This window comes from Eucalyptus grandis, chromosome 3 (genome assembly GCF_016545825.1).
Source record: "Eucalyptus grandis isolate ANBG69807.140 chromosome 3, ASM1654582v1, whole genome shotgun sequence".
In the NCBI taxonomy this organism is placed as follows: domain Eukaryota; kingdom Viridiplantae; phylum Streptophyta; class Magnoliopsida; order Myrtales; family Myrtaceae; genus Eucalyptus; species Eucalyptus grandis.
This window is the reverse complement of record NC_052614.1, coordinates 71,468,946-71,599,867: the sequence shown is the minus strand read 5'-3', so window position 1 is coordinate 71,599,867 and position 130,922 is coordinate 71,468,946. Positions and strand designations below refer to the sequence as shown.

The window sequence follows — 130,922 nt, the reverse complement described above, 5'->3', positions numbered from 1 at the left end:
AGTGAGTCACGTAGACGAATTATATTATTAAAAAATTGTTATGTAGGGTTTCTAGCGAGAGTTGTTGGACTTGACACTTAGATGTCTCAATTTTTAAAAAAAAATGACATTTAAGTGTATCTTTCATAATTTTTACCACTTAAGTATGTTTATTGTCATGTCAGAAAACCTCGTTTTTCTTATAATTTTGTCAATTTTTTCCGTACGCACGTGAATCACGTTCTGCCCAACTGTTAGGCTGGACACGGCTTGTACTCAAATCCGTGTTTTTTTTCTTGATGCATGTGATTCCTATGTCTCCCTTCTTCTGACGAATTCAGAACCACAAGTTGTAAGGATGAAAGCCTTCACAATCAGCATCGTCTGTGCAGTTATATACGCTTGGGAGTCATATCAAGGAAGATTTGCAAAAGATTTACATTATGTTTTTTACTAAATTTAGTGTATCTCTTATTATATCTAATATATCAGTTATCGTGCCCACAATAAACACTCAATAGCCAAGTGCAGAGCATATAATTGCTAAAAGTATCCAATAGCAAGCCCGCCCCAAGATGAGTGCTCTCCTATCCTAACTTCCTTGGAGTCCTATAGCACAGCCGAGACAGCGACACATTTTCTACCCCCGCATGGATGGAGCAATGGAAGTTTTGTGAATTCAAGAGAAGGTCACAACAAGACGAACTATTTATCATTATCGTAATTGTCAAGTGGAAGTATAATGATAGATGAAGCTGAGGATGTACTTTTTGGTTTTTTAGTTAGCATAAGATTTAGTATATATCTTATAATTAACTAGAGATATTGGGTAGATCTTTTGTTTCTCTTTTTCTATTAAGTAATTTATTGTATAAATATTTGTACTGCACATTAAACAATACAAGCGAATTACAATTTATCTCATGATATCAAAGTAGAGAGCATAAACACGCTTGACAATTCAGTCCGCATCGTTTGCAATATGGCCACGGAAGCATTTGCATAGAAGGTGATCGACCATTCCTTACCATATTATCTCAACACCTCTGATAATCGTGGAAGCATACTCGTTTCATGAGGGCTAACCCAGGATAAGTATGCAACATGGTGGAAGGAAATGAGAGGTACATTGTGGAAGAAAATAAATTCAGGTTTATTGATGGATTGCTAGAGAAGTCCAATCCAACTACACTCGAATTTAATGCTTGCGACATTTATGATTCCATGATAATTTCATGGATCTTTAGTTCCCTTGACAAGAGTCTACAAGGAAGCGTGGCATATGCAAAAGAAGCAAAAGATGGTAACAGACCCTCGCATCTACAAGATCAAAACCGAGATCAGGCTCTTATAGCAATGAGGACTCTCGGTGGTGGTTTACTACACTAAATTGAAGATCTTATGGGATGAACTCGATGATTATGAAGACCTATGGGAATTGGGCATAATTGTAATAGCTTAAGGTAAATTTGTTAAAGGTATATCAGTTTGAGATTTTTGGTGGTAAAAAAAAATAGTTTGGGATAAATTTGTCACAAGTGTAGTAGTTTGGGATTCTTCAGAGTATTAACTCAAAAAATAAAATGGGGATTTATGACTAAATTGACATAATAATAACATTTAGAACTTTTTGGGCAATTCTCCCATGGAATTCTTTTCTACTCCCTTGTAGACGTAGGTCACACCAACCAAATCGAGCTACATAAATTTAGTGTCCCATTTTTTATTTTTTTACTATTTAATCACCTGCTACAATAGGCAAATATCATTTAGTATGCTTAGTTGATTTGTAGACTCGGTAAAATAATAATAATAATAATAATAACATTTATTCTAAAACACTAGCTCAATGGAAGACCACAAGAATTGAACAAGGATATGGGGCAAGGTCATCAGTCATTGGCGCCGGTCAAGACCTGTAGTGTTATGTAGCTTTGGGATAAGGTCTTCCGATTCTCTATCTATTATTTCTGTTATTCAAGAGTAGACAGGCAAGTAGCTAGTTACTAGTCATGTCATGAGATCACACATGATAAGATCAAAATGGGATGGTGCAACTACCGAGAGCAAAAGATGGACCTCCCTAACCACTGGCGAGGCGCCTCGCCTAGGGATAGCAAGGTCACACAAACAAAGAAAGAGAAGGTGGGGAAAAAAAGAATAAGAAATATTAAAAAATTACAACGTCAACGTCATTGGTCAATGCCCACGTCAACACTAGCTGGTCATACTTGGTCGGATGGGTTGAATTTACACAATTGCAAAAGATTTAAAACTAAATTCCAACAAAAAAAAAAGTTCATACCTTAAAAATCATAAACTGATACGCGTGTAACAAATTTACCAAAAACTATTTTTTTTTACCATGAAAAACCCCAAAGTGGTACACCTGTGACAAATTTACCCTAACTAACCATAAAAAAAAACCCTAAATTTGTACATTTATGACAAATTTACCACAAACTAATTTATTCAATCGTAAAAAACCCAAAACTGATAAATTTGCAATAAATTTACCCTCCGCTAAATTGGATTAATACCACAAAAATCACAAAATTTGTAAACTATGACAAACGGAACATAAAACCTCAAATTGGTATATTAGTCAACTGTCACGTGTCATTTAAATTAATAATTTAATAGTAAAATTTAACGAAAACTAACAAAAATAAATATATCATAAGTGTATCAATTTATGGTAAATTTGACAAAGGTATATCAATTTATGATTTTTGGTGGTAAAAAAATAGTTTTGGATAAATTTGTCATAAATGTACAAGTTTATGGTTTTCTTATGGTCAGTCGGGGTAAATTTGTCACAAGTGTACCACTTTAGGGGTTTTTCTTGGTGAAAAATAGTTCAAGGTAAATTTGTCATACGTATACAAATTTAGGATTTTTCAAAACAAACTAATTTATTCGAGCGCAAAAAACTCAAAACTGATAAATTTGCGACAAATATACCCTCCACTAAATTGGTTAATACCATAAAAAATTACAAAAATTGTAAACTTTGACAAATAGAGCCTAAAATCCCAAATTGGTATAATAGTCAACTGTCACATGTCATTTAACTTAATAATTTAACGATAAATTTAACGAAAACTAATAGATGATAAATTTGTCATAAGTGTATCGGTTTTGGGTAAATTTGTCAAAAGTATACTAGTTTATGGTTTTTTCTGATCAAAAAAATAGTTTTTGGTAAATTTGTCATAAATGTACAAGTTTAGGGTTTTTTTATGGTTAGTCGGGGTAAATTTATCACAAATATACCTACGGTGGCCTAGTTGGATAAGAGCTCCCATGACGTTTACCCAAGAATGAGGAGTTCGAATTCCACCAAACGCACTAGATCTTAAGCGCAACGTCGGAGTGGTGGGTCCTCCACTAGCGTCGCCCAGGGTTTACCCACCGGCTGCCGGCTGTACTGGGTTCCCTGGATATTTAAAAAAAAATAGTTTTGGGTAAATTTGTCACACTTATACAAGTTTAGGGTTTTTCAGGGTATGAACCTTTTTTCTTTTATTGCAACTTAATTCTAAACCTTTTACAATTGTGTAAATTCAGCCCATCCGACCAAATATGACCGGCTAGCGTTCGCATGGGCACCAACCAACGATGCTGACGTGGTAAATTTTTAATATTACTTATTCTTTTTTTCCCCACCTTCTCTTTCTTTGTCGGTGTGACCTCGCTATCTTAGGGCGAGGCGCCTCGCCAATGGCTAGGGAGGTCGACCCTCCCTATGGCTAGGCGAGACTGAACCTCATTAGATTTGGCAAGGCTAAGCCCAACCAAGACGAGGGTCAACCTCACCAGTGGCAAGCGACTCTTGACCTCGCCATGGTTAGGCAAGGTCAAGCCTCGTCATTTTTGTAAGTTTTTTTTTTTTTTTGCCTTTTTCTTTCTTTTCTTTTCTTTTCTTTTCTTTTTGTTTTTTCCTCTATTGGATTTGCAGCCAGTAGGGTCTCTGCAATGCTCTAGTTGGCTGTGGGCGAGAGCCTTTATGTCCTCTCTAGTCATCAACCACAGAAGAGGTTTTGTTTTCATGTGGATATTATTTAGGCAGTACAATAAATGGGCCCCAAATTGACTGCCCAATTCCAACTAAATATGGGGGTCCATCTTTTGCTCCCAAATCAGGACGATACAACTACTAGGAGCAAAAGATGGACTCCTAGATTTAGCTAGAATTGGGCAATCAAATTGGGGCCCATTTATTGCACTGCCTAAATAATATCCACATGAAAACAAAACCTCTTTTGTGGCCGATGATTGGAGAGGACACAGAGGCTCTCGCCCACAGTTGACTAGAGCATTGCAGAGACCCTACCAGCTGGAAATCCAACAAAGGAAAAACCAGAAAGAAAAGAAAAGAAGGAAAAAAAGGCAAAAAAAAAATTAGAAAGCTTACAAAAATAATAGCGAAAATAGCGAGGCTCGACCTCGCCCAACCATGGCGAGGTCGAGAGTCGCCTGCCATTAATGAGGTCAACCCTTGTCTTGGTTAGGCTCAGCCTTACCAAATCTAGTGAGGTTTGGTCTCGCCCGGCCGAGGGGAGGGTCGACCTCCCTAGCCATTCGTGAGGCGCCTCACCTAGGGATAGCGAAATCACACCGTCGAAGAAAGAGAATTTGAGGAAAAAAAAGAATAAGAAATATTAAGAAATTACCACGTCAGCGTCATTGGTCGGCGCCCACGCCAACTCTAGCCAGTCATATTTGATCGAATGAGCTGAAATTAAAAAATGCAAAAGGTTTGGAACATAATTGCAAAAAAAAAAAAAGTTCATATCCTAAAAACCCTAAACCGGTACATGTGTGACAAATTTACTTCAAACTGTTTTTTTATTTTTTACCAAGAAAAACCCCAAAGTGGTACACCTGTAACAAATTTACCTCGATTGACCATAAAAAAATCCTAAACTTATATATCTATGAAAAATTTACCACAACCTAATTTATTCGATCGCAAAAAACCCTAAACTGATAAATTTGCGACAAATATACTATCCGCTAAATTGGATTAATACCACAAAAATTAGAAAAATTGTAAACTAAGACAAATTGAGCGTAAAATCCAAAATTAGTATACTAGTCAACTATCACGTGTCATTTTACTTAATAATTTTATTTTAAAATTTAACAAAAACTAACAAAGGATAAATTTGTCATATGTGTACCGATTTTGAGTAAATTTGTCAAAAGTATACCGGTTTGAGATTTTTGGTAGTAAAAAAAGTTTGTGATAAATTTATTATAAATGTACAAGTTTAGAGTTTTTTATGGTCAATCGAGGTAAAACAATTACAGGTGTACCAATTTGGGGTTTTCCATACTAAAAAAAAAAAAAAAAAGGATAAATTTATCACAAGTGTACCAGGTTTAGGGTTTTTGAGGATATGAATCGTTTTTTTTTTTTTTTCCCACCTTCTCTTTCTTCGTCGGTGTGACCTCAGTATCCTAGGGCGAGGCACCTCGCCAGTGGCTACGGAGGTCGACCCTCCATTTGGACGGGCAAGACCGAAGCTCACTAGATTTGGCAAGGTTCAGCCCAACCAAGACAAGGATCGACCTCACCAGTGGTAGGCGACTCTCAACCTTGCCATGGTTGGGCGAGGTCGAGCCTCGCCATTTTTTCAATTCTTTTTGTAAGTTTTCTGAATTTATTTTTGCCTTTTTTTTTCCTTTTTTTTTCTTTTCTTTTCGTTTTTTTTTTCTTTATTGGATTTCCAGCCGGTAGGGTCTCTACAAAGCTCTAGTCGGCTGTGGGCAAGAGCCTTTGTGTCCTCTCCAGTCATTAGCCACGGAAGAGGTTTTGTTTCCATGTGGATATTATTTAATCAGTGCAATAAATAAGCTCCAAATTCAATGCCCAATTCCAACTAAATATGGGGTCCATCTTTTGCTCCCAAATATGGACGATGCAACTACCGGGAGCAAAAGATGGACCCCCAGATTTAGCTAGAATTGGGCAATCAATTTGGGGCCCATTTATTGCACTACTTAAATAATATCCACATGAAAACAAAACCTTTTCTGTGACCGATGATTGGAGAGGACACGGAGGCTCTCGCCCACAGTTGACTAGAGCATTGCAGAGACCCTACCGACTGGACTGGAAATCCAACAGAGGAAAAATTAGAAAGAAATGAAACGAAATGAAAAAAAAGGCAAAAAAAAAAAAATTTTTAAAACTTACAAAAATAATGGCGAAAATAGCGAGGCTCGACCTCGCCAACCATGGCAAGGTCAAGAGTCGCCTTCCATTGGTGAGGTCGACCCTCATCTTGGTTAGGCTCAACCTTGCCAAATCTAGTGAGATTCAGTCTCGCCCGACCGAGGGGAGGGTCGACCTCCTTAGCCACTCGTGAGGCGCCTCGACTAGAGATAGCGAGATCACATCGACGAAGAAAGAGAAGGTGAGGAAAAAAAAGAATAAGAAATATTAAAAAATTACCACGTCAGCGTCATTGGTTGGCGCCCACGCCAACGCTAACCAAATCATATTTGATCGAATGAGCTGAATTTACACAAATGCAAAAGGTTTAGAACTGAATTGCAAAAAAAAAAAAAAAAAAAAAAATTCATACCCTAAAAACCCTAAACTGGTACACTTGTAACAAATTTACTTCAAATTGTGTTTTTTTACCAAGAAAAACCCCAAAGTGGTACACATGTAACAATTTACCCCGATTGACCATAAAAAATCATAAACTTGTATATTTATGACAAATTAACCTCAACCTAATTTATTCAATCACAAAAAACTTTAAACTGATAAATTTGCAACAAATATACTACCCGCTGAATTGGATTAATACCACAAAAATCAGAAAAATTGTAAACTAAGAAAAATTGAGCGTAAAATCCTAAATTGGTATACTAATCAACTATCACGTGTCATTTAACTTAATAATTTGATGTTAAAATTTAATGAAAACTAATAGAGAATAAATTTGTCATAAATGTACCAATTTGGGGTAAATTTGTTAAAGGTATACCAGTTTGAGGTTTTTTATAGTAAAAAAAAATAGTTTGGGATATATTTGTTATAAATGTACAAGTTTAGAGTTTTTTTATAGTCAGACGAGGTAAATTTATCACAGGTGTACCGATTTGGGACTTTTCATAGTAAAAAAAATAGTATGGTAAATTTTTCACAAGTGTACCAGTTTAGAGTTTTTGAAAGTATGAACCATTTTTTTTTTTTTTTTTGCAATTCAGTTCTAAACATTTTGCAATTGTATAAATTAAGCCTATCAGACCAAATATGACTGGCTAGCATTCGCGTGGGCGTCAACCAATGACGCTAGCGTGGTAAATTTTTAATATTTCTTATTCTTTTTTTTCACCACCTTCTCTTTCTTCGTCGGTGTGACCTCGCTATCCCTGGGCAAGGCGCCTTGCCAGTGGCGAGGGAGGTCGACCCTCCCCTTGGCCGGGCGAGACCGAACCTCACTAAATTTAGCAAAGCTGAGCCCAACCAAGACAAGGGTCAACCTCACCTGTGGCAAGCAACTCTCAACCTTGCCATGGTTGGGCGAGGTCGAGCCTTGCCATTTTTGCAATTCTTTTCATAAGTTTTTTGAAATTTTTTTGCCTTTTTTCCCTTTCTTTTCTTTTCTTTTTGTTTTTTCCTCTGTTGGATTTCCAGTCAGTAGGGTCTCTGCAATGCTCTCGTCGACTGTCGGCAAGAGCCTTTATGTCCTCTTCAGTCATTGGCCACAGAAGAGGTTTTGTTTTCATAAGAATATTGTTTAGGTAATGCAATAAATGGGCCCCAAATTGACTATCCAATTCCAACTAAATATGGGGTCCATCTTTTGCTCCCAAATATGGACGATGCAACTACCGAGAGCAAAAGATGGACCCCCAGATTTAGCTAGAATTGGGCAATCAATTTGGGGCCCATTTATTGCACTACTAAAATAATATCTACATGAAAACAAAACATTTTCTGTGACTGATGATTGGAGAGGACACAGAGGCTCTCGCCCACAGTTGACTAGAGCATTATAGAGACCCTACCGATTGGAAATCCAACAGAGGAAAATTTAGAAAAGAAAAAAGAAAAGAAAGGAAAAAAATGCAAAAAAAAAACTTACAAAAAACTTACAAAAATAATGGCAAAAATAGCAAGGCTGGTGAGGTCGAGAGTCGCCTACCATTGGTGAGGTCGACCCTCGTCTTGATTAGACTTAGCCTTGCCAAATCTAGTGACATTCGGTCTCGCCCGGCTGAGGGGAGGGTCGACCTCCCTAGCCACTTGTGAGCCGCCTCGCCCAAGGATAGCGAGATCACACCTACGAAGTAAGAGAAGGTAAGGAAAAAAAAAGAATAAGAAATATTAAAAAAAATTACCACGTCAGCGTCATTGGTTGGCGCCCACGCCAACGCTAGCCGTCATATTTGATCGAATGAGCTGAATTTACACAAATGCAAAAGGTTTAGAACTGAATTGCAAAAAATAAAAAATAAAAAAGGGTTCATACCCTAAAAAATCCTAAACTGATACATGTGTGACAAATTTACTTCAAACTGTTTTTTTTATTTTTTACCAAGAAAAACCCCAAAGTGGTACACCCGTAACAATTTACCCCGATTGACCATTAAAAACCATAAACTTGTATATTTATGAAAAATTTACCACAACCTAATTTATTCAATCGCAAAAAACCCTAAACTGATAAATTTGCAATAAATATACGATCCGCTAAATTGGATTAATACCACAAAAATTAGAAAAATTGTAAACTAAGACAAACTAAGTGTAAAATCCTAAATTAATATACTAGTCAACTATCACGTGTCATTTAACTTAATAATTTGACGTTAAAATTTAACAAAAACTAACAGAGGATAAATCTATTATAAGTGTACTGTTTAGGATAAATTTGTCAAAAGTATACCAGTTTGAGGTTTTTGGTATTAAAAAAAATGGGATAGATTTGTTATAAATGTACAAGTTTAGAGTTTTTTATAGTCAATCGAGGTAAATTTATCACAGATGTACCAATTTGGGGCTTTTCATATTAAAAAAAGATAGTAGTGTTAATTTGTCACAAGTATACCAGTTTTGGGTTTTTGAGGGTATGAACCATTTTTCTTTTTTTTCTTTTTTTGCATTTCAGTTCTAAACCTTTTGAAATTGTGTAAATTAAGCCTATTTGACCAAATATGACTGGCTAGCATTCGCATGGGCATTGACCAATGACGCTGACGTGATAAATTTTTAATATTTCTTTTTTTTTCCCCACATTCTCTTTCTTCGTCGGTGTGACCTCACTATCCTAGGGTGAGGCACCTCGCTAGTGGCTAAAGAGGTCGACCCTCCCTTTAGCCAGGCAAGACCGAACCTCACTAAATTTGGCAAGGCTAAACCTAACCAAGACGAGGGTCGACCTCACCAGTGGCTAGGCGACTCTCAATCTCGCCATGGTTGGGCGAGGTCGAGCCTCCCCATTTTTGCAATTCTTTTTGTAAGTTTTATAAAAAAAAATTTGCCTTTTTTTTTTTTTTCCTTTCTTTTCTTTTCTTTTTGTTTTTTTTTTCTCTATTGGATTTACAGCCGGTAAGGTCTCTACAAAGCTCTAGTCGATTGTGGGCAAGAGCCTTTATGTCCTCTCTAGTCATCAGCCACGGAAGTAGTTTTGTTTTCATGTGGATATTATTTAGTCAGTGCAATAAATGAGCCCCAAATTCAATGCCCAATTCCAACTAAATATGGGGGTCCATCTTTCGCTCCCAAATATGGACGATGCAACTACCGAGAGCAAAAGATAGACCCCCAAATTTAGCTAGAATTGGGCAATCAATTTGGGGCTCATTTATTGCACTACTTAAATAATATCCACATGAAAACAAGGCTCGATCTCACCCAACCATGACGAAGTCATGAGTCACCTACCACTGGTGAGGTCGTCTTGGTTAGACTCAGCCTTGCCAAATCTAATGAGATTCGATCTAGCCTAGCCGAGGGGAGGGTCTACTTCCCTAGCCACTGGCGAGGCGCCTCGCCCAAGGATAGCGAGGTCACACAGATGAAGAAAAGGAAAGTGGGGAAAAAAATAAGAAACATTAAAAAATTACCACGCATCATTGGTCGACGCCCACGCTAATGCTAGCCGATCATATTTGGTCAGATGAGCTGAATTTACATAATTGCAAAAGGTTTAGAACTGAATTGGAATTAAAAAAAAAAAAGTTCATACCTTGAAAAACTCTAAACTAGTACACGTTTGACAAATTTACGCCAAACTATTTTTTTTTTACCAAGAAAAACCCCAAAGTGGTACACCTGTGACAAATTTACCCCAACTGACTATAAAAAAAACCCTAAACTTGTATATTTATGACAAATTTACCACAAACTAATTTATTCGACTGCAAAAAACCCCAAACTGATAAATTTACAACAAGTATCACTTTCGCTAAATTGGATTAATACCGCAAAAAATTACAAAAAATTTTAAACTATGACAAACGGAGCGTAAAATCCCAAATCGGTATACTAGTTAACTGTCATATATCATTTAACTTAATAATTTGACATTAAAATTAAGCAAAAACTAACAGGGGATAAATATGTCATAAATGTACCGGTTTGAGGTAAATTTGTCAAAGGTATACTACTTTGGGGTTTTTGGCGGTCAAAAAAAATAGTTTATGGGTAAATTTGTCATAAATGTACAAGTTTAGGGTTTTTTTATGACCAGTGAAGGTGAATTTATCACAAGTGTACCAATTTGGGGTTTTTCATAGTAAAAAAATAAATAGTTTTTGGTAAATTTGTCATACGTGTACCAGTTTAGGGTTTTTCAAGGTATGAACTATTTTTTTTTTTTTTTTGGCAATTCAATTCTAAAACTTGTATAGTTGTATAAATTCAGCCCATCCGACCAAATATGATCGGCTAGCATTAGCGTGGGCGCCGACCAATGACGCTGACGTGGTAAGTTTTTAATATTTCTTATTCTTGTTTTTTCCCACCTTCTCTTTCTTCGTCGGTGTGACCTCTCTATCCCTGGGTGAGGCGTCTCGCCAGTGGCTAGGGTGGTCGATCCTCCCCTTAGCCGAGCAAGACCGAACCTCACTAGATTTGGCAAGGCCGAGCCCAACTAAGACGAGGGTTGACCTCACCAGTGGCAAGCGACTCTCGACCTCACCATGGTTGGGCGAGGTCGAGCCTCACCATTTTTGCAATTCTTTTTGTAAGTTTTCTGAATTTTTTTTTTTTGCCTTGTTTTCCTTTCTTCTTCTTTTTTTCCTCTCTTGGATTTCCAGCCAGTAGGGTCTTTGCAATGCTCTAGTCAGTTGTGGGCGAAAACCTTTATGTCCTCTCCTGTCATCGGCCATAGAAGAGGTTTTGTTTTCACGTGGATGTTGTTTAGGCAATGCAATAAATGGGCCCCAAACTAATTGCCTTATTCCAGCTAAATACGGGGTCCATCTTTTGCTCTGAAATTTGGACAATGCAACTATTGGGAGCAAAAGATAGACCCCCAGATTTAGCTAGAATAGGGCAATCAATTTGGGGCTCATTTATTGCATTACCTAAACAATATCCACATGACTGGGAGCAAAAGATGAACCCCTAGATTTAGCTAGAATTGGGCAATCAATTTGAGGCCCATTTATTGCATTGCCTAAACAATATTCATATGAAAACAAAACCTCTTTTATTGGCCGATGACTGAAGGGGACACAGAGGCTCTCGCCCACAATCAACTAGAGCATTGCAGAGACCCTACCGGCTGGAAATCCAACTGAGGAAAAAACAAAAGGAAATTAAATGAAATGAGAAAAAGGCAAAAAAAAAATAGAAAACTTAAGGAAAATAATTGCAAAAATTGTGAGGTTTGACCTCACCCAACCATGGCGAGGTCGAGAGTTGCCTGCCACTAGTGATGTCGACCCTTGTCTTGGTTGGGCTCAACCTTGCCAAATCTAGTGAGGTTCGGTCTCGCCCGGCCAAGGGGAGGGTCAACCTCCCAGGGACAATGAGGTCACGCCGATGAAGAAAGAGGAGGTGGGGAAAAAAAATAAGAAATATTAAAAATTTACCAAGTCGGCATCATTGATCAACGCCTACGTCAATGATAGTCGGTTATATTTGGTCAAATAGACTAAATTTACACAATTGCAAAAAGTTTAGTACTGAATTGCAAAAAAAAAAAAAAAAAGGTTTGTCACAACCTCACTCCGGGTGCACCACCAAGGGTTTGGCTAATCTAAACTTAACCCGGGCTCTCCTAAACTTATACCAATTTGTGACTTAGGTTCAAGTTTTTAGCATGCAAAAGATTATTATTAGCTATGAGTCATCAATAATCAGTTTATGTAACACCTAAGTAAAATAATGGGAGAATTATTTTACTCCTATGAACTAGGGACTTTGGGTATGGGGACTTAGTTACGCAAGATTTCTCTAATACCCTTTCTATTCCATTCTTTTTATTTTCGAAAAAAAGTCTTTGCATACAGTTTTGATTGATTTTAATCTACTATCATGCAATAGGGTGATCACACGGATACTTATCCATTATTAAAGAATCAAATGACTTTCACCAAAAGAAATAAACACACAAAGCAAGTAATTCTTTTTCTTTTTTTTTTTGGATTTTCTTTTATTTCAAAATTAGAATTGCACTTTAACTAGATGATCTAACTCTATTAACAAGCAATTTCTAATCAAATGAACCTAGCATGCAAACTATTTGACATGCACCTAATTTTTTTATTAAAATTCGTAATAAAAAAAACCTAATTAAACTATCTAAGATGAATAATTTTCTCATCTATTTTAGGGATTAATTTGACTTAAACCCTATCCTATCTCAGAAAACCTTTTTTTTTAAACAAGATTTTTAAAAATATGCAAATGTTATATTGGACCCTATCTATGAAAGAAAATGTTACTTAGATCCTATTCTAATCTATTCTAAAATTATCTAAACATGCAATCATGTTCAAACTAGACGATGCTATTATGAAAATCCTATGTATATCCTAACGTGTAATCTAATAAAAAAAATCAATCATAATTTATGAAACCATCATATTCCGATGCAAGATTTGATTTTTTTAGTGTTTTCCAAAACGAGCAATTACCATATAGGCATTATATCCAAGCCACTCAAGATATTCATCAAATGAAGGATTACAATAATTGAAAAAATAATCTGTGTCTCACAAATTAAATTAACGATTATTTTAATCCTAAACATCACAACAATTAAGAAAAATCAAAATAATTAAAAAATTGATCTGAAGTCTCACGGATCAAATTAATAATTATAATGATTTCAAAACCAAAATATCATCAAAATTAACATAATTGAAAAAATGATATGAAGTCTTACGAATCAAATTAGTAATTATAGTGATTTTTACCAATAATATCCTATTAGGTAATGCCTAAAGCCTCGATGAAATCATTATTAACATCAAAGATTCCAATTTCTGCAATAATATCGAGAAGAAATTCGATTCAAGAAAATTACCTTATTTGGATCAGTGCCAAAGATTCGCGAGCAACGGTTCGCGTTGTGGTCCAGCTGTGGTGGTTGGACCAGCAGTAGGTCAGTGTCAGGTCAACGAGCTCAAGACGGTGGGGCTCGCAGCTGGGGGTGCTCGGCATGGCTCGTCGTTTGCCGGAAGGAGGGAAGCGGCGGCGATCAACGCGAGGCGGGGCGACGGGCAGCAGCGAGGAACAGAGACTCTCCGAAAAAGATGACCTTTCCTCTCTTCTTCTTCTTTTTTCTTTTCCTCTCACGTCCACTCTTTCCTCTCTCTGTACTTTGCTAACTTCTTCTTCTTTTCTCTGCACTTTGTGAGAAGAAGTGACCACCTTTCGGACGAGAGAGAGAGAGAGAGAGAGAGTTTCTTTTTCTTTTCTCTTTTTTTTCACGAATGGTGGCCCCTCACGCTTTCCTCTCTTTTTCACGAATTGTGGCCCTGTGTTTCTGTTACGTGGCTCCCCACCTTTAAATGTGTGCAGGACACCCCTTTTATATGTAAAGAAATAGAGTCCCTATATGGAAGAAGCAAAATTTCTCTCTTCTTTTCGATCGCATCTCACTCACACGACCAAGGCACAATCTTCTCGATTTTATTTTATTTTCTTTCCTTTGCTCATACCCATCGATGATGGAAAGAACCGGTGTTTCTTTCATTATGTCAAAATATATATATTGTCCGAAGATTAGCACCAAAAAGGAAGAAGAAAGAAAAATATATATTCCACATAGAATATTCCCTCAAAATCTTTCAATTTTCTGTGAAATATATCTTTCTGTGTGTATATCACATGAATATATGAAAGATTTACCAAATATATCAAATCGTTATTACTTATCAAAAAATAATGATACACTTAAAATTATATGCTATGCAATTTTTATTATTTATTTTTTGCTTAAAGATTAATCCCTAATTTTTCTATGTAATGAGTAAATGCTTAGATCGCCAAAATTTAGGTGTCAACAGAGTTTATGATTGAATTGGCATAATCACAATAGGTTTAGAACTTTTTTGGCAATTCTTCAATGGAATTTTTTTTCTACTCCCCTGTAGACGTAGGTCACACCAACCGAATCGAACTACATATATTTGGTGTCCGATTTATTTTTTTATTCTATTTATTTTACTATTTAATCACATGTTGCAATAGGCAAATATCATTTAGTATGCTTAGTTGATTTGTAGACTCGGTAAAAAAATAATAATAATAACATTTATTCTGAAACACTAGCTCAATGGAAGACCACAAGAATCGAACAAGGAAATGGGCTAAGGTCATCAGTCATTGGTGCCAATCAAGACCTATAGTATTATGTAGCTCTGGGATAAGGTCTTCTGATTCTCTTTCTATCATTCCGTGATTCAAGAGTGGATAGATAGGTAGCTAGTTACTAGTCATGTCATGAAATCACATGCAATAAGTTCAAGATAGGATGGTGTAACTACTGGGAGCAAAAGATGGACCCCCAAATTTAGCTGGAATTGAGTAGTCAATTTGGGGCCCATTTATTGCATTGCCTAAATAATATCCACGTGAAAACAAAACCTCTTCTGTAGCCGATGACTAGGGAGGACACAGAGGCTCTCGCCCACAGCTGACTAGATCATTGTAGAGACCTTACCGACTGGAAATCCAATAGAGAAAAAAACATAAAGAAAAGAAAAGAAAGGAAAAAAAAGAAAAAAAAATTCAGAAAACTTACAAAAAGAATTGCAAAAATTATCAATATTAGCATCGGCTATGCAACGTAGAGTGGCCAACATCCACGTCAGCAATTTTTACCAAAATTAGCCAAAATGACTTTATTAGCAAATCGTGAAAATTTTAATTGTTAAATTGTCTAAATTGAAAGGTTTTGGATTAAATTAGCTAGCCAATAGGTTTATGATTTAATTTTTTTTATACTTTCCCTATGTTTAAGTGTACTTCTGGGAGTTTTTAATATATTAGTACAATATTCTTTGTGAGCTCTTTAAACATTGTGAGAGATACACTAAGTCAACAATGGGTAGATGGGGATTGAACAGAACTTATAAATTCTAAGTTGATTTCGTTGGTCTTCATGGCCACCTCTTTCTGCGTGGACACAGGTCATACATCGTATAATCTCATGATATTCATTCCTCTTCGCTTGTTTTTCTTTTTTTTCCTATGGCAATATAATAACAAATTTATAAGGACTTGCACAATAACTTTTAAGATAGAAGATACAATGGAAAATGATTTTTTTCACCTTCAAGCCAGGCAAACATGTGGCAAACTGCTAAGTAGCTTCATTTTTCTGCTCTGCAAATTCTTGATCGAAGGCCTCTAATCTTTGGAATTGCAAGCTAGCCCCAACGATGATTAATTCAACAATGCACTTTAAAACACTTACAAATATAAGGATTCAAAGTCGAACAATATTTATTTAGTATCGGTCCTAAAAATGATGTCAGCAATATCTAACTCCCGAGCTTTGCTGATTGGTTAAGCTTTCATCCACACAACTTATGGTTCTAAATCCATCAAAAGAAGAGGATGGATACTCGTGCGTAGCGAAAAAAAGGACAAAATAATTAGAAAAATCAGGTTTTCATAACATGACGATTATCTATCGGAATGCTCTCTATAAGAAAGCTCCTGAGGAGCGAGTGATAGCTTCACAATAGGGACAAGGGATAAAGGGAAGAAAATCGAAATGAGTAAGAGTGAGCTGAGGGTCTTGTGGCAGTCTTGATTTGTTCATCCAAAAGAAAATTCTTGGGAGCAAGTGACCAAAGCCTCAATACCCACACACTTCTCAGAACGCAACAATTTAGTATCGGAGCAAACTATGGCAACAGGAGCACTTCTTTCCCGAGCTGCAAGAAGGTATCCACATTCTAGAACTCAATTGCTTTTCGTGTCAAAAGGTTCAAGCAAAGTATACAACTTTTCCGCCACGAACCCTCATGTGCGCTGTTCCTTAATAAGCATGATTCAATGTCATGGAAACTGAAAGACAGTAGTTTGATTTTGCTTGGGCAGCATCAGACGAAGGCTAGCTTGGCCCATTAAGCGAAACTTCTTATCTCAGTTTCTTTGTAATCATAACGTTGTTCTCGATCGATCTTCCCAAAGAAAAACGATATGGAGTTTTTCTTGCACAACTTAGACATTCACATATTGATATAGACACGTATAGATTAAGTTTGAGATGATTATTTTCCTTTTCAGACTAGAGGGAAAGGTGGCAATGATCACTGGTGGGGCGGGTGGCATAGGAGAATCTACCGCGAGGCTCTTCTCAAAGCATGGGGCTAGAGTCATTATAGCTGACATTCGCGACGACTTGGGCGAGTCGGTGTGCAAGGATCTAGGGCCAGAGACTGCATCCTTTGTACATTGTGATGTATCAAGCGAATCCGACGTTGAAAAAGCCATTAACACTGCCGTTGAGAAGCATGGAAAGCTGGACATAATGGTGAACAATGCTGCAACCGGGGAACCAGTCAAAGCCAACATATTGGACAACGACAAAGCCGACTTTGAGAGAGTGGTTAGCGTGAACCTGACGGGTGTTTTTTTAGGGACCAAGCATGCGGCTCGAGCCATGATCCTGTCACGAAGAGGAAGCATCATCAATGTCGGAAGCGTCAGCTCCAGTGTGGGTGGGGTAGCACCCCATGCATACACCAGCTCCAAGCACGGTGTCCTGGGGCTCACAAGGAACGTGGCCGCGGAGCTTGGGCGATACGGAATTCGCGTGAACTGTCTCTCACCTTATTTCATTCTATCACCATTGACAAGGGAGTTTTTCAACGTCGTCCGAAATGGAGGAGTCGGGGTGTATTCTAACTTGGATGGGGTGAGTCTTCAGAAAGAAGATGTAGCGGAGGCTGCCGTGTTTCTGGGGAGTGATGAATCCAAGTACATAAGCGGCCACAATCTGGCAGTGGATGGAGGCTTCACCACCATCAATCCCGCCTTCGGCTTGTTTGCTCGTGCTTAACGAATAACACCTCTTCATTGTTCCCTGCTTGCCTTTCCACTTTGTTCCTTGTGTCGAATAAAAAAAGTCTAGTGATTATCATAATTGTACCCTTCAGCGAGATTGCTTGCTGTGGTTGTCTTTATAATATGTCGTTGGATAGGACGACATCCCTGGAAGGTGGTTTTATTAGCTCCAGAAGTCTCCGTTAACGTCAATAGTGAGACCAATGTAACTGCCCTTCCTGACAAATGAATTTGTTCCCCGGATTCGAATATGATGTAAACACAGGCTTTTGGCCAATTCGAAATTACCAAAAAGGAATTCTAAACCCAATTCAAGCATAAATTTTTTAATTTGATCAATCTAATGTTAAACTTTTTTATGATTTGTCAATACAATCCTAAATCAATTTTGGCTGAAAATCACTAACATGGACACCGGCAGTGCCATGTAAGATGGCTGACACTGACGTGAACAATTTTGAAAAATATATACTTTTTTTTTTCTTTTTCTTTCTTTCTTTTTCCTTGCCAAGTCCAATAAGATTCATCATCCGACCTTGCCGACCACTAGACAAGGGCACCGAAGCCCTTGTCGGTCGCAACCCTTGCTAGGTCTAGGGAGGGCTTGCCCATGGTAGGTGAGGGTCGATTGGCAACCCTCACTAGGCTTAAAAATAAAAAATAAAAGAAAAAGAAATAAAAAATTTTAAAATTCAAAAAATTCTGAAATATTATAAAATTGTTCATGCATTCCATGTTAGACAGCCAATATCCACTTAATGATTTATCGACCAAACTTGGTTAGAAGGCCTACATTAACAAATCAATAAATTATGACTATATTAGTCAAATCGAAAAGTTTAAGACCGAATTAGTACAATTGCAATACGTTTGAGATTTTTTTGGTAATTTGACCTTTTTATAAAGGTGTTCTTTTTTCATTGACAGTTTCATGATAAAAGAAAATATTTTCCGAAAAAACATTTTCAAGGAAAACAATAAGTTATTATTTTTTTGGTGATTAAGGAAAGGTGATTTCCTTCTTGCTAGAGGAAAAGTTATTTTCCCCAATCTAAACTTGTTGTTTTTAGTCAATGAAAAAAATGTAATTGAATTAATTTTTCAGTAATTGAATTAATTTTTCATTATTCAACTACCGAAAAGTTGGGAAATAATTTCTCCAAAAAAGTTTTCCTTTAAACAATGGTTTACATTTGTCGCATCTCGACAAAGATACTTATTTACAATTTGGCTCTCATATTAGTAGCCTTAAATGAACAAGTGACGGTTTTGAAGCAAACCCAATTGCTTAAACTTTTGAATCGCTAACCACCTGGGATTCGCTCCAATGGCCACCCTTCTAACATGGAAGGGGGAGGTGAGGGTTCAAATCCCCACCTTCTCGGGGGATGGGGTGGGAACGCGTAAGTTTCTGGGTTTCGACTCCCACGCCCGAGACAAAAGTCCGAGAGTGAGTGTAGAGTAGGAATAGAGTAGGACCGACAAAAAAAAAAAAAGAACTTTTGAATCGCTCCTCGATAGTAACCTCCCATCTTTACCGAGACTTTACCAGCCTATAATTTCATCCGTAAAATCATAATTTTAAGAGTTGTAACGGCATCATTTTTTTATTTTTTTGGTCGGTAACGACATCATTTATTATATCTAATTGCCGATGCCAATGTGAGCATCCTATCAGCATATTCGTATAGAGATTAGGGAGCTTTAGCCTTTACCATAATATATAGTCTACTTATCAGTGGAAGAGATTTCTCTTGCAACTCATGGAACGAATGGCCACCTAGGGATTAAATCATTTATAATTTTTTTTTTGATAAAATGAAATGGTAATTTGAAAAAGATTAAAGAAAAGATCCAGGGTTGGAATTTTAAAAAAAAAAAATGGTTAAAATAGGTTCGAAAATGTGATGGGCTTGCCGTTGGCACACCAGCCTCATTGGCCGGGCCTGGCCTGGCACGAAAAGGCATCAGGCAAGCAAGCCTAAATTGGTCCATTAGTCAGACCCACTAAGTGTCAGACCGCTATTGACTGTGGAATATGATCAATTTATTTAAAAATTGACTTGCAGTCTGAAATGTCATTTAGTATGCGGATTTTATAAACCAGTCTCAATAAACTTAGCATTTTTCGTGCGTGGTTGCAATGTTGTTAGTGAGATACTGGTCATTATTCACACAGTTTCATCTTTTAAGTGGAGTTTTGGGACTTTTTAATGTATCGATATAGAACTTGGAAGTAATTGAGAGTGTTTTTATAATTATCTGTGAACTCTTTAAACATTGTAAGAGATATGATCAACTTCATTTTTCTGCTCTTGTCGCATATATACAAAGTCAGCTTTCAAATGGGGGTGATGCGACTTCAAATTCTCATGTAGTCGTCCTCATAAGCAGAGTGGATAAATAGCTGCCGACATGTCTTGTCTTGATCAAAAGGCGTCTAGTCTTGGAGTCGCAAGCTAGCTTCAACGATGATTAGTCAACGATGCACTTTAAAACACTTATATATAAGGATTAAAGCTTAAACAATGATTGTTAAGCGTCGGTCCTAAAAAATGATGCCGGCAATATCTTCCCGCGTGCATATAGTATGGAATGGACGTTGCCGATCGTGCAAGCTTTTATTTACACAGGCCTGTGGTTCTAAATGTATCAAAGAAGGGAGAAAGAGGAATTAGATGCATCGAGAAGAAAATGATGTATTTGAGTAAAGCCAAGTCCAACCAGAAAGTTGGGCAGAGCGTGATTCTTGCGCGCAGGGGAAAAAAGAGGACAAAACATTAAGGAAAACGACGTTTTCGTGCCGTGTGGGTTGTCTAGGACAATGCTCTCTTATACGAAAGCTCGTGATGACCGCCAGTGACAGCTTCACAAGGAAGACAGAGAAGAGAGGAGGGAATCGAAATGAGCAAGAGTGAGCTGGCAGTGGTCTTGCAGCTGTCTTGATTTGTTCATCATCCTAATCGGTTGCGAGCGAAGTGATCAAGAGCCACATACTCAGACCACCACAACTTTTTAAGGATATCCTCTTTCTCCCTGGCTGCCGCGTTGGCCTTTTCTTTTAACAATGACCGGTGAGGACATTTTAGGATTTGATTAGTTCTCCAAACGTGGGGCTAAAGTCCTTATAGCCGATACTCGTGAAAACTTAGGCAAGTCGGTGTACAAGGACCTAGGACCTAGGACCAGTGACCATGCTCTTTTCACAATGCGGATGTATCAAGCGAGTCCGACCTCAAAAATGCCATTAACGCTGAAGTTGATGAGCACGTAAAGTTTGATATAATGGTGAACAAGGCTGCGGTTGGTGATGAAGCCAAATCCAACATACTGTACAATGAGAGGGCCGACTTCGAGAGAGTGGTTAGTGTGAACCTGACGGATGTTTTCTTAAGGACCAAGCATTCAGCTCAGGCCCTTATCCCATCGCGAAGAGGAAGCATCATCAATGTAGGAAGTTTCAGCTCAGGCGTGGGCTGGGTTGCGTCCCTTGCGTACACCAGCTCCAAGTACGACATCATGGAGCTCAAAAGGAGTGTGGCCACCGAGCTCGGACACGGGGTTCGCGTGAACTGTCTGTCACTTTGTTTCATTTCAAAACTATTGTCAAGGCACTTCTCCAATAACTCATGGGAATGGAGGATTCCGAGTGTATTCAAACCTACAATGGGCAGCTCTTCAAAAAAGGCATTTAACCGAGGCTGCTTTGTTTTTGGGGAGCTACAAGTCCAAGTACATTAGTGGCCATAATTTAGCAGTGGATGGGGGCTTCACCACCATTAATACCACCTTTGGCTTATGCGCTCGTGCTTAAACTCGATATTACAATCACCGTTTCACTCCTTCGTATCTAAGTTAACAATAACTCTTCACTCAGTAGCTGCGGATCTCGATATCTCAGCAGGCAAATGATCTTCACAGTAAGTCATTTTCTGGCATGTCATCACCGCAAAGCTACACAAAACCTTGACTAACAAAGAGGAACAGGCACGATTGTGCACAGCATTTAAACATATATAATCTGTCATCTTAATGCTCCTGGTATCCAGACAATGATGGGTAGACATTTTCAACCACGCTATCAAATTACTCTCTTCAATTCATTGAAATTTCCGAGTTCAACAATAGTTAATCTGCTGTATTTAAAGTTAAGTCCAACATTGAAGAAGATAGATATTAAGAAGAAGACTCAAAAAACCAACACTTTTTCTACTATGAATAAGAATGAAACCTCATTGCAGAGAAGAGATCACGGCAGATTCAGCTGCCCCATTTTTGCAGTTCTTCAGGATGTCAATCAATTTGAGAAGACACTAATTCCCTGGTAGTTACTTTCTTCTTTTTGTCTTCAGTGTCCTTTCATCTATCTTCTAGACTTTCTCTGTCTGTCAGACAAAATGGTCTGAGTGCCATGTTGTCTAGGATTATTCCCAAACTTCAGGGGCACAATCTGCTGAATATATAATCTCCCAGGAAAGTGCCGTTTATCTTTCGGAAGCATTCGTAGCTGAGGCAACCAAAATGCTACATATTCTCCTTCGGGATCATATGTTTGTGCCTGAGTAATTTTTGAAGTTATACTGAGTCAGAGATTTAAAATACAACTTAAGGCGAAAAGAAAATGCATTTACTAATACAGAGCCCCAACAGTACAGGGGCTCTTACAAAGTAGCCACCATGCTGCCTGAAACACAATAAGCCTCCTCTTACAAGAAATAAATTAACCTCTCCAATCACCACATCCACTATTTAAGCCAAGCCTACAAGGTCAGTGTTTGATAGTTACAAAGGCTTACTAACTTGAAGACTATAAACCAACAAACTAACCATCTAGACTCTCTATAAGCACATTTGTCCCTTCATGTAAAGCAAACAGTTGAAAGAAAAGCATACGCACTTGTTTAGGGATGCTGAAATAACGATCCTCTCTAGGGTCATTCCCAACTCCTGTGCAGAAAGAAAACATACAATGTAATGTAACTATAAACCTAGATAGGTATTACGTCACCAGTAGGAGTTCCATGACTGTGCATCAGAAAGATAAAACTTTTCTTTGAATGAGAATGATAAAACAAGCTGACCATTGGCTAACTGGTCAGTAAAATTAATTATTATCAAGAGAAAGAAAATTCATTATCTATTTCAAATATAATTCATTTGCATTTTCAAAAAAAAAGATAAATTACCCTCCCTCGTGATGCACCAAAGTAACCTCTTTTTTCAGAAGGTGATTGTACATTAGTCTAGCTTATGAGAATTGTAAAATGCAGGAATTAGTCTCCCAACAATGGTTAGCTGGTTTACTTGTAAGTAACAATTTTAGGTCTCCTGGACATTCAAGGAAAACAACAATTTGAAGCACAAAGCATGATCACGAATAAGAACTAGATGCCGAAAAAGAAAGTGTGGAATATGAGCAGCTATATATTGTTAGTTTCAAATTTTAGTCTCCCTTACATACTTTGGTCATCTTTGGGATTTTCTCGATAAAGGTCCTATGAAATCTGCAATAATTCTGTCTGCTAGATCGGAGCTATAATTTATAATTCAAATCAAATTCCGAAATACCATGTCTTAATCCTATTTCTGTAAATATGAGGTCAATTATCCACTTGTCATGCAATATCCACCCAGGAGGTTTCCGTGCAGAGGACAAAAATGCAAGTGCGATAATGTGTCCTTTAGCTTCATAAGATGCTGTACAAGTCATATATCATCACCAAGTTATGGGGAATCAAAATCTTTTCCATTTCATTTCAACGTGTTATATGTGATGTAAGATAGAACTTTCAGAAGAAAAACCGATGAACATGCTAGTGTAATCCCATGATAGAGTTGGAAACCATGCAAAAAGCATACATGATGTTCTGAACTGGAAGCATGAAAATAAGTATCACCTGCACCATACGTCCAATTTCCATAGTTCGAGCAAGGATCATAATCAAGAAGACAGGTCTCAAACCATTCAGCTCCCATACGCCAGTCAAGACCCATGTCACGAACAAGAAATGAACATACAATCTGTTGAATAGACATCACATCCATGAGGTAAAAAACTAATTTTATTACAGACAGGATTTCGCATAGGAAGGGGAAAGAATTTCCATTCATTTTATATTCTGAAAGTTCTGTGTACACTAAATTTTAATGTAAACATGTAAGCAAATATGACTGAGGCTGACCTGTCTTCCTCTGTTCGACATAAATCCAGTGGTTGATAGTTCCTTCATATTTGCATCTATTAGAGGATACCTAAGGAGTTAACAAGCTACATAAGAATTGATACTGCTGAAGAGATTGGACAGAGAAATTAATAGAAGATTAAGCTACTTCAGCAAAACCAAAGTCTTTTGGAATCAAAATGAATTATGATCATTCATTTCCCAGTGCTTAACAGATGCCAATGCCACTTATAAAACCTGTCTCCAAGTGAGAATACATTGGACAAGCAGAATAACAGAAATATGCTATACCCTGTACAGCCATCTTTCCAGCAGTTGAACAGTTTCCCATCTTGGCTCCAGTTTCTCTTCACTTTCCTTGGACCACCTTTAAAGATCGAACTAGGTGATGGAAATGTCCAAAGGCATATAGAGAAACAGTAAACAAAACCGCATGATGTGCATCTACCGAAACAAAATATGTGCTGCTATACTACTAATACGAGGTAGTGAAGCAGTTCTTTCCAAAATGACACAATGTCGCTGTTTAAGGTATATTATGTTTGGAAAGAACCGCGTTTTGGTGGTTATATCACCATGGCACAACTTATTGCATCCTAATACCTAATTTGACTATGCTTTGTATGGTATTTCTATCAAAATCTTCTATTTCCTAAAGACTAAAGTATGATATCCATCTGATGGAATGTTCCGTTTTAATTGAAGAACTAGATCAAGTGTTAACTGCATTGAAGCCCTTACCCAGATGGAAAATGGAATTTCCATATTTGATTGAAAGAAACCTGAAGTAATCCCTCCAAATCAATTCAAACAAGACCCTGAAAGGATGGAAATGATTGGGTAAGCAAAGGAAGGTAAGATTATGCTTGAGAGTTGAATTTTGCTCTTCTCAGTGGAAAGCTTTTTGCCATTAGATAGAACTTCTGAGTGCCTAGCTAGACTTTCATGCTTAAGATTCGTAATTTGATCAACTGTGAAGCTAAAATGGTGACTTACCAGCCTAAGAGGGGAAAAAGTTGGATGTTTTTAACAGAAAAACATGAATCAAACAGAGACAGTTAATTACATAGTAAGTGTTATGTTTGCCAAAAACGAGAGTGAGCATACACATTGCATTTAAGCATCAGTATGCTCATCTGTATATGTGCCTGTGCAGCTTAAACAAAAGAGCAGACACATGCATGAGAGAGAGAGAGAGAGAGACCAATATGTTGAATCATTTGCCACCCTTTCCTTTTCATATCTTTTCACCTACATGTCCAAAAGATAAATAGCTCTCATCAGAATTATCCTTTAATATTACTATGCATACAATAGAGAAAAAAGTCACATTTCTAGCCACCTCTTCACATAAAAGACAGGGAGAAAGGCATCCTGTAGCAAGCCAGGGGGAAAGTTTAGTTGAGTAATCAGCCCCGACCATCCCATTCCTAGTCTTTTTGTAAGTACTTAATAAATCCTACGTGGGAAGCAAGAAGTAACATTTCAAAATATGGCAGCTACTTCAGTGATGACAAAAAACATTATGCTAGACAGATCTACTTAGAATCAAGAAAGGTAAGAGCAACAGAGTAATCTAAGTAATATCTTACCCTTTTCCAGAAGTATTCATGTACTCTGCTCAATGCTGCATTTTCACCCCCAGAAAACTTCATCCCTCTTTTGACCTGCATACAAAGGAAAAGTGGGTTAAGAATATCTGTGTTACTAGAGCTGCATTACTGAATTCAAACTTTGCACAGGTGCAATGAAAAATTTATATGCCAACAAAGTTCACGAAAGATTGAATCGATAACATGCCTGATCTAAGGAAAGCCCAAGCTGCCCAAGTGTAGGAATACAGCCCCAATCACTAGTGGAAGGTGCTGGCCCTAGATATTTCGGAACCTTTATGCAATCTCGGATCCTGCATTTAGATTCGACAGACTGCAATTATCGATTTCATTAGCGCACATGTTTCTTTACGTCTCCAGCACAGCAATTGAAGAGAGGATACATGCCTTGCGGAATTGAGTATACACATCAGGTATATGATCGATACCAAACGGAAGGTCATCAATGTGGTACATAGTACTACCCCACATAAGATGTAACTGTGGGTCCTCCTTGAAGCTGATGCCAGAGGCGTGCCGTGGCTTGGCATCAATCGAAGGATCCGTGCCACTGAGCTCGTTGGATGTAGCTTTGGAAGATAATGCTACTAGCTGCAGACCTTTGCAAACCCGTCTTTCAACATCCAGCTCTTCACTGCAAGTTTCTTTCTGGGCATAAACCTGGAAAGCACAACAAACATGATGTCATTCTCGTTTAGGTGGATCAGAACTTATCTGGGTAGCTGTATAATCGCGAAGGAGTGGGGGAAGGACTTCACCGCATGTGCTCCGAATGTTCTGGCAATGGATGGAAGAATCTCTTCAGGCTTCCCTTGGCGTATAAGCAAGTCAAGACCCCGCTTTACCAAATTCCGTTTCAGGTCCTCCAAACACTCAATTAGAAACTGTGCCCTCAAAGCTGCCAAAAATAGAAGTGACACAACTTCGATCTTTTACCAATCAGAATCACTTTGTAATCACTTAATGTTCCACAAACACAACAATAGCAAAAGGGTAAGCATGCATAGTCATATTGGTAGAAATGCCGAGAGTTATCAATGATAAAGTCAAAGAAGGGGTTTAGATTGGAGAATGGGAAGTGCATATGAACTCGGCTTTTGTTGGTGCAGGGAAAGAGAGAGGAGAGATAAAAGACGATGATATTTTACCGCCAGTCTTGGGGAAGCCAAAGTAATGGGTGGTGGCGAAGTGGCGGGGGTCAAGGCAATAAACGGGCAAGACGAGCTCAGAGGAACACCAGGCCTGGAACAAAACCTCGTTGTCCAACACCCTCAGATCGTTCCTGAACCACACGATCACCGTCCCTCGGCCCTTCCTCTTCGCGTCATTGTTACTGCGGGAGTATCTGTGCATGGTCTCGTCCGCAATTCGCTCCATTTCGAGGGCGTTCAGTGCAGGGACGTGGAAAAGTTTTGCCGATGCGGGCATGGGTTCGGTATGTTCAGAGGCAGAAGAAGAAGAAGAAGAAGCCATAGCCATTGCCGTTGGGGAACGAAGACAAAGCTTGGATCTTGATGCGTTGAGGAGGCGTCTCAGTCTGAGACTGGGACGGAGTGGTGAGGCTGGTGATCGAAACAGGGCCATGCCGTTTCCTCTTTCGTTCCACGTGCCCCAACTCCCCACCTATCAATGAGCTCAGAGAGAGAGAGAGAGAGAGAGAGAGAGAGATACGGACATTGACACGTAGGCACGCATCTTTGTCGTGACGTGGTCGTTTGTTATCCACTGACAATGTTAGCGGTTCGCCGCCGAGTGAGTGAAGGTCGCTACTCGTTGGGCGAAAAGAACCAACTGTTTTCCTAAGGTGAACCAGACACAAAATGCAGTAAAAACCCAAAAAATTGATTAACGTGCACTGTCCTTTTATTAAAGGAAGATGCTATATCTATATTTTAGATCGACTTATCAATACAAGGAATATGTTTATGCAAGGCCGCCCATTACACTCGGTGTGAATCCTAAACAATAAGGATTTGGGCTGCCTCTTGCACATGAAAAGGAACCATGTCAAACCATGTTGTCTGGCGCTTCATGCCTCACTATTTCCCGCTAACTGCCACGGAAACCTATTTCGAATTCAAACATAATCAAAAGATTTCTCCGTAGATCAACACATAACAAGCGATCCTGCGAAACGGAAACCAAGTGGATGCTTTGCAATAGAACAAAGCTGGTTGGTCCATTATATTTCACGACATATTATAAAAGTCGACTCAATTAGATTCCAACTACATTCTACATTCAGCTTTGTCAACCAGCGAGTCGCCCAACCAGTATGTCCTTAAAATTGGCTGCGAAAGGCGAACAAAACAAAGCATGGAAGGCAGTTCTACAGCTCCATGCACTCTGTCGAGCGTTTCTTTCTCTGTATGTACGTTCCTGCAGAAGATGAACCCTACACCCAAATTCGTGAGATTGCAGAGGTGCTGGTACGAAACTACAAGTTGTAGTAAACCACTGACAGGTCCAGCTTTGAGAATGGTGCACTACCTTAAGTCTATGAAATCGACATAGATGTGAGAAATTAAGAATGCATAGGATGTGCTGAACATAAAAAGTCCACTCCCCACATAAGTAACAACCTCAGATACGCAGGTGGAATGGCTAGTGATGATACTTTTGCCCCTTCAGGATTGTCCATGACCTGAAAATGCAAGAAGAAAGCATTAATTGTTTACCGTGAGCGACCAACATGGTCAGAGCATGATCAACATTCAGATGACGGCTTGCCTTTATGGTAACATTACGAGTGTGTAGATCGCAGGTGTCATTTTACCCAATAACCATGACTCCACCAACTGTTAGGGCCGTACTCTTGAACTATCCTACCATTGCTAAATTGAAAGAAACAAGAATTTCTGAATTCTTCTGACCCACGAGCAACAAGTGAAGGAACATGGTTGCTCCATATATAAAAAGTGAGTTAGAGCATGCACCCCTATGCAAAAAGAGACAGTAGATACACCTCAGCATGAATTTTATCATCCATCAGGTCAAATGGCAGGTTAATTCTTATCTGGGGATATTTGTGATGGAAGTTTCACCACTATCCATTATCAGAAGAGTAATTAAGTAATGTTCGGTAACCAAAAAGGTACGGTTGTCGAACATCGAACAACTCACTTTATGTTAATCTTTAAATACATATTGGTTTTGGTGCTCCAAGCTTGGTGAATATTCTTTTGTCAATGAAATTCAGCAAGGTACCCTATGACAGACATTAATTTGAAATTTAATAGAGAAGGTTAATCCTAAGGTCCAATAGCTTATGGAAACATGACTTTGCTCTGGTAGTTCTTGCAAATAACCTGTAGAGTTGTTCCATCAGCACAACAAGTGCAATTTGGTGATTCAAGACCAGGGAAGATAACTTGATTGATATGTTGGCACGTTCTCTCAATTTTGGTCCATGACCATAAGGTCCACCGATGCAAAATGATAGCTTTGAAGCTCCCTAAAATATCAAAAGGAGAGATGACTCCAAGTAAGTTTCATTCATGCCAGAATCAAACATACTAACATCTCTGTAATGATGATGATGATATAAAGCGAAAGAAAGAGCTTAGAAGAAAAATGCAACAGTCTTCCATGGGACTCTCTAATTCATAGCAATGCATGTCGTGTCATAGAGAACCTAAGGTATATAAGATACATACTACACATAGTAACGATCGATAGAATTTTCTACCATCTGTTCCAATTGGGACTGTATGATGATAGTAATATTGCTATAAAGAACTTGTGGATGTGAAGTGGAGCAGGAATTCATACCTTATCTGCAGCACCACCAATCAACTCAGCCATCTCCTCTGACTCAATGTCTATCCCCTGCTCATCCAACAGCACGACCTGAAAAAGAAAAAGAATCACATAAATTCTGCCTTCTGATTTTCATCATCAGTTGTATGCAGCCATAAGTAAGCTGAATGCAGACATTTCACTAAACGCATATCTTGCTGTTCTGACACCACAACCAGGCTGCACTCAAACACGCGTAGAGTGCGACAAAAAATCACATACAGAAAATGAGCAGCTGTTCCCTTATGGAAGGCAGGTTTTTTTCGGGGAATTCGGTCATTCCTGCTTTAACAGAATGATTAGGAACTGTGAATTGGCTCCGAGTCAAAACAAGAGTAATACCCAATCATCAGGTTTAATAAGATTCATGACTGCCACATCTTCATCGACAATTTGAGCCTGCTTCTCACTGCAAAAGGGCTAACTCTGTGATTGACCAGTGTGCACAGCACACTAATTCCAAAAGGAACTTCTTTTAGGAAAGATCTCGGGATTGCGAAACGTGGGGAAGTGGGAAAGAGGGTGGGGAGGGCGACCCACCGTGCATTTCTAGGGTTGGAGCGAACTTGGACATCCTCGACGGCGCAATAACGTCGGAGCTTGGAGGTGTACTCGTCCACTAGTAGCTGCACCGCAGGCGATCTCTTCTTGCCCACGGTGAATACTCGTATCGGAAGCGCTCTCTGTCCCACACCAATCGATTCAAACCACTCAGCAATCTCTTCAAGATGCGATTCGGTGGAACAAAAAGGTGAGATGAGAGTGAAAAATTCAGAATTTGGAGAGAGAGTGAGGGAAGACTACCACAGACTGACCAGTGTAGTTACATCTTCCAGTTCCACCTGAAAGCCAGACACAGTTTCAATCTCGTTTCCCACATGGGGGTCTCCTCAAAATGGTCGCTTTATGTTCCCAAACGACAGGAACTCAGAGAGACAGAGACAGAGACAGGAACCTGCGGAAGGAATGGAGTTCGTCGCGAAGAGACGGACGGAGAGCGAGACAGCCATTTCCATGTTCTAGGGTGAGAGACAGCGGGGCATCATTATCGTCGCGAAAGTACAGAAATGAGGTAACATAACATGTCCGTTAAAAAGGGGAAGACGACCCTTTCTCTCTTTCTTACATATCTCTCTAATAAAGGATAATGAACACCTAAATCCTTTAGTGTTAAAACTTGACATGCAGGATACTTAAACATCAAGAGTTAAAAGAAAAAGTAAACTTAAGTCTCAAAATGGATCAATTAATTGCTAATGACAAGAAAATCCAACCAAAATGTTGACGTTGTGTTTTCTCGCCGAGACAAGTGTACAACAATGTCATTTTACACGCTGATATGATTAGATAAACAAAAATAACGTCATTTTGCCTCAAATTCAAATTTTAATATAAATATTAATTAAATTAAATTTGAAACTAAAATGTTAAAAAAAAAATTGTAGAAGTTCAGTAAGAGCTAGCACAACTCTCGTCACTACCTCTCCACTGTTGCCAAGAAGGGCCAACAATGGTAAGGAGAGAGTTGGCTAGGGTTGTGAAGCCTTGGCCAAAGGTTGATGACCTTGGCCAATCGACAATGAGGGCATGCAAGCCCTTGCTCATGCTTAGGACAACTTTGACCCAACTAAGCAAGGGCCGGCAACCCTTGCCAGATTTGGGGGAGGTTGCAACCCTCACCCCATATTTGGGTGAGGGCTTGCAAGCCCTTGCCGTTAGTCGGCCAAGGTTGCTAGCTCCCTTGCCAAGGCTCAACGACCCTAGCCAACCCTTCCCCCATTGTCATTGGTCCTTCCAATCAATGGTGGGAAGGCAACGATGAGGGCTTGCACAACTTTGTTATAGAAGTTTTGCAATTTTTTTTTTTTAAGAATTTATTTTCAAATTTTAATTTAATTAATATTTATATTAAAATTTAAATTCAAAGTAAAAACGACATTATTTTGGTTCTTCTTTGCTAACTCAACTCTCTAGTGAACCATATAGACAAGTTATATTAATAAAAAATTGTCATGTATGATTTCCGGTTAGGATCGCTGGACTTGGCATTTAGGTATTCCAATTTTCAAAAAAGCAATACTTATGTATATCTTTTGTAAATTTTAGCACTTAGATTATACTTTTTACCAAAGAGAATGACACAAATGATCTTAAAATTTTAATTTATTTAATGCAATCCCTAAACTTTACCATAATGTTCGATATAGTCCATGAATTTTTTATTTGTTTAACATAAAATTTGGACTATTGGTACTTGCTTAATGTAGTACCTTAATTTCATGAAAATGTTCAATATAGTCCTTTAATTAATTCAATATCATGGACAACATTGAATATTTCATATGATGCGAGAATTAACTCGAATATATATAATAAAAAATTCATTGAACATTTAACAAATTAAAAGTTTATGGACTACATTACACATTAGGCTAAAATTTAGGGACTACATTGAACATATTAAAAATTCAAAAGCCACATTACATAATGAGCCACAGTTATGGATTATTTGTGTAATTTTCCCTTTAATAAATGCATTTACACTGGATATCGGTGCTTAGCCATGGTCATCGGCTGTGCATGGGCCCAGGCACGGGGCATGAAGGCCCGGGTGAGAAGTGGCCCTGCTAGGCATGGCCCCTTTCCCCAAATGGGCCTGGGCCCAAACGGGTCAGGGCACCGGCCAAGTGCCCAGCCCTGCTGGTGACACATCTAGCCCATGAGAGTTGGGTGGACGAAGATGTGATCCGTCATGCGAGGATGAGATGGCTTGGGCGCTGAACGTGAAGTCATGGGATTTCTCATTCCATGTCATTTTGGCAGTACTTTAATCTTGACGTCGCTGCTGGCTTTTCTGTTTTCACTTCTCTCTTGAATATATTTCATGCCAACTCAGGCAGTAGTATGTTCCCCTATTGCACGAAGATGCTCAAGGAACTTTGCATATTCCTGGCTTGCACTGCTTAAGTCGGCATGCGACCTAAGCGCATTGTACGTTGGTTTTCTCTAATTCCCCCTCCTCTGCAACTTGGCGCCGACATATTACTGCTTAGTACGTCATCTACATCGACTAACGTGCCACGGAAGATGTGTTCATTTAATGTAATCTAATTGAACGCTAGTTTATTTAAGAATTGAAACTTTTCACAATATGTTTCATGACCATTTCCAATTAGTGCGCTCCCACTCGGAATTGTTCAAATTTGTTAATAACCAATTTGTGCCTTTCCTCAGCATCATCTTTGATTTGCATTTTACCAAATCCATTTCCCCTTTGAATTCTCATTAGAGGTCATTGATACCGTTTTAAGGATAAATCAAAGAGTGGAATTGGTTTACTTACTAAATTATTAAACATAACAAGTACTGGAAACTGGTCTCTCAAAGAACCGCGTGCCATTGGTTAGTATTCTCAAATTGTTTATGCAACTCTGAAAGCTCCAATATCTTGACATTGAACATTTGGGAGATGATATCATGTTTTGATTTAGATATCATTTATTTCGCGATAAATGTGATATTTCTAGAAAATATTTTCTATAAAGTTATTTTTTAATAAAATGACAATTTTGTTTTTTTTTTATATTAGTGTTTTCTTCTATTTGATTTTTTTAAGCTATTGAATCAACGTAATCAACTATAGGTATAGTCCTTTATCAACATATGAATAGGATGAGGATGAGGCCCCTAGAAATGGGAAGACAATATTTTTATTGTTTGATAAGATGTGATTTTCCAAAATAAGCATACACTATTTGAACATGAGTGACTTGCACATAACAAGCCAAAGAATGGGACACAGGCACTAGATTCTCGGGCCTAGATCCCCAACTCCTGAGTACGAGTACGAGCACCAATCCTAGGTCAACAAAAACCAAGCCATAGAATCTTCGTGACCGGCTCATTGCCACCCCAACCTTAATCCATGAATGTTGGGCCTAGTACATTGCCTCTCAGGCTCGAGTCCATCAAGGTAGCCCCAAAACCTTGGTGCTTGGGCTTGAGTCCATTGAGACCTGCCCTCAAACCCCAACATGCACGCCCAAGCACCAAGGACCTAAGTCCAACCTCGATAAACCCATGCTTGACATTAATGACCCTAACACAAGCATTAGGACCCAGTTTTGGATGTTGGGGACTTAGGCCCAAGCTCAATGGACTCAAGCCCGAGCATCGAGACTCAAGCCTAGTACTAGGGATCTAGTTGTGCACTCTAGGTTCCCAAGCCTAGCCTTCGATGGACCTAAGTGCGAGCACCAAGGTCCTGACCCAAGCCTCGATGGACTTGGGCACAGGCACTCTTGTCTTGAGCCTAGAACTTGAACCCAACCTCAATGGACTGAGGCCCAAGCATCGAGGACCTAGACCAAAGCATCACAAACCCAAACCTAACCTCATTGAACTCAAGCTCAGGCATCAAGGTTCCGGTCTTAAGTGTCGAAGTCTCTAGCCCAACCTCTATGGATCCAAGCATAGGTGCATAGGAACTCGAGCTCGAGCCCTGACATCGAGGTCCAGGGCCGAGCCTTAATGGATTTGGGGGGTTGGGGTATCGAGCCCGGCCTTAATGGACCCGAGCCCAAGTGCTAGGGACCTAAGCATTGGGCACTGGGGTTTCTAGCCTTGCCTTGATGGACTTGGGCTTGCCCTCAATGGACCCCAATAGACTCAACCCCATTGCTAAGGGCTCGAAAGAAAGAGCATTAAGGAAATCATGATTTCTTATTATATTTTGGAAAATGATTTTCAATTTTTTTTTAAATGAAATTATTTTCCTAAATTTAAATATGGGTAGGAAAATCTTTTCTGTTGCATCGTTTTTTTTAAGAGATTCAAATGCAAAGAATAATGAGAAAAAAATATTTTTCTATCTCGTATGTAATTCCCCTAACAAGATAAGCCTCGGGGAGTTCGTTCAAGACCCAGTAAACACAAAATTCTCTCCACGGCGGCGGATAGAACCATGAAAAATGTTCTAAACCATTTGGCTGCTCGGATTTCTGTATAAAGAAAGATAGCGGCTTTCTTCAGCTGTACAGTGCACAGGGAGTTGGGTGGGTTAAACCCGTAAAAGAAAAATCCTGTGTGAATTTTGATTAAGGATATAATGCCGCACCTCTCCACTTCCATGGAAAGAGAGTCAATACTCGATCATATTCCCCCGAGGTTTCCATCTTCCTACTCATCATCTGTTTGACTAACTGGTTATTTACCTCTATAAACCTAATTATCAAACGAATCATCAGCTGATATACTTGTCCCACGAGAAACTTTTGTCATCCGGAACGATGTCTTATTTGTATTTCTCTTTACGCGTTAGCTACTTAGCAACTTGATAAACTTATAGTCTGTCTGCAGCATGATCAAATCAAACTACTCCTAAGAAACTGGGAGAAATTTCCTAGGTTTTTCTCCTCCTTTTCTGCCCCGTTTTTCATGTTTCTCTGCCTGGCAGATGATTTTGGCAAGTTTGGTCAATCTTCAACCGTAGACTCTCCTTCTCTAAGTTTTCTACCTTGGCCGATGCTTGCCTGCAGCCTTTTAAGCCTAAAATATTTGCTATTTGAAGTCAAAGAACCATATTCAGAAGGATGTAATGATCTGCAAGCTGCATCTTCATTTGCATACTTTATATCTATTGACTTCAAATGATAAATATGTTAGGCATTAAAGGATATACTTTCTGCATTTGGTTCTTACTCCTTGGCGATTATTGACATATGCAACTTGATTCCTTAATGTCTTAACAGCATTTTTGCAGAAAAGATTTTTTAATTAAGTCATAATGCAACTTGATCCCCTAGTAATTGTGGGCGTCTGGCACCAAGTTGCTCCCTTTAGGTTGCGCTTTGATGTAAGTCTTCATTCAGTATTTTCCATATGAGCTGCTGAAGATAGGATAAGCACAAAACCTAAACAACAACACAATACAAAAAGAGCCGGAGATGAGATTATGTTATCTTCTAGACCATAACAACAATAAGGAGAACACAATTCTGCACACAGCCATATGATGTCAGAAAGAAAGTAAACTACATCCATATCTTTCTGGCCAAATATAAAGTTTATCTATCTCTTGCTGGCCAAAGAAAAAGTGCATCAATATCTTTCAAATATTTTCACAAATATAACTTGCCAAAAACTCACACATGGGGTGCTTGTGAATACAACATCGTATTATTTGTTGCCTCATGTTTCCTTTGGCATGGTCCCCGAGATATTTCATCACAGTGTGCAGGATTATAATGGAGAGACGCCTGCTTTGAATTCTTGAATTGTTGTCGTTGCCCTGTTGCTTCGATCAGATGGCAGGTCATTGACTGCTTGAGATGTCATATTGGGTCTTTTCCTGATCAGAGGCACCGCCTTGTGCGAATCAAGACTACGCTGATCAAAGCTTTTAGCAGGTAATCTGCAATATGCATCATTCATTGTGCAACGGCATGATGCATTTTTAGTTTATTCAATCAATGATCTCAGCCACTTGATGGAGATTAGATTGATCTGCAACAAATGTAAGCCCTTGATCTGGTAGATTGAACATTTTGCCTTAGCCTTTAATGCTCCTACCCAATCATTTAATGCCCCTGCCTAATCATTTAATGCCCCTACCTAATCATACTTACCTACAATTCTGCCATATGCAACCCATAACTCAGCAATAGGAAAGTCCAACCTACAATTTATAGATGTATGTTCTGGGGACCATCTCGTGCATAAGAAAAATTAGTAACTCCGATGGCAACTCAATTATTATTCTATAGAGGTTGACGAACGTGCAGCAAAGCCGTAAACTAATGTCTAATTGAGTAAACGTCCAGCCAATAACTTGAAGTTAATATGCGCTGACACGCTTAAAAGTTTGAATAAGAGGATTGGAGGGCCTATAAATACCCATTCCTTATCGAAGAAAACTCAACCGACAACTTTATCCTTGAAAAGATTTTCCTCTCTCTCCCTCTGCGCTTCTCTTGATTAGATAGCCTCACTTAGCGTAATGGAAAAAACGAGCGTACCTCTTCAACCTCCAACTTATGGAAACCTAATCACAGTTCTCAGCATGGATGGTGGAGGGATAAGAGGGATTGTTCCCTACTATTCTAAGTTTCCTAGAGTCTGAACTTCAGGTATTGAACTAATGCTAATGCTGTACGCACAGTTGATATCTGTTTTGCATGTAATTCTAACTTTCTGATATACCCGAATCCATTTTGTAGAAGATGGATGGTAAAGATGCAAGACTTGCTGACTATTTTGACGTGATAGCGGGCACGAGCACAGGAGGTCTTATAACAGCCATGTTGACCAGCCTAATGAAAAGAATCGACCCATGTTCTCTGCCAAAGACATCAAGGACTTCTACCTTGAAAATGGCCCTAAAATCTTCCCTCAGGACAGGTCTAAATTCAGTTTCTTTTCTTTTCTACATGATCATGTCAGAAGCTTCCTGTGTATGATTAACGTTTTTTCATGGAGTCAACATTCTAACTTGTCCTTTAAATGCTTAATCGAATGTTTTGCAGTGGTCCATTTGCTCCTGTTACAAAGATGATGAAGACTGTCACAGGAACAAAGTATGACGGAAATTACCTTCATAAACTCATAAGGGAAAAACTAGGGGACACAAGGTTGCACCAGACGTTAACCCATGTTGTGATCCCAACTTTTGACATCAAGCGTCTCCGTCCAACCATCTTTTCTACCTACCAGGTGTGCATCCTGGCCCTGCAGCGTGGCACGCACACTCCCCAATCAAATAAACTCGATCGCCTTTCTGTCCGTTCAACTTTGCTGGTATATCATTTAACAGTTGCCAGTCTTGTATCCATTGTTTTGGACAGGTGAAGAACAAACCATCCGTTGATGCGTTGCTCTCTGATATATGCATTGCCACTTCGGCTGCACCAACTTATCTCCCCGCCCACTATTTCCAAACTGAAGATCACTCAGAAGCAGTGAGAGAGTTCAATCTTATAGATGGTGGGGTGGCTGCAAATAATCCGGTCTGTACAAAAATAAAAGAAGTAACTCCACCATGACGATAAATAAATTGTGCAGGCAGCAACTTGCATGTCAATATATGTGATGGCAACGGAAACTTATTGTCAATTGCAATGAATGATATGCAGACTTTAGTTGCTATAAGTGAAGTGACGAAAGAGATAAGCAAGGGGAACCCAGACTTCTTTCCTATAAAGCCAATGGACTACGGGCGTTTTCTGGTGATATCTTTGGGAACCGGTTCGCCAAAATCCGAACAGAGGTACAATGCACATGAAGCAGCAAAGTGGGGGATCATCGGTTGGTTAACCAGCGGAGGGTCCACCCCTCTAGTAGACGTCTTCACCCAAGCAAGTGCAGATATGGTTGATCTCCATCTCGCTGTTGTTTTCCAAGCTCTTTGTCGCGACCAATTTTTCGGGGTATGAACTACCTAAAACTAGGTTAATGGATTATTAAGTCTTTAAGCAACTCGGGCTCCCAAGCTCATACCAATTCGCGACTTAAGTTTGAATTCTTATCATGCAAATTGATTTTATTTAGGAGTCGCCACTAATTAGTTTATGGTAGGTCGATTAGACACCTAAGTAAAATAATGGGAGAATTATACGAACCAGAGATTTATGAGTTCGGGGACTTGGTTACACTAGACTATCCTAGTGCCCTTTTCGGTACCTTTTTATTTCATTTTTAAAAAATGTTTGGCAATTGAATTGATTTTAATTTAACTTCCTAACATGTGAGGTGATCATACATGTGCGCATACCACCAATTTAACACTCAAGAAAGCGATTAAATATTGCAAAACATACCTAGGAACAACGAAAAAGTATCTGCATTGTTAAATCGAGAATTCACATTAGCAGCCCTAGATATGATTTCTAATTAACACGCAATTTCAATTTTTGTTTTCACTTTATTTAATGAAAATCATGACTTATACAATGCATGTTAATAATCTAATATGACATGGCAGCATGACCTAAACTATATGACATGAAGAAATGCAATAATTAAATGCAATCTAAATGACATAATTCTAATGATATGCAATGCGATGCAATGACATACAAAATTATTTAAACTGAGATGACATACCGCATATAATTTAGCACGCAAGTTATATATCATGCGACATTTATTAAATGATTTAGTCTAATGACGAGGAAGTTCTAATTAAATGAACCTAATAAAAACTAAATGACGTGCATTTGATATTTCTATTTAAAAATGCGAAAATAATCTAGCTAGATTAAAATTCAATCTAACTTAAACTAAGGATTAAGTCACATTAAATCCTAATTTAAACTAAGATATTATCTTAATCTAACATGTAATTGATCTAATATGCAATGACGTGCGGAGCAAGCCTAATTCTACATGACATATGCATGATATTTTTATCTTTTATTTTTTATTTAAAATTCAAAATTTAAAATTGCCACGTAATTAAACATGCAACTAAAATCCTAAATTAATGCATTTTTTATATTTTTCAAACTGAAATCCTTATCCTAGATATGCAAGATAACAAGAAATATTCTAAAACAAACTAAATCTTAATTCGAATATTTTTATTTATTTTTTTAGTGATTATCCAAAACAAGCAATTATCAACTAAACATTAAATCTAAACAAACAAGATATTCAATCAAATAAAGGATTAAAATAATCGAAAAAATAACATGTTGTCTCACAGGTCAAATTAACGATTATTCTAACCCTAATTATCACAGCAAAGAGATCAAAATAATTACAAATCTGATCCAAGTCTTACGGATCAAATTAAATAATTATTGTGATTTAACAATTAAAATCTCACTAAAAAGCCCAATAATTAAAATAATTAAAAAAAATGATCCATTGTCTCTTGGATCAAATTAATAATTATAATAATTCCAGACAAAATCCCTGCGGATAATGCATACTAAATTCACAAATATTAACATCAAATAGTACAACTTAAATAGATAAACTAAAATGAGATAAAATAGAACAAAATAAATAAAAGAAAAAGCTAAACCACATAAAGAAAGAGGGCTTGCTGCTGCGTTGATGGGCGCCGGACGGACGGTGGCCGGCGTCGGGTACTGCAGGTCAGTGACGGCAAGGTGGCGCGGGAGGTGCAGGCACGGGCGTCGGGTCTAGCAGCGAGAGGGCGAGCAGCAGGGTCGCGGGTCACAGCGGGCGGAGTAGGGCAGGAAAAACTCCGGCGTCAGGCTTCACGGGCGGCGACCGGCGGGCTTTGGGAGGAGACAGCAGACGCGCAGCAAGAGGCAAGCTGCTGTGGCGCCGGTGCTCGGGCGGAGGATGCAGGCGGAGATGCGGCGCGGTGCAGGGGCACGGTGGTGCGACAACCAGCGGTGCGTGGGCAGCAGTGGTCCGGCTCAGATCTGCCGGAGTCGAGGCCGGGGAGGCGTTGGGCGGCAACAATTCGTCGGGATCGTGGGTAGGCGCCGCACGAATGGGAGAGCTCGGACGTAGCACGGCTCGGGCCTGCTCGCAGAGGGTGGAGCGTCGGGTTCCAGGCGGCGTCGGCTGAGTGGAGGCGGTGTGCACGGACGGACGCTCCAAAAAGGGTGAGCGGCGAGGCGCGGTAGTGTCGAGCAGAGAGGGCGTCGGATCAATGGCGTCGTGACTGGAACAGCAACGTGGGCAGCAAGTTGGGAAGACCATGAACAGTAGGGGTCAAATCACCCCTTTACTTTTCTCCTCTCTCTCTCTCTCTCACGTCACTCTCCCTCTTCCTTCGCTTTTCTGCCGAAGCTTTTTGCTTTTCTCTTCTTTCCTTTTAACCTCCACGGATGGCTTCTCTACCCTTTCACTTTTTCTGAATTTTTTAAAAGAAGCTCTCTATCTCCACATACCCGATTGCTTTTTATAGGTGAAAATAGGTAATCTTCGTAGAATATTTTATCTCGTTTTTCAATATACACGAAGATAATCTATAACCCCCGATCACCCAAGATCTTCTTATTTTCCTTATCTCCTGAATATCTCTAATGATTTTATTGCCTATTGATAAAGATGAGATTGCAATGCGGTTTCTCAATCTTCAAAAATCATCAAAATATTGCATCAAATTTCAATTTTTCACAAGATAATTGATTTAAAAAAACAATGGGCTTGGGCTAATTTGCTCATTTCATGGGCTTAGTCCGACTTTGTCAATTTAAGCTCAAACATTAATTCGAACCCATCCACCCTTGCTCCAATAAATAAAAATGCAAAATATGCAAACTAAATGTACCTAAATTTATATACTTTGTGCAATTAATATTTTTTTTCCAGGGATAAAATTAACCCCTAATTTTTATGTTATAAATGACTAAATGGGTTACCAAAATTTAGGTGTCAACAACTGCCCCTCTTTGAATGTGAGCTCGTAGAGGTTGACTTCAAAGATAAATTGAGACCTAAATTTTGACTATGCACATGAACTAAATGATTTTTTTTTGTCGGGAAATGTATCCCATTTTTTTTTAAAAAAGGCAATTCATATGGTGCATGGAAATGCTAATGCAAATGCATGATGTCAAAGGAAAGAACGTACCTACAATTACTTCCCAATTAGTGTGGTAAAGCATCTTGAGGTACATGATAAATCCTATTTACTCCACAAGTACCCAACTCTCACTCGGTTCCTTGAAAAGCGTAATGGTAAGAACATTCACATCCAAAGTGAAATGTTCAACGGAAAAAATTGAGACATCTAGATCCAGACTTAGATGTCAAGATTTTTGAAAATCTCAAAATACCTAAATCCAGACTAAGGTATAATGAGAAGGATTGACAAACATTCACATCCAGAGTGAAATGTTTGAATGAAAATAATCAAGACATTCAGGTCCAGACAGAGATGTCACGATTTTAGAAGCTCGAAATACCTAGATCCAGACTAAGTATAACGAGAAAGGTCGAAAAACATTCACATCAGTGAAACATTCAACGAAGAGAATTGAGACATCCGGATCCCGGGCATGAGATGTCGAAATTTTGGAATGCAATTTGTATGCAAATGGTAAAGGAACTTACCCGGAATAACTTACCTTCAAAGAGGGTAGAGTGATTCAAGATAGTTGGTGTTACATGTCGGGACCCGTACCATTTTACGGTCGCCCCCGAATAGTAACATGGCTTTGTAAAGAGATCTTTCCCAGGACTCGTACCATTCTACGGTCGCCCGTATGACGTGTTTGGTTGTGTCTAGGACTCGTACCATTCTACGGTCGCCTAAACGGGATTTACCTTCCGGGACCCGTACCATTCTACGGTCGCCGAATAGGGAAATAGATGTTGTGTCTAGGACTCGTACCAGTCTACGGTCGCCTAAACGGGGATTTACCTACCAAGACCCGTACCATTCTACGGTCGCCTAAACGGGGATTCACTTTCTATGACCCGTACCATTCTACGGTCGCCTAAAATAGGGAATAGGTATTGTCGAGGACCCGTACCATTCTACGGTCGCCTAAACGGAAAATTGATTTTTCAGGACCCGTACCATTCTACGATGCTTTGTTAGAGCAATAAATTATGTCTAGGACTCGTACCATTCTACGGTCGCCTAAACGAGGTTTTGCTTGGCTAGGACCCGAACCATTCTTCGGTCGCCCAGCCTTGCAACAGAGGTCAACTGACCAGGACCCGAACCGTTCTTCGGTCGCCTTAATCAGATTGAATCTGGAGGAAAATCTTTGGGGGACAACTCAGTCGAGTGTCGGTGTTTTCAAAAGGGACTCTGGGCTATGACAGCACGCCAGGTCAATATAAAGGGACATCTTGACCGAGTCAAGTGTGAAGAATGGGTAGAGATATACTTACCTGATGATATCTCTGATTCTTTGGGATATGTCTTCTGGAACTTAGATATCCTGTGGAGGCCTTTCACCTCCTAATATCATGAAACATTCTGAAAGGAACTTGAATTACCTGTCAGGGAATGATTTAGAGCAAAAAACCGATATGCATTCATCAAAGAGATAGACAATCTAAGCTACTCTAGAATGCACATTTCAAAATTCGGTGAGGTTTTCATCAACTCAATCGGGGTTTATGCATAATGACCTTTGCATCACCCAAATTTCCACTGGAAAGAATTATCATTCAAGACAATTTTCACTCATGACATGGATTTCTTAAGAATACTAAATGAGAGACTTTCGGTTAGAAAGGACTTTCGTTCACTCTCATTTAGAATGGTCATTTTATGAGAATCACTCAATTTTATCATATCGACATGGGTCTGAGTATTCTCGCAAGCGGTACGATCTTACCAATCTGAGAGGTCTTTAACAGGGATCATAATTGGGGCTTGGCCAACGGCTTAACAAATGGACTCTTTGAGTCAAAGCTATTGAATGAACTGTCTTGTAATCATCTCCGGGTTTACAAATCAAGAACCCTGCAAAATGAAAAAGAAATAATCTTGCTCGCACTTTTTCGAGCGATGCTTATAAACATATGAACTCCTACGTTAATTCAAGTGCCCTAATCTGAAGAGACTTTGTAAGGAACGTAACGTAGGTTGGGTTCATGGGTTGAAAATGAAAGGATCATTAAGCTCAAAATGTGTGTAAAAGGTGTGAATTGATGATCATCTTGGCATTGCCACCAGTTTTCTTTTTCACCATTGGGGATCGTCTTCATGAAATGCCCCATTGATTGCAAAAACTCAGCATTTGAGTTCTTTGACTATTGCTCCATTGGGATTCGATTTTTGTAGTTGACAGTCACTTATCTTGACTCTTTTTTTTTCATCTATGGGCATTGGCCTTGCTTTTACCAGGCACACCGCTTTTTTTTATGTCCCCTAGTTTTCATTCACTTTTCTTCACTTCTTTTTCATGGGCACTGGCCTTGCTTTTACCAGGCACACTGCTTTTTCATGCCCTTTAGTTCTATTTTGAATTCAATTCTTGCGCACAATGCATGCGTCAAGCCATTACACTTTGAATGACACTTGAACTTTTCAGGAGTCTTCATCTGCCTTTTGTCTTGCCCCAGTGTGGGGGATGATCACCAACTGGGTTTAAAGAAACGAAATTGCAGGCTCAAGTGGGCTATGCAAAGGATATAAGTGTATATGATAGAGAAAGAAATGCTCTTCATCATCTTAAGGCACTTAAATTAACACATGAATTCAATGTAATAGCATGACTTGAAGATTGATGCAAGTGAGAGCAAGAAAATTTCAATCCATTTTCCTCACCTCATGATGCCATTTGATCTGTTAGTTGCCCCGATGTGGGGTGATTCTTGACAGGGGTGATTTGAAAAGAATATTCACAAGTGTATGGGCTCAAAAGGGTTAAGCAATGGATCACATGTAGTGTTTGGGATAGAGATATGAATTGTCTCTCATCATTTCGGTTGCCGTACATTTTGCGAGAGAACTCTTTACCTTATAGATATGAACCTTCCTACACTCATCTCACAAGTGTATGAATATGGGACTGTGTATAGGATAGGGTTTGCCTTTCATCATCCCGACTCGTCTCATTTAATATGCTCAATCAATTCCACATCATTCATTAAATTAGTCCATCTTGATGTTCTTTAGTGGAATTGGTGGATAAAACATGTAAGAGTTATCATGCAAAAAACTCAACAACTTTAAGCATGTCAAATTCAAACAGTTTTCTATCTTTTGCAAAAATGGTTTTAAGCATTCATTCAAGGATTCCTCTACAATGGGAATTGCCTCAGCGTTGATGTCTTTGGATTGTCCATATCATTCAAGATTAAAAATCCGCTTTTGCCCCTGCACAAGAGAACGTGCATCAGCATGATATTATGCAACATCAAAGTAAATTCAAATTGCACATCCATTTTGGCTTAGGTTGAGACTTTATCCCAGTCTGGTCACTACCAAAACCTATCATGCCCTCAATTTGTCAACTCTTCCACCAGGGAATGATGGTCCTCTTTTACATGCCCCAAATCTTTTTTTTTTTACTGCAAGTGCGCTCTAAGCCCGTTGATCACAAGTCAAGTTTATGATCGTTGAAACTTGATACGCCATTTTCAAATGTCCCTTGTCATAACAAGTTATAGAATTATGCACTGAGACAATAAACAAATAAGTCAGACAAACAAACAGGTTTAATCTGCTACAAGCTTTGGGAAATTTTTTTTGTTCTTTTTATTTTTAGTAGTGAAACGCTTTTGTTTTTCAAAAAAGTTTTTGGGAGGAAGCATGAGAAAGTCCAGCCCTCAGGATTTCTCCGTGGATGATATTTTTCTTTTTCATGGTTGGATATCGTCATTGGACTGGTTTGGAGTACTCCGTCATGTCCTCAAAATTTGAAATAAAAATGTAATTTCATTGAATCGAATCAAATGAATTACATTATTGGAATGAAAATTGTGATTCCTAATCCCTAAAAAGAGAAAACATCAAAAACGATTCCTAGAAAGCGAAAACAATTCCTAAAAAGCAATAACAATTTCCACGCAGGGGAAGGTGCAACCGAGCATGCCCCTAATTAAACAAGGAAAGTGAACTACTTAGGACCATGAATCACATATGCTTAAGTTCTTCACCCTCCTTGATTGTGTGATGAGGACCCTTCAGGTCAGAGATTCTTCCTTCTAGATATGTCACGAGTCTCTTCATGGTGGCATCAAATTCAGCTACCTCGGGAAAATGAGACGATTCAAAAGTTCTCTTGGCTCTCTTCTCCGAGTCGTAGATTCTTATTGAAGATGGAGTACCTATGTCATCGCAGCCTTTTTGCTTGATGAGAAAAATCACAGTAGCAGACAATTCATTGACTTGATTTTGGTGGTGTGCAATTTGCTTGTTCATATTGTCAATGATACGGTCCAGCGCCTCATTTTGATCCGCCATTTTAACTCTCGACCGTGTACGGATGGGTGAGCGAGATTGCTTCATAATCACCTAATTGAATAAATGGGAACATGTAAGCATGATGTGTAAATAGAAAGCTAGTCCATGACAACCATTTAATTTTAGTCAAGAAAAGTCCACATATGAAGAGGATTTCCTAAAAACGGACTAGGAAAACAAAGATATGAGATGCCCCAATAGGGACGAAATTTCCTAAACATGAACTAGGAAAAGCCAAGACATAAATTGAAAACAAATTTCCATTTTTTTTATTTTTCAAATGATTCATTGTACGGCAATTTATTTCCTCATTTCTTTCCTAATTGACAAAGGAATTAAATCAATGATTAACCTAAATTGTCATGGACAGACAAAACTGCAATAAAGTAAGTAAATTGCAAAGTGAGACTTTAGACAACTTACTTTCACCGAAATGGATGACAATCACATAGGCATGCGCATGAACTGTGAGGCTCGATTTCTACCTAGACGGCTTAACAAGGTGGAGCTAAGAGGATGGTCTGACCGTTGCAGTCTCGCATTAACGTGTCAAGTCCTCCTAACCCCGGCTCAGTCGAATGGAATACCCAATAATCACGCAGTCTTACGGATATGGACAAATACATTCGACACCATGAAAGAAATTTCGGGGAAGAGAAGGTCAACCTCTACATAGCAGTCTCGCTTTGGAGGAAGTATCCTTCTCAACACCATCCTAGAAATCATATCGCAGCCCAGGTCCGACCGCAAGTTGTGTGTGCAAAAGTGTAGTGCTAAAGCAATAAAGCATACACAACAGTTTAAATGCAAACAACACTTCTATAGTTTTAATTCAAACATTCATCCTTAACTCCAATCAAGACAAGGGGTTAGCAAAGACTACTCCCCTATACCTCCCATCTGCAAGAACATTTAACACCTTAGAAATGTTAGGGACATACCTGGGATCCTCGCTACCAAACAAAAATATTTTTAAAAAGAAAAATTGGCCTAAGTCCACTAAGTGTTTTAACACAAGTCCCCAGCGGAGTCGCCAAGCTGTCGCGACCAATTTTTCGGGGTATGAACTACCTAAAACTAGGTTAATGGATTACTAAGTCTTTAAGCTTAACTCGGGCTCTCCCAAGCCCATACCAATTCGCGACTTAGGTTTGAATTCTTATCATGCAAATTGATTTTATTTAGGAGTCGCCACTAATCAGTTTATGGTAGATCGATTAGATACCTAAGTAAAATAATGGGAGAATTATACGAACCAGAGATTTATGAGTTCGGGGACTTGGTTACACTAGACTATCCTAGTACCCTTTCGGTACCTTTTTATTTCATTTTTTAAAAAAAATGTTTGGCAATTGAATTGATTTTAATTTAACTTCCTAACATGTGAGGTGATCATACATGTGCGCATACCACCAATTTAACACTCAAGAAAGCAATTAAATATTGCAAAACATACCTAGGAACAACGAAAGCATCTGCATTGTTAAATCAGAATTCACATTAGCAGCCCTAGATATGATTTCTAATTAACACGCAATTTCAATTTTTGTTTTCACTTTATTTAATGAAAATCATGACTTATACAATGCATGTTAATAATCTAATATGACATGGCAGCATGACCTAAACTATATGATATGAAGAAATGCAATAATTAAATGCAATCTAAATGACATAATTCTAATGACATGCAATGCGATGCAATGACATACAAAATTATTTAAACTGAGATGACATGCCGCATATAATTTAGCACGCGAGTTACATATCATGCGACATTTATTAAATGATTTAGTCTAATGACGAGGAAGTTCTAATTAAATGAACCTAATAAAAACTAAATGACGTGCATTTGATATTTCTATTTAAAAATGCGAAAATAATCTAGCTAGATTAAAATTCAATCTAACTTAAACTAAGGATTAAGTCACATTAAATCCTAATTTAAACTAAGATATTATCTTAATCTAACATGTAATTGATCTAATATGCAATGACGTGCGGAGCAAGCCCTAATTCTACATGACATATGCATGATATTTTTATCTTTTATTTTTATTTAAAATTCAAAATTTAAAATTGCCACGTAATTAAACATGCAACTAAAATCCTAAATTAATGCATTTTTTATATTTTTCAAACTGAAATCCTTATCCTAGATATGCAAGATAACAAGAAATATTCTAAAACAAACTAAATCTTAATTTGAATATTTTTTTTTGATTTTTTTTTAGTGATTATCCAAAACAAACAATTATCAACTAAACATTAAATCTAAACAATCAAGATATGCAATCAAATAAAGGATCAAAATAATCGAAAAAAAATAACATGTTGTCTCACAAGGTCAAATTAACGGTTATTCTAACCCTAATTATCACAGCAAAGAGATCAAAATAATTACAAAATCTGATCCGAAGTTTTACGGACCAAATTAAATAATTATTGTGATTTAACAATTAAAATCTCACTAAAAAGCCCAACAATTAAAATAATTAAAAAAAAATGATCCATTGTCTCTTGGATCAAATTAATAATTATAATAATTCCAGACAAAATCCCTGCGGATAATGCATACTAAATTCACAAATATTAACATCAAATAGTACAACTTAAATAGATAAACTAAAATGAGATAAAATAGAACAAAATAAATAAAAGAAAAAGCTAAACCACATAAAGAAAGAGGGGCTTGCTGCTGCGTTGATGGGCGCCGGACGGACGGTGGCCGGCGTCGGGTACTGCAGGTCAGTGACGGCAAGGTGGCGCGGGAGGTGCAGGCACGGGCGTCGGGTCTAGCAGCGAGAGGGCGAGCAGCAGGGTCGCGGGTCACAGCGGGCGGAGTAGGGCAGGAAAAACTCCGGCGTCAGGCTTCACGGGCGGCGACCGGCGGGCTTTGGGAGGAGACAGCAGACGCGCAGCAAGAGGCAAGCTGCTGTGGCGCCGGTGCTCGGGCGGAGGGATGCAGGCGGAGATGCGGCGCGGTGCAGGGGCACGGTGGTGCGACAACCAGCGGTGCGTGGGCAGCAGTGGTCCGGCTCAGATCTGCCGGAGTCGAGGCCGGGGAGGCGTTGGGCGGCAACAATTCGTCGGGATCGTGGGTAGGCGCCGCACGAATGGGAGAGCTCGGACGTAGCACGGCTCGGGCCTGCTCGCAGAGGGTGGAGCGTCGGGTTCCAGGCGGCGTCGGCTGAGTGGAGGCGGTGTGCACGGACGGACGCTCCAAAAGAGGGTGAGCGGCGAGGCGCGGTAGTGTCGAGCAGAGAGGGCGTCGGATCAATGGCGTCGTGACTGGAACAGCAACGTGGGCAGCAAGTTGGGAAGACCATGAACAGTAGGGGTCAAATCACCCCTTTACTTTTCTCCTCTCTCTCTCTCTCTCTCTCACGTCACTCTCCCTCTTCCTTCGCTTTTCTGCCGAAGCTTTTTGCTTTTTTCTCTTCTTTCCTTTTAACCTCCACGGATGGCTTCTCTACCCTTTCACTTTTTCTGAATTTTTTTAAAAGAAGCTCTCTATCTCCACATACCCGATTGCTTTTTATAGGTGAAAATAGGTAATCTTCGTAGAATATTTTATCTCGTTTTTTCAATATACACGAAGATAATCTATAACCCCCCGATCACCCAAGATCTTCTTATTTTCCTTATCTCCTGAATATCTCTAATGATTTTATCATTTATTGATAAAGATGAGATTGAATGCGATTTTCTCAATCTTCAAAAAATCATCAAAATATTGCATCAAATTTCAATTTTTCACAAGATAATTGATTTAAAAAAAAACAATGGGCTTGGGCTAATTTGCTCATTTCATGGGCTTAGTCACTTGTCAATTTAAGCTCGAAACATTAATTCGAACCCATCCACCCTTGCTCCAATAAATAAAAATGCAAAATATGCAAACTAAATGTACCTAAATTTATATACTGTGCAATTAATATTTTTTTTCAGGGATAAAATTAACCCCTAATTTTTATGCTATAAATGACTAAATGGGTTACCAAAATTTAGGTGTTAACACTCTTCATTCGGCAAAGAGCTATCTCCGCATCCAGGTATATATCAATACCCGGTATACATAGGGCATACATATGCAAGAACACGTACTTGTGCGTATATTAACCCGCTTATTGTTCTTTTGCTTATTTATACATGATGTTGATACAAAATTCGGTGATCTTTGTAGGATGATACGTTGAGCGGACCAGTATCTTCGGTGGACATAGCCACAAAGAACAACATGAATGATCTGCTCAAAGTGGGGGAAGGACTACTGAAGAAGCCGGTATCTAGGGTTAACCTGGACACCGGAATCTTCAAGCTGCTGAATCAAGAGACTAACGAAGAAGCTCTCAAAAGGTTTGCAAAGCTACTTTCGGAAGAGAAGAGGCTTCGCCTTGCTCGGTCTCCCCACGGACACGCTCGCTTCCCTAGCTTTCCCACTTCATCAACTGCTTGATGTCTCTGGCTTTCTAAGTTGTACTAGCACCGAGCTGATGCAACGACGTATAAAAAAGGCGTCAGGAAACAATCGATCAGACTCCATTATTCTTTATTCTTCTATTGCATTCCAATCAAAACCCGAACGGGATGGTGTGGCAGATAAAATTTCTTTCTAGATTCTTTTCTAGTCACAGATGTTTATGTTTATATGATGTTGTTTTGCATGCTTGAACAGATGGTCGTCCCCGCATGACGGCTGGTCTAGTCAGCAAAACCTATCCCCAATTATCAATTACGTGTACGGTGACTAATTAGATTTAAATACAATAGAGAAAAAAAAATTGCAGACGAAACTCCCCATTCATCTAGTTAGTATTTAAGTTATCATACTCTCATAGGCAGCCCCATATTAAATATCATGACGTCAAAAATGAACAATATGAGACTGTAGATGTGTGTGTTTCAACAGATGGGCCCAACAAAAAAATGTGATGTCACCATATATACTAATTTTAAAAACTAATCTTTGGGTACCTAGTAATATCTGTAGAATTTTAGGGTGTTGGTGCATCCAATCACTTGTGTATCTATTCAACTGGCAATAAGACATTCACTCTTTCTTTAGTATATTGTTTCAATTGCATGTTATCTAGTATGGGCCCGTTTGGTTCGGTTTTTGGGGAATGCATTTGCAAAAATGCAAATACCTTTGGGTGAAGGGAGTTTTCCAAAATACAAATACCGTTTGGTAAAATTTGCATTTGTAAATGACTTTTGCTAAATTAAAAAAACAAAAAAATATTTGTATTTTTTTTTTTTTTTTGGCAATATGGCCACCGGACCGCCGGATCGGCGCTAGATGGCTAGATCGGCCCCCTGCCCGCTTGGGGTCGCGCGACCCCAAGCGACAACCGTCGAAGGTCGCGCAACCCCCGGGCGACGACCGTCGAAGGTCGCGCGACCCTAGGTGACCACCGTCGAAGGTCGCGGGACCCAAGCGTTGCTTGAGGTCCCAACGGTCGCCGGGTTGGGTGACCCTCAAGCGTGGTTGCCGGCGCGTCGCCAGCATGCACAACCCCTTGGCCGGTGGTCATCGGACTCCATGCAGTGGTTTTCTTCGAAGATGAATAGTAACTAGAACTTGCATTCCGAAAATGCAAGTTCCCAAAGGACCTCCAAACTTGTTTTGGACTAAGGGCCCTTAGAGTCCTTTGGAAATGCAATTGTATCTTGCCAAAGTTGCCCAAAAAATCAAATCAAACGCGTTTGCATTTGGCCAAGGGACTTTAGAGTCCCAAAGCCCATTCCCATAGCTGAACCAAATGGGGCCTATAGACCTTAGGTTATTTCAATATATGATTATTCCTTGCATTGATTAAGACGTGGTGGGGCATCCGAGGGGTACAACGTGTTAGGGCATCACGCGTGATTTATAATGTGATGCATAACTGATTAAATAAACTTTGCCCGTGTTGAAATAATATGTCATGAAAATATATTGATGAATTTGGATTAAGACTCATATTTTGATACATATTAAGGTTCATTAGTGCTTGTTTGTTAACTAGCCTAATAGTAACTAATTCTTTTTTTTTTTTTTGTTCCTTAGAACAAAAAAAAAACAAAATCCGTTTGATAATTTTTTCGTTCCGAATAACAAATTTGTTCTCGAAAATAGTTTGAAACGGAATTAAGAAGCATAAAAAAGTTGCTTATTTGTTCCCGGAAACAATTCCAAAATCAAACCAAATTTTCTTTTTCCTTTATTTCCTTTTCTTTTCTCTTCTTTTTCCTCATTGCCAATCACCGGCCATGACAATGGCCGACGACCGGCTAGGCGAGGTGCGCGACCTCGTCGGACCCTCCTCAGGCCAGGATGAGGTCCGACAAGGCTCGACCTCGCTAGTAATTGGGCGAGGTCGCTTGGCAACTAGTGAGGCCAGCCTCGCCTTGGCCTGGCAAGGGTCAACCTCCCCCAAATCTAGCAAGGCCGAGCCTCACCATGCCTCTCCCCCAACAGCCACAAGACTCAGCCTCACCAGGCCAGGGTGAGGTCAAGCCTTGCCAACGGTCAAGCAAGCTTGCCCAGTCACTTGTAAGGTTCAACCTCATAGCAAGGCTACAAGACTCAGCCTCGCCGGGCCAAGGCGAGGTCAAGCCTTGCTAGCGGTGAAGTAAGCTTGCCCACTCACCTGCAAGGTTAAACCTCAGAGCGAGAAAAAGAATCATTTATAGATAGAAATTGTTTTCAAGAGCATAATGGTTACCAAACGCACTCTTAATTATCACATGCATCGCAAATCATATGTCACTTGCACATTTACAATTTAGGTACATTCATGTTCCTATTGAGGATAATCCACATTAGAATTCATATAGACTTAGGTGAGTTTAAAGTTTTCATTAATTAAAGAAAAACCAAATAAAAGAAGTCATTTAGTTCTACCGCTGGAGGATTAATTAATCTCATAACTTGCATGTCATAAATTGCACGTCATTTAGTCGGTCACATGACTTACTATTAATGTTTTAATAAAAATCAATCATATAGATAAAATATATTAATTGCATCCAATGCATTGTTCACGTTGCATATAGTTTACATAAAAGGAAATGCCAGAAGAGTAAGTACGCATTATTAGGTCACTATTCTTTTAATAAATAAAGCCATTAGGTCATATTTGGTGTCCTAGAGTCTAGTCTTCTATTTATAAAACGAAAAAAAAATAAAATCTCCCGCATCGTTAAATAAAAGGGTTAATTTATAGTTGGTTCCAATTCATGTCATTAGTATTGGATGTAGTTTGCATTCAATTCATAATAATAGCATACATGTCATTTAGACTCAATTTTAGCTCATTAATGCATGATCAGATTAGAATTCATATAATCGTACCATTTAAATTAATCATGTTCGTTTTAAACAAGAAAAACCCAAATAAAAAATAATAATAACATAGCATAATCACATTTAGAAATCATGTCTAGGTCATGCATATGTCGCATTCTTGTTTGGCTTTTGGTTAATATCTTTGCAAAATCCTTGCTGCATTGGCCGATAATGGAACTTTGCTTTTTATTTGCTTAGCACATCAAGGTTCTTCCATTTCCCAAGTAATTTATTTATCAATTTGATTATTTATTGTTAAATTATTTGCTTGCGCACCCGAATGATGAATGATCACCCTTCACATGTTAATGGTTTAGGATTAATTGACAAAGACTATTTACAAGACTTTTTAAATAAAGATAAAAGGTACCGAAAAGAATCAAGTCCCCATATCCATCGCAAAATTAAAATGTACTCTCACATTCTACTTGAGCATCTAATCGACTCCTAACTAATTAGCAGCTACTCTTATATAAATTAAAATGCATTTTTTTTTTTTTTTTTTTTTTTTTTTGAGATTGTTTAAATCAAAACCCCAAGTTGCGATTGGTGTGAGCTTATGAGAATCCACACTAGGCGACAAGGCCATCTCTTTAATGAGTAACCATTTATACCGACCTAGTTATTCATTAGCTTTCCCTTGATAGTTCACCTCTGAAAAAGTCGCAACAATAGTCGTTGCTCCTCACCACTTGATTATGCAAAATAGTAATAACTTGAGAATATTAGTTGCCATAATGATGGATCTATCTTCACTTAATTAGTATCATGTGACATTGTACACACTAGGAATTTGCTTTTATGCATCAAAGACAATAATTTTAGCATAACATAAGCTTTTGTGAGAATATACATACATACCCCAACTAGCGATGATGTTAACTGCCGAGTACAAATAAGCAAATTCCCCAATGACGAACGAAGCTATTCTTTACTTGCATAGCCTATTATCCCTTTTGCTTATAGACTGGAGTAAATGGAATAGACAAGTCCCTGGAGTAGTCTTCTTACCGGAATGTCTCCTCATAAAGAGCCAATCATGAGTCATCTGTCTTTGACCAACCGTAGCGAGGTTTTCCAGCTTTGAACAACAACTTTTTGCATCATGGACATGACTTGGATGCCCGAGGACGGGCGGTTCCCCAGAAGAGATCGAGTCAACGTTATCTGTACCTATGTCTAGAGACCCTACGTTTGACTGGCAAATGAGAAGTCTCATTTCAGGGGGGAGAATATCAAGAACAAGGCCCGAGAATCTGAGATATGCTTGTTTTCTTTCAGTAAGGATCTCTATAGCTATCACGAGGCCAAATCTTATTTCTAAATAATAGTCGGACGATTCATGGAATAAGCCTTCGATCCTTGATGGTACCCTTCACATGTAGCCATACCATTCATTGACTCAATTCATGTCCATTTATTCGGCTATTGACGCGTAGCAAATACACAACATTATGAAGGTTTGAGAAATATCTTATATCGAATATCTGCCATTTTCTTGAATAGATAAACATTTGGATCGTGCCTTACCGATTGTGTTTCTAGTAAATGGATTCCTAACCACAAAGGTATCTAAGGAGAGTACGAAGCACATTACTCTAACCAAGAAACAAGTACAAGACAACTTGAATTTTTACATTGGTATCAGTATTGTTTACCCCCACCATCAAGGAAATGATCCTGTACAGCGTCTGCTTTTCTATGCATCATGAATCACACGTTTTAGAGGTAGACGGGTGATAGAAGATCCACTCCTACTGGAGGCTTGTTACAGAAAGTGATGTGTTAAGAAAGGAAGAAGCGATTTTTAGAACAAAGGTTTTCACTATGCTGATGTTGTTTTCACACAAACAGACAAACTCCCACTTTTCCAATGAATCTTTGCTTCTTGCTAGAGTTGCCTATCAGGCATGTCCCCCATTCTTTCTTTTTCGTTGTTTTTCTTTCTCTTGTTTTTCTTGTTTTTGGTATTAATCGCAGTATCTCTGCAATAAGACAACAATTGATTATCCCGGCCTTACTTTTTAATCTATGGTACGTCGAGTGGACGTGGAGACATCTCAGCCAATCCGAGGTCCGTGATTAATATTCAGGATTCTTTGCTTACTTTCGTGATTCGTGAAGAGGACATCATCAGCTTATTGCATGCAAGTGTGTAGTGAGCTAGGCCTTTTATGTAGAATGAGACAAAAAGAGGGTATATTATAGCACTATCACTCACAATATTATTCAGAAGTAACAAAGGACAATAGATGGAGAACAAAATCTCACTGGAAACCCTGCACTCTAAGCACCCACAAATGGACTTAAGGAAAGACTGAGAATATGACGAGAAACACATACGAGCGTGGAAAGGGAAACATCTATGACACATGATTATCAAAGCAGGAGACCAACTCGAGAGAGCACAGGCACCCAGATGCCAGACGCATAAATAGGGCCTCACTGCAGCGACAAATCAAGAGCGGTCCCGGACGTGGAAGATGTTGGGGTTCTTGACGACAATGTCGAACATGTGGACGGAGTTGAACTTGGAAAAGTCGCGGGGGATACAGATGAGGTCGTTGGAGTTGTGCTTGTGGAACCGTATGAGGCCGGCGTCTCCGCCGCCGTGGTACCTCTCCCATCCCAATCCCCTCAAAATTTGCTCCAGCGAAGAGTAGGAAGATATCACCTCCCCGCTCGGCAAGTGCACCAGCACCTTCCTCGCCTGTGCGTCTGCCTGCGGGTTCTCGACCAAACGGTACACCCCGTTCTTGAAGACCCAAACCCCGCCATTCTCCCACCCCGCAACGGTTGTCTTTCCCCCTTTTAGGGTGAAATAAGACGCTTCTCTTTAGATCGCAAGCACGAGACTTATGTAGGACTAAGCTGAGGTTCTTGCGGTACGTAGATGGCGAGGGTGCGGGGGGGTTTATATAGGCAACATAGGGGCGCACAAAACACACGATCCATCGCTCGATTGGAAGTACAGAATTGTTTGTTTTTTTGGGTGTAGAATCAAGATATCGCGGGCCCGATCCAACGGGTTCTAATCAGTGGAAACATAGGAATCGGGGGCACACTCATTATTCCTCGGCTTGGGATTGGGAGAATCTCATGCTGTGCGACTTTTTCCTCTTGCTTTCGGGGAATTATTAATGGGAATCTTTTGGGGGAGGGGCGCGGGGAGAGGGGGGTTGGAATTATATTAAATTAGGAAAAATGGGGGAATTTTCTCCCTCCAAGATTGATAATGAAGATTAAACGACGTGGCGGGTGCACCCACTCATGTCACGAGAAGTCCACGTGAAGGGATTTGAAGGGATTGGAGGATAGGGAGTTTGGTAAGCGCTAATGGCTTGGGAACTGAAAAGGAAGGGGATTCTCCCTTGCCTACTCATCATTGGACACAGCATAAAAAGCAAAAAAAAAAAAAAAAAGGAGAATAGAGGCCTTAAAAACTGGAAGTGGCAATTGTCCTATTCATGAACGTCGTGGGTTTTTTGTTTTCTTTTCGTTTTCGGAGAAACAAAGAAAGGCTTTAGGCGCGTTTGGTAACATTTTGTTTAAAAATTGTTCCAGAAAACGAAATAGAAAAAAATGTTTCGTTAGAACAATTTTTGAACAAAAAACGCGTTTGGTAAACTTGTTCCAGAATAAAAAATAAACGAAACACGTTTGGTAAATTTATATAATTTTTTTTTTTTTTCTATTTTCTTTCTTATTTTCTTATTTATTTTTCTTTTTTTTCCTTTTTTTTTTCTTTTGGCCGGTCGCCGCCCGGGCCATGGCCGGCGACCAGCCGACGACGGGCCGGCGGCCTCGCCCGGCCACACGGCGAGGCTCGCCGCCCCCGGCCCGATGCGAGGTTGGGCTTGCCTTGGCCGGGCGGCTCGAGCTCGCCCGGATCCGGCGAGCCCGCCTCGCCCGGCAAATGACGGCGAGGCTCGGCGTCGCCGCCGGCCGGGCAAGGTCGGGCTCGCCGGATCCGGGCGAGCTCAAGCTCGCCCGACCAAGGTGAGCCCGAGCCGCCAAGGGCCGGCGACACTCCGCTGAACTCGCCGGCCCCCCCGACGACGTCGCCGCCCTCCACGGCCGGTTGCGAGCCCCCGGCCGAGGTAAAGAAAGAAAAAAAAGAAGAAAAGAAGAAGAAAAAAATAGAAAAGAAAAGAAACAAAAAGTGTTTCTAAAACGTGTTTTAAACAAGAAACAACTTTTTTTGTTTCTTGTTTCTTTCCAGATGTGTTTCTGGGAACAAAAAATTTTGGAACAAAACGCACCCAAACGTTTCTGTTCCTTTTTGTTCCTAAGAATAGAAAAACAAAAAAAGTGTTTAAAAACAGAAATAAAAACAAAAACAAACGCAGCCTTTGTCTCATCAAGAGATTCCATGAAAGGACAGCGCATTAATCATAACGCAAGAGATTTTTACAATAGATTACTAGGTTATTCCTTGTAGGAAGCTCGTGGAGCCAGGAAAACCCACTATCGTCCATGATAATAAATGTTAAGTACGGCAGTAAAACTAATCTAAAATCGGTAGTGCAAACTGCACATGGACGTGTAACATGTCAATTGAGAGCATGTCACATCATTTCATATATCAATTCTTGAATAATTGTGAGAAACCTAGCACTGAGACTATTAAAACAGATAGTTTTTCCAAAATTTTGAAATCTTAATAAAGGATAACCCAATATAATAACAATAAGAGAGAATATGACGAATTCAATTCTCACTACGTATTCCGATAGCATGTCAAACAATTTTTTTCCATTTCATAAATTAAATTGTTAGGAAATTAGAACATAGTATATGATTATCACATTTATTGACATCTTTAAGAGTTTTGGAAAGCTACAAAATGTAGATCGGTACCGTCTTGCCATATGAAACTAACTTATAGAGATGTACATTTTTAATGCTCCCTTTTACGCATGAGGGTTTCTTGGAGTAAAGGAGAGTAACTCTATCTATAGGATCTCTTGACGATGTAGACTCCTAGTTCACGAAAATCAGTGTGAATACTCAGACGAGGTCACCATCAAGAAATCACATTCTCAAGGCAGGATCAAGTCCAAAAAGGAAGGGGGATTCTCAGCAAGGGACCACTCTTCACGTTGCAACTCCATTTCACAACTCTCTCATCCAATTGTCCTCGAGCTCGACGAGCTCTAGGCGGATGATACCCACATGGGTCATCTGGTCCTCCACCTACAAACCTTCGAGCCATCATCGTTTTAGCCTAGCCTCCTTCCATCGATTATTGCAGAGCCCCCGCTAGAAAGGTTCCAGTCCACCCCGCAGGAAGTAGGAAATGAAAAGCTTTAGGTTGCATCTCACTTTCTGTCCGCGTGGTCCGTCGTACTTGGTTAGGGAACAAAAGGGACGCCACGCACCCCCTCGTGCGGATGGTTGACATGCGACGTTCTTGCATGCCTTTAGCCATGCAGATGGGGCTCACCTTGCCTGGCCTTGCTCCCACTCAAGCCTGCATCATGGTCCTACTCGCTGCTCTTGCCTGTTGATCTCTGCCCCTCTCGCAATCGCACATCACATGCGTCCTCTTGTTCTGTTGAACTTTCGAACTTCATTTAGACAAGGACGTGTTTTGTGGCGTGGTCGAGATGGGAGGAACTTTCCGTTCTTTGCTCGATTCTTTCTTTTTCCTTCTAGCAAGTGCCAGCCAGCAATCGCCACTATACCCGAGAGAGTATTTTCGTGCATCGATTGCAAATCCGATGTCGCATCATTGAGCCAATTCACAATGCCATTGTAGGAACTCCCGAACGGGATTAAAAGAGGTCATTTCGTGACATTGAATAACTTGAGTGTCTCATACGTCCCAAGTAAAGACAAACGAGAAGCCGAAAGACTCTGTGAATTTTCCCCTTATGGAATTTCATTAATAACACTTCTAACATATAAAGTCATGTTGAAACAACTCAAACAACTTAGATGACGAACAAAATTAAATCAAATTAAGATAACTCAGCATCAAATCTGTCATACGCGATTGCTATCGAAATATTCCTTATCTAGTTTTAATATAGCCCAAGACTGAAATTTTGGATAGCAAGAAGGGAACTTTTGCATAATCTGGCTAGCAAACCTGTTGACATTTTGAGTGTAGTCGTCCCCAAGAGCCACCCAAATGGCTTAGATCCCTTATATGTGGAGATAGAGCAGGGGTTTCTTTTCCTTGAAGTTATGTATATTTGCGGTTTTGGTTGCCTCCTTTCTTCTCTAACCAAAAAGTTAACGTTGTACGAATTCGACTAAAACTTGCAACATGTTGTTCACTTCGAACTCCACTTGAACACTTAGATTTGGAGGTGCACAAAGGGAGGTGGCCAAATTCATGTTAGGTAGCAGAATTGACGGTTGCGAAATGGCCGATTCGAATCTCAAAGAAATTTCTAGGGAAAATTCCTCTTGATTTCATTAAAATTAAGCATTAACAAAACTCATGGCAATGAAACATTTTGGGTCCTTATGATCTCGTATTCGTACGAAAGCCAAATATTATATACATCCAATGAATACATGCGCGAGGGAATTTGACAAAAAGCATGCAATATTTAATAAGGGGATCGTTTTGCTTGAGGAATCAACGAGAAAGTAGGCAGTACAAATTGCAGGCCGTCGGGGAATGTCTTTGCTGGAGTCGCGAAAGCAAAGCTTAAAGGGAGAGATTATACCAAATTAAATTAACCTGAGCCATCGGATCTACGCTATCTTATATTGCCACAAGAAGCAACCTTTTTGCATGAGGAAACACTAATGCATCTCGACTTAGGGAATAATATCGCCAAAAGGGTCTTCAAAAGGCAACTTTATGGGAATTGGGTATAATGCACTTAGCTAGATTTCCTAGCACGAAACAATAATAATTGCATACTATAAGCCATATTCCCATGCAAAAGGAGCACGTAACGAAACCCAATCTTTATAATCATCGAGAATAGAGGCATCTGCGCGTGCGCTATTAATGATTAATTAACCCAATTCTATAATTGCGGGATTCCCCATCTTCCGGACGGGAGGGAGGCATTCGTGCGGATTTGACGGATCCGAGAGCATGTCAGTGGGCGGGATGTACCTTTTTTTTTTTTTTTTTTTTTTTTTTTTGAGCAAGGGGCGGATGTACCTTCATGGCGGCTAAGGCCCCGTTTGGTTGTATTCTTTTTTTTTTTTTGTTTTTAAACAATTTTTCTGTTTTTGTTCTTTTTGAAACAAAACGCGTTTGGACGCGTTTACATTTCTTTTTTGTTCTTTTGTTCCCGAACAAAAAAAACAAACGAGAAACACAAATTTTGTGTTTCTCGTTTAACACAAATCGAAACACTTTTTTTTTTTTTTTTTTCTCTTATTTTTTGTTCTTCTTTCTTTTGGTCGGCCGCCTCGCCGCCATGGCGGCGACCCGGCCGACGAGGGCCTACGGCCTCGCCCGGCCACGGCGAGGCTCGCCGACCCCCCGCGAGGCCGACGCTCGCCGTCCCCCCCGAGGCCGACTCGCCGTAGCCGAGCGAGGTCGACCTCCGCGCCGGCCCGGGCGAGCTCGATCTCGCCCAGATCCAACGGGCCGAGCTCGCCCGACCGCCGGCGAGCCTCGGCCTCGCGGCGGGCCCGCGAGGCCGTGCCTCGCCCGCCGGGCGGGCGAGCTCGGCCTCGCCGGATCAAGGCGAGGCCAACCTCGCGCCGGCCCGGGCGAGCTCGATCTCGCCCGGATCCGGCCTCGAGCCTCGCCCAGCCGGCGAGGCCGCGCCGCCCGCCGCCGGGCGAGCTCGGCCCGCCGGCCGGTCGCCGGCCAAGGCCTTGGCCGGCGACCGGCCAAAAGAAGAAAAAAATGAAAAAGAAAAAAAGGAAAAATAAGAAAAAAATAGAAAAAATAAAAGAAATAAAAAAATTATCCAAATTTACCAAACATGTTTCTGTTTATTTTTATTCCCGGAACAAGTTTACCAAACGCGTATTTTTGTTCAAAATTATTCCCGAATGTAAATACTTTTTCTACTTCGCCCTGGAACAATTTTTAAACAAAACACAACCAAACGCTCCCTAAAGTTGCTCCCCCACCCACGTTCGAATTACGTAAACGCGACGGAGGAAGAGTCTAGAAAAGGTTCGGAATAGTTCTTTACGGGGCTGTACACCGTTTATTGAAGGTTAGATTAAAGATTATACGGCATTCGGCATGGATAAGACAGGCAGAGATGCTCACTACCTATTAAAGTATTTTCTTGTTAAAAAATGGCTTTGCTCAGCGATGTGACGAGATTTAAACATGCATTGAAATGAGTAGGATCCATGTGTTACGATTACTTTTTTCTTTGAAGTATTATTTAATTAGAAAATTTTGGCAAAATGACACTATAAGTGTCGTAATTTTCATACAACACTTATTATACATTTGTCTAGCGAGAGGCATCTTAACTTTCCCATGTTTAATATTTGGATTGAACGTATGTTTCATTTTTAACATTATCTTTGAATGAGAATATTATCTCTTCGACCATTGCAAAGAGCAATCTATTGTTGCTCCTCAGAAAATTAGCAATATCGAAAGATCACGGCTGAACCTCCATGAGCTAACCCATGTCCCCCAACCTAGCAATCTCTCTCATCCGTTGCCATATATGACATCTACCATGCCAACTGGTGAGATAGCCATCGCCGTCAAGGCCTCAGCCAAGACCTCAGGCGGCCAGGCTAAGGTTGCAGACAGCATGCTTTAGACTCCGATTGAGACTTTCTCCTTCGATTATTGAGTAGTGAATCACTACTAGTGATAGATAGTATATTTGAGATTAAAGTAGAGAAATGATTATGTGACAATCTATTCGACCACAAAAAAATCAAATAACAAATAATTATAAATTGTTGTAGAGTCCATTACTTTAAGAATTTATCTCTCACAACAAATGGGAAATTTATCGAAAATGTTTTAAACCTATTGCACTTTTACCAATTCAGTTCTAAATCTTTTAATTTTATCAATTGAATCATAAACATTTACACATTTTGCTAATTAAGTCCATATGGCTAATTTTGGCTTGAAATGACTGATGTGGACGACGGGTGCCGATGTCGACAAGATAATTTTAAATAATATTTAATGACATTTTAATAATTTTTTGAATTTTTATGCTTTTTATGTTTTTTTACATTTTCTTTTAGGGTTTGGAGAGAAGGTCGGCAAGGGTGGCCGACCGACCCTCATAGGTGAAAGCAAGGGCACGTGAGCCTCCCCAATTCTCGCCGATTTTGGGCAAGAGCTCACGCGCCCTTGCTTTCGCCAACGAGGGCGTTGCGCCCTCACCCAAAGCTAGCGATGGCCCCATTGCCCTTGCCTAGGGCGACAAGGGTTGGCCGGCCCTTGCCTCTAGCTAGTGAGGGTTTGTCGGCCCTTGCCTCAAGGCAAGGGTTTGCAGCCCTTGCCGGCCTTCTCTCCAAACCCTAAATAGAAGAAACAAAAGTAAAAAAAAAAAAAAAAAAATATATATATATATATATATCATAAAAATTTCAACAAATTATTAAAATATCATTAAACATTATATAAAAATTGCCACATCAGCACCAATTGTCCACTTCAGCAATTTCCAACAAAAATTGGCTAGATGAACTCAATTAGCAAAAGATGAAAAGATTTAGAACTAAATTGATAAAATCGAAAGGTTTAAGACTCAATTAGCAAAAATATAATAGGTTTAGGATTTCTTGAACAATTTTCCCTACAACAAGCTACTAAGTCAAAAGACTATTATGCTAGCGAAGCACATTAAAGTAAGTAATTGTGCAATCACAATTCCTAGTGAGAGTTAAGTCGCAAATTCCTTTTAAAGAAACTTGAAAACCTTATTGACCAATTTTCACTCAAAAGTTCTATTTGAGAAAGTTCTAGCCTTTCTCAAATGGCGTATTGTAATGTCCAGCTCCCCCTACACCTTCCTTTTATGAGCTCGTTATTTGGTGCTATAAACCTTTTTCCTTTTGGTAGTAATCTCTCTAGAAGAATCTTTTATTCTTCTTTTTACTTAAAAATTCATATATGAAATTTTCTTTTCAATTTATTTAAAATATTCAAAACTAATTTTCTTCTTAGAAAAATCTGTCACTAGACGAAAATACAATTATTCTTCGAGATACGCACATAACGTAAGCATATGCCTGTTTTCACCCAATGACCCAACTTCTTGGAACTTTATATGGTATTCACCGTCTTTAAAAAAAAAATTAACTTAAACAATGTCACGAACAAAGAATCACTCCCTATATGTGTTGATTAATGAGAGAAGACATTCGAAAGGTGCCACTTTCTTTGCTAAATAATTAATGTGTTCTATTCGAATGTATCGTTCCAACAAGATGATAACAAAAGAAATGCTTTATTTTGGTCATATAACATGATGCGAAACCATGAACTAGAATTGCCTCCAAGAGTTGTAGCTCATTTCTTTTGAAATAAAAATCCGCATAGTATTTTATCTATATAGATTATTTAAGAAATCATCTATATATTCAATTGACATGAAACAAGAATTAATGTGTGCTTTATATATTTTGGACTTAGAACAAAAAGGACCATACTTGAACTCTCGATTAGGAGTGAGCATGGTTTTAGGATTCGGACTAGTGGGAACTTGTACAATTCTAAATTTCAAGGTATGCAAGGTAGGTTCTCGAAACCTCCGCTTTGACAGTAAATTCTGAGTTTTAAGTTGGAGAAATTGGAATGCTGGAACTTGTAACTTAGAATCTGGAACAAATTTTAATGTTTTTCTTAGTCAATATCTTCGATAGATCCTGTGATATTTCATGCTTTTTAATGATTAGTGTATAATCTGAAAGTACCAGTCTAAGCTTTCATTTTATAGTTAGTGAATTGAAGCAATAAATGATAATCATTAAATGTCATAATTCACTGTATTTGTTCAACTAATAATATAAGTAGAACTTGAGTAGACCTTCGAACCAACCTCGGAACTTGCGACAAAATAAGTTCTAGGTTCTAGGGCGTGCATGGTTGATTCATTCCAAAAAATAAGAAACCTTTCCAATGGGTAGGTCCAAATTCCAAGTAAAACCTATATGAAATCTGGAACCGTTCACCTCTACTCTTGATTGCCCCTCTCACCAATATATGCATATGTGAAGCAATTGGCTTTGCTAAGCGATGGCTTGGATAAAGTTAGATTAAGATTATACGGCAATTGGCTTGGATAGGATAGGGAGAGATACTCAATACCTAATAAAATCGTTTCTTGTTAATATGGCTTTGCTAAGCGATGTGGCGAGATTTAAACACGTATTGAAATGAGTAGGATCCGTGTGTTACAATTACTTTTTTCCTTGAAGTATTATTCAATTAGAAAATTTGGGGAAAATTTTGGATCCATGTGTTGATTTACCTTTTTCTTTCATACGTTCAATATGAAATTTGGAGAAAATAATATTAGGAAATGTCATAACCTTTGTATGACGCTCATTTTAATGTTGTCGCGACCTAATTTTTTCGGGTGCACCACTTAAAACTCGGTTAATGGATTGCTAAGTCTTTACACTTAGCTCGGGCTCTCCCAAGCCCATACCAATTCGCGACTTAAGGTTCAAGTTTTTTAACATGCAAAAGATTATTATCTAGGAGTCGCCACTAATCGGTTTAGGGTAGGTCGATTAGACACCTAAGTAAAATAAAGGGAGATTTATTTTACTCCTACGAACCAGAGACTGAGGGTACGGGGACTTGATTACACTAGATTTCTCTAATGCCCTTTCGGTACCATTTCTTTTTAATTTTTCAAAATGTTTTTGCAAGCAGCTAATTTATTTTAACCTAAATTACTATCATGCAAATATGATGACCACACGGGTGCTCATCCATTATTAAAGCATTCGAATAAATTGCATCACACAAAGCAAGCAATCATTTTTTTTGGGTTTTCTTAAAAATTAGAATTCTTTTATGAAAATGCATGACTTAATCTTATTAATATGCAAATTTTAATTAAATGGGCCTATTATGCAAACTAATTATTATGCACCTCATGACCTAATTTCACTAATTAACAAGCTCTGATTAAATAATCCTATTATGCAAACTAGTTAACATGCACCTAGTATTTTTGTATTTTTTTTTTATTGAAATTCGAATTCATGAAAACCTTAATTAATCTATCTAAAAATGATAATTTTCTAATTTATTCTAGGGATTAGTTTGACTTAAACCCTATCCTATCTTAGAAAGCTATTTTTTGGGAAAATGAGATAATTAGAATATGCGAACATAATCTAAAACCTTAAAATAAAATATTTAGGTTCAACCCTAACTTATTCCTAAAAATACAATCCTAAAAGTGTAATCCTAAGAAGATTCCAATTTACTAAACCTACATGTATGATTTGCTAATCCTATATGCTCATGCAGAATTATAATTTTTTTGATTTCCTGATTTTTTTAGTTTTTTTTTTTTTTTTAGATAAGTAATTATTTGATGAATATTAAATCTAAACTATCAACAAAATAAAGGATTAAAATAATCGAAACAATAACCCGTTGTCTCACAGTCAAATTAACGATTATTCTAACCCTAATTATCACAACAAAGAGACCAAAATAATTACAAATCTGATCCGAAATCTTACGAACCAAATTAAATAATCATTGTGATTTAACAATTGAAATTCCACTAAAAAGCCCAACAATTAAAATAATTAAAAAATGATCTAATGTCTCTCGGATCAAATTAATAATTATATTAATTTCGGACAAAATCCCTACGGATAATACATACTAAATTCACAAATGTTAACGTCCAACATTACAACTTAAATAGATAAACTAAAATAAAACAAAATAAATAAAAAGAAAAAGCTAAACCACCTAAAGAAAGAGGGCTTGCTGCAGCGTTGATGGGCGCCGGATGGACGGTGACCGGCGTCGGGACTCCGGCGGAAGCTGGCGGACGGCGACAGTGAGGGGCTCAAGCTTGGAGCAGCGGCGGAGGCGGAGCTGGACCGCGGGTCGCTGGGTGGCGACGTCGGCAGCGATGCGGGGCTCGGCTGGCGTCGGGGCGTCGCGGACTGCTGGGCGGTGACGGCGTCGAGCTCCGGCGCAGGGGTGCGTCGAATCGGGCGGCACTCTGGCGCGGTGACAAGCGAGCAAGAGGCAACGGCGTTGGGTCGTCTGGCGGAGGACAGCAGCGGCGGGCTTCGGCGATGAGGCTGCACGTCGCGGGCGAGGGTAATCGCGATCTAGTGCGGGCGGAGGCGGATCAGCGAGACGCGGAGCAGCGGCTGTGTGGGTCGGGGCTGCGGCGTCGCAGTGGTCTCGCTGTGGCGGCTCCGGGTCGCAAACGGCGCGGGTCCAGAGGGAAAGGTAAGGCGGCGACGGCGGTTGCACGATGGTGGCTCCGAATCGCAAGGGGGGGCTTGGGTCCAGGCGCGGGGGATGTTGGCTGTAGATCCGGCGGTGTCGACGGTTGCGGTGGTGGGCGCGAAGAGCGAACCGGCGAGGTGACGAGGTGCGACGGTGGCCGGCGTCGTGGTGCCGGCGCGGGCACGGGCTGGTGTCCACGCGAAGAAGAAGAACAGTTGCTGCTGCTGTTTTTCTTTTTTTTTTTCTTTCTTTTTCTCTGGCCACACGTCACTCCTCTGCAGTTTTCTCTTTCTTTTGCTGACTTTTCTCTTTCTTTTCTTCTGCAGGTTGTCAGAAGGAAAAATAAAAGAAAATGACCCTTGGACGAGAAAATAAGGGCGCGTTTGGTAACGATTCGTTCCTGAGCGATTCGATAGAACGATTCTTTTTGATTACGTTTAACCGATTCCCGAGTAAAAACACGTGTTTTAGTAATCGCTTCAAAATTTTTTATTCCTAATAGAATCGCGTTTGAGTACCGTATTAATTGATTCTTTAAATTAATTTCTTTTGATTTTTAAATAAATTTTAAATAATTTCTTTACTTTTTTACTTTTTCTTTTTTTTTCTTTTTTTTTTTTTTTCTTTTTCTTTTTTTTTTTTTTCCCCTTTTTCCTATTCTTCTTCTTCTTCATTTGGCCTGGTCGCCGACCGGCGACGGCCAGACGAGGGCCGGCGACGCCACCGGAGCGCCGCCGCCCTCGGCGAGGTCGGCCTCGTCGGCCGAGCCTCGGCGGGCAAATGGGCGAGGCTCGGCCTCACCGGATCCGCAAGGCCGAGCCTCGCCGGCAGCCGGCCGGGCCTCGCCCGGCCTCGGCGAGGCTAGCTTGGCCACCGGCGGGCCGGGCGAGCCTTGCCGATGGCCGGGCGAGCCTCACCGGCAACCGGGCGAGGCTCGCCCGCCCACCGGCGAGGCTCGACCTCGCCCGATCCGGGCGAGGCTCGACCCGCCCGATCCGGGCGAGGCCGAGCCTCGCCTGCCGCCGCGAGGCTCGCCCGGCCACCGACGAGGCTTGCCCAGCCACGTCGGTGGCCGGTCGGCCTCGCCGGTCTTCCGGGCGAGGCCGGCCCCACCCGCGAGGCCGGGCCTCGCCCATCTCGGCGAGGCCGAGCCTCGCCGTGGCCGGGCTTGCCTCCGGCGAGCTCGCCAGGACCTCGCCCGGCTCGGCGAGCCTCCGGCGATCTCGCCGGACCGGGCGGCCGGCGGGACCGGCGACCGGGCGGCGGCGGGCGGCGGCGGCGGCGGACGGCGGCGGGCAATGGCGAATGGCAACCGAGATGATAAAAGAGAAGAACAATGTTTTACCGTTTTGATTCTCTTTTCGATTCTCTTCGAGAATCAAATTTTTAGATTCTCAAACCTTGTCCGAAACTGTTCCGGAACAAATTTGTTCCCTGAACAAAAATTTTACCAAACGCGTTTCTCGTCCCAAACCGATTCAGGAACAAAAATCGTAAATTGTTACTTGTTGGGCAAGTTGCCAAACAGAGCCTAAGATTTCCTCTCTCTTTTTTTTTCACTTTCACGAATCCTCTCGGTTCCTTTCACGAAATTTTTAGTGAATTCCCCAATCTTTTTCGCACCCCCGATTCTGAAAAATGAAGCTCTCTTTATACTAATTCCGAACGGCCACTTTGTATGGCATTTTCCGAGTTTCCATCTTCTGTCGCATTAAATCAAGCTTGCAAATTGGAGCGTGATTTCGCAATCGCCGATTTTGCTTGATTCCTTCCATTGTATCGAAATCATTGCCCTTAATTCGCTTGATTTTTCAATTGTTTCTACATTTATCAAAATCAATACTTATCGAATTTCAAACTTCCATGCATAATCAATCAAATCAATTTTCCCCTTTTTTATTTTTTTTCTTTTCAAAATGCAATTTTATTTTTCCTAAATTAAGTGTCAACAAATGTCAAAACATTTCGTTAGATCACTTAGGCGCGTTGGTTGTGTTTCGTTTAAAAATTGTTCCGAGGAACAAAAATAGAAAAAAGTGTTTCCCGGGAACAATTTTTGAACAAAACAACGCGTTTGGTAAACTTGTTCCGGGAATAAAAATAAACAAAACATGTTTGGTAAATTTGGATAATTTTTTATTTCTTTTATTTTTTCTATTTTTTTCTTATTTTTCCTTTTTTTCTTTTTTTTTCTTTTTCATTTTTTTTTCTTCCTTTGGCCGGTCGCCAAGGCCTTGGCCGGCGACCGCCGGCGAGGGTCGGCCTCGCCGGATCCGGGCGAGATCGAGCTCGCCTGGGCCGGCGAGGTCGACGTCGCCATGGTCGGGCGAGCTCGAGCTCGCCCGGATCCGGCGAGGCCGAGCTCGCCCGGCGGCCGGCGAGCCTCGGCCTCGCCCGGGGCCGGCGAGCCTCGCCGTGGCTGGGCGAGGCCGCTGGCCCTCGTCGGCGGCCGCCGGCCAAAAGGAAAAAGAACAAGAAAATAAGAGAAAAGAAAAAGAAAAAAAAGTATTTCTCATTTGTGTTTGAAACAAGAAACACAAAATTTGTGTTTCTTGTTTCTGTTCCTTTTTGTTCCCTTGGAACAAAAGAACAAAAAAAACAGAACAGAAACGCGTCCAAACGCGTTTGTTCCTTTTTTGTTCCTAGGAACAAAAAGAAATTTCTGTTCTGGGAACGAAACAATGTGCAGCCAAACCCCTTAGGGTCTATTTGTTTGAGTTCTGTTTTTGTTCCCCGAAACACAATTTTTGTTTTTTTGTTCCAGGAAAAAAAAGAACAAAATGCGTTTATTTACACTTTTTGTTCCGAGAACAAAAATATATTTTTTTGTTCAGGGAACAAATTTGGAACAAAACATTGTTTCTTGTTCTCGAACACTTCCGAAAAACAATTTTTCTCTCTCATATTTTTCATTCTCTTTCTTTTCTTCTTCATATTTCTTTGGCCGGTCGCGTGCACCTCGGCCATGGCCGACGACTAGCCGTTAAGGGTCGGCGACCTCGCCTTGGCTAAGCGAACTCAAGCTTGCCCAAATCCGGTGAGGACGAGCTTACCTAGCCACCGGTGAGGCCGAGCCTCATCCAACCACCGGCGAGGCCGCTAGCCCTTGTCGGCGGATCGCGAACCATGGCCGAGGCCGGCGACCGCCAAAAGGGAGAAAAAAAGGAAAAAAATTAAAAAATTAAAAGAAACAATATTATACAAGTTTATCAAATGTGTTTCCGTTCTTTTTCTATTCCGAAAACAGAAATTTTGTGCGCTTATCAAATATGTTATTCGTTAAAAAATTGTTCCAGGGAATAGAAATAGAAAGAACTATTTTTGTTCCGAAGAACAATTTTTGAACAGAAACGTTACCGAACGCAGCCTTAAATGCCACACTTAAAAAAAAAAAAAATCATCTCTTAAGTGCTGATTGGGGTTGCCGAAAATCTAACTTGTGAATATTTTATCAATTTTCCTCGATTAATGTGGCTTGTCGACATGCCCAATCAGCCATTGTAGTCATTGTCTATATCTTTGCCTCGAATATAAACCCTAATTTTGATCTATCCAAATTAGGGTTTTTGTCCACATTTGATATCAAATTTTCTTTTTCAATTTGCATACAATCAAACAAGAAGGAAAAATAAAAGATGACGAGAAATTCAGCGCAACCAATGGCAAGGGAATTTGGTTTGCAGTAACAGATTTGAAAAAGGAAATCGAAACAGAAAGTAGAAGACCGATCAGGAAGGAATCGAAGTGATATTTAAAACTTATTGAAATCCATGTAGAAAAATCTAAACTGCGTTGCGTTGGGAAAGGCTCTGTGTGTACTCGTTGGACGAGAAAGTTAAGAAGGTGAAGGAGATTGAACGAGAATGAAGGAAAGCGAACGACTATACCATGCCGTTTATGGAGAGTCCTGCCACCTCATAGTCTATGTCGGATTTGCTTTTTAATAATTAAAAAAGCCACGTATGAATTACTAATTAATTAAAAAAAGTTACATAGGGCTTTTTGGCTAGAATTTGTTACTAAAGACATTTAAGTAATCGTTTTTTCTTGGATTTGGTCTAGTCAAAAGTTTTGGTACTAAAATAAGCGTTGCATAAAAGTTATTGACATTTACATCATCATTTTCTCAAAAACTTGCCATGATTTGATAAGGAATTTTAAATAAGATGTTTCAGTATATGTAGCACTTTCCTTTAGGGAATAACTAATAACACTTAGAGATAATGGCATAGGCGACCCTGTACTTTTGTCCTTAAATCAAAATCGTTCTTCGACTCTCTTTCTTCAAAAGCATCCCTCTATTTTTCTTAAAATGTTTCAAGTTAGTCATGTTGTTATATTTTTTTTCTCTTGTTGGCCAATTTTTGCCTACATAAAATTGTTGAATTGGGCATCGGAGTATGTATGTGATGTTATGATTTGCTCAAAATTGTTATGCAACTTCACCTTAGCAAAATTGAGAAAGGGGGAGAGGAACCTGAGCTCTCGAGCTCGTGGCGATAATGACAGTTCCAGCGCCAGACTTATTGCTGCGAAGACTACTGAATCTCGAGCTTGTGGCATGGGAACTCAAGCTCGGAGTTCTCGGCCATGATGAGAACCTAGCTATCTATCATGATCGCTACCAGATCAAGAGCTCGTCATATCGGAGCTCACGTTCATGGTCACTAAAGGTGATCATAAGTGAACATTTACGAATAAGAGGTTTTGCATGTTGCAAGGGTGTTCGACTTGATGGATAGGTGAGCTCAGCTCTGTTGGGGTTTTAAGAAGAAGATAGGTGGAGAGAGAGAGAGAGAGAGAGAGAGCGAGAAATTTGAAACAAGGAAAAAATATCCAAATAAGCAAATTATTATATGTTAGCAAATTTCATCGTCGCAACAATCAATAACATTTGTAATAATTCATCATGAGTCTCAGGTATGGAATATGGCTAAAAGACACTTCGATTCAATATCACAAGTAAAATATATATATATATATATATATATATATATATATATATATATATATATATATATATATATATATATATATATATATAACCGAGGACTCCACCACGGGCTCCCCGTGCTCGAACGGCACTGAAGGGCCGGGCCCCTACCTCGAGGAAAACTAGCATAGGACTCTAACATCATAACTCCCTACTTACAACGCTAAGAATCGCGGTTTCGAATTCTCGATCTCAAGAATGAAGGAGAGAATACATTTACCCACTTGGGTGTAAATATATATATATATATATATATATATATATATATATATATTTTTTTTTTTTTTTTTTTTTTTTTTTTTGTGATCCAGGAAATCCCGAAAGCCGACAACCGGCGGGAAGAACCTAGGGCTAATGCAAGCCTGGCTACCACACTCACGCCAAAGAATTGAGTCACCAAATAACGCCACTGGGATTCGAACTTGGCACCTTTCGTGAGAGGCACAAAACTCAAGCTAACTACGCCACCGCAGTAGGTGGTTTTCCTTTCGTTATATTCACTCCATCCTCCTTCATTTAATGAAAAGATTCTAGAATTCTCTATCTTCACATTTTGCAAAAAAGTACTTTTGGTGTCATGGCTAGGGGATAGGCTTAACGATAGATGGGCCCTAAACCCAATTCAAAGTTTGATGCAGTCGAAAATAAGGCAAAGGCTGGCCCGGGTCAACTCGGCCCGGACAATGGGCGAGGAGGAGTGGACTGCAAGGTGCGGCCCACTTTTATGATGGGCCGCGGTGGACCCGGCCCGTGATGAAGACAGGAAAAGACCACCGGCCGAGACGTCCGTTCAGCGCTTCACGTCGGTATGGGGGGAGGGCAATGGGGACCCACAATATCACCACACGTGTGGTGCGTTGGGCCCCACACTGGAGAAATGATTTATCCTTATCAAAACTTCCCATGAAAATTTCTAGCGTCACCAAAACAGAGAACCACTCGACTTTCCTTTTATTTCTTTGCCATATATATATATATTATGAAAAACTCCAAATACACTCTTAAATAGATTTTTTAACCACAAAAATCGGAAATTAATATATTTGACAAATTAATCCCAAATTGGTACCTCTTTAGTTTTCATTAAATTTTAGTATTAAATCTATTAGATTGGATGACATATAATAGTTAATTTATGTATCAATTCGAAATTTTACTTTAAATATTACTCTTCATACTATTTTTTATGATTTTTTATATAAATAATATATTTATTATAAATGTATCAATTTGAGGTATTTTGTTATAAAAATTTAGTTTAGAATAAATTTATCATAATTATCAATTTGAAGTTTTTATAATTTGGATAAATTTCTTTCATAGGTTGAGATTTTTATAATAAAAAATTAATTTATGGTAAATTTATGACTGATGAGTCATTGAGTCGGTTTAAGAATTTTTTTTTTTTTAGAGAATCATCCCAAAAAAATTCCAGTTAATTAGAACCGTGTGGAAATTAAATTAATAAAAAAATCGAGTTTTCATTATGTGGCTGGGCATCGTTCCGTGCTCCTGTCTCTTCTTTCCGGTCTGATTTCCCGATCAACCGAATTTCGAAATTTGGGATCCGAATCTCCTCCATCGCAGCAACCGAAAAGCCAGAGACGAAGAATGGAGTTGGCCTGCTGCTCCTGCTCCTGCTCCGTCCCCGGCCGGAGCTCCCTCTCCGGCGGCACCGACAAGGAGAAGAAGAAGCGCCCGAGCCGCATGCCGGACGCGCGCCTCCCGTCTCGCCGTGATCAGCAAGGCGACCGCCGTCGAGCTGGACGGCGCCGCCGCGTCGCGAGCCCTGAGGAGAAGCGGCGGCGGCGGCCGCTCGGGCTCTATGGAGCTCGCCAAGTCCAGCGCTGCGATGGAGAAGCTCGACATCGAGCGCGGCGTCTGCGTGCCCTTCCGCAAGTACAGTCCCGAGATGGTACCAATCTTTCGTCTTCGCTCTTTGTCTCCGATTTTACTGTTCTGGCTGCGTAGAATTGGGGGGCTTGTCTGGTGTTGCTGATGTTGTTTGTTGTTGTTGTTGTTGATGATGATATTCATTCTGCTTGCTGTGCTTCTTATGGTATGGTAATTTTGTGTTATGTGAGGTTGAAGCATGTGTTCGCTTGCCCTGTGCAATTAGGTGAGGAGCAAGGTCTTGGAATCCCAAGGGGCTATCTGGTCGCTCGTCATGAGGGGAGTCGAGATAGTGTGGAAACTGGGCTTCTACTGGTCCACGCTCATGTATGATTGTTTCGTCGGACAGGATGAGGAAATTGTTCCCTTCCGAGCCATGCAGCTTAGGAATCTCTTGTGTGACTTGGGGCCTTCCTTTATCAAAGCCGGTCAGGTTGGTTCGTTGTATTTCCGCTGCAAAATATGTTCTTGATGATGCGTACGTGTTTGGTGGTCTGATCCCCTTTTTCCCTGAGTTTCTGTTTCATTGTTGACAGGTTCTTGCAAACAGACCAGATATTATTAGAGAAGACTACATGAATGAACTCTGCATTCTACAAGACGATGTTCCTTCCTTCCCAAATCAGGTGAATGGCATAATTTAACAGAGAAAGAAGCATTCTAATTTAATAGTTCAATAAGCTTTTTCACACTATCTTGGATGTTATAGGATATGAATCTTATCAATATGACAATTAGGTTGCTTTCAACATCATAGAGGAGGAGTTGGGGCGGCCTCTTGAAGCTGTGTTCAGCAAAATTTCATCTCGGACGATAGCAGCTGCCAGCTTGGGTCAAGTTTATAGAGCTACATTACGTGATACTGGAGAGGATGTTGCAATTAAGGTTATCTTCCATGCTGTGAACTGCTCTTTCATCACTGACATCTACGGCTCTACATTATCAAAGAAAATTGAGACTTGCAGGCCCATCTTGTTTTCACCCATTTCTGCTGTAGCAGATTTGATGAAGTTCTTGAATTTTATTTCATTGCTTTAGGAGCGGTAGTCATGCAAGATAAATATATTTATCTGCCCATGGCATCTTTGCCATGAAGTTCTTTATATTCATTTTCCTGAGAAGCATACATGATGTAGCATTTCTTTTGGGAGATGATATAACTTCAAATTCAACATCTACCTCTATGGTTACTGAACATTCTACTTTGTCCTTCTGTACATTGTTCTTTTTTATGCAATAATGCCTGTCACTTGTCTTGTTACTTCTAACTGTTTGACTTTGTATATTTTACTATGCCATTAGCACTGAAATTCATTTCTTTGTCTTTTAAGAAGTTTCATATCACGTTGCTTTGCCACAGATGATTGTCGGATTTTGATGATGAGTTTCACTGGATTACAGGTGCAAAGGCCTGATATAGAACCCATAATATACCGAGATCTTTTCTTATTTCGTACTCTCGCTTCGTTTCTGAATGGCATCAGTCTGCAGAAGCTGGGGTGCAATGCAGAGCTGATAGTTGATGAGTTTGGTGAAAAACTTCTCGAGGAGCTGGATTACACATTGGTACCTTCCATTGTCATGTCAGGGAAATTATTAATGCATGTGCATTTGTCTTTGGAGTTAATAATCATATCGATATCTATTTTGGATTTACCAGGAAGCCCGAAATATTGAAGATTTTCTGGAGAACTTTAAGGATGATCCTACTGTAAAAATCCCACGCGTCTACAAGCAGCTTTCTGGTTCTCGTGTTCTGGTGATGGAGTGGATTGACGGTATTCGATGTACTAACCCAAAGGTTTGAACTGTGACAAGATATAAACTTCTGGTGTTGAATATTAGCCAGGCAGTAACTGAAACTTGTTAATTTTCCCATTTATGTCAGGCAATCAAAGATGCTGGCATTGATGTAAATGGATTTCTTACAGTTGGAGTAAGTGCCGCATTACGGCAATTGCTAGAATTTGGGTTATTCCATGGTGATCCACATCCTGGAAACATTTTTGCCATGCGCGATGGACGTATCGCTTATGTAGACTTTGGCAATGTTGCTGTCCTCAGTCAGGTAATGTACGAAGAAAACGAAGTACTGTGAGTGCCTGTTCATGAATTACTCAAGGGGGCACCATGAGAAGAGTTGAAGGAAATATTGAGAGAAATCTGATAAATATAGCATAAAGGAATCAATAGGATGCAGTGTACAGCTTCTACTGAGACAGAGCTGTAGGCAAGTAGGGTACGAAAATATATTTCAAGTCATAAAGAAGTCATCATCTTTTAAATGATATGTTCTCCTCTTACACAAGGTGCCTCTTGATTCATTGTCGACGGCTTGTGAGTCAACTCTATTTCTCGACAGCACATAGATATTATTTTGGGTTATTCAGCTACCTCTTTCATTGTTAAGAAGAGCTTTACATGAAGTAAGGAGGGGCCCGTTTTCCCTTTTTCTCCTTAAAAAAGTCTGAATTAAGAAAAACCCAAGAAACAGGACCTTGTGCATGAAACATGGAAATAGTCACTGTTTAACTATATGGAAGGAAGTGAGTAGAAAGGGAGATGATTAACCTGAACAATTAAAAGACAGTGATATGACCTGTTTGCTAGAATTTAGGATTAATGCAGAGTAATGAATTCAGAAGCCCTTTTTTCTCACCACACTCTTAGCTATGAAGTCTTGTTAATATCCTTTCAACAGTGTTTGAATTGAAAGTGAATCTACTTTGGAATTTTCAGCAAAATAAGCAGATTCTGATTGATGCTGTTGTCCATGCTGTAAATGAGGACTATGTGGAGATGGCAAATGATTTCACCAGGCTTGGTTTCTTGGCTAGTGACACTGATGTCTCTCCAATTATTCCAGCTTTAGAAGCAATTTGGCAGAACTCTGCTGGAAAAGGACTCTCTGATTTTAACTTCCGAAGCGTTACTGGTAATTTCTTTCTCAACTTCTGTTACACTCACATCTCTGCTCTAGGAAAATATCATCTGGAAGTTGTCAACTTCTTTTGTCCCTGGTGGATTTCGCTCTTTGTAAAGGATAGTCAATTTCCTTCATTGCTCACGGATGAAATCTTCAAGGACAGTTCAAGTTTTAGATTTAACAACTCAAATTCCAGATGAAGCAGGAAAATTTTATAGTTCATGCCATAAAGTACTTATTTTGGAGCTCCACTGGCAAATTTAAATTCCCATTATCATTTTGGGGCGCCTGGTTCACATTGACTGGGCTTGTGTCTTTTCAGCAGAGACGAAATGCCATGTAGCTGAATCCTATTGGACACATTAAAGGGCATTAGTTTGATTCTTCTGTTAAGTGGACACTATAAACTGCTTATGCTCACTTTGCACAGATGAGAAGCTGATCGTTCACACTGGGCTTTAATCAACCTTCATATTGCTTGCTCGAGTTTGACTTGATGATATACCTGATCTATCTACATTGAGTGAGGTAGAGTCTAGGAGATTGTTAAGATAAAAACTCATGGAACTCAAGTTTCAAGTCAAATCAAACTTAACACAGCAACAGATTTATGCCTTTTATAGAGACATGATTTATTGTAACGGAAAAGCATGTTAAATTGTTAACGGAAAAGCATGTTAAATTGTTAATACAACTTACAAACCGCTCAAGTGAGCTTGGAAGTTACCATGAGCACTCGAGTCATGTATGATCAAACTTCTCATGGTCGAGGATGGAGTGTCTTCAATTTTCATGTTGCACATGTATGTTTCTTATGGGAATATTATATAATGAGAGCAAGTCCTCACAAGGACCTCAAGAAATTGTTTTATCCTTGAATGTTAAGAGAGCAGTTTTTGCTTTTCAATTTCATTATTCATGTAAGAAATAATGACATGTCAGGTGTCCTTTTCACCTTGTATGCTTGCAGGGAAGTTTAACCAATTAGTGTATCAGTATCCTATCCGTATCCCTGAGAGGTTTTCACTGGTTATCCGTTCTTTGTTGACTCAAGAGGGGATCTGCTTCACTCTCGAGCCTGACTTCAAATTTCTAGAGGTGCAACTTAAGGGCATGCTTTTCCTCTTTCTCTTTTCTTTCCCCGCTAAGACGACTCATCAGTTTACCTTGCTTTCCATGATTGAAAAGGATATTTCATTCTCATAAGATGGCTAATGGATAATCAACTTTCCATTGTCAATACCTGTCACTGATTTGGATATTCTCAAATCTTATTATTACTCCTACTTGTGCTTAAATGTAATTAGAAATAATGAGATGATCACAATCTACTTTTATCTTTTGTTCTGGAGATGTTGGTGCTCTTTAGTGGAAAAAAAAACCATGCTTCCTATATTTCTGCAAGTCATTTTATAGATTCACTTCATTTATGTAACAAGGTATCAATTTCTCTGAGCAATACAAAATTTTAAGCTTCGTGTGCTTTTTTCTCATTCGTGTTGCATTAAGGAACTAAACTACGCTTAAATGCTGTTGGCACAGAGCAACAGCTTATACAGAGAATTGCATAGCTGTCTTTTCTAGTTAACAGTTAATTTTTAGCCAATGCTATGTGCATTTATATTTTCTTGCTTTGCTGACAACATTCACTTACTAGGTTGCTTATCCATATGTGGCAAATCGTCTTCTGACTGACCCAAATCCTGCGCTACGCGAGCGCCTGATACAGGTACAATCGGGCATATTCCGTTAAATCAATCTTGTTGTGACATGAACTTCATTTTCTTTGCTGCTGGAGTTCTTAACGAAAAAGTCTAATTCTGGCATGCTTGACTTGTAGACCCTACACATCCATTCCTGTGTGCTTTAGACCTCTATCGCTTGGGCATCCCTATCTCTTACAAACCCTATATTAACGCTAAATGATTTAGCTTTCAGCTTCAGCAAGTGAAGTTCCAAAGATAGGGCAAGCTGTGTAACTTCGTCTTCCCAACTCTAGTAGATTATATATATGCATTTCTGCAGTCCAAAAAATAGTAATGGATGTTCTTGTAATTCAACCAAGATGCAGAGTTTTAAGATACTTAACTCTTAGTATGTGTTGAGTTGTAGTTTTTAAAATCAATTCATAGATAGTGCTGTTTATTTGTTTGTTCACTCGGGAACAGATCATGTTTGCACACTTATCTTTTGCAAGGCAATTTACCTCGAAGCAGCTTGACCTTGCTTCTCTCTGATGAGAACTTTTGCGAAGCGCATTGCTTTTTCCCCCTTCTTAACAGCGTGTGCATCCAAATTGGCCAAGTTAGGCTCCTAAGATAACTGTCTACTGAGTGGTGATGCGTAGCAGCACTTGGGGAATGACTTGCAAACTGGAAAGTCACGCTGATGGTGCAACTCATGAAAGTTCTCATCTTATCGCAGGTTTTATTTAAAGATGGTGTCTTCCAGTGGAAGCGGCTCGAAAACCTTATTGTTCTTGCCAAGGAAAATGTGGCTAAGATGAGCAGCAACCCTGCATTGCGGGGAAAGGACGTGTATGTATCCTGTTGCCGACTAGATTTTTTCGCTTATATGGTAATCATGGTATGTGAGCATGACTGGGGTGATCCTGTGTTCACAGGCAAAGGTCAAGAGACCGGCAAGTTGAGAGGAAACTCGACCTTAAAGATACCATCAAGGATGGAGCTCGCCTTTTCATCGTCGATGAAGGAATTCGAAGACAGCTGCTCCTTGCTTTGACAGAAGACTCAAAGCTTCACATTCAGGAGGTATGTGTCCAAAGCTTTTACATTCTCAACTCAACTTAATGTGAATTCTGAGTTGTGGCACTTGATTTTGCAGCTCGTGGATGTTTACAGACTAATTGAAGATCAAATAGATATACCCTCAGTAGCTATGGAAGTAGTACGAGGTAAAAGTTTAACCATGTTCAAAGGATGATTAGCACTGCCAAACACGAAAACAAGTTCATTCCCCCAGTTCTACATCCTTTCTTAACATTCACGTGCCTTCCATTTTGCAGACTTACCAACAGTTGCTCGGGATCTTATGCTTTCATGGAGTGAATCTGTCCTGTCTGAAAGATGATTGAGAACACTTAGGAGCACCCTGAAGGGAGATCAATTTGAGGGAAACAAAAACACTATTGAGTTGCTGCAGATGCCTGCGATAACTTTTTTGCTGCTTTACTGATTTGAAGCTCTTCCAACATGTTGAAACCACAGTATTCTTTTTGGTTCCAATTGCTAAAGAGATGTATATAATTTGTTAGTATACGAATTACAGTGAGTTTTTTGAATTAACTGTATAGATCCTCGGACGCCTTGGGTGCGACAGCATGAGATTATTGATTATGCCCCGTTTGGTTCAACTTTGGGGAAATGCAAGGCATTTCCCCAAGTATCCTTGAGTGAATGAGCATTTGGGGAATGCAAAGTGTGTTTGGGAACTCATTTTTGTGTGTATTTTGCAAAGTAATTTTGAGGTGAAAAGAAAAAGGAAAAAGAAAGGAAAAGAAAAGGGAGGAGGAGATGCAGCTGCTCGGCAGTGGGGCTGGTGGTGGTGGGGAGGCGGCTGGTGGTGGCGGCAGTGGCGGTGGCAGTGGAGGAAGGTGGCATATGGTTCTCTCTAGTTGGATTGTCTTATTTGACTGTAAGTTTTGCATATGGTTGAATCGTTGTCTATGAGTCGAGAGTTTATGTACTCATCGGCCTTTGCAGAGATCTTGAGCGAATGAGAAGTGGAAGGTTTAGGAAATTAGGAAGATTGAACGATCATTTGGCGATTCATTCTTCAATACTAGAATAAAAAAGCGAAATTTGTAGCTGGCCAATGTGTTTCCCACCTTGTGAGGTTTTGGTCTAAGTGAGTTTGATTTTTGTTGTATGATTAGAATAAGATTAGATTGGAGTGTTAATACTAAAAGGGCTTGATTTGCGAGCGACTTGTGTACGTGCAATCGATTGAAACCGTAGAAAGAAAAGGTGGAGACTATTACAAGATGATTACTTCTCACCTTTTTATCAGGAGTTAATTAATCATATAAATATCTTCTTTGGCTTGACGAGGAGGCCCGAAATAGTGAAGATTCTCCTGGAGAACTCCAAGGGTGATCCTAGTGTCTAAAATCCCACGCATCTACTAGCAGCCGTACAGTTCTCGTGTTTTGGTGACGGAGTGGGTCGATGGTTTTCGGTGTTCCAACCCGCGGGTTCGAACCGTGACGAGATATAAACTTCCCGTGTCCAGCATTTACCGAGACAGTAAGCAGACTTTTTTTAACTTTTCCCATTTATGTCGTGCAATTAAGGATGCCCGCATTCATGAAAAATTGATCGAGAAAATTATCCTAAAATCTTAAAACTTATAGTACTTTTGTCAATTTAATTTTAAAATTTTTAATTATACCAATTGAGATATAAATAATTTCACAATTTATTAATTAAGTCCATCTATCCCGCATAGTATGGTTGATGCTTTAAAAATTTTTAATAATATTTTAATATTTATTTCAAGATTTTTATTTATTTGTTCTTTCTAACCCTGGTCGGAGAGGTCGTTGGCCAACCTTGAGGGCTGACAACTTCTCTTGGTCTAGGCAAGGACCACAACACCCCGTTAGATCTAAACAAGGGTGTCTTGAGCCTCCCCTACCCCAGGTTAGGCGAGGGCATAGCGACCCTTGCCGACCAAAGTGTGAGAGGGTTGTGGCCCTCACCTAGATTTGGATGAGAGCTAATGCCCTCACTTGTGGCTAAGGAGGGCATGGAGTCCCCCCCGTGGTCGACAAGTGTAGCGATGCCCTCACTTAGACTAAGTGGAGTTGTCAACCTTGGGTTAGAAAAGAAAAAAGAAAAAGAAAAAGTATTTAAAAAGTATAATTAAATCTTAAAAATTACAAAAATCAATCAAATTCTAAAACTTATTTAATTTATTCAATCGAATTCTTTTATTAACTCCATTCAATTTGATTAATGGAAATTCTTACAGACATGAATTTTTATTTTATTTTATTTTCTCTATCCTATGTGACGATGACGTGAATAAAATAAAGACATTTTGATCTAAATTTGATTTTTCATACAAATTGTACTTAAATTAAATTTAAAAAATAAGCTATTTTTTTAAAAAAAAAAAAAACAAAGGGGAAAGCATTTTTAAATTTAGATCTCATCCTACCAATGCTCAGGTGTGGCATTCCCTTCAAAAAGTGAAAAGCTTAGAGCCTCGCCATAATCTTATTCATCTTATCAAACAAGTGTCGGACTATTCAAACAACCGCATATTTGACAAGATCTTGACTATTTGTATATTTCAAATCTAATCTATTCAATCACGCATGTAGAAGTCACTGCACACTCGAGAAGTGCCTAGTGAATTACATGACATCCAATTCATGAACCAAACTTTTCTAAGTAATTGACTCCACCTTTTAAAGTAATTTTGATAATCCTCTTTTTTTCCAAACAAGTTGCTAGACCGCTATTGTAAATTAAGCTGCGAAATCATATATCATTTTACCTCTTTAAAATATTGATCACGAGAAAAGTAAGTAAATTCGGCATTAATTTTTATTTCCACGAATACATCTTCTTCTTCTTTTTATATATCAAATAAATACAAGGGCGTGCCAAAAGAAGAAGAAGAAAAAGAAAACAGCATATTTTTATGCACTTTTTTCCTACCCTGGCAATAATTAAAATCAGCAATTCAGCATGAAATCATGCCAAGTAGCTAACGCTAGGTAAAATCTATGAAGGGGGAGATCTAAGGAAATCCTTCTCTGTAAGCAATCACCTTCTAGAGAGAGAGAGAGAGAGAGAGAGAGGAAGGAAGGAGGAGAGGAGCTTCTACAGTGTCGTAGAGACTGCGTCGGTCTGCATTCGCCTCAGCAAGTCAGTATTCCTCTTCCCAAGTTCCCTTTCCTCTTTCCTCTTTCCTCTTTTGCGCTTGCTTTCGCTGTCCTTCGCTTTGAGAATCAATGCCTCTATCAAGAATCGCGGAATCTCTCTCCGTTGCTATTGCCCAGCTCCAGACCAAGCAGCATGGATGAAGTTGAACAGTCGATCGACTGACTGAAAGATTTCGCTTTGCTCCTCTCTTGCGTTTGGCAGCAGGACTCCATGGAATGCCCCCCCAAGATGCGATTTTGATCGTTTCCCGTTAGAAAGTCTTGGAACGGACTTCCTGGGTATTTCTTACCTTCTGCTCCGCTCGTTCTGGTCCGGGCTTTGTTTCTTGATAGCTCAAAGCAGTTTCGTCCCTTTTTCGGCAGGACGATGCCGCGCAAATTTAGTCACGGCCTTGATTATGATGATGAAGACTACGATGATGACTACGACTACGACGACGATGTTGATTATGATGCAGAAGATAATGGTGAGCATTCTCTCTTCGATACGGAGTCCCCTGGCAAGAATTTTCTTGGTCGTTTTTTTGGCTTAGGGGGTTCTTGATTAGGCCTTGTGCTGAAATTGTTTAAAACGGAATTGGCTATTTTAGGCTCATTTTCTTTAGTTCCATAATCCCATTTATCGGTGTATGCCGCTTTTCCATTGCCTAAATGAGAGATACGGGTCGTAGAAATGGTGAGACTGCTGCCATCTAATCTGAAAGCTAAAATTGTTGGTTAGATGAAGGCCTGGTTTAAAATGCTATCGCAAGTGTGAAATTAGGTCACGCAGTTTGTAGTTTTGTGTTTCATTTGAAAAACTAACTCTGTCTGGACATGTTGGATTGTATCTACCAAGCTCCCAGTCACATGACTGTGGTCATGAAATTCTTTTCTGGCATGGCTTCCTGAAGCTTTTTCTGTTGTAACAGGCAATTCACCTAAGCCAGATCAAGAGACCACCAGGTCTGCTGTTTGGCGTTGCTCCATTTGTACCTATGATAATGACCAGAGCATGACCGCATGTGATATTTGTGGGGTTCTTCGAAATCCTTTGCCTTCAAGTGTCATCAGCAATGGCAATGACCTGAAAACAGGTTTGTAATCTTTTTGGAGCAGCATGCCATTCTGAGAAGTTAGCTATTGTATAGATCGACCTTTGGCTTTTAAATTATTTGTTATGAACGGTGTACCTTCTCTTATACCCTTTGACTCTTTTCCTGTGTCTTTTGATGCATTTCATGTTGTGTACTTTGGGCTTTTAGATCTTGTTGCGATTGAGTTGAAAGTTGTGGTGCCAATTCAGGGGCCTTTTTTAGATTTGCACCAACTGCTATCTTTTGTGGTGTTTTGTTTTCGGTTAATTGTGCCTTTATAGCATAGATCTCTTTCATGCAGTGTGTAAAGATTCTGGAGCATCCAAAATGGCCAGGTCTCTTTTTGAATCATTGCCCAATCAGACACCTAAAAGGGCTGCATTAATCCAACAGCAAAATGATGATCCCTTGACAGGACAGCGCACCATCTTACATGAGTTTGCTGATGTGCATGGGAACTTCGATAAGCTACATGAGGCATTTAACACTCGTGCCCATAAAAGTGTCAATATAGGTCTGCATGTGTTTGCTTTAGAGACTTAGCACCTTTCTTGTTTGTGGATTGTCTTGTAATGCTGCTGAAAGTTTAGAATTGAAACCCCTCAATTTATCTGTAACGAATCTATTTTCTGGAGTCTTGTCTAGTTTTCTTTTCTTTTTGAACATTTGGATGGTAGAGCACCACACTGTTTACTCTAATCTTTCGCTTATATATTTACAGTGCCTTTTAAGTTTGACGTCCCATCCCCAGATGATGTAGTCACTAATGGATTGCACTCCTCCAAAAGGGGTCCGAAAGGTATTCATTAAATTGCAGGCCTAAATACTTCTTCCTTCTACTCTGAGTAAAAGTTTATTGTCAATCTTCTTTTTGAGATGGGAAAGAACTGAATTTGCTCCAGAGCATTAGCATCTGTTGTATTTTTAATGTAATGACTTGTTCTTTTTAATCTAGAAAGAGTGCCTTTTCTTTGTTCAATGAATGTGATTCTTCCTGGTGAAAGTGTTCTTTGAAATTTTTATATTTGCATTGTTTCTACTTAAGAATTTCCACTTGTCCTGCATTTATAGAGAAAATTGAATTGTATAATGATTGTCATGGGAAGTTTTTTTTTTTTTTTTGGTAAGGTTGTCATGGGAAGTTCGACTGCATTGTTTACCAATTTGATGGTCTTCTAGAACATGGCTGTACCAAATGCAGTGATGGTGACTCGGTAATTCAGTATTTAATAGGTAGAGCAGTTGAAAGGAAAATGTTATTATCTGATGGCCAAAAAGTTGTGAGCAGAATCACATATACCCTCGCCACCCCATCTTTAGTTGCCTGGTGGAATGGAATGAATCATTTTAGACATAGACCCCGTAAAGTTTCTGATGAGACACATAAATATGAAGTGAATGAGTGGGTGTAATCTTCATTTGTTCACTTATGTGCTTATTTTGTAATACTTGGTTTCTTGTATGATTTATATTAATTCATGGAAACTCTGATTTGGTTTTAGCAAGTGCAACCGTAAGGAAGGATAACACTTCTGCGCCGATGACCACAAGATCATCAAATAGCTCATCTTTTATGATGTCAAAGGGCAGAAATGTCACTGGTAACGAGAACAATCGAGTAAAAGATGAAGAGCGTAATCTAAGATCAAGTGCTAAAAGTCCAGGTAGTTCATCCACATTAATGCAAAACATACTTGGTTTTTTGACATTAGCAGCTCATCTACTTATGTAAACCACAATCTAAAGATGAAATGGCAGGCACCTCGTCAAGCTATCATGAGGTGGGGTTGAGTACACTTTACCAACGGATGGGATCAAGCCGCAAAGTCTTGTGCGTAGTTTAGACAGTGTCTCTATTAATGATAGAGGTGGCACTGGAAAAGGTGCTTCTCAGGGGCAGTATAAACCTGAAAAATGGATGCTTCCTGAAGCAGAAGATGGCTTATTGAGTCAGCTGAATCTTGCCATTGTGAGTTAGCACTCTTATTTGATTCTCATGATTCAGGCTTCATTAAGCTTACCCTAAGTCCATAAAATCTTTAATGCCTTAATTCTATTAAAATCCCTCTGTAGGTGGGGCATGTTGATTCTGGGAAATCAACACTTTCAGGTAGACTTCTGCACCTGTTGGGACGAATATCTCAAAAGGAGATGCACAAGCATGAAAAAGAGGCCAAACTAGAGGTACCTTCACTTTCATAAATTTGGAAGTCACTTTCATAAATTTGGAATGCTTCCAATTATATATGTGTGACTACCGGTCAGTCTCAAATCCATTTCTTTTGCTTCTATTTCCCTGTTAGGGCAAGGGGTCCTTTGCTTATGCTTGGGCATTGGATGAGAGCCCAGAGGAAAGGGAAAGGGGAATAACCATGACAGTGGCAGTTGCTTATTTTGATACCAAAAAATATCGTGTTGTTGTGCTGGACTCCCCAGGGCACAAGGATTTTGTTCCGAACATGATATCAGGAGCCACACAAGCTGATGCCGCATTGCTCGTCATTGATGCGTCCATTGGTTCTTTTGAAGTTGGCATGGATGGTAGTAAGGGCCAAACTAAAGAGCATGCACAGCTTATCAGAAGCTTTGGAGTAGATCAACTTATTGTTGCTGTTAATAAAATGGACGTCGTGGAGTACTCAAAGGATAGATTCGATTTGATCAAACAGCAACTTGGAACATTCCTCCGGTCTAGCGGTTTTAGGGACTCATCGGTATGTTGGATCCCTCTGAGTGCCATGGAAAATCAAAATCTGGTCACTGCTCCTTCAGACGTTCGTTTACTATCCTGGTTAGTATGCTTTCTCTGGTTCTTGACTTCTTGCAGTTGTAGGATGGGTTGGGGAGACAATTACTTATGGTGAACCTGACTCCGAAAGAAAACAGATATCTGGTTCAGAGAGTTAATATGGGGTGAATGAAGGTCCGTGTGCCAAAAATGGTCCCGTTCAACCAAGCACAAGTCTTGGTCCTGTCCTGTTTTGCTGTATGGACCTGGTTTGACCGGGTCAAATTGATAATCTCCATTAACCTTGGGTTGGCTGTTTAGACACTACTTCTCCCAGCAAGTTTTTCCTTATCTCTGAGCTTGGACTAGATGATTCGGGGCCGACTTTCCTTTTTTTCCCTTTTGCTGCATTTCGAATATGTTGGTGAAATATATCCACCACTGCTATAGCAATAACCATTGCACAGTCCTTGACTGCAAGATTTCTACGAGTTTGTTTGCTCAATCTGGCCCTTTCCCCTTCTGTTTATCTTATGACATTGGTTCACTCAAAGCCTTGGGGAACCCAGCATCCAACATGGAAGGGCATGTTCACTGGCTGATGTCCTACTTGAAGTTATATCATAGCTGAGATACTAACAGTGGAAATTTCTGGTTTGTTCGTATGCAGGTATAAGGGACCATACTTGTTGGATGCTATTGACTCCCTCCAACCTCTAACTAGGGATGTTTTGAAACCTCTAGTCATGCCCATATGTGATGTTATTAAATCACCTTCGATGGGTCAGGTCTCTGCTTGTGGTAAATTGGAAGCTGGAGCTCTTCGAAGTGGAGTGAAGGTACACTATAAAGATTTAAACAAATGATATTGAAGTACAGTTGAAGCTATAAAGCATCTTTGTATGGGTGAAAATCTTAAGATCACCTTGAGGTTTAGATCTTAAGTTGTCAATGCAGAAGTTTTCGATATGGATCATGACTACTAACATCATTTTGCTGCTACATCTGTTGTTAGAGGTTGTCATCAAGTTGGATAATAGGTTTTTAGATGTAATAGACCAGACGGAGTACTTTTACATCTTTGGAATTGCAAGCCATAACCTAACTTCGTGTTAAATGCCAGGTTCTTGTCATGCCATCAGGGGATGTGGGGACAGTCAAGTCTTTGGAACGTGACTCTCGCCCATGTGCAATCGCGAGAGCTGGGGATAATGTTGCTGTGGTTCTTCAGGGAATTGATACAAGCAAAGTGATATCTGGCGGGGTCCTTTGTCACCCCGATTTCCCCATTTCCATTGCAACGCATCTGGAGCTGAAAGTGCTCGTCTTGGATGGTGCTTCCCCCATTCTGATCGGTTCTCAGGTAAGTTTATGGTTGTTGCAAGTTCTAGCTTTGATCCCTTTGTGAATCTTGGTGCTGAAACTCTCACCATTTTCTTGGTTGACATGGGAAGTTGGAATTTCATATTCACCATGCAAAGGAAGCTGCGAGAGTTGAAAAAATGGTGTCATTGCTCGATCCTAAGACTGGCAAGGTGATGAAGAAAGCCCCACGGTGTCTCCTTGCAAAGCAGAAGGCAGTTATTGAGGTGCAATTGGATTACTATGATTTTCATATATACTAGAAATTTTTTAACCATTGATAGCTCACCATTATGCTCCAAGGTCTTATAAATATATCTTTCTCTAATTATCTTTAAATTCAGGTGGTTTTGCAAGGACCAGTTTGTGCAGAAGAGTTTTCGAGCTGTAAAGCTCTCGGAAGGGTCTCCTTAAGAGCACTGGGGAGAACTATTGCTTTAGGAATTGTCACTCAAGTAATTGAGAAAGAGCCATAGCATTTCCGGAACTAAATATTTTTTATTCTTCGGAAAATGATCATGTCATGGCATGGCATGTTTACTATTGAGCAACGGCCATGGTGTCGAGTAAAACATCAATTTTTAATGGATGATAGAGGGACAAGTTGTAAGATATAGATAATACAGAGAAGACTTGATGGGACGCGATAGAGGCGCTTACAGTATCTTCTCAGGCTAAAAGACGATTGGCCATTGCATACCAAGGCAAAGAAGAGCTGGGTGGGTTATAGTTCAGAGCCTAATCCTCTATTGTAACATGGAGTATTTTTTCATTCTTTAACTATGTTACGGAGGGAAGAAATTATTTATTTCAAGTTGTCTTTCCAGCAATTTTCGAGTCTTTGTCAAGGCAAACCATATGGGAAAACTTTCATGGATAAATTGTTGTAATTAATGCAAATGAGAAGTCACAACTGATAATGTCGCAATAGAAATGACTCGAGTCCGTCTCCATGACAATAAAGGAAAAACGGTGGAAGAACAGGACCCAAATTTAGAAGGGGTTCCCTTTCTCGGTTAGGATTCATTTAACCCGTTTGACTTTTGGCTTTGTCTCTTTATTAAATTATCCCCACATGCAAAGATACGTCAGTCTTAGTACCAAATCTCCAACCCAGTTAAACTGAGTTTGGCAGTATGAGAGGTGCAATTTGGCTTCATCCCTTACCTTGTATCAGCTGTTCACTGTTGCGTCCGTTCTTGCTTGCTTTTGGCAGTAATTAGACATATTCATAATCTATGTTCAATTCCCTTCTATTACTCTCGGACGTGATGTCCAGTTTATACATATCATAGAAGAATGAAGTGTGTTTTATCCAGTCAGACAAGAAAATCATAGCTAACTTTCTCCATTTCCCGCAGTCATCAGACCCCAGCCAATCCAAAACTTAACCGCCTGCCACTCGCTGATCCTACTGCCAGATATCACTTCCATCCTTATGCAACACAACTGATCAGGACATGCATTGCTCTTTAGCATCACAAGTTAGAGAGAAAGATCATATCGGTCGCAGCATTATATTTATCCAACAGTGTACTCGCTCATCAGTATATGAGAAGAAGCTCTATAAGAGCAACAGATTTGAGACAGACCTCAAAATTGGATACTGCTCAATGTAGTCATCAAGAAATAAACATCCTTTAGCAACGAAAGCCAGAAAGCCTGAATCTCTAACGGAAACTTACATGCACGTGCATATTAGGCCATAAAAACATGACAGATAAAATACAAAATCCCTTTTTCTAATGTGTAACATTTTTCGGCAGATTTCTAATGACATTACTCTTCATCCCAATTTTGGTGCGCATCGCCTCCACTCCCGATCGATTCATCTCTCTTATCACCTTCAGCCTGACCATTTGTTCTCTTGACCGTACAGTGGTAGTTAATCCCATACTCCTGTACCTGAACATCAGGGATAGCATACCATCATGAGTCTATATTTAAAAATTTTCTTGATTCTCCGCCAACATCAAGAATTTCAAAAACAAGTATGGAGAGTGTGTGCATGTGGTAGAGACAGGATGCGAGGATGGATTGGGATAAACCTTGAGGCCAGTGCAGCAGTAATTGCTGCATTATTTCCAGTTGATGGACGAGGTTTCTGGCGGTAGTATCTCAAATATTCCCGTGAGCCAAGTGTTTTCATTGAAACTCCACCATCCGATCTTCTGGTAATGACGAGCTCAGAGCCACCACTTCCAAGTTCTACAGAATTTCCCATATCACCTGAGGCAACCAGTTGTTTCCCATCCTCATCCACATAGCTGCAAATAGAGAGGAAATAGAACAGAAATAGACAAGTTAATGATGAGATATGAGAGCCATCACAATATAATCATTTACAGACTGCCCTTCCTTTCACTATAACAAGTCAAGGCACCTATCCAAAAAGGTGATCGACTGTCAACATATGACTTAGAAGTATAGATTGATGGTGGAAATATAACCTGCTACTATAATCGTAGAACTCTTCTAACTCTGCTTCCTCATCATCATCGCCATCTCCAAAGTGAACTTTGCAATGACTTTTTGCTGTCATGTGTTTCCTAACAGCCTCTAAGCTGCTGAAGGGATGACACCTCTCATTACAGTACAGACACATTAAATCCCTTTTCACCTGTATAAGGGTGAAGAACGAAATAAGATAAAAAAATGAGCCCAATTTTTTAAAAAAATAAAAAATAAAAAAATCAAGAAACAGAACTACTTGCAGCAGCATGCTTTTCACAGTTTTTGCAGATCGTACCTTAAGGCCAAGGTATGTAAGAAGTCCTTCTGGATCCTTCAAATACTCAACATCAGGGATGAAGAAACCGTGTTGCTTGTGCATGTGAACCATACACAATTCTATGCTATCATGCTCGCGATCGCAGATAAAGCAGCATGATGGATCCACTTCACCGAAATCATCGTCATCAGAACCATCTTCCATATGATGGTCGGTGGACAGCTCATCTACATTCATTTCACTCAAAGAGTTTGCAGCTTCCCCAACCAAGTCATCCTCTGAATCCACTTCTTCCCACTCATCTTCACTATCTTCGCTTTCTGCCATTCTCGACTCCTTTTGTGGAGCAGGCCTGCTCTGAACACGTGGTGCTAGCGGTCTAATAATTGTCTTCTCCCCATCTTCAAGGTTCACCCCTTGCGAAGCCCTCAGGATATGGCTTCTGGACTGGAGATGTTGAGCATGTGCTTTATCACTTCTATATCCTCTGCCACAAATGCCACAGCTATAGAGCATTGGAGTCTGACTGGACATATTTTTTTCTTGTGCCAGTGCAGCTTGCCTAACCAAAAATAAAGCCTCTGTCACTCCTGGAACCCCAGCAACCTGACAAATTCAACACAACAGGTCGTGTTCAATTCAAAGCTATTCAAGCTGGCAGGAATAGTTTGATGCGAATCTCAACCTACTGTTACATGACTTTTTGATCGAACTGGTAATATAGCAAAGATGGTACAGAATCACAAACATCAAGAGATCTGTGATAAATCGGACATCACATACATTAAGGAAGCATCGACACGAAGCTTCCAATGAAGCAACAGCTTTCTCTGTTTGGATAACTGCGTGAATACCCTATATACATGTTCAATAATTTTACTAGAACTTTGGTAAGAATAAGCAAAAAGAAATCCCACCAATGGACACAGAGCAAAGTACAGCCCATCAGGAAATGGCAATGTAGAAACCTCCTATAGCATTTTAAATAGGTCATGGCTCTAAAGTAAAGATCATTGCCATGTCCCAGTAACCTCACACCGAAGCTTCTGAGGTCGGTAGTTAAAAGAAAGATGTACTAAAACGAACTACGATCTCTTCCAAACAAATGGAATGCGAAGAATTCAGAAATTCAAATAATTCAAGCAATAACACACTCCTTAAGCCTAGAGTAGCAAATGTCAGGCTAGATGTCATCGTTCTTCACACAAAAAAAACAAAATTTCAGCTAACGAACAGGAAGGGATCACCAACCCAACTCCCTTGCGGCTATTAACATCGAAATCCGATAAAAGGGTACTGCTCGAGCACGAATTTTAATAAAAAAGCATAAATTTTAATCAAACGAAACTCCTAAAAAAAAACCAACGGATGCCCTCCCCCCCAACCAAAAAAATCCGCTCCAAACAACAAAAATTAACATATCTGGTCGAGAAGAACTCAAACCCGAAGACACCCAAAAGGGAATCATCAGGTAAGGGGAGCCTGTCTGTCGAGCAAAGAAGCCGTCAAGACAGACGACGAAGACTTTCATCGAAAACCAAGAAGACATCGCCCATGCTCGACACCAACAACGTGAGGATGGCGCGATTGAAGATGGATAGAGAGGGAGAAAGACCTTGCGTTTGAGGTTGTAGCGATGCCACTCGGACTTGTAATGGAGCTTCTGCTCGGCATCGTCTTCGAATTCCTTGTTGCAGGCGTTGCAGGTCAGCCCCGGCATTTTCCCTCCCACGATCAAACCAAAAACCAGAGATTTCCAACCCTAAAGCAGAGAAGTCTCTCTCCGCCGCTCCTCCTTGTATTTAAGGTTTGCGGGTATGGAAGGGAGAGGCGAAACGACGGCGGATTTGGAGTCGGAGGTGACGGCGGCGGTGGTGATCGGCGGACTACGCACCGCATGACGTGGTCCGGCCCAATTTCTCGTACTTTTCTTCCTGGGCCGACATTTAGCCCATTTCGAGTGCGTCCCCAAACGTTGATAAGGTCATGTCCCGACCATATATACTGATGTAAAACTACATTTGTACCCCGAGCTTTGTATCTACGTGCATGCAACCAGTCCGATTCCATCTTGGATCGGACGGGATCATCCATAGAAACAGGTTTGGTTCCCAATTTTAGAGAAAACAGGTTTGCTGCCTGATTGTAAATTTTGGAACTTGTATTATGCAAATAAGTTATAGATTTATACATGTTAAAACTATTCACTCACCCACTAATTTGAGAACTAATTGCAACATTTTTTTTTTTAAGTTCAAAGAAAATGATTTATTATTAATCGAGCTTTAACTTGGCATTGATGTTTAACCTTAAGTCATTTTGGTACTTATACTATTTAGCTATAATTGCTATTTGTATTTTTTTTTTCAATAGATGAAGTAAAAAGAAAAAGGAAAACGATTCCCTTATAGTATTTCGAATCGAAGCATAGGTTCCAAAACTTTAAAAAATGAGAACCAATCCTAACATGATAAGTTCTAAACTTTATATTCGAAATCTATCAAATGTAAAATCGATAACTTCTATTCCGACATATGCATCGGTGTCGATGTGCATAAAGAAGGGAGGAGAGGAGAGGGGGCTAGGGTGCAATCTACAGGACAGGCCATGAATTTGAGGGTTGTGCCACAAGGCGAATGGGACATGGTGGAAGAATGTCGATTACGACGTGCTAATGATGAAGCCTTTTTTATTATATTCTTCCAGGAGGTGACATACGTCGTCGTCGTCGTCGTCGTCTTCGGTGGTTGTTGAGTAGATAAGAGTTTCGTGTTTTGCAACCGATTCCGCAGTCACAACAGAAGGCGGGGGAGGGCTCCAAAGAAATCCAGAGAGAATCGAAATTCAGTTAAAAAGGGGGGAGAACGTGGCAGCAGCAGGCGAGGCCGTGCCCCCGAACCAATTTCCCTGTTTCCCTCTCTCCCACACGCTCCTTCTTACCCCAAAAACACACTCCCAACTCCTCTCCAACCAACGAAAGAGAAAAAGGCAACGACGCCTCTACTTGGGAAGCGCGCTCTCTCCGCCACGTTCTCTCTCCCGCATGGCCTCCGTCTCCAGATCTCTTCCCGGCGGATCCGGCGGTAAGATCCTCCGCCCCCGCCGCTCCCTCCGCCCCTCCGCCACCCCCTACGACCGCCCCTCCGCCTCCGCCCCCGCCTCCCCGTCCCAAACCCTAATTGGCTCTCCAAGCTCATCCTCTCCCCCACCCGCCCTCATTGCCTCCGGCGCCGGCAAGGTCCTCTCCTCCGTCTTCGGCCCCGAGTCCGAGTCCTCCTCCGACTCCGGCTCCGGCTCCGGCTCCGGCTCCGACTCCTCCGGCGATGCCTCCGCTTCCGGTACGCCTCTTTTTTCCTGCGAATGGGAAGGGATTATTGCATTGCTTCTCTCTGCGATTTACGAGCATCGAATTCCTCGCAAAAGACGGGGACATTAGTGGAGCGTACTCGTATGCTAGTGTGATTTGATGAATGCGTCGGATATATATATTGTCTTCTACATTTACATGATTTTTATAATTTTTTTTTTTTTTTTTTTTTTTAACGGGGATGCACTGCTTGTTTACCTGGTTCTTCTTCGGTACCTTGCTACTGCACCGCATCCTCTGATGAGTTTGATTGAGCTGGTCATTTCTTTTCTCGGTGCAGATGACGATATTGATTCTAACGACAATGACCTCGGCGGGGCCGTCGAATTGCATAAGGTCGCTACAATCTCTTTTCTTTGCCCTAGCGTGTTTGACGGTTTGGAGACTTAAAGTTGAATAAAAATCTCATTAGGAATAATTATTGGATTTCTGCACAACCATATGTCCTTAATTTCCCTGTTGATGACTAAGCTCGGTTTTCTGAACTTGTGAACATTTGGACCTCGGTTTAGGTTGATGCTGCATTTTTATTTTTTATTTTTTCAATTTGCCTATCTAGTCTATAAGTAACTGAAGAATGGGGTAAAAAGCATGTACCTACGCCATATGGACAATATGTCATCCTACAGTTTATGATATAATCTCGATGGCTGATTTCCTGTGATTCTAAGGGAAGGGTAATTACAGCTTTACTTGATGTGCCATTTCTAGGCATAAGAAAGTTATTTCGTACATGCTGAGTCATATTGTGTTTTGGCCAACTGTCCTGGTCCTGGTTTGCTGAAATGGAGATCAATAGTTTGAGACGAAGGGGTCAACACAGTGAAATTTTCTTGTTGCTGCTCGCATTGATGCAACATATTAACTTTTTTTCCCAATCAAGAGAGCGTTTATAAGCATGCTTTTATCAATCCTATACCATTTCCTTCACAACCTCGAGCTCAACTTGGCTAAGCCTATTGAAATTGGGTTTACCTTGTTCAACCGATCAATCCAGTTCGATGAAATCTGGGCCGTTCTGATATTAGATTCTAAGTTGAAAGGACTGGCATGAGACTTGTGTCACATAGGAAAGCATCTCATGGTCAAGATCGATAGGTCGAGCTTCACTTTTCTTACAAGCTCTTAAGTATCGTGGCTTAACATCTGAAAAGTTTTTGGGAAAAATAGTTGTATTGGGGAACTCATTTTAGAGCTTGAATCTAAATGCTCCCTGATACTTTTATTCTATAGTTTTCCTAATATTGTGTTCTTGTCCACATCCTCTCTTTCATTTCTAAGTTCTAGTTTATGTGCAAGGATTGTTAAGTTATATGCTCGACATGCATCATGGGCACGCTTCATAACAATAAAAGTATTTTTGGAGAACGGTTGTTTAACACAAACATAAGCATTTGCATGTTGAACAATTTGTTTATTACTTGCATGTGAGCTTTACTTCCATAAAAGTGCACTAGTTGGTGGCAAGGGAGGCACAATTATATCTTTTATATTGTCTGTTTTTTTTTTTTTTTTTATAAATAAGTTGGCATGTTTAATTGTTTAAACGGCACCCTGGAAGCATGACTGGTTCTTATGCCAGTAGGATTCTAAAAGATTGTTCATGGCTTTGTGTTCTTTAGCATAAGGTCCATTTCCAAGTTACAGTGTACAATACCGATTGCATGACTGGTCCTTTTACATTATACGTTCAATAGTTCTTCTGATAGCATGTCATCCTTCTATTTATTTGTTTTATGGCAAAGGTTGAACCATAATGGAATTAATACTGATTGTTGCTTTCTTTAGGAGAATCTGTCATCAGAAATAGAACCAAGGACAGAGGCCCCAATAAATGTGGGAAAGGTTGGAGCAAAGCACTTAATCGAGAAGTTAATTTTGCAGGAGACTTTCTCTTGGTAATTGAAGGATTTGTTTTATGTCCATTTTTGAAGTCTAGTATTTAGTGTGTTGCATCCACCTCGCAGAGCTTTTACTCTTCTCTCCATGTTTCTTCATGAACAATACTTTCAGAAACTATTCCTTTTTCAGTTAAATTGATGTTTCTCAGCACCAAATGCTAGGACTAATGGGGAACCAATACCATGTACTATGCGTGTGAATTCCATTAAGTTCATGTTCCTCTTGGAGCACTATTTAATTAGCTCACTAAATGATTTTTTTTTTTTAAACGATATTTGTGTACAATGAAATGATATAATGTAGGTATTGCTTATGCACCTCACTGTCCAGTCTCTGATCCTGCTCTCACCATGTTTTAGCCTCATAGTGTGCTTATTAGGTTGAGGGGGAGGGAGGGGAAAGGGAGGGAGGGAGGGAGGGAGGGAGGGAGAATAACACAGCGCATGTTGAGGAAAGAATTTAGTCAGTTCTTTACAGGCCTCAGACAAAGGGCAGTGCCATCTTGCTACCGTTTGTAGTGGAATCTCTTCATTTATCAAATAAAGAAAAGAAATCGATCTTCTCAATGAGGATGTACAAACACATTTGCGATTCACCCCTTATTCCTGGGGCAGACTAGTGATTAGTTTTATTAGATGTTCCTAGGCTTTTAGTTTTGAACCGCTTTTGATCTTTCAAGTTTTGTTTTGATTTATTTTGAAAATAAATTGTTCTTCATGCTATGTGGGGTTTATCCTTAATACTGAGTTTGATGATTCTTTTACAGGGAAGAATATGACAAATTAATTGGCATCATTAAAACTAGAGTAGTGAGATCTCCCCTCAGCTTAGATGGAGAGGGTGGGCGGATGAGTGAAGTTCACGACAGAGCAAACTGTGGAGGTACTGCCCTTTTAGGATGTTTGGAGACCCAATAGGAGGATGATAGATAACCTGGTGAAATCATGCAGTTTGATTTTTTTTTTTTGGTTTTTTGGTTTCAGATGTAGACATGTCTCATCTATGCAGTACAGCTGTCGTGGAAGCAAAGAAATGGTTGCAGGAGAGGAAATTAGGATCAAATTCAGAGTTGGATCTGGATAATGCAACCCCCAGTGTAAACCCTAGCTGGTCACCACATGTTAGTGATCCTTTCATCCAATTCCTTTTCTTTCAGATATAATATCTTCCTGTACTGAGGTCTTCTGTTTGTTAAACATTGTGCAAACATCAGACGATTTTTGTGGTTTCACGTAGCAAGATATAATCTGCTTGATTGTTTTAATGTCTCCAAATGTGTTGATGTGCTTGAACCATATAGTTTCGTTTTTGGTCAAAGCATATTCTTCTCTTTATCTCTTTCTTATGAATGAGTTTGTAGTTTCTACTGTTAAATTGAAGTTCACATGATTCTCTTTGCTAGACAATTCACCTCTCTAACTGCGTCTTTTCCCCTAAGCCCTAGGGAAGTGCTGATTGACGCCTATCATGCTGTGCCCTTGCTTTTATGCCTCATAGAGTGGACTTCTTCCTTATTAACACACAGCTTGAGGATATAAAGACTGAACGTCAAGTAGAGTTTCATAGGAATTGCCATTCAAAGGAGTAGAATTCGTAATGAGATCTTTCTTACATTTTAACAAGGAAATAAGCATATACATGAGTTCACTCCGGTGTCCTTGAATCATGACATTCTTGTTATCAACAATATCATTCTTATGTGCCACTGTATGTCAATCTTGTCATCAGCAATGTCATTATAATGTGCCAGTTTATATAACTTGTTATTTACAATATCATTCTGATGCACCATTCTTAACCACCTTTTTCCAAGTTCTCAGCTGCTCGTCATGTGACTTGAATGTGGTGTTGCATCTGAAATTTCTCTTTTGGTCCAGGTTACTGAAGGTGAAACTGGCTCACCAGTGGATGTAGCCAAGTCGTATATGAGTGAACGTCCTCCATGGGCCTCTCCATGCTTTAATACTGCTGGGCAAAGATGTGCCTCGCCGGTGAGGATGCAGTTTTCCAAGGAAGATACACTGTTTTCAATTGGTGGAAACCCCCTATCTCCATCGAAGCTTCAGGTTAGGGATATGTGTCCTGGGGCAATATTTTCAGCTTTCTTTTTGTCAGAGGTTGGCAGGACACTGCTGTATGTTCACCAGTAACGTTTTTAAATTAGTGTATTAGGCCTTTCTATGAGGAATGCGTGTGAGAGTTGCTTAATGAATGAACCGGTGAATATTGGGTGGCAATATATTGATAGAGCTCTTTCGAACTGTTTAATCTTTTTAAACAGTGGAGATAGGACTTGTCTAAACGGTTTACTCTTTTTTAACTTTAAAACTCGCATCAACTAAATTTAGGACTTGTAGTGGATGAAGAAGCAAGAATTATAAGTTAACTTTAAAATGGTGTATACCACCACTTTATCAAAGTTTCAGTCATTACAGCAGTTACCATGCAGCAAAGCATTGATAACTGAAATAAAGGAAAGATTTGACACTCTCTCCCTTTTGTTGTTTTATACTCAGTTTTCAGTTTCTTATAGAGGAGGAACTTGGATTTAGCTTGTCACGTATATGTATGAAAAGGACTTGTAAATATGTGAAAAGGCTCTTGTTTTTCTTCTGCACTGTGGTGTGATATGGATATTCTTTTCTTGACTGCATTCTAGTTACTGACACTTCTTTTTCCCAACTTGAATGTAGCTGAAAAGGGATTCACCTATCAGTGGTTCATGGAACATTTCCGAGGAAATAAGGAAGGTGCGATCAAAGGCAACAGAAGAATTGCTAAGGGCTTCATCTTCCAAAAGAGCTGATCCTGGATCCAATCTGAGGGATTCATCCATGGCAAAAATCGATTGGTCTGCATCTGGACATGAAAGCAATCGTAGCTCATATTTGGGCAGCAACCTAGCAGATGTCCTGGGAGAGAGAAGGCCTGGCTCTGCATTACTGGTTGATGCATCTTCGGACCTGCCTGACCCACAAGCTGCTTCTCAGCCATCAGGTATAAGCGCTTGTGAACATCAAGCATTTCAATTATATTTTATCAAAAATAGAGACCATTTTATGGTATCAGTTTTTGCTTCAATCTCAGCAAGCGCGCAAGATGATCTGCAAGAGAGAGTGTTGCCTTCTCCACCTGCTATAATTTCTGAACAGATTAAGGTACTTTGTGGGTTTTGTGTGAGGAATAAAGAGTTTTGCTTTTTATCTAAACTGTATGTAACATAAGTTGCTTAATATATGGATCTTTCTAATGGTGCAATGTGGCTTACTGCATGTTTGATGTTTTGCTTGCTTAATGCTTTGTAGGATTTGGAAGGAGATCTGGTCATGACTGAAGGAAAAGGAGGTTGTCTTAAATCCCATCTACTTGTTTTTTTTTATCATTATGCAAGATTCATGCTATTGCAGTGTGCCTGATTGCATATATCTTTTCAACAATCTTTACAAGAACTGTGGTTTGTTTGCATGTGCAGCTATTATGTGGCCTTTTCTTTTCTGTACCATTTTAAATTTAGTAGTCATGTGTTTATAACCATCAAGTGGTAACTGCAAAGAGTTTGTGAATTAGGTCTGCAGGACGGCTCAAGAGATACCGTGACTGTTCTACATAGGTAATCTCTTCTCTGTTTGGTGGTGGTCTTGACATTTTACTTTTAGCCTCTCTAAATAATCCTCCTCCTCTGATTGCCTCTTTATTCTTGATACTTCTATTTTGAATAGTTTAATGTGTCAAGTGTGGACATATTATTAAGCAGAAAAAGGTGCAGTTACTATTCTGTTTAATGAATAGTTATTACTCACATGAGCATTTTGTTTTGTGTTCAAACCTTATTTTGCGAGAGCTTGAGGAAGTTATCGTTCTGCGATTCCTCTTGCTCATACATGCTTCTATCTGGGAGCTTTCTGCATGATACTCTCCTGTTCATGTGAAAATCTTCCAGTGGCGCATGCTTTCTATTACCTATATAATTTGACATATTGACAAGGGGCCATTTGAGAATTGTCGAATGACACCTGGACTACCTCCTTATCAAATTCCTTCTGAAAAAAGAAAAAGAGTGATAGGTATATTGCTCCTGCTTTGGTCTGATAAGCTTTAGTATAAGCAGTCTTCATACATTTGTTGAGCTATTGTGCAACTTGCAAGTATTTGTTGTATGTTTGTGGGCATGTAGTACATAGCTCCATGCAGCGTGGTGTAATTCTGTCAGGTATTTTTAACTGATGAGAAGTTAGATTGTCATCTCCTAATTATATGCGTTTGAGGAGGATCCCATCTTCCAGCCAGTCCTCATTCTTATCCTCTTTATTATTCTTATCTGTGTGTTATTTTGTTCACAGTGGTGCTGGTTCTACTGGTGTTTGTGATGGTCCCAAAGACCTCAATGGATTTAGCCAGCAAGATGGTTCACTGAAGACAAGTATACCTGGTAATTGTCCATGCATGTGGTCTTCACGAATTATTATGCATATGTTTGGTTGGGTGAGCTACTTAGTTCTTTGAACTTTTTGTGATTGCTCGTGAGGAATTATTGAGATGTTAACTTGAGGTTGTCTATGTGCAGCAGAATCAATTCTGCATCTTTACAGGATTATCATCCAGCATTTTTCTTCCACTAAATTCATCAAACTTGCTACTGACATTCAGCGTGTTTGCACATTATGACTACGCTTCATCTCATGTCCTGTTGTTTGTTTCAATAGTGAATGGGTATAAAACTTGTACTTTAAAAGATGCAAAATGATTTACAATTTGGAGTTATTGGGAATCAATGTTATGATATTGATTGCAAGCATTTTGAAAGAGCTTGAGTAAGGGTGTCCTTTCTTCAGAATTAGTTTCATGCTGTTCTATTGTGGGAGTAAAAGGAGTTCCAACAGACAGTCTGGTCTCATTACTGCTCAGTTAGAAAGTAGAGGACTAATCTGAGTAAAAGCCTGAGCTCTGTTCAAGAATTTTTGCATGATTAGCTCGACTTTGATTTTTTTGCTTTAAAGATAGATGACTTTTTAGCTCGACTTGTGCAAAGTCATTGAGTTGCATCTGCTGCAGAATGTTCCATGGTCATTTTGGGAATTTTGTTGGTTTATTTTGAGTGTTGCCTCCTTTTTCAGTCTTCTGTTTGTTTATTTGAATGTGATCCCTGTTTGTGAAGTCTATGCTTATGAAGAATAAAAATGTCCAGAAATTTTGGCTCCTTGCTCCTCATGAAGACCAACGAAATGTTAACCTGTTAATGTCTCTTCAATGTTTACAGAGGGGGCTCAAACTGAAGGTTCAGTTGACGCTAATGGTTTCCCTGCTCCTGGAGCAAGGTGAGCCCCTACCTGACCTTTTTTTTTGGCAATGCATTATCGGGCCGTTATGACTGAAATTTTATGCCTCCCTTGATAGCTTGTCAGCTGGGATGGAACCTGAACATGAAAATCATAGGTCATACGACGAGGAGATTAAACCTGTTGAACCGAGCATTCCTACCATTCCCCATGCGGAGGAGACGTGTGAGCTCCTCAGCGAAACTTCTATTGAGGTCCCAATTGTAAATGAGAGTAGCGAGATTGATGGTGTTGCCACCGGCTCCCAAAACAATGCTGACATGCAATATGAAGAATTATCTCAGGACCTTACTCAACCACATGAAAAATACAGTGGCACAGGTAAGAGACGCATTGTGAGTGAGAAACAAGAAGGAAGAAAGCAACCCAGATACAGCAGGAGGGGCAGAGGACGGGGAAAACAAAATTAAGTCGCGATCTTGTATTTAGATTTTTATTGTTGTAACTTAGTTAAAGGGCAGTGAATGGTAGGATAGGATAATACCGGGCAGCCTTTTTTAAGTTGCATGCTCTGTGACCAGATCTTTGTGGTTTTCTTTTTATCTTTTTAGTCCGTACTTTGTCCCTGTTGGGGCTCTTCAAATTGTTTTTTTGTTTCTTTTTCACTGCCATTGGGTGGAGGTTCAGTAGGGAAGAAATGTTTCCACTTCATAAAATTTATAAAAAAGGCGTCGCAAAAATGTTAATGTTTTGTCTAGTCTAAGAAATTGACAGCATGTCCTTAAGTGCGTTGTCTACCGACAAATCGACATTTCTAACGCCAAAAGGAATAGGTGGTGGATACGAAAAGGAAGTGCTCCTATTCCTCTGGGGATGACAATTGTTTAGGAATGAAAAGAAGACTGGCAAATGATTTGCCGTTAATAATATAATGGGACTTCCTATTTTATGCCCGAAAAGCATTTGCATATAAATCATTTTTCCATAAATCAATCAGTCCATTTTTTTTTCTACTTTAGGTTATCTTGCCTGTGATGTCGGTATTTAATCGTGTCCACATTGAAAATTGAGGATGCCAAGGGTGGAGAAAGTCCTCCCGAGAGAGTAACATCCAAAGAGATTTACAATTTCAATAATAGACCAATTCAAGTATCCCCCATTCTGACCGCGAAACCTCATTCTGACCCCAAAAAAAAAGAAAAAAGAATAGCCCTTATCACACAAGTAAAAATGAGCGAAAGGGTCAGGCCTCTTTTTCGGAGGACATTGACAGCATTGAATGCCCCTACTTTAAACCAAAGAGGATGGCCAGAGGGGAAACTCCAATCTAGGCAGAAAATGTATGTTGAAGCGAGCTTTGGGGGCTATTTAAACTACTAAGACTGTTGATACAAAATCCATGATATTTTTAGGAAACAAATCAGAGCACTCCCAAGAACAACTGCCGCCAAAATGTAGTCCCTCCTTTGAGCTTCATAATGACAGTCGAGAACAAGGATCAAATGATAACTTCAAGTGACAATAAATCCACAGCTTACTCTTTCATCGTCTCCCATTCTTAATAGATCTCAATTCAGCGTCCTCTGAGAAAAAAATGAAAAGCGATATTGAGTCCAGACTTATCAAATCCATATACTACTAGGAAAAAGTATCAGCAGTACAAATTATTCACATAAACGATATAGTTGGGCAATTTGGGCGTTTTGCTAATTACACTGCATGAAGTTATAAAAGTTCAACTCCCTTGAATTCTCCTCATCTTTCAAGCTCCTGTCAGGTCATACAACCTACAATGCAATCAGTTGCTCCCTGTAAGACCTTGGTTTCACTTGTCATCACCTCATTCCACTGTCTTGATTTGGCAGTAAAGAACAGTTGCATAGTGAAATAACAAGAATAACATAAATCCAATATGGATTCCACAAGGGACAGAAGGCAAATGAGCTCACAAGCGTGCATTCAAACAGACAAACAAGGCAGCCAAGAAAAAAAATCTATGCATACTTTGAAGACCAAAAAAGACGGGCCTAAAAAATTTAAAGAATGTTAAAACTACTATCAATAATTAATGGACCTGACAAAGTAAAACTGAAAGGAAGAAAAGGACCAATTGGGTGGCCCAGCAGTGTCGGTGAAACAAGAACAACAATGTCTTTTACACATTGAAAATATAAAACAGTAGAACTTGGCCTCACTGAGAATTTGGACTGCTGGATATATTGATCAGTTGGAAATAAAACAGGTGAATATCACGAGGATGTTCCAATCATTTTTTTTGTTTTTCACTATGATCAGGATGCAAAAATAACCAATAAGAACATTAATACTGATCCAAAAACACGATTGCAACTAATTCCCGTAACTCCCAAGATGAATTTAGCAAAGTTGGAAGTTAATGAAAAGTGATATTTTCAGCAAAATGATGAGCAGCACATTTTAAATGAAGCTTAGTGACAAGAAAATTTTCCTTTTCTGATAGTTCTGAAGTATAGTGCAGAATAAGGGGAGAAAAAAGACAAACAAGCAGAAGTTGGACGTGAGTACCTCAGATATTGCTGTTACATTGTACATTTTGAAGCTTTGTCAAGTCCAAATTACTAGGAGGTGCTTCTTTGCTGATATAATTGCTGGAGAGCTTGTGGCAAATTTAAAACAATTTCTGCAAATGCTGAACATGGAAGAGAGAAAACAAACAGAAAACAAAATTAGTGTCAAGCGCTCCATCACTCCAATGCCATATGATAGATCCACATAATAAAACTTATTCCTTCATTCTCAAAGTTGTTCATGTCAGATAGTCTAGTACGGACTCAATCTAAGATTTATCTCATAACAACTAACTTCTATTTAAAAAATTGCATATCCAGTAAAAGTCTTAGCCTTCAAATCTTATAGCTCGTGGTAAACCAGGAATATTGGCAGTTCAGTGCACCAGATAAAAAATTCAACCTGCTAAAAGCCTTTGAGAGAATTTGACATCCTTTCTTTTCTAAGTGAAACTTTGACATCTTACCTGAAAAGTGGGCAAGAGCTTCACAAATTATATAGGCAGGAAAAATACCTTCTGGCAAGCTCATACTTCGCAAGGCCTCCTCAGCATAAGAAAGACGAGCTGGACTAGGGTGACTTCCTACAACTCCATTTCCCCTTCGGTTCATGGAGACTGGACTGGTAGAGTTCTTCCTTGGCCATGCCAGGACTCTTATACGAGTTGGAAGTACGCAAATGAGGTCTTCATACCTCAGAGTAACAGTTACCTTGCTGCAAAAGATACCATCACAATGTCATCTATTCGGGGACCTCCTAAGAGTTGGATATTCAAACAAAGGACCTCCTACACTGAGATTATGTAGAATTAGTGAGACCACCACTCTGATTCATCTTGAAATTCAAGTTGATAGAAGGAAGTGTGGCATAATACTAAAATGCTCCAATAAGGAAGAACAGCAAGATTACTTCAACTGGGACAAAATCCTTCTGATAGCACTATACGTACAAATGAAACAGATTTATTTGACAAAAGAAGACAAGCTGCAGGACCAGCTTAACCATTAAAACCAATCAACATAGAAAAAATACAGCAGAGCATGTGATCAAATTATCAATATGTCGTCAGAATCAAAGGCTATCCATTAAAAATCCCTATACACATGAATAGATCAAAAAAAATTCACCAACCACTCATAGTCATCAAGTACAAATTCGACCATGTTGAATGGAAGACTGTGATACAGCTCTCCAATTTGGTTCCCATACAATTCTTTAATAAGGCGGACCTGCATAGACAAGCAATGTAGATAAGAAAAAGAGAATCCAATTTGAGGTTTGCAGTTACACATTAATGACTCGAAGCAACCAAAACTTCAGAAAAGACCAGAAATGCAGTAAACATCAAGTAAATACACATAATGACATACCTGTTCACGTCTGTCCACATAAGCCTGCAGAAGTTCTCCAACACGGTCTATAAATTTCTGCATATAAATCATTTTGATGAGAAAAGACCTAACACAGAAAGCCCAATTCCCAAAGGATTCAGGCAGGAGACCTCACCATTGCGTTTGAAGAAAGGAGCTCATTTTCTGCATCACGTATTGGTATAAAGAACGGAACTGTATGTTCCAGGACAGTCATCTTTTGCAAAAATGATTTACTCTCAAGAACGATGTGGTATAGTTCACATGGCTCTCCTGCAAAGGTTCGAAAACAGATGAGCTATTACCCTTGGTAGATTTATTTTAAAAAAAAAAGGACATGGCTGATACATGAATTTTACCCAAAACTATTTGTGAAGTACATGGGTCAAGAAAATATAGGGTAAACTGTGGTCTTTACAACTTCCACTGGGCCAGCATGTAATAGCCCTAGATAAGCTCAAGATACCTTTTCTAAAGAAATGTAATGTTTTGTACAACAATCATGCCAATAAGTTCTCTTATCTTCATAAAAAAAAAAAAAAAAAAAAAAAAAAAAAAAATCATGTCAATAGAGATAGGGAAAACCCTAAACTCACACAAAATTTGTTGTTAAAAAATGTTAAAGTATAGATAATTTACATGATAGTAGATAAGGCCTTTGACAAAAAAAAATTTCATCAGCCAACCCAATTATAATGAAAAACATTAGTTGACGACGTAATTCCATTGGGGGTGCACACCCATGTCATCAGACATCAATTTCATCAGATAAAACCGTTGTTCAAATTCTCAAATAAGGAAAAGACAATAGGTCCAGACAATGCAAAAATTCACTTTTAAATCATCATAATGTAGATAATCTTTGCGTGTAACTAACTGTTGCATTTTGATCAATCTGAAACTGCAGCTTCAACTGCACAGAAAGATCAACTTGGCAACCATGTGTGTGTAACAGATGTGCAGTAGCTAAAAGAAGAAAAAGTAGGATCATAGGAAGAAACGTCTCATGACTCAAGATCATGTTTCTAACTGTGTTTTGTTTGGTCCCTCCCTTCGTCTCTCTCTCTCTCTCTCTCTACCTCAGCCTCACTCCAATCCCTAGTGTACTTGGTACTTTTAAATCACTAAATTGGTATCTCATAGTTTATCCACCAACACACATGTTGCTGTAAGTGATGCATGTCCCACATGTCTGATCAAGTACACTAGCCATTTTTGCTTATAGAAGAATCAAATTTTATGGGAACAAGCAAAACCCTCTATGAAAGATATGGTACATAAACCAGATAGACAGTTCGTACTCCAGCTAATTAACAACAAATTACCAGATAGACAGTTCGTCTATGAAAAATATGGTACATAAACCAGATAGACAGTTCGTACTCCAGCTAATTAACAACAAATTACCAGCAAAAAAAGTTTCATACTGTATGCCAATTCTTGCGCCTTCCAAACAACAAATCACCTGCTCATAAAAATTAACACCAGATCAAGACTTCATTTGCATGTAAAGTGTCAATCAACATAAAGCCCCAGATTTCAGTTGCAAATAGAGGGGGCTGCCAATCAGTTTTCACAATTATCCCTGATCCTGGCATGAGATGATACTAAAGCCGAAGTAGATATTTTGTGAAGAATTTATATTTAGCTTCCCATGTTCAATGAATCTAGCAAGCACCACAAATTCAAATCTAACAATGAAACCTACTGCATTGTGCATCCATGTTTTCTGTGGGATACTTCAGCATGTGGTTCTGCAGTGTACTTTGTAACAAGCCACAGACTAGAGTATCTCAAAACTACAGTTATATGATCATCAATATAAGTTCAAGGATCCAAACAAAACAGTGTATAAATATCAAAACCTTGCCTTGTTTCCAACTTTATAAGTAATTTTTTCCTGAATATAAGTGCCTGAAGAGATAGTTGTGTCCCCTGCCATAGACTTCCTGTCTGCCTCCATGTGAACCTTATGCGAAAGGTGAGAGGTTCTCAATTAAATTTCAATCGAGTAATAACAAGTAATAGCAAGAACTGCTAGAATACAAAGAGAATCTTATTCATGAAAACCAAACATTAGTAAGGAGGAGAGAACTTAGCAGAAAATTGGAATCAGCAGAAAAGTACCCGCTCTCTTATGGTTGCTAAGAGGCCATCATTCCATTCTTCACCATCCAAGTGAATCTCTGAAAAATATTTCATGTGTTTACTTTATTAAAGCAGCAGATTAAGCAGATTGCTAATAGAAACGCAGGAGATGGTGCACTTATAATGAGAATCTAAACAATATATACCGTGGCAGGTCATCTACATCATAGCTGACTAGCCTAGTAAATCTGTCACATAGTTTGTACAGGTGACATAACTAATGGATAGCACAATCTAACAACCTCAAAAGAGATGCAGCTGTTCACTGCATGAAATATAGTTGACATGGTCAACAAGAAGTTCAATTAATGGACACAACAACAAGAAAAGACTTTGGCTAACGTGAAAGACCTTAAATAAATAATACTTGAAGAGTAGATCTCTGCAGTTGTAAGTCAAATAAAAAAACCTAATCCTAACTCAGAGGCATAATCCTAAAAGAAGCTTCTTCGGCAACTTGAAATCGATTTTTCTGGAATACTATTAGTTGGCCTTGGCTGGACCTTATTAATCGCCAAGACAGGGCAGGCAAGGGACAAGCCTCAGCTTAGCCCTAGAAGCATCTGTCAAAAAAACAATGTGGCCGATGATCAGGCCAGCACTTATAGCCCAAGTCCACTGCAATAGCCATATAAAGACGGGCCTACCCAGCACTCATTTTTTTTTTCCACCTAAGACTGAACATTTTACTGTTACACATTAAAGAATTCAGAAGGCAATTGAGATGGAATAATTTACTACCAGAAGTGACACAAGAATTAGGATCCAAAAGCCAAATGCTGTTTGAAGGAGATAAAAGGTTAATAAATGATAGATAAATACGCTATCAATGTCAAGAGATACCTTGACTTTGGGAAGCACGTGCAGTGTCAAATTCTTTCTGTAGACGCTCAAAAACAGATTTGTCAGAGTCCCTGCAACTTCAGATCAGTCTGGCCTCAGTACCTAAGTCTATTAGAGTCAAAGCTGTCCCAATCATCTGATACTAGATCCGTATACACCAAGGTGAAACTAGACACTGAATTAAAAAGCATTTAATAGCACTACAACCAGGAGCACCACTCGAGGTTATGTGAAAAGAACACCATCATAACTCTTGGGCATAACCATAGACAACTAAATATCATTTGGCCAGAAAGCAAGTAGCCTGTAAGAACTATAAAATGTAATTGTACACCGGCAGAAATATAAAGAGAGTATTCCCTCCAATAACTGTATCGACTATATTCCCAATCGTTTTTATTTTAGTTTATCGAGTACAATACTTACTTGAGCTGTGACCACAGTGTAAATTGATCAGCTTAAATGAGAATCAAATCCGAATCAAGTTATTAATTATGTCAACACTCAGGATCAAGAACTCTCAATTAAAATACTGAAATTTGAAAGATATAAACCTAGTATAAGGCCCGACGCATTCATGGCCAGAAAAGGAAAAGGAATTGAAGGGCAACACCGATAGGGCATATTCAAGGACTAACCAATAATTGATGACCAGCTGATCTTATGTTACAAAACCTTCGGATTCCTGATTAGGACAATCTTGTTTTCTCGAAACAACTCAATTTTGCTCATTTAATTTCATACAATGTCATGAGAAATCACATCCACCGCAGACAGATGACGTCAGAATGAGCGAACGAAATCATAGTACAGAGCCACGTAACCATGCCTGAAGTTCACTACTAGAGCAATATTGGAATTTTTTCTTGCCAGAGGGATTACCAAATAGCTCCATTATGAACACAATAAATGGATATTGAGGCCACAGTACGAGGAGAAATCCCAAATAGATTCCTACCACTCGTGATCAAAGACTAGGAAACTTCTGCTGCCTGCGCATACACATATACTTCGCGACTGCAACGCTAGAGAAGCCACTGAATCCGTACGATGAGGAGCGACGATCGACAAACAAATGCCGACGTGGGAGAGGGTACCTGGAGAGACGCTCGGACAATTCCGCGTGCTTCTTGAGGACGTTCGAAACTGCCGGAAACAACAAAAATCGACGCCGATGAAATTCACCGACGCATGCAGCAGCAACAACAGAAGCAAGATTTAGGGAAAAAAGAGGGGGGGAGAGAGAGATGGTTACATCTGGATCGAGTGGCCTCCAACCTGAAATCTTCGTCCGGCAGGAAGCTCTGAGGGGATTGGCGAATTCCGCGGGGGTTTGGGCAAGACGAGCGAGGACAGTTAGAGGAGAAAGAAGAAAGGAGTTTTGGGGCGGTCATTATGTTGAAGAAGAAGAAGGAAGGGAAGGAAGGGAAGGGAGGAGAAGAGGAGAGAGAATGGACAGTTACCGTTTCCGCCATAGCCGCGGCAGGACTTAGTCAGGGAACGAACGGATTGAACCCCAGCTGATGATGATGATGATGATGATGATGATGATCTTCGAGTGCTCCCAAAGTTTTCAGATTGATCGTGAATCTCAGAGGATGGAGAGAGAGAGAGAGAGAGAGAGAGAGAGAGAGTACCGCCGCTTCGCCTCCGTGGAACAATCGGAAATCAGCGAGGAGGAGGAGTTTGCAGTTTTGAAGTGGCACTGGTTCGGAACGATTTCATCTCGTGTCGTGTGGTCCAGGAGTGGACCGGACCGGACCGGAACTCAGCGGGTCTCCATGGGCTTTCGGATATACCCGACCCGACCCGTCTGTCCGTGGGGCTGGACATTATGACCCAGACTGACCGATTCGGTTACGTTCGGGTTTTCGGTTGGACTTTTTTCTTTTATATTTTGTGCCCTTTGGAATTTCATTTGCACCGGCTAAAAAAACACAAGCAAATCGGAAAAGGATAGAAGCATACAGTTTTCTATTGACATGAAAGAGAGACAAAAAAGGAGAAAAAAAGGAGAAAAAAAGGACAAAGCGGTCGCATGCTTGCAAGGGATATTAGGGACAATTATGGCCGCGTTAGAATTGTTTTGAAAAGTAGTTATGGTTGTGATGATGTTATTAATTCAAGAAATTTGCCAACACCTTATATGATCTTAAGACTCTTTTTGACAATTGTATCATTGTAAAAAATTAAGATATGTATGGAGCATCGTTGTAAACATTACATCTACTTAAAAATTGCTTAATTAAATCATTAATAACTTTATATATTACGGTGTTCTTTTGAGAAAGTAATGGCTCTTAAGTCGTATTTTGTATGATTACACTCTATGTTTATCTCGGGTTCACGCTTTCTTAATATTGAGTTGTAGACATTCAAAACCTTCATTAATTCTCTAATTCATAATTCTAAAACACAAAAATTCTCGCTATCTTACGATTATGTTCCGTGATAACTAACGAAAACAATGCCTCATAAGAACTGGACTAATTAAACGACGCTTACCATTCACCTAATGCAAGCATGTTCTTGTATGATTATTTACTTTGATTAAGAATTATTACATCAACCGTCGACAAAGAGACATTTTAATAAAGTCATTTGTACCTAGAAAAAAGAAAAACCCTTACGATGCCCGCACATATTACTCATTCATGTAAGTAAACCTTGAAATGAGTTAAATTGTGTTGTCTAAAGCTTAATAATTAATGCAATACAAAGTAGGCATTTTTAGGGTTCTACTTTGGTCCGAGATGGGTTTTTGGAATCGGGTAGGAGAAACGGGCCGGGGGTGGTCCAGATGATGGATGGATCCGATTCGATCCGATCCGATCCGGATATCGGGTCCAGGACACATTCACACGGAGTTGGCGCGAGCCGAGTCGCTACGGCTCGGTCGCGCGGACCCGCCCGATCCGCCCCTTCCCCCGGCCCCGACCTTTTTGACGCACGAGCGAATCGAGCGAAGAAAGAGAAAGACCAGCCAGCCAGCGAAGACGGACTTTTTGCTCCTTTCTTCTTCTTCTTCTTGCTCCTTCTGCTGCTGCCTGCAATTTCAAAAAAAAAGGAAAAAGTTTCCGCCATTGCTGCGCTCCCCTAAACACTCGAGCTTCCTCGTGTCGAGCACTCGGCCTGCAGTCTCTCAGCTCAATGCGCCCGCATCCGAAACCCCACGGAGCTCTCTCCTGAAGACGACCCCCGAGAAGATAGAGCGCGGGGGAACCGAGAGGCGTTGGAGCGCCGCGAGATTCGAGCTCGCAATTTCCGCCAGGTCAGAATTCAATCCTTCCGCGCACCTCTAATCGCCGGTCAATTCGTGATTTTTTCTTCTTTTGCTGCACCGCATTCTCTGTTCCCGGCCTCCACCTCCGTTCCACTCGACTGCCGTGGGTTTGGGTTTGTAATTTTGCTTTTTCGAGTGGGTAGCTCTTCAATTGCGTGTGGGAACGGTCGTTTTACCCGGGGGGGCTGATTTGATTTCTTGTCCGTGCAGTTCGTGGAAGCGCCGAGCTCGGTGGTTCGGAACTTAGGGTTTCTGATATTCGTGTCCGCTGTTGATCGATTGGGGAGCTCCATTTTGGTTTTCTGCGAATTTTCTTCGCGGACATTCTTGCCCTAGGGTTTTTCGGGATTTCCGGGAGTTTGTATTTGCCTTGGCGCTCTGGGACATGTGGCTGTCCTAATATTTCGTCTGGAAACAGAAGTAGTAGCAGTGGCTGGGTGTTTCGATGGGGTTCTGGTGCGTATGAAGATGGTTTACTCGTCTGCTGGTATGTGCTGAGTTCAAGAATTTTTCTGCATTTGATGGGTATAAATCAGGTATTGCGGGTCATTCGAAGTTGGAATTAACGGCAGTGTTGTGGCTGCAGTTGTTAATTTGGGCATTTGTTGGGCCGTGCTTGGTGCATGATCCTATTCTTTAAGAAATGCAACCGCAGCAGAGCTTCAGAATCGATCTGGGTGACTTGAAAGCTCAAATTGTGAAGAGGATTGGAGTGGACAGATCAAAACGCTACTTTTATTATCTGAACCAGTTCTTGAGCCAAAAGCTCAGTAAGGGTGATTTCGACAAGCTATGCTGTCGAGTGCTCGGAAGGGAGAATCTCCCGTTGCACAATCAGTTCATACGATCGATATTGAAGAATGCATGCCAAGCCAAAACACCACCACCAGTTTACGAAGCAGATCCTGCAAAATCTGTCTCACGAACCACCAAACTTTCGCCTAGCGTAGAAGACGGTTCTGACCAAAATGGGTCACTTATTCAAAATCAAAACCAGAGTTCCTCTATTTGGTCAAATGGAGTTCCTCAAGTCCCTCTCCGAAAGGCCAGGTCTGGAATTCGTGAAAGGAAGCTCAAGGATAGGTCGAGTCCGCTGGGACCAAATGGAAAGGGGGAAAGCTTGTATCATTCAACTGCCACAGAAGATAGCGGTAGCAAGATTATGACTGAGAATGGGCTTTTGTCTCCATGTGATTACCGAAGATCATTGCAGAATTATCAATCCGTTCCTGGGCTGCTTGAGAAGGATAGAGGTCTTATTCAGGAACCCGCAGATAAATCTAGAGTGCACAGTAAAAATGAGGCTGCTATGGCCATAGTGGAAGATGGGGAGGAGGTGGACCAGGCAACCCTCTCTAGTTTATCTAGAATTTCTTTGCTTGCACCGCTTGGAGTTCCTTTTTGCTCTGCTAGTGTAGGTGGTGGCCGCAAAGCTATGTCAGTGGGGAACTCTGATGATTTCGTTAGTTATCATGACACTGGAGAATTGTCTGACACGGAATCCCTGAGGAGACGTATAGAGCATATAGCGGCTGCACAAGGCATTGGAGGAGTGTCGGTTGAGTGTGCTAATATATTAAATGTGATGTTGGATATCTACTTGAAGCGGCTGATTAAGTCTTGTATCCAGCTAATCGGAGCAAGGTCCACGTCTGAGCCCCATAGTCATCTCATCCAGAAGCATCAGATTCAAGAAAAGATCCTTAATGGCACGTGGCCTGCTAGTAATCACTTGCATATGCGAAATAATGTCATTGGAGGGATGCCCGAGAAGAAATTCCCAATTTCCATATCTATGGTTGATTTTAAGCTTGCAATGGAGCTAAATCCACAGCAACTGGGAGACGACTGGCCATTGCTGCTTGAAAAGATTTCTTTGAGTTCATTTGAGAAATAAATGTGATGGATATGCCTTGATCATGCCAAATGTGTGTCCATTCTGGTTCAAAAGTTCCAGAAAGATGTCATTGGCAATCGGCATTTGATTGCCATCTTGTCTTGATACCATGAGGAGTACGGTGGATAATGCAGAAAACCAGTTGAAATACATGGTCTCAGCGCGGTGTGCATTCTTCAGCTTGCACTGCATGGGGCACAATTTGGAGTACTAGCAACCACACATTGGGAACTTGCAATCATAACCCATTATTGGTTGATCTATTACAGATATGCAAGTTCAAAATCTTTGTAATCCTCTTCCATCGACATGCGACTCGAACTTTTCCTATTATTTATGGCTGATGAGGATGATTTCAAAGATGTTTTGCGAGATAACTGGATGTAACTTAATTTAAGGTATAATCACTTCTGTAAGAGCTGCGGTACTCCATTGTATGTAACTTTAGAACCTCATGATTGTTTGAAATCCAATATTAATAACACATTGATTTCCATTTACTTCTCCATAGTTCTGTATTTGGGTATCTTAGGTAAATGAATTTTTGAGGATTTATGCTTGGATCATTTTGCCTTTTCCTTGGGCTATCATCAATAAGAATACATGGCATTCATGATTCTGTATTCACAGAAAAGACAAACACATACTTTCTTGCCTAAATTACAGTCATTATTAGCATGATGCTGCAATGTTTGATTTCGTTAAACTTTCACTGAAAATGAGAACGTGCCTCCAACTTGAGTTTACAGTTGATCCTGATATCTAGGCAAACGGAACTCCTGATAACCATGCTGCACAACAATGTTGTGCGTTCCCATTACCTGGCTGCAGTATTAGTCATATGAGAAATTGGTAAGTTTTACTGAATTTAGTTGACGCTGTTTTTATTGTCATTGATATGATACTTGGTATGTAATAAGTTGCAGAAATTGGATAAGGATGTAGGAAAAGATAGATGCCTTTTCGACTTCTCTAGATCTGTAGATTAACAACATTCGTATGAATTACGATGCAGAACCTCGGATATTTTGCTTATATTATTATTGGTATTAGGAGAAATCCTCTTGAGTTTTGAAAGATTAATGCCTGTTGAGCTTCATCTTGAAAACATGCTGAAGGTGTACAACAATGATAATACAACATTTCCTGGAATTTTTTCATATGTTGTAGAATCTAATATTAGAGAGGACCACATATAATCATGTTATGTTAATATCTTTCTCGATCGCACTTGGGTTCCAGCTTGGGTGTTTATTATATGCCTCCATCATTAGCTTGGACATTTCTGCAGGCTGACACACTCTTTGGAGATGCTTGGGGCCCATGTGGGTTAAGCATGTCTTGAGACAAAGTAGTATCTAAGTTGTGAAAAACGCTTGTGGTATGGCGTAGCGTGCAAAATTTGAGTGCATCTTGGTCTGGTAGGACAATGGCTTGAGAAGATGGTAGCTAGCGTGATACGTATGCTGGCATCAGGAGCCCGCAAAGCTTGGGTCATTCGTGTGACACATAGGCAATTGTGTGGAAGACAGCTACGATAGTGTGGCTTCATCTATGACATTCCAAATTTCACATGGAGTAAGAAAAGAAGTGCATTCACAGATAAGAGAGGCTTGTCCCCTAAAGCCGACACATTTCATTTTGAAGGTTTTGTTTGCAAAGGTTCAAGCATGAGTTGTGATGTAGTCAAGGAACTTTTGTCCAAAGTCCCAGCTAAATTAGGTAGTGAAACATCTGGCGGCCTTGAATTAGATCCTGGGTTTTATCAAATGAGCATGAGGGAGAGAAGGTGAAGTTAGTCTCTGTTGTGCAAATGGACTGTTGGAATTATTATTCATTAGATATTCAATGCTTGTACATGCATTATATATGGTGGAAGCATTCTACTGACTATTTTTTTTCTTGGCACTTTATTGTATCATCCACGAGTCTTAATTCCTTCTATTTCTTTAGAATGATGCATCTGTTCACTGCCTTTTCTTTTAATAGTTCTTCTGTGAAAGGAATAGGAAGATATCTTACTTAATCAATTGGCAGCAGCTTTGCGGTTGGTATCAATTGTTCAATCTTTCATTCACTTGGAGCAGAAAGTCCCAGAGCCCTTGAAGCATGAGGTAGAGTCGATCTCTCACTTGTTTCTATTTAATAATAAGAAGGCACTGATGGTATGTAGCATGTCTTATTTTTGTCAAAGTGTTTGAGAAAACCTCAATGATGCTGCTCATGGCATCTGCTATAGGAACTACTTCTAGAACTTGGAAATTTTTAAATCAATTCAGTGTGGTGCTGCATCTGAAGCGTTTGTAAGAGAGGACTGGAGGAGCAACAGCTGATCTCCATTCTTTGGTGCATCAGATTTGAGTACTTCTTATGGGCACCGTAAAGATATACAGAAACAGATTGTAACCCTGATATCTGTCTGATTGTAGTTGCCGCATCTGTTACTGTGGATTAAATTGGATAAGACAGGTAAGTTTTTTTTCTTCCCTTCTTTAGGCTTCTAGAAATATATATATTCACACAGTACATGGGTTTTCCTGTGTCTTGATTAGGTCTGCATCTGCTTATTTGAAGTATTCAGAGACTTTTGGTAGATAGTCTGAGGCTATCCAGCTTCTCTTACAAACAAGTACATTCTTTTTTAAGTGAGCTTGTGTTTTTCCCTTCTTTTATCTTTTTTAAATTTGTCTGATGGAGCAGAATGAAACTGCAGAAGTAAATTCAGCAGGAGTCTGAGGAGAAACTAATTGCTGACTGTTGACGCCCCACTTTTTCATGAGGTTAGGCATTTGAACTCTATGGCAAATCGTACAGAGTATTTCCTAATTGATGAAATAGTTTCTAAAGGTAATGCTCGCGTTCTCCAGCTCAGTGATGTCTGGTCCGATATTCCTCTAGAGATGTGTCGGAAGGTTTGTTTGCTATAACTATTTTTAAGCATCTGCATCTTAAGACATACTCCACCAGGTATTAACTTGTCTTAACTACATCATTTTATTGATGTGTAAGTGATGATGTCATTGCAAAGTTAACCTAAATCATGCGCCACTGCTGATGCATTATGCCGTGTCTCATATTAATGAGGTGTGCTGTGCTTCATGGATTGAATTGTGGCAATATTACTGAAGTTGAAAGTCAAACTGGACGAGTCTTCTTATCTCCTGTGTGCCAATTTGTCAGTGGATCTGTCTTTGTATATTACTTTTTTCTACTATCTGTACACAATGTTTTTGGTGGAGTGCAATCTGCATGCTGTCAAAAACAGATCTTGGGTCTTGCAATGACACAACCAAATGAAGTGACTGTGCACTAGAGATGCTCATGCAAGAGCATTCTGTTGGTTAAGTATGCTCTTCTTAAGTCGCAATGCAGCACCTGTCAAGCTTCGGTCAAGGAGAGTGTCCGGGGATAAACGCGATCCAAGAAGACTAAAAGAATGATGCCCGGATGTAAGTACTAGGCTGAGGCCAAAATAAGTGGGTTATTTTTGAGAGCTTGTGAGGCCAGAGCCTATCTTATTTGACTTTACAAAGGTCCACTCTTCACTTGCAAGGTGCAATTCGAGCTGTTGATTCTTTTCTTTGTTTTTCTTTTATCTTTTAGTTCGGGGGTCATCCAACATTTTTTTCTTCAGTTTCTATGCGAAGGTGATGGTGAATTGTACTAATGTCTCTTTTGAGCTCCGTCCTTTTATATATTGCTAGCCCTAACTAGCAAAGCTACACTTCTTCCTAAACGAAAGTGCAATTGAATCATAAAACTTACAAAAGTGCAATTAAGTTCCAAAATTTATTAAATTAGTGTAATCAAGTTTTTCTGATAACTTTGTCTAATTTGACCAATGGAAAATGATGATGTAGATTTTATTATTATTTTTTCCCTGCATGGAGCTGATGTGGCATTCCAACAGTTCTTGGATAGATGTTAAGAATGGGTAGCCTACTAACGGTTTATTGTCATCAAGATTTGAGAACTATAAGGGCAAGTGCTTTTGTTGTGAAAGTTTGGAGATAGGAGATGGTAACTGTAACAATCTAGTTCAATGAGGGTGGGGAGTGATTGCTGAGGTTAGAGGGCTTGGACAAGGAGTGGCTCTAGGCAAGCTTTTAGAATGACAGATAGGGCAGAAATGGAGGGAGAGAGCGTGCTTGAGATATGTATGTGAAAAGACACCTTTCGACATAATGACAACATTTTGAAATTAACGTGTTCAGGTTAGAGAACTACTAGGATGGGTAACCTCTTTGGGGAAAGTGACAAGCCATACGCTCATTGATAAGACCGTGAGGCTCGTTATGGGAAGAGCTAAAGCGAAAATTTCGAGTGAGTTAATTCAAAGATATCAACTTCTGTCTTGGTTTGTTGGATGATGAGAGATTAACAAAGTGATTGTTTGCATGAATAATTTATGAGGAACAACAGGCTCTATTGCGACAATATATTAAGGAAATCCCAGCATGTCATGATCACTTCAATTTTGCTGAATATCTGGTGGATGGTCATCATGTTATTACCTTGGAGCTTTTCAAATGAATTCTTGAAGTTTTGCTGCAGCTTCTTTTGCTTCTTCTTCGCTTTCAGATCGTGAATCCAGCGGTGCAGTGGAGTACGACCGTTCTTATTATGGCAAAGCCGTCCACACCTAACATTGTTGCTAGTGCCAGTAAGAGTGACCCTCCTTAAGCGTCTTGTTAGCCCCAGCCATTTTGATGCGCTCCTCAAATGTTTCTTCATCGACCTGAAGTTTCGTTTGCTTTCAAGTTAGAGCATCAACTCTACATAAGAGTTAATTTTATAGGTCCGGCAATCTACTGATCCCTCGACTTCCGATGAAATTTCCCGGGGAAGACAAGCAAAGGTGTTAGGAGATAGTGACTGCAGCAGCGACTTTTTATGGTCCAGTTCCAGCTTCTTTTGAACTGGACAAAGGAGCAAGCCTGGGAATTGAAGCACTGTCGCGATACATTGATAACGCTAGGGACAATGGGATGAACCTTCTTTTGGCGCCATATTCCAACTCATGCAACTCGTTGGCAAGTGCCATCGCGCGATAATAGTTCAATCGTTGTCCAATTAATTGAGATGGTTTAACCAAAACAACATGCTCCACCTCAGAAAGCGCGGTCATGATTTCGAATGGGATAAGTGCATTGGAAGTCCTAAAACTTGTCATGAAAATGCATTAAGTTAAAAACTTTCAAAAAAGTGCAATCAAGTTCTAAAACTTATCAAAGTGGTTTAATTTAAGTCATTTCATTGATTGCACTTTTTGAAAGTTTTAGGACTTTATTGAACTTTTTGAAAGTTTTAAGACTTGATTGAACTTTTTTGTGATAAGTTTTAGGACTTAATCGCACTTTTTGAAAGTTTTAGGATTCAATTGCATTTTCATGATAAGTTTTAGACTTCTAATGCATTTATCCCATTTCGAATCAGGACAAGGATATTCTTTTCGGGGCTACTTTCAAGGATCTTGTTCCCTGAAAATTACTTGATTTCTTTTTTTTTTTTTTTTTTTGGGGGGTAGGGTATTATTATGACTTCCCAAGCGTACCTGGGGATGCAGTTGACTTGAGTTAGAGCATTGCTTTAGATGACTAAAGTTTCGATATGGGTTAAGCTGTTCTCCTGTTTTGGTCGAAATATAGGTGTTAAGCTGCTGAACAGACATATGAATCCGTTAATATGAATACTAGGTTTTTATAGGAGATACGTTGAATATCCCTTCAAGAGAATTTCTCTATAAAATATTATCATTCATATGATTACAAAACATATTTCCACTGTCCCGACCCAAGAGCTCCTTTCGCTATCATTCGATGGGATAATCGTATTTGATTGACAATGACAACCTTTCTTTTAACTTCTCGTCTAAAGTTAAAACACACAGACACAGAAACACCCTGCAATTACTATGCTTATGTATTAGCATTTCAGGCAGATCATGGTTAAAACATTGCAAGGTTCTATCCAAAGACACAGCATACTAATTAGGATTTGTTGGAAGGTACGAAAATTAGCCCCGAATAAGTCTATTTTTCTATGCCAGGTTAACCCTGAAACTTTTGCGATAGAAGTCTCTGCGCTCCCCATGGATATCACCATCATGATTTTCATATCAATTGCTAGGGCAATCAGTATAATAGAAAACTAGGATACCGGTAAGTTGCCCATTCAAGTGCTCGATCTGATTCTGAACAACTCAAATTCCAGTTTGTAGTATTCAGTTTGCAAGGCTAGAGAAGTGAAGTACCCTCTTTTTTTCAACACTAGTAAGACATGAATTGGGATATTCCTATGACGACAAACATCCGTCAGTTATTAAGATTTTTGCCTCATTCACTTCGTTCTTCAAGTGCCTTCTTTTGCCCTTTCTATATATCCTCCCCCTCCAAAGTGAAGTGTTTGTCTTCTTTTCTTTGCTTAGCTTTTGATGGGCCTTAGAATGAACCGAAATTTATGCGAAAGAATTGAGTGGCAGCTGAGAACATCTTAATCGTTATTATACATACATAGGCTGAATTATCAGCAATATTGGGTCCTCCTTTTTCTGTATCTTAGTTTCTTGCTTTCTTGTTCTGATTTCTTCGAAAAAGAAAAGTTTTTGAAATGGTAATGGAATTGGTGAAAAGGGGAAAAATTATATACTCCTCAAGTTTCATGTGTAGATGAATCTTTGAAGTCTCTTGATTTAAATAGATCATTGACCCTTAGGCAGTCAGTTGGGCTTTGGATGCAGACTCCAATGGATTCGATTCAACCTTATTAACAATTTCACATCATTGGTAAGTACAAAACCATATCCTTTACATCGGATGACGAATTTCTTATTTCTTGAAGAAAATGAAAGCGTATCTGATGCTGTAAAAGTCTAGGAGATATGCCTTTAATGTGTCGCTATTAATGCCTTTCTGACATGAATATGTCCCCTTAGCTTCTCATTTGTCACATTCATCAACACAACTTATAGGACTATCCATCAGGATGCTTCAAACTCAGAACTCAAAAGAAGGAAAAAAAAACATAAATTAGTCCAATGCTGATTCTCAGAAACATTCAGACTCGAATACGCAGAAACCATAAAATTGAATTGGAGCACAACTAATCGGGTCCCTGCGACTCACCAGAAACTATTAAATTATGCCGTAGAAACCTGCCTTTCTATCCGAAGTTTTGACGCCGGAAATTAGCAATGAAACTCTCCGCCCTCCCATCAATATCATCCTCTTCAAATTCTTTCATATTCCCTTTCGGATTCTCATCAAACCTTCCTATTCTGAAAGGCTTAAGCTCCACTCCATCCGCACTCCCATAGAGCGCAAGGTCCGCCAATATCCTCCCTATAGCAGGGGCCATCTTGAATCCGTGACCGGAAAACCCACCACCTATCACTACGTCTTTCCTGAACTCCCCTCCCAAGAAATCCAACACAAAATCTCCGTCTGGCGTCATTGAATACATGCAGGATTCTTTGCGCGCATGTGTGCTGCAATCCAGCAATCCTGAGAATCTTCCTTCAATCCATTCTTTCAATGGATCTGGGTCCCCTCCTGACATCCATGGCCTTTTGTCCGGGTCGCACTGCCACCCGCCGTGCTCCACAATCTTGATGAGCCCTGGGAACTCCAGAGACGAATTTCCATATATGTAAGGCCGACCATAACTTGTAAATGTCGGGAAATCACCTCCAATGGCATACTTCTCCTCGTGCCCCTCCTTGATTCTCCAATACCAAACTGCAGTTTCCATGGGCTGTATCGGCAATTCTTGGCCATTGACTGAATAGACCAACTTTTTTGTCCAAGCCCCAGCCGTGACCACACATTTCTTACCCCGAAACTCCTCACCCTTGGCTGTGCGGACCACTATGCCTCCTCTGCCTTTATATCTCTTCTCAATATGTTTCACCTCCATGTTGTCCTTCCAAACCGCACCCATTTGAACTGCCAGCTCTCGAAACATGAGGACTGCCTTAGTGGGCTCAATGACACCCCCGAACTTGGTAAGTACCGCAATCCAGTTCTCCGGTATGCTGAGCCTGCCGGAGAACTTATCGGCGACTTCACGGGGGTTGAGTTCCTTAAACGCGAAGGGATTCTTTGTTTCTTTTTTTTGGTTGGAACGAAGGTAATTCTCTCGACAGCTTGCTATGACAGCTTGGAGACGAGCATCAGTAGCCGGTCCCATATGGAGATGGTGCTTCCTGGTGCGGACTTTGTATCCGGCCTCTGATTCGGCCTTTCTCCATAGCTTGGAAGACTCGAGGATCATGTCGCTGTAGTAGTCATTGGGGTGAGTGGCCTGTATGGTGCGGGACTCGCCATGTGAAGAGCCACGGCGGTGCACAAGGCCGAATTGCTCGAGTACGAGTGTCTTGCGGTCTCTTTGGGCGGTTTGGTAAGCTGTGGCGCTGCCCATGATGCCTCCACCGATTACTATCACGTCGAACTTTTCGGTGCGTGAACTCATCTCTCCGTGTGTGCGTTTTGGGTATGTGCGAAAAGACTCGGCAAATTTCTGGTGGTTGGTTTTCGGCTTAGAGCCGGAGCCGGACAGGCGAGCGATATATATGCGGTGGGAAGTGAGAAAAGTACCCATCAGATGACTCAGAATCGCGTCAGTTTTTTTTTTTTTTTTTTTTTTTTTTTGGTCAGAATTTTCTTTTTGGGCGTCCAGTGGTTGGTTTGCTCGAGAATTGTTTAAAGCTTAGGTTCATTTCAACCGTACATTAGATGGTGCAGTTCACCACGCATCAGTGCGCTAACATGATTAATACGACAAAACTTTTACCCATGTTGTCATGAAGCATCTTATATGATACAGCTGTTATATCGTAGAAACTCTCTATTAATGTTTCTTTTTTATCAGTCTTATTTTACTTTTACTTTAATTCTCACACGCAAATGTGAACGTTGGCTGGTGCTGACCGTTCGACCGACATTGATGTGACAATATTTTTAAATAATATTTTTTTCGATTTTTTTAATTAATTTTTTCCTTTTCTTTTTTATTTTCTACCCATTGTTCTTCTTCCCCCCTCCCCTGCCTTTGCTAGCAAGGCTGCCTCGCCTAGATCTGAGCGTGGCTGGGCAAGGACTCACAACTTATGAAGCACAAACGCTCTTCGAGAATTTTCATGTCATGTTGGACATTCAAATACATGTCCGATCTTTCTTCGACACTTTTCAACACTCGATTAATACGTGTTAGAAAATTCGACACTTGGTCCATTCTCTCCACACTCTCTGACACTTAAGTTTGGAATCCCAACATGCGAGATTAGATTTCTAACACATAATTTCGACACGCATAAGGTCAATTTTAAAAAATTTCACTAAATAATAGATCAAAATATAAATATTTAAAATAATAATAAAATAATAAAAACAATGAATGTGGAAAGAATAAAAATCTAGTCTTCTATTCTCTTTTTGAATATCGCTTCCTATGACACACAATTCACCCTCCAAGATTTTTTTTTCCTCTTCTCTTCGACGCACCCTAACATGTGAGTTCGAATATAGATTGCTCGTTATTTTTTTCCCTCCAAATTTTATGGATTATTAAAATGGAATTGCACTTGTCAAATTGAAACAACGAATGATAATAATAAATCATAGATTAATGTTTTTAATGTAAGTTCATTATATACTCTTTTTATTTGTAAATTTGAATTAAATTAATTTGATTCAAATAATCATAAAAATGATAATTTATCATTTAATATACAATGTGTCTTAACATATCGAAATTCTCTATTTTTTAAAAACAACCCGCCGGCATATCGTATCATGTCATGTCGGCTGTCGTGTCGGGTGCTACTTAGCTTGCGACCCTCGCCGAAGCCTTGAGGGAAGAAGAAGAACGGTAGAAAGAAAAGAAAAGAATATAAAATTAAAAAAATTAAAAAAAAAATTACCATGTCAACATAGGCAAAAAGGTCGGTGCTAGGCGATGTCCACATCAACATTGATTGATCAAATTTAGTTGGATGGATTGAATTGACTCAAATATAAAATGTTATTATTGAATTGACAAAAAAATTAAAATTAAATTGACATATTCATCATATCTTTTAAAATAATATTGAATTCCTAACCACTCCCGAACTTTGTATTTTTCAGTCTACAACGGAAAAATCGCTATAGCAATCATTATGTGTAGGATTGGGTTCGCTCTTGTGAATGGCCCTCGATTTGACAGCTGTGTCAGCCACGTGACTCGTTCCTCTGCAGCACTTCGAAATTTCTAGTGCTCTTTAGAATCCGTGAAAGAATATGCTGTGAGATTTTGTGGGACTACTGCCAACTGTTCTAAAAGCTTAAGCTGTTAACGCTTAGTTTGGTCTTTTGCCTAGTACTAAGCGTGGAAATTTAATTGGGGAGGCAAATAGGGGTCTGGAAGATTCGAACTCAGGACCTCGTTGCTCTGATACTATGTGAGATTTTGTGGGACCACTGCCAACTGTTCTAAAAACTTAAGTTGTTAGATGAAGGCGTGGTTTATTATTTAAATATTCTAACATATGCCTTTGTTTAATCACCCACCGGTCAATGCTTTGCGTTTTCCACGAAGGATCGACCAAAATTTTGAAAACCTTTTTTCTTGCACGGGCGTCCAACGCAAAGAAACTTCCTGGAAATAGTCCAGCTCAGAAGAAGACACGAAGTTGATCATTACCTTGATTGTTAACAGGGATCCTCAGTTATCTTACCGACTACAAAGACATGTAAGTAAAGCTCATCAAGATTAGGTTGATATAGATAGGTAATATTATAATGCAAGAGATCCAATCTATGTAGAAAAAACAAGTTAAAGAAAATGATAGACATAATGTATCACTAGATGTTGTTAGAAAATAGTAAAATTGATTTTGTGTTTCGATTAGCTTATTTGTCTTTTAATTGTTTTTTGACTATGTGTGTGAAAGCAAGAGTTAGTCGGTTTGTAAACCGCCAAAGAAACGTGTGCTGCAGCACCACGTCTCTTTAAACCGCCGGAGAAGAAAAATCATGAAGAAACTACAAGCATCTTGGGCACACAATAAAATATTATTATACTTGCTGCTGGAGATCTCAAGAAGTACGGAGGAAGGTGAACTTGTGGCTTGCAACTTGGACGTTTTTTTTTTTTTTTTGGTCGAAATTGCAACTTGGACATGAAGGAAACGCAGCCCACAATTTTTTACTACCAAGAAGAAAAGTTCAACTTCAACTCTTGCACGTTTGTAGTCTAGGCGGTGAAGTGCTTATAGATATAGGGTTACGCTAGTTTATTTAGTGTGTGAGAGAGTGAGATTTTAGAGAGAGTTTTAAACTTAACAAAGTTAGTGTGTGTACTCTATTAAGCCTTTGCAAGGCATATTGTATAATATAATCTCTCTTTATGTGTGTACTCTCTCTCTCCAAGTCCTTTTGGTTCCAACAATTGGTATTAGAGCTAGCAATGGCATCCACTAGTTCTGTTTAGTTGCAACTTCCAAAGTTGAACGGAAAAAAATTACAACAACTGGTCCGTCCGGATGAAGGTTCTATTCAGTTCCCAAGATTTGTGGAACCTGGTGGAGAACGGCTACACCAAAGTGGCTGATGCTGAAGAATTCAATGCTTTGAGGAAGGAGGAGAAAGAAGCGTTGGTGGAATCTCGAAAGAAAGATCAGAAAGCATTATATGCGATCTTTCAAGCCGTAGAGGAATCGATATTTGAAAAAATATCGAGTGCTGAGACAGCGAAAGAAGCGTGGGATATATTGCAAAAATCCTACAAAGGTGATGATCGTGTCAGGCGGGTGCGGCTCCAAACACTTCGAGGAGATTTTGAGTCTTTACGCATGAATGACTCTGAATCTATCTCGGCTTACTTTGATCGTGTACAAACCATCGTTAACCAACTGAGGGTTAATGGTGAAGAACTCCAAGATGTACGAGTTGTAGAAAAAATCTTGAGGTCTTTGACTGAAAGGTTTGACTACGTTGTTGCGGCGATCGAAGAAGGCCAAGATATATCAACCATGACGTTGGAGCGGTTGATGGGATCATTATGCTCACATGAGCAAAGAATGAACCAGAAGTCTATCAGTTCGAATACTGAGCAAGCACTGCAGAGTCGGGTCACTCAATCAAATCGAGGAGATTATCATGGTGGCCGAGGTCGTGGAGGTGCCCGAGGTAGAGGTGGAAATCTGAATTCCACTAAAAGATATAAAACACGTGACAAATCAAAAGTCAAGTGTTTTAACTGTAACAAATTCGGACATTACAAATCCGAATGTCGAGCAAACATGAGGCAAGAGCAGCCAGAATATGTGCACGTTGTCGATACAAATGAAGACGTGGTGTTAACATGCCAAATGGATGACTCAAGTACCATGAACACAAAAATTTGGTACCTTGATACTGGGTGCAGCAATCACATGTGTGGTCAAAAGGAGCTATTTTCGAAGTTAGATGAGACGGTTCGTGGTGAAGTCAACTTCGGGAATAAATCCAAAATTCCCGTGATGGGCAAAGGTAACATTGATATTAACTCAAAAGATGGTACTAATGTTACTATTGCGAGACGTTTACTTTGTGCCGGGACTCTTTTGGAATTTGCTGAGTGTTGGGCAACTATCCGAAAAAGGCCACAAAGTTAACATTGAAAATGGTGTGTGCACCATTAGAGGCGCAAACAATAAGTTGATTACGATGACACGAGATGACGAAGAATCGGATGTTTCCTCTATCCCTTCAGACGAAGACTCTATTGAGTTTCCAAGCAACGACAAAAGATAGCAAGTGGCTATGGCATCTTCGGTTCGGTCATCTAAATTTTCGTGGACTTAAATTACTAGTCCATAAAAAGATGGTGACTGGCATGCCCTTGATCGACGCTCCAGACCGCTCATGTGAAGGATGTCTCGTTGGAAAGCAACATCGGAAATCTTTTCCAATTGGGAGAGCTAGAAGAGCCAAGCAACCTCTGGAGTTGGTACATACAGATATCTGTGGCCCTGTTGAGGTGGAATCATTTGGACAAAAAAGGTACATATTAATTTTTGTCGATGATTTTACTAGAAAAACATGGGCTTATTTTTTTGAGAGAAAATCCAAAGCTTTTGGCAAATTTAAAGAATTCAAAGTCTATGTTGAGAAACATAGTGGCTTTAATTTAAAGACATTGAGATCGAATAGAGGTGGAGAGTTTACTTCCAATGAATTTGACAATTATTGTAAATTTATGGAGTGAAACGTCAGTTGACTGCTAGCTATACTCCTCAGCAAAACGGTATAGCAGAAAGAAAGAATAGAACAATTTTGAAATGGCAAGAAGTATGCTAAAGGCTAAAGCATTACCGAAGAAGTTTTGGGCAGAAGCCGTTGCTTGTGCTGTATTTGTGTTGAACAGTGTCCAACAAGGAGTGTTCTTGGAAGAACTCCATAAGAGGCTTGGAGCGGCAACAAGCCAGATGTTTCGTTCCTACGGGTATTTGGGTGCGTAGCATATCCCCATATACCAAACGAACGAAGAAAAAAGTTGGATGATAAAAGCGAGAAGTGTATTTTCATTGGATATAGTAATGTGACTAAGGGTTATAAGCTATATAATCCTGTCACGGAGAAGGTAATTATTAGCAGGGATGTCCAATTTTTTGAAGATGAAGCTTGAGACTGGAATCAAAAGGCTGACCAGAAAGACATTCCTATGGAAGATGAACCATTGGTAAGGGAGACCGAAGACTCTTCAATTGAAGATCCATCACTTTCACCTAGTAGTTCATCCTCCTCACCAGCAACGACTGTAGAACTATTGATTCGTCGTTCACGACGACCGCAGAAGACGCCAGTAAAATTCAAGGATTATGTGGTCACAAGAGTTGATCATAATGACAGTGACGAAATCACTGATGAAACAATGGTAAACTTTTGTTTATTTACCAAATGTGACCCCATATCCTATGATGATGCAGCAGCAGATGAGAAGTGGAGCCAAGCAATGGATGAAGAAATCCACTCCATTGGAAAGAATGACACGTGGGTGCTAACTTCTTTACCACCTGGTAAGAAGCCTATAGGTGTCAAGTGGGTGTACAAAACGAAGTACAAACCCAACGGTCAGGTGGACTATTACAAAGCTAGACCAGTGGTGAAAGGCTACAAGCGAAAGCCAGGTATTGATTATTTTGAAGTATTTGCACCGGTGGCTTGAATGGATACCATTCGAATGATCTTGGCACTTGCAGCTTAGAACCGTTGGAAAATCCATCAAATGGATGTGAAATCGGCATTCCTTAATGGTTTTCTCGATGAGGAAGTATATGTGGAGCAACCACAAGGTTATGTGAAGAAAGGGCGTGAAAATCAAGTTTATAAACTGAAGAAAGCGTTGTATGGGCTAAAACAGACACCTCGAGCTTGGTACACGAGGATTGATACTTACCTGTTGGAGCATGGCTTTCAAAAGTGCCCTTATGAGCATACATTGTATATCAAGTCAAATACTAACGGCAATATTATAATTGTTTGCCTTTATGTTGATGATTTGATATTTACAGGAAGCTGTGAGAAGATGTTTGCTGAATTCAAGGAGGCCATGACAAGTCAATTTGAGATGACAGATTTGGGATTAATGTCCTATTTTCTGGGAAGCAAACAAATGAAGGCATATTTGTTTCACAGCAGAAGTATGCTAATGATATTTTGAAGCGATTCAATATGGAAACGCTCAAATCAATTCGAACTCCTGTAGCAGAACGGTTGGAGTTGAAGAAAGAAGGAACCGGTGAATTGGTAAATCCCACTTATTTCAAAAGTGTTGTTGGCAGTTTAAGATATTTGGCTACCATTAGGCCAGATATAACTTATGGCGTGTGAATTATTAGTCGGTTTATGGAGAAACCATACCAATCACATTTGCAAGCAGCAAAAAGAATTTTAAGGTATGTCAGTGGAACTCGTGATCATGGAATTTTTTATACTTACACTGACAATTTCAGTTTAGTGGGGTATACAGACAGTGATTGGGCAGGTGATACTGAAACACGGAAGAGCACTTCCGGATATGCGTTCTTTCTTGGATCAGGAATAATTTCTTAGTCATCAAAGAAACAACAAGTTATTGCACTCTCAACAGCTGAAGCAGAATACATTGTAGTATCTTCAGCAGCATGTCAGGCGATGTGGATGTTTTTTGAGCTTATGCATGAACAAAAAGGTCCTACTAAATTGATGTGTGATAACAAGTCAGCGATTGCATTGGCCAAGAATCCCGTATTTCATGGCAGGAGCAAACATATCGACATCAAGTATCATTATATTCGTGAGCTGATTAAAGAAGGTGAGATTGAACTTGATTTCTGTAAATCCGAAGACCAGATTGCAGATATTTTGACAAAACCATTGAAGGCGGATTTGTTCGAGAAATTAAAGACAATGCTTGGTGTCGTAGTTTTACAAAATCAATTTTAAGGGAGGCTGTTAGAAAATAGTAAAATTGATTTTGTGTTTTGATTAGCTTATTTGTCTTTTAATTGTTTTTTGACTATGTGTGTGAAAGCAAGAGTTAGTCGGTTTGTAAACCGCAAAGAAACGTGTGCTGGAGCACCGCGTCTCTTTAAACCGCCGGAGAAGAAAAATCATGAAGAAACTACAAGCATCTTGGGCACACAATAAAATATTATTATACTTGCTGCTGGAGATCTCAAGAAGTACGAAGGAAGGTGAACTTGTGGCTTGCAACTTGGACGTGAAGGAAACGCAGCCCACAATTTTTGACTGCCAAGAAGAAAAGTTCAACTTCAACTCTTGCACGTTTGTAGTCTAGGCGGTGAAGTGCTTATAAATATAGGGTTATGCTAGTTTATTTAGTGTGTGAGAGAGTGAGATTTTAGAGAGAGTTTTAAGCTTAACAAAGTTAGTGTGTGTACTCTATTAAGCCTTTGCAAGGTATATTGTGTAATATAATCTTTCTTTGTGTGTGTACTCTCTCCCTCCAAGTCCTTTTGGTTCCAACAGATGTGACATGACTCAGCTATTCAATTTTCATTTTGATGTAATGCGCCGAGTGTAATCATTCTTTGACACCTTCCTGAGTGTCTAAAGGTCTTATTGACTAACAGAAAAAGGCTTCGGCTTTTCATTTTAGATTGATGTGGTTATCATTCATATTAGGCTTCTGTTCATCACACACCTAACAGAAAAGACAAAGAAAACTTGGATGGTTCAACAATATCTTTCATCCTCATATAGAACTAGGGGTCAGGATCGGCGTGAGAATTACGCGGGGAGACATTTGGTGGGGTCCCAAGATTTCTGGCCCTCGATAGTGGAGTAATGAGCTAGCATCACCTTCTTTGCAACTTGTGCTTAGGTCCCATGTTCACACAACCTTTTCACGATGGGACGGAAAGGTATCTTGACGAGGTGCTTTTGTTTCATGTCATTAAGAGCGAACACGTTCTCTTACTAACTCTATATCAGTTAAAAATGCTACTATTGTGTGGATACTTGTGTATGTCAAGAATATTTGTGTAATCTATTTAGTGATTGTTTCTTTTTTTTAGGGGTGTGAAAGATTAACATGTATATGCGGATGTGCCGATCGATTGGGTGGTTCATAATTTGACTAAGAACCTTGCCATGAGTAAAGAAATAGTTCTCTAAAGCATTCTTGCATACGCACATAGTATCTGGTTTTTTTTTTTTTTGTGTGCATCCAATTGTGCGTGTTGACCAAGATAAGAAAACATTATGTACTGAAGGAAGTTGGTCATTTGTCCTTGTCGCTGCAATGAATATGTTAAATCTATGGATTGAGATAGGTTTACAGTGAATGTATAGTTCATCATGACGAGGTTGAATGGCCGCACTTTCTCTTCTTGTTATGTTGCTTTTGCTTTTCTACATGCACCTGCCTTCACGTGTAAGGCGTGTCTAGGTGAGAAAAGTGAGGTACCCTCTTCTTCTTTTTTCAAAACTAGTAAGACATGAACTTGCATATATTCCTACTATGACAAACATGTTGATTGTTTTTTTGCAAAAAAACAAAATAGTGTCTTTCTTTGTCCAACAGAGGAAAGTTAGAAGTATATAGGCCACTATACAAGTGTGGTTGTCTTCTAACTTATTCAAATGAAGACAATGGGCTATGAGCTTGACCCCATAATACTTGCGTGTGGGTGCGCAAATAGCATTTTACACGTTTATGTCTTAATTATTATTCACTTAGCACTTGCATTTTCACTTCATTCCTCAACTGCCCTCTTTTGCCCTTTCTATTTGTCCTCCCCCTCCAAAGTGAAGGTTTTGTATTCTTTTCTTTGCTTAGCTTTTGATGAGCCCTTTTTTTCTGTGGTCGGGATGGGCCTTTTTTTCTTTGGTAGGATTTTCATGGGCCATTGAATGAGCCAAAATTTGTGCGAAAGAATGAGTGGCAGCTGAGAATGTCTTGCTTCCTTGTTCTGATTTTTCCAAAAGTACGAAGTTTTGGAAATGGTAGCAGAGTTGGCAAGAAAGGGAAAAATTACATATTTGTCGAGTTTCATGTGTAGATGAATCTTTGGAGTCTCTTGATTTAAATAGATCATTGGCCTTTAGGCAAATAATGTCAGTTGGGCTTTGGATGCAGACTTCAATGGATTTGATTCAACCTTATCAACAATTGGACATTGTTGGTAAGCGCAGCGCTATGTCTTCACATCAGATGATGATTTTCTTAATTCCTGCAGAAAATAAAAGCATATACGACACTGTAAAAGTCTGGGAAATATACCTTTAATGTGTCACTAGCAATGCATTCTTTGAAACGAATATGCCTCCTTGTCTTCGTTCACTACATTCATCGACACAACTTATAGAAGCTTAACTATGGGCTCATTATTAGGATAATTCAAACTCAGAACACAAAAGAAGGTAAAAAAAAATGTAATTTAGTCTCAATGCTGATTGTCAAAAACGTTCTGACTCGAATATGCAGAAACCATAAAATTAAAGAGGAGCACAACCAATCCTGTCTCTTCAACTTAACAGAAACTAATCCGTCTTGCGTAGCGTAGCTCCGAAGAAATTTGCCTTTCCATCTGAAGTCAACGCCGGAAATTCGCTATGAAATTCTCTGCCCTCCAATCGATATCATTTTCTTCGCAATCACATCCGTGAGGGTTGTGACCGGTACCATCTTTGCACGTTCTAGTGCTCCATCTGATTCTGAACTACTCTCTTTCCAATCTGCCTCTTCAGTGCGGTGTCGCGTGCCTGGTGAAGTTCGACTACGCCGCAACCAAAAGCTTTTATGAGCACCACTAGCAACTGAATTGGTTATTCTTCGCCATCTGCGAATTAGCGTATCCTTTATCTTCTTGACTGCACTCTTCAAGTTCCTTCGTAGAACCCACCACTTGGATGATGATGTGCCCATTATATGTTCCTCCTTCTCCGTCAAGTGAAGCCTTTCCTTTTAATAGGCCCTGGGAACGAGTCGAAGTTTATGCAGAAAAAGAAGAGAATGAATCGTGGGGGAGAGCAGTTGTCATAATGAGGGTATTTAAAGGCTTGGAGATCACTTCATATGAAACGAGAATTGCCCGACAAGACACTCGCTTCTTTACTCGGTTGCGTGTCAGCAACAGTAACAGCGTTCAGACTTCCCAGTCAGGAAGCCATAACAGATTGTAGTGGCAATTGCCCTGAAAGTCTCAGTGAAGTTCTAGAAAAAACCACGAATCCTACAAGTTCAGGCCCATTAGTTAGTTTGATATACCCATGACGTACAATCTCACGAATGACATTGACGTCACGCTTCTAGTTTTGTTAGAAACGCATGTGACTTGAGGCCTCTTCCTTGGGAGCGAAGTCTTCACTCGATGTATTGGTTAAGCCAGACAGACAGTGTGAACTAAGCTGCATGTCCAAGTAAGTTCGAATCTCTTGGCCTTGAACGGATGGTGAATCTCATCATTGTATATTCGCATACCACATCTTTTTAGGACAGAATTATATGAAGTTGAAACTTATTGACGTTAATCAGAAAGAATCCTTCTATTTGACCTGGTTGATAGATCGAC

The 130,922-nt window shown here is 39.8% G+C and overlaps 12 protein-coding genes, 1 long non-coding RNA gene and 1 pseudogene across 28 annotated transcripts; 8 read left to right on the top strand and 6 right to left on the bottom strand.

Moving 5' to 3' along the window:
- The first annotated feature begins 16,127 nt into the window (after positions 1-16,127).
- Positions 16,128-17,734, top strand: LOC104438369 (secoisolariciresinol dehydrogenase). Its single transcript, XM_010051491.3, has 2 exons — positions 16,128-16,360; positions 16,706-17,734. The coding sequence occupies exons 1-2, from the start codon at positions 16,323-16,325 to the stop codon at positions 17,478-17,480; spliced, it is 813 nt and encodes a 270-aa protein (XP_010049793.2). The 5' UTR covers positions 16,128-16,322; the 3' UTR covers positions 17,481-17,734.
- A 3,036-nt stretch (positions 17,735-20,770) lies between these two features.
- Positions 20,771-21,299, top strand: LOC104440431 (secoisolariciresinol dehydrogenase-like). Its single transcript, XM_010053359.2, has 2 exons — positions 20,771-21,059; positions 21,160-21,299. Exons 1-2 carry the CDS (start codon positions 20,771-20,773, stop codon positions 21,297-21,299), a joined length of 429 nt encoding a protein of 142 aa, XP_010051661.1.
- A 246-nt stretch (positions 21,300-21,545) lies between these two features.
- Positions 21,546-27,008, bottom strand: LOC104438372 (cryptochrome DASH, chloroplastic/mitochondrial). Of its 4 annotated transcripts, none has more exons than XM_039310139.1 (13): positions 26,429-27,008; positions 26,039-26,178; positions 25,668-25,940; positions 25,468-25,593; positions 25,260-25,334; positions 25,010-25,126; positions 24,872-24,918; positions 24,409-24,485; positions 23,959-24,034; positions 23,668-23,737; positions 23,383-23,509; positions 22,383-22,432; positions 21,546-22,043 (listed from the first exon to the last, which is right to left on the bottom strand). In XM_039310139.1, exons 1-13 carry the CDS (start codon positions 26,862-26,864, stop codon positions 21,849-21,851), a joined length of 1,809 nt encoding a protein of 602 aa, XP_039166073.1. In that variant the 5' UTR covers positions 26,865-27,008; the 3' UTR covers positions 21,546-21,848. The 4 variants fall into 4 exon arrangements, with proteins under 4 accessions (XP_039166073.1, XP_010049806.2, XP_039166075.1 ...); XM_010051504.3 differs by having other exon boundaries at positions 23,383-23,506; XM_039310141.1 differs by lacking the exon at positions 22,383-22,432.
- Positions 27,009-27,412: 404 nt separating this feature from the next.
- On the bottom strand, positions 27,413-30,176 carry LOC104438370 (putative RNA methyltransferase At5g10620). Of its 10 annotated transcripts, none has more exons than XM_010051500.3 (8): positions 30,034-30,176; positions 29,894-29,920; positions 29,619-29,799; positions 29,421-29,487; positions 29,052-29,129; positions 28,589-28,734; positions 27,863-27,924; positions 27,521-27,659 (listed from the first exon to the last, which is right to left on the bottom strand). In XM_010051500.3, the coding sequence occupies exons 1-7, from the start codon at positions 30,092-30,094 to the stop codon at positions 27,885-27,887; spliced, it is 600 nt and encodes a 199-aa protein (XP_010049802.1). In that variant the 5' UTR covers positions 30,095-30,176; the 3' UTR covers positions 27,521-27,659; positions 27,863-27,884. The 10 variants fall into 10 exon arrangements, 8 of the variants coding, with proteins under 8 accessions (XP_039166076.1, XP_010049798.2, XP_010049797.2 ...); XR_005549831.1 differs by having other exon boundaries at positions 27,529-27,659; positions 27,771-27,924; XR_005549830.1 differs by having other exon boundaries at positions 27,534-27,675; positions 27,771-27,924.
- A 5,873-nt stretch (positions 30,177-36,049) lies between these two features.
- Positions 36,050-49,403, top strand: LOC120292258 (annotated as a pseudogene).
- A 5,038-nt stretch (positions 49,404-54,441) lies between these two features.
- Positions 54,442-72,329, bottom strand: LOC104438373 (flowering-promoting factor 1). Its single transcript, XM_010051505.3, has 2 exons — positions 72,212-72,329; positions 54,442-55,072 (listed from the first exon to the last, which is right to left on the bottom strand). The coding sequence occupies exons 1-2, from the start codon at positions 72,327-72,329 to the stop codon at positions 54,723-54,725; spliced, it is 468 nt and encodes a 155-aa protein (XP_010049807.2). The 3' UTR covers positions 54,442-54,722.
- On the top strand, positions 72,297-78,894 carry LOC120292225 (protein ACTIVITY OF BC1 COMPLEX KINASE 1, chloroplastic). Its single transcript, XM_039310440.1, has 14 exons — positions 72,297-72,535; positions 72,740-72,946; positions 73,050-73,139; positions 73,252-73,398; positions 73,915-74,079; positions 74,174-74,314; positions 74,402-74,581; positions 75,253-75,448; positions 76,410-76,537; positions 77,097-77,168; positions 77,864-77,976; positions 78,063-78,210; positions 78,284-78,353; positions 78,465-78,894. The coding sequence occupies exons 1-14, from the start codon at positions 72,446-72,448 to the stop codon at positions 78,527-78,529; spliced, it is 1,812 nt and encodes a 603-aa protein (XP_039166374.1). The 5' UTR covers positions 72,297-72,445; the 3' UTR covers positions 78,530-78,894.
- A 2,488-nt stretch (positions 78,895-81,382) lies between these two features.
- LOC104438375 (HBS1-like protein) lies at positions 81,383-87,436 on the top strand. The gene is given in 14 exon segments (XM_010051508.3): positions 81,383-81,632; positions 81,717-81,820; positions 82,265-82,429; positions 82,731-82,943; positions 83,151-83,228; positions 83,932-84,093; positions 84,176-84,208; positions 84,211-84,398; positions 84,503-84,613; positions 84,733-85,220; positions 85,828-85,996; positions 86,281-86,520; positions 86,612-86,746; positions 86,864-87,436. Coding segments are annotated over 13 exon segments (2,214 nt in total). The 5' UTR covers positions 81,383-81,632; positions 81,717-81,720; the 3' UTR covers positions 86,996-87,436.
- A 584-nt stretch (positions 87,437-88,020) lies between these two features.
- Positions 88,021-91,037, bottom strand: LOC104438377 (cytoplasmic 60S subunit biogenesis factor REI1 homolog 1). Its single transcript, XM_010051513.3, has 5 exons — positions 90,866-91,037; positions 89,269-89,856; positions 88,970-89,139; positions 88,568-88,786; positions 88,021-88,424 (listed from the first exon to the last, which is right to left on the bottom strand). Exons 1-5 carry the CDS (start codon positions 90,968-90,970, stop codon positions 88,262-88,264), a joined length of 1,245 nt encoding a protein of 414 aa, XP_010049815.2. The 5' UTR covers positions 90,971-91,037; the 3' UTR covers positions 88,021-88,261.
- Positions 91,038-92,061: 1,024 nt separating this feature from the next.
- LOC104438378 lies at positions 92,062-100,546 on the top strand. Its single transcript, XM_010051515.3, has 13 exons — positions 92,062-92,588; positions 92,898-92,953; positions 94,406-94,515; positions 95,286-95,401; positions 95,503-95,639; positions 96,397-96,585; positions 97,213-97,516; positions 97,607-97,677; positions 97,825-97,864; positions 98,087-98,129; positions 98,860-98,948; positions 99,777-99,834; positions 99,914-100,546. Exons 1-13 carry the CDS (start codon positions 92,294-92,296, stop codon positions 100,263-100,265), a joined length of 1,860 nt encoding a protein of 619 aa, XP_010049817.2. The 5' UTR covers positions 92,062-92,293; the 3' UTR covers positions 100,266-100,546.
- Positions 100,547-100,894: 348 nt separating this feature from the next.
- On the bottom strand, positions 100,895-108,389 carry LOC104438379. 4 transcript variants are annotated; one of them, XM_010051517.3, is made up of 14 exons: positions 108,167-108,389; positions 107,959-108,007; positions 107,801-107,849; positions 106,704-106,780; positions 105,840-105,898; positions 105,583-105,681; positions 105,120-105,177; positions 103,849-103,985; positions 103,713-103,769; positions 103,474-103,571; positions 102,857-103,056; positions 102,340-102,463; positions 101,510-101,582; positions 100,895-101,378 (listed from the first exon to the last, which is right to left on the bottom strand). In XM_010051517.3, exons 1-12 carry the CDS (start codon positions 108,176-108,178, stop codon positions 102,393-102,395), a joined length of 966 nt encoding a protein of 321 aa, XP_010049819.1. In that variant the 5' UTR covers positions 108,179-108,389; the 3' UTR covers positions 100,895-101,378; positions 101,510-101,582; positions 102,340-102,392. The 4 variants fall into 4 exon arrangements, with proteins under 4 accessions (XP_010049819.1, XP_010049821.1, XP_010049818.1 ...); XM_010051519.3 differs by lacking the exon at positions 101,510-101,582 and having other exon boundaries at positions 108,167-108,388; XM_010051516.3 differs by having other exon boundaries at positions 100,901-101,582.
- Positions 108,390-109,699: 1,310 nt separating this feature from the next.
- On the top strand, positions 109,700-112,446 carry LOC120291147. Its single transcript, XM_039308121.1, has 3 exons — positions 109,700-109,974; positions 110,197-110,473; positions 110,573-112,446. The coding sequence occupies exon 3, from the start codon at positions 110,630-110,632 to the stop codon at positions 111,881-111,883; it is 1,254 nt and encodes a 417-aa protein (XP_039164055.1). The 5' UTR covers positions 109,700-109,974; positions 110,197-110,473; positions 110,573-110,629; the 3' UTR covers positions 111,884-112,446.
- Positions 112,447-113,063: 617 nt separating this feature from the next.
- LOC120291148 lies at positions 113,064-115,566 on the top strand. The gene is made up of 2 exons (XR_005548998.1): positions 113,064-114,512; positions 114,597-115,566. It is a non-coding gene; the product is annotated as an uncharacterized LOC120291148 (long non-coding RNA).
- A 3,130-nt stretch (positions 115,567-118,696) lies between these two features.
- On the bottom strand, positions 118,697-120,403 carry LOC120292246 (probable sarcosine oxidase). The gene has a single exon (XM_039310485.1). The coding sequence runs from the start codon at positions 120,350-120,352 to the stop codon at positions 119,045-119,047; it is 1,308 nt and encodes a 435-aa protein (XP_039166419.1). The 5' UTR covers positions 120,353-120,403; the 3' UTR covers positions 118,697-119,044.
- Between the last annotated feature and the right edge of the window lie 10,519 nt (positions 120,404-130,922).

What these genes read in the sequence shown, in the direction of transcription:
- LOC104438377 (XM_010051513.3), bottom strand. Translation starts at nt 90,970, where the DNA reads ATGCCGGGGCTGACCTGCAACGCCTGCAACAAGGAATTCGAAGACGAT. An exon ending in GCTACAACCTCAAACGCAAG is followed by an intron (nt 89,857 to 90,865) that starts GTCTTTCTCCCT and finishes TGAATTTGTCAG; the next exon opens with GTTGCTGGGGTTCCAGGAGT. An exon ending in ACTGCTGCACTGGCCTCAAG is followed by an intron (nt 88,425 to 88,567) that starts GTTTATCCCAAT and finishes CCTGATGTTCAG; the next exon opens with GTACAGGAGTATGGGATTAA.
- LOC120292246 (XM_039310485.1), bottom strand. Translation starts at nt 120,352, where the DNA reads ATGAGTTCACGCACCGAAAAGTTCGACGTGATAGTAATCGGTGGAGGC.
- LOC104438378 (XM_010051515.3), top strand. Translation starts at nt 92,294, where the DNA reads ATGGCCTCCGTCTCCAGATCTCTTCCCGGCGGATCCGGCGGTAAGATC. An exon ending in TATCTCCATCGAAGCTTCAG is followed by an intron (nt 96,586 to 97,212) that starts GTTAGGGATATG and finishes ACTTGAATGTAG; the next exon opens with CTGAAAAGGGATTCACCTAT. An exon ending in TAATTTCTGAACAGATTAAG is followed by an intron (nt 97,678 to 97,824) that starts GTACTTTGTGGG and finishes AATGCTTTGTAG; the next exon opens with GATTTGGAAGGAGATCTGGT.
- LOC120291147 (XM_039308121.1), top strand. Translation starts at nt 110,630, where the DNA reads ATGCAACCGCAGCAGAGCTTCAGAATCGATCTGGGTGACTTGAAAGCT.
- LOC104438373 (XM_010051505.3), bottom strand. Translation starts at nt 72,329, where the DNA reads ATGCGGCTCGGGCGCTTCTTCTTCTCCTTGTCGGTGCCGCCGGAGAGG. An exon ending in TCTTCGTCTCTGGCTTTTCG is followed by an intron (nt 55,073 to 72,211) that starts GTTGCTGCGATG and finishes TCACCCTAAAAG; the next exon opens with GGGGAAAGACAACCGTTGCG.
- LOC120292225 (XM_039310440.1), top strand. Translation starts at nt 72,446, where the DNA reads ATGGAGCTCGCCAAGTCCAGCGCTGCGATGGAGAAGCTCGACATCGAG. An exon ending in AGGAGCTGGATTACACATTG is followed by an intron (nt 74,080 to 74,173) that starts GTACCTTCCATT and finishes TGGATTTACCAG; the next exon opens with GAAGCCCGAAATATTGAAGA. An exon ending in AGCTATGGAAGTAGTACGAG is followed by an intron (nt 78,354 to 78,464) that starts GTAAAAGTTTAA and finishes TCCATTTTGCAG; the next exon opens with ACTTACCAACAGTTGCTCGG.
- LOC104438379 (XM_010051517.3), bottom strand. An exon ending in GGAGGCCACTCGATCCAGAT is followed by an intron (nt 107,850 to 107,958) that starts GTAACCATCTCT and finishes TGTTTCCGGCAG; the next exon opens with TTTCGAACGTCCTCAAGAAG. An exon ending in GTACTTGATGACTATGAGTG is followed by an intron (nt 103,057 to 103,473) that starts GTTGGTGAATTT and finishes TATCTTTTGCAG; the next exon opens with CAAGGTAACTGTTACTCTGA.
- LOC104438369 (XM_010051491.3), top strand. Translation starts at nt 16,323, where the DNA reads ATGGCAACAGGAGCACTTCTTTCCCGAGCTGCAAGAAG. An exon ending in CTTTCCCGAGCTGCAAGAAG is followed by an intron (nt 16,361 to 16,705) that starts GTATCCACATTC and finishes TTTCCTTTTCAG; the next exon opens with ACTAGAGGGAAAGGTGGCAA.
- LOC104438372 (XM_039310139.1), bottom strand. Translation starts at nt 26,864, where the DNA reads ATGGCCCTGTTTCGATCACCAGCCTCACCACTCCGTCCCAGTCTCAGA. An exon ending in GCAAATGATTCAACATATTG is followed by an intron (nt 24,486 to 24,871) that starts GTCTCTCTCTCT and finishes CCATCCTTTCAG; the next exon opens with GGTCTTGTTTGAATTGATTT. An exon ending in TGTCGAACAGAGGAAGACAG is followed by an intron (nt 23,510 to 23,667) that starts GTCAGCCTCAGT and finishes ATGTCTATTCAA; the next exon opens with CAGATTGTATGTTCATTTCT.
- LOC104438370 (XM_010051495.3), bottom strand. Translation starts at nt 30,094, where the DNA reads ATGGAAATGGCTGTCTCGCTCTCCGTCCGTCTCTTCGCGACGAACTCC. An exon ending in GAACTCCATTCCTTCCGCAG is followed by an intron (nt 29,921 to 30,033) that starts GTTCCTGTCTCT and finishes TCTGGCTTTCAG; the next exon opens with GTGGAACTGGAAGATGTAAC. An exon ending in TTATTAAACCTGATGATTGG is followed by an intron (nt 29,130 to 29,420) that starts GTATTACTCTTG and finishes TTTCTTTTTCAG; the next exon opens with GTCGTGCTGTTGGATGAGCA.
- LOC104440431 (XM_010053359.2), top strand. Translation starts at nt 20,771, where the DNA reads ATGGTGAACAAGGCTGCGGTTGGTGATGAAGCCAAATCCAACATACTG. An exon ending in ACACGGGGTTCGCGTGAACT is followed by an intron (nt 21,060 to 21,159) that starts GTCTGTCACTTT and finishes TACAATGGGCAG; the next exon opens with CTCTTCAAAAAAGGCATTTA.